Source organism: Eschrichtius robustus, chromosome 2, assembly GCF_028021215.1.
Source record: "Eschrichtius robustus isolate mEscRob2 chromosome 2, mEscRob2.pri, whole genome shotgun sequence".
Classification (NCBI taxonomy): domain Eukaryota; kingdom Metazoa; phylum Chordata; class Mammalia; order Artiodactyla; family Eschrichtiidae; genus Eschrichtius; species Eschrichtius robustus.
In genome coordinates this window covers 127,541,718-127,685,896 of record NC_090825.1, presented here as the reverse complement: position 1 = coordinate 127,685,896, position 144,179 = coordinate 127,541,718, and the positions used below count along the sequence as shown (strand labels likewise).

General features: G+C 44.6%; 3 protein-coding genes across 4 annotated transcripts; 2 read left to right on the top strand and 1 right to left on the bottom strand.

Moving 5' to 3' along the window:
• The first annotated feature begins 5,177 nt into the window (after positions 1-5,177).
• Positions 5,178-32,700, top strand: SLC36A3 (solute carrier family 36 member 3). Its single transcript, XM_068534555.1, has 9 exons — positions 5,178-5,262; positions 15,122-15,210; positions 17,959-18,054; positions 21,635-21,719; positions 22,652-22,870; positions 25,356-25,454; positions 25,830-25,996; positions 29,450-29,619; positions 32,432-32,700. Exons 1-9 carry the CDS (start codon positions 5,242-5,244, stop codon positions 32,698-32,700), a joined length of 1,215 nt encoding a protein of 404 aa, XP_068390656.1. The 5' UTR covers positions 5,178-5,241.
• Positions 32,701-45,352: 12,652 nt separating this feature from the next.
• On the bottom strand, positions 45,353-57,062 carry GM2A (ganglioside GM2 activator). Of its 2 annotated transcripts, XM_068534553.1 has the most exons (5): positions 56,984-57,056; positions 52,741-52,748; positions 51,954-52,115; positions 46,311-46,493; positions 45,353-45,972 (listed from the first exon to the last, which is right to left on the bottom strand). In XM_068534553.1, the coding sequence occupies exons 1-5, from the start codon at positions 57,054-57,056 to the stop codon at positions 45,781-45,783; spliced, it is 618 nt and encodes a 205-aa protein (XP_068390654.1). In that variant the 3' UTR covers positions 45,353-45,780. The 2 variants fall into 2 exon arrangements, with proteins under 2 accessions (XP_068390654.1, XP_068390655.1); XM_068534554.1 differs by lacking the exon at positions 52,741-52,748 and having other exon boundaries at positions 56,967-57,062.
• A 21,256-nt stretch (positions 57,063-78,318) lies between these two features.
• CCDC69 (coiled-coil domain containing 69) lies at positions 78,319-112,052 on the top strand. The gene is made up of 9 exons (XM_068536235.1): positions 78,319-78,433; positions 94,689-94,758; positions 97,747-97,853; positions 98,358-98,445; positions 108,228-108,301; positions 109,211-109,312; positions 109,798-109,917; positions 110,879-110,976; positions 111,674-112,052. The coding sequence occupies exons 1-9, from the start codon at positions 78,386-78,388 to the stop codon at positions 111,849-111,851; spliced, it is 885 nt and encodes a 294-aa protein (XP_068392336.1). The 5' UTR covers positions 78,319-78,385; the 3' UTR covers positions 111,852-112,052.
• The last annotated feature ends 32,127 nt before the right edge of the window (positions 112,053-144,179 follow it).

Below are 144,179 nucleotides of genomic sequence, written 5' to 3'. Positions count from 1 at the left end.
AACTAAGGAGCCCGCCTGCTGCAACTAAGACCCAGTGCAACCAAATAAATAAATAAATAAATATATTTTTTTAAAAACCGCAATGAGATATCACCTCACACCTGTCAGAATGGCTATCATCAATAAGACCACAAATATCAAGTGTTGGGAGGGTGTGGAGAAAAGGGAACCTTTGTACACTGTTGGTGGGGATGTAAATTGGTGCAGCCACTATAGAAGACAGTACGGAGCTTCCTCAAAAAACTAAAAGCAGAATTACCATATGATCCAGCAATTCCACTCCTGGGTATATATCTGAAGAAAACAAAAACACTAATTCGAAAAAATACATACACCCCAACGTTCATAGCAGCATTATTTACAAATACCAAGATATGGAAGCAATCTAAGTGCACATCAGCAGATGAATGGACAAAGAAGATGTGGTGTATATATATACAATGGACTATTAGTCATAAAAGAGAATGAAAATTTGCAATTTGCAATAGCATGGATGGACCTGGAGGGTATTATGCTTAGTGCAATAAGTCAGACAGAGAAAGACAAATTCTGTATGTTATCACTTATATGTGGAATCTAAAAAATAAAACAAACGAATGAATGTAACAAACTGTGAGGAAAGAGACTCACAGATACAGGGAACAAACTAGTGGATACCAGTGGGGAGAGGGGAAAGGGGAGGGATGAGACAGGGGTAGGGGATTAAGAGGTACCAACTACTATGTATAAAATAATATACTGTACAGCACAGGGAAATATGGCCATTATTTTATAATAACTTTAGAGGCTAATCTATAGACATTTTGAATCACTATGTTGTACACCTGGAACTAATATAATATTGTAAATCAACTACACATCAATTTAAAAACAAAGCCACTCCACCCCCACCCAGGGAAGGCGGCAGCCAGATTACCCTCTGTTGGGCCACACCTGCATCCTACGATTCATCAGCACCTTATTGGCCGGGCAGCCTCCATTGTGAGGTAATTCTGGTTTCCTTCTTACCAAAGATAGACAAGCCCTGAGCCTGGCCCTACATCCAGGCACCAGAACCTCCAGTCCAATGGTGTCTTCTTCCTCCCAGTCACACAGTTCACTTTGCCCTAAAGCACTAAGGGCTAAACTGGGAGGGGCTGAAAGCCCGGGGCGAGTCCCAGCGTGTGGCGGGGCAATCACAAGGGGCACTGAGGATCCTCCTGAGATGAGACTCTCGTGAGTCCCCAAAGCCAAGTGAGGCATATAATCAATATCAGCGTCCCCCTCTCACCAGCTCCAGGGCCAGGCACCCTCGGGAATTAGGAGCCAGCATCTCAGTGCTGCAGCCTTGGTTCCTCTGGAGAAAAACCCATGGGAGGCTGGTTCAAGGCTGTTACAGTCCTTAACCCTGAGCCACCACCACCTACCCACCATGCTGAAGATCTCACTGCTTGCAAGGGACAACAACAGCGAGCCCAAGTCCTGGGATGATGGGTCCAAGTTGCTCTCGGAGAGTAGCAGTAGCATCACTTCAGAGAGTGTCCGTCCTGAAGAGGAAGCCAATGGATTATCGTAAGTGGCTGCACGGCCCTCCCCTATCTGAGGTCAGGCACTGCTGCCTTCACAGAGCTGGGCCACAACTTCCTACTTCTCTCTTCTTAACACATTTATCCCCATTGAACAGGAGACACGTGGATTAAAGACGAAACCTTCAGAATCTAAGAAGTTTGACCCATGTGGCTCTGGGTATTACACCTGTTTCACAGGTGTTGCAAAATCACAGATAGTCATCCCCAACAGGAACTTCTTTTTCTTTTTTTTTTTTTAATTAAGTAATTTATTTATTTAGCCTGTGCCAGGTCTTAGTTGCGGTGCTCCGGGATCTTAGTTGTGGCATGCAGACTTCTTAGTTGTGGCATGTGAACTCTTAGTCGCAGCATGCGGGATCTAGTTCCCTGACCAGGGATGAAACCCGGGCCCCCTGCGTTGGGAGCGTGGTGTCTTACCCACTGGACCACCAGGGAAGTCCCCAGCATGAGCTTCTCAATTCCCAGAACAATTTTCTATCTCAGGTTGGCTGCTCTTTGTTCAGCAGTTTCAAGCTGCTTTCCTCTCTGTGGACTTCTGCTATCATTCATACGCTCTCTCCCTCTCCCTCTCTCCCCGCCCACTAGCCTCCCTCTCCCTTCCTCATACAAACCCATCCAGGAAACAGAAGTTCACCTCCTAGCCCCATGTCCCTACTTTTACTCCCATAAACTCAGACACATGGCTCTTTCCCTCAGGGCTTTATTGCCAATCAGACTATTATTTAGTAATCAAATCAGATAATATCCATGGTATAAAGAGATTGTAAATGACAATACCCAGTGTTGATAAGGATGTTAGGAAACGCCCTCTCGCCTGTCGTTTTGGGAAGAATTAAACTGGTACCTTTCTAGATGGCAATGTTGTAATATATGTCGAATCCTAACACATATTTATATAAAACATACAAATACTTATTTGGCCTATGCTTTCTTTTAAAGTACACAGACACACACACACACACACAAACAACTGGCCATAGTGGCTGCTTCTGGCTAAGAGAATTGGGAGACTGAGAGGCAGAGATAGAAGAGACATTTATGTTCACTACATAAGGTTCTTTTTTTTTTTTTTGGCTGTGTTGGGTCTTCGTTGCTGCACGTGGGCTTTCTCTAGTTGCAGCGAGCTGGGGCTACTCTTCGTTGTGGTGTGCGTGCTTCTCATTGCAGTGGCTTCTCTTGTTGCAGAGCACGGGCTCTAGGCGCATGGGCTTCAGTAGTTGTGGCATGCGGGCTCGGTAGTGGTGGCGCACGGGCTTAGTTGCTCTGTGGCATGTGGGATCTTCCCGGACCAGGGATCAAACCTGTGTCCCCTGCATTGGCAGGTGGATTCTTAACCACTGTGCCCTAAGTAGGGAATTCCCCTACTTAGGGCTTTTTAAGCATAAGTAAATATAAATAAATAAATCCTTTGATCAGTAATACCACTTCCAGGAATTTTTCTTAAGGAGATAATAATGCAGGTATGCATGATAATTTTATTGAAGCCAGATCTTAACCTCAGATCTGGTTGTAATACTGACAATTGAGAAACAACCAGAGATTATTTAAAGTATGATACACATAGTGGGATACAATACAGCCATTAGGAGTGATGAAGGAAATCTATGGTTGTGGGAAAATATGTAGGACATACTAGTCATAAAGAAAATTAAAATACAGTATTATAATGGTTCTCCTTGTGTAAAATTTGTGTGCATTTAAAGACAAGTAAGGATGCCTAGAGTAATGTTAAAGTGTTAAAAGTAGTTTTTTCCAATTGGTGGAATTTGAGTATTTCCTTTTATAATGACAATGTATCATTTTTCAAGGAAAAAAAATAGAAACTTTTTTTTAAGTCCCTGGGAGCTCCCAACATGTGTTTTACTCCTCACAGCCCTGATCTATGATGCTGTTAACTAAGGTGCAGTGTTTTCTCCAAACCCTTATCTCACCCTTCCCAAGAGATTTGATCAGGTTGGGCAAGACGCTGCTGTAGGAAAGAAATGAGAGATGGAGGGATGGAGAACAGGAAGGGGGCACATCTTTTGGAGAAATTACTATCAAAGAATTGACAAAAGATTTTTTTAAATAGGGTGTGTGTTGTTTTTTTTTTTGGCTTTGACATCTTTTTCAATAATTGCAGTTACCAAGAAATATAAATTACTGTTGGAAGTGAAGGGACATCTTGTACCACCCACCCCCGCATTGCTTAGGTGAAAAGTCTGAACTCACAGAGACGCAGGAAGTCACTCTCTTCTGTCAGCCCCAGCCCTCTCCCTGGGCAATACTGAAATGCCAAAACCTGACACAGCCCTGACACCCTAACCAACAGGACAAGACCAGGAGACGTGAGCACTGACTCGCCATGTGACCTTGGTCAGTTTGTTTTCACTCCGGGCTGCCTCCAGACAGTTCAAAGGCTGCACAAGGAGGTGCCTCCAATGACCTCCTCCAGGTACCTTTTGTTCCAGGAGGAGGGGGCCCCACTACCTGCCTAAACCAGCCCTTGCTTGCCTTTTTTCTATCACCGCAGCTCTGCCTCCTCTTTAGGAGGCCCTTTCAAACAGGTGAGCACCATAAGGCCAAACCAAAGGTGGTGGTGGTGGTGATGAGGATGATGAGGATGAGGATGAGGATGATGATGGTGATGATGCCTCACATCTGTGAAGCACTTCACAATTCCAAGATTCATTATGTCATTACCTCTTCTGGTTCTTATTATATCCTTGGGAGGTAGGCAGGTCAAGATGAATAAACAGAAGATGTAAGCAGCCGAGGGCCTTCCCAAAATAGTGACCAAACACAGTCGGTTAATGGCAGAGCTAGAACTCAGAATCCAGTGGTCCTACCGCAGTTCAGTGCTTTGCAGTCAACTTTTCATTTCAATTCCTTTTTGATTCTCTTCTCATGATCCTGTTCCACATTCCCCCTCCCCAGTGGACCGGTGGTGCCTGAGCAGGCACTGCCAGCACTGGTGTGGAGAACATTTAGAACCCTGGTACCTAGCACCCTGCCAGGCACATAGTAAGTGTTCTATATGCACGTTTAGCAACTGTTATTAAATTGTACCCAATGCATAGCATGGAATAAGTTTGCAGTGAATATTGTTGAGTAAATGGATGAAAGAGTGAACTAGAACCAATAAGTACTCCATATGTGGTGGCAGACTGTTTTTTTTCTAGTGAATGAATTAATAAATGACTGGGCAGCGATAATTACCTGTAAATTGAGAAAATTCTTATTATTTTTTTCATTGTCTATCTAAATGCCAAACATCTAGTAGGTCTCAATAAATTTTGAGTGAATGTATCACGGAAGAAATCATTGAATGCATTAATGAATAAACTGGTACTAGGGAGTTATCCAGAATAGTAGCAATGGTTATTAACTTTTTCTTTAGAGCCTAGTGTGTGTTAAATATTTGTTGAGTCACCTGAACTAGCACCAGCCCTTGATCAGAGGTTCCAGAACAGATCCTGGGAACTGAGAGTTAAACCAGAGTCCCCTTCATCTGGTTTTGTCTTCCCACCACAGGGTGCCTGGAGAGGCTGAAAGAAGCCTGAACGTTGGGTCTCCTTTCCCTCTGCTAACATACCCTTTTGTTGCCTTATGCTCCCCCTACAGGATTATGCAAACCTTGATTCACTTATTGAAATGCAACATTGGCACGGGGCTCCTGGGACTTCCTCTGGCCATGAAAAATGCCGGCTTATTGGTAAGATGGACCTGTGCAATGGGGACCAGGTCTACCCATTTGGCGGAAAGGGTTGGCGGATCCCTAAGGCCTTAGTACTGTTTATCAATGGGCAATAAGCCTGTTGCTTAGGGGGGCACCCTTTGCAATAGGAAATGAGCCTATTGGCATCAGTCCACTGGAGCCAACCCAGAGCTAAATGGAGCAGGCCTGGAGGAGACAAGCCGTTCTTTTTTTTTTTTTTTTTTTCCCAGTTTTATTGAGATATAATTGACATACAGCTTTGTATAAATTTAAGGTGTACCGCATAATGACTTGACATACGAATACTACGAAATGATTGCCACAATAAATTTAGTTAACATCCATCTCCCCATATAGTCACAAAAATAGGTGTTTTTTCCTTGTGATGAAAACTTTTAGGATCTACTCACTTTGCAACTCTCAAATATACCATATAGCAGTGTTAACTACAGTCATTGTGTTGTACAATACATCCCCAGTACCTTTTATCTCATAACTGGAAGTTTGTACCTTTTGACCACCTCCATCCAATTCCCCCTCCCCACCATTGTTCTTAAAGACTCACCATACTCGCATACTGATGCAGAATCTACTTTGCCACAGTTCTCCCAACTCCCTAGGATTATATCCTTGCTATTTCATTCATTTATATCAGCAGCCTGGCCCCTCCAGGCATTTGAGTGTGTGACTCCTGTTTGTGATTGATTGTGAGAAAGTGGCTTGGAAGATGAGGATAACAAAGTCTCCACCAACCCCCTGACACTTCCTGTGCCCTCCCACCTCTGTCTTCTTGCTTATGCTGTTACCTTCTCCCTTACTTCTGTCTTTTGAACTCCACCTCCTCTGTAAAATTTGACTGTTTCCTATTAAAATTCCTTCACCTTGTGTTTTTCTAGAACTTATATCTACCTAACCTGGAATCCTTCCAGCACTTACAAAGATGAAACATGCTTATTTTTTAAAATACCTATCTTCCTCACTTACCTGAAAACTCTGAGGGCAGGTACTCTCTGATTCATCTTTACACCTCCCCACAATACCTGCTATAGAGACTGGCACACTGGAAGTCCCAATTTATGTCCATGGAATTGAATAGATAGGTTATTTCCATTTAGTTGAAACGAATTTCTCCTTCTCTCCAGGCCTGCTAAGTGGCCCTCATGTCTGAAAAAGTCACATTGAGACCCTGGCTACTGACATGACTTCCAATCTGAATCAGTTCCAACCCAGAGATGGGACGTTCCCCTTTAGAATTCTCAGGGATCTAGACCTTCTGAAGAGCATTATTACCACATGGCCCTCAACCAAACTCTCTTTGCCAGTGTGGTCTTTGCTTTTTTTTTTTTTTTTTTTAATTTATTTATTATTTTTTTTAAACATCTTTATTGAAGTATAATTGCTTCACAATGGTGTGTTAGTTTCTGCTTTATAACAAAGTGAATCAGCTACACATATACACATGTTCCCATATCTCCTCCCTCCTGCATCTCCCTCCCTCCCACCCTCCCCATCCCACCCCCCCAGGCGGTCACAAAGCACTGAGCTGATCTCCCTGTGCTATGCGGCTGCTTCCCACTAGCTATCTATTTTACATTTGGTAGTGTATATATGTCCATGACACTCTCTCACCCTGTCACATCTCACCCCTCCCCCTCCCCATATCCTCAAGTCCATTCTTTAGTAGGTCTGTGTCTTTATTCCCATCTTGCCACTAGGTTCTTCGTGACCTTTTTTTTTTTTTTCCTTAGATTCCGTATATATGTGTTAGCATACTGTATTTGTTTTTCTCTTTCTGACTTACTTCATTCTGTATGACAGACTCTAACTCCATCCACCTCATTACAAATACCTCCATTTCATTTCTTTTTATGGCTGAGTAATATTCCATTGTATATATGTGCCACATCTTTATCCATTCATCCGATGATGGACACTTAGGTTGCTTCCATGTCCTGGCTATTGTAAATAGAGCTGCAATGAACATTTTGGTACATTACTCTTCTTGAATTATGGTTTTCTCAGGGTATATGCCCAGTAGTGGGATTGGTGGGTCATACGGTAGTTCTATTTTTAGTTTTTTAAGGAACCTCCATACTGTTCTCCATAGTGGCTGTATCAATTTACATTCCCACCAACAGTGCAAGAGTGTTCCCTTTTCTCCACACCCTCTCCAGCATTTATTGTTTGTAGATTTTTTGATGATGGCCATTCTGACCGGTGTGAGATGATACCTCATTGTAGTTTTGATTTGCATTTCTCTAATGATTAATGATGTTGAGCATTCTTTCATGTGTCTGTTGGCCATCTGTGTATCTTCTTTGGAGAAATGTCGATTTAGGTCTTCTGCCCATTTTTGGATTGGGTTGTTTGCTTTTTTGTTATTGAGCTGCATGAGCTGCTTGTAAATCTTGGAGATTAATCCTTTGTCAGTTGCTTCATTTGCAAATATTTTCTCCCATTCTGAGGGTTGTCTTTTGGTCTTGTTTATGGTTTCCTTTGCTGTGCAAAAGCTTTTAAGTTTCATTAGGTCCCATTTGTTTATTTGTGTTTTTATTTCCATTTCTCTAGGAGCTGGGTCAAAAAGGATCTTGCTGTGATTTATGTCATAGAGTGTTCTGCCTATGTTTTCCTCTAAGAGTTTGATAGTGTCTGGCTTTATACTTAGGTCTTTAATCCATTTTGAGTTTATTTTTGTGTATGGTGTCAGGGAGTGTTCTAATTTCATACTTTTACATGTACCTGTCCAATTTTCCCAGCACCACTTATTGAAGAGGCTGTCTTTTCTCCACTGTATATGCTTGCCTCCTTTATCAAAGATAAGGTGACCATATGTGTGTGGGTTTATCTCTGGGCTTTCTATCCTGTTCCATTGGTCTATATCTCTGTTTTTGTGCCAGTACCAAACTGTCTTGATTACTGTAGCTTTGTAATATAGTCTGAAGTCAGGGAGCCTGATTCCTCCAGCTCCATTTTTCATTCTCAAGATTGCTTTGGCTATTCGGGGTCTTTTGTGTCTCCATACAAATTGTGAAATTTTTTGTTCTAGTTCTGTGAAAAATGCCAGTGGTAGTTTGATAGGGATTGCATTGAATCTGTAGATTGCTTTGGGTAGTAGAGTCATTTTCACAATGCTGATTCTTCCAATCCAAGAACATGGTATATCTCTCCATCTATTTGTATCATCTTTAATTTCTTTCATCAGTGTCCTATAATTTTCTGCATACAGGTCTTTTGTCTCCTTAGGTAGGTTTATTCCTAGATATTTTATTCTTTTTGTTGCAATGGTAAACGGGAGTGTTTTCTTAATTTCACTTTCAGATTTTTCATCATTAGTGTATAGGAATGCAAGAGATTTCTGTGCATTAATTTTGTATCCTGCTACTTTACCAAATTCATTGATTAGCTCTAGTAGTTTTCTGGTGGCAGTTTTAGGATTCTCTATGTATAGTATCATGTCATCTGCAAACAGTGACAGCTTTACTTCTTCTTTTCCGATTTGGATTCCTTTTATTTCTTTTTCTTCTCTGATTGCTGTGGCTAACACTTCCAAAACTATGTTGAATAATAGTGGTGACAGTGGGCAACCTTGTCTTGTTCCTGATCTTAGTGGAAATGGTTTCAGTTTTTCACCATTGAGGACAATGTTGGCTGTGGGTTTGTCATATATGGCCTTTATTATGTTGAGGAAAGTTCCCTCTATGCCTACTTTCTGCAGGGCTTTTATCATAAATGGGTGTTGAATTTTGTCGAAAGCTTTCTCTGCATCTATTGAGATGATCATATGGTTTTTCTCCTTCAATTTGTTAATATGATGTATCACGTTGATTGATTTGCGAATATTGAAGAATCCTTGCATTCCTGGAATAAACCCCACTTGATCATGGTGTATAATCCTTTTAATGTGCTGTTGGATTCTGTTTGCTAGTATTTTGTTGAGGATTTTTGCATCTATGTTCATCAGTGATATTGGCCTGTAGTTTTCTTTCTTTGTGACATCTTTGTCTGGTTTTGGTATCAGGGTGAGGGTGGCCTCGTAGAATGAGTTGGGGAGTGTTCCTCCCTCTGCAATATTTTGGAAGAGTTTGAGAAGGATAGGTGTTAGCTCTTCTCTAAATGTTTGATAGAATTTGCCTGTGAAGCCATCTGGTCCTGGGCTTTTGTTTGTTGGAAGATTTTTAATCACAGTTTCAATTTCAGTGCTTGTGATTGGTCTGTTCATATTTTCTATTTCTTCCTGGTTCAGTCTCGGCAGGTTGTGCATTTCTAAGAATTTGTCCATTTCTTCCAGGTTGTCCATTTTATTGGCATAGAGTTGCTTGTAGTAATCACTAATGGTCCTTTGTATTTCTGCAGTGTCAGTGGTTACTTCTCCTTTTTCATTTCTAATTCTATTGATTTGAGTCTTCTCCCTTTTTCTCTTGATGAGTCTGGCTAATGGTTTATCAATTTTGTTTATCTTCTTAAAGAACCAGCTTTTAGTTTTATTGATCTTTGCTATTGTTTCCTTCACTTCTTTTTCATTTATTTCTGATCTGATCTTTATGATTTCTTTCCTTCTGCTAGCTTTGGGGTTTTTTTGGCTCTTCTTTCTCTAATTGCTTTAGGTGCAAGGTTAGGTTGTTTATTCGAGATGTTTCCTGTTTCTTGAGGTAGGCTTGTATTGCTATAAACTTCCCTCTTAGAACTGCTTTTGCTGCATCCCATAGGTTTTGGGTCGTTGTGTCTCCATTGTCATTTGTTTCTAGGTATTTTTTGATTTCCCCTTTGATTTCTTCAGTGATCACTTCGTTATTAAGTAGTGTATTGTGTAGCCTCCATGTGTTTGTATTTTTTACAGATCTTTTCCTGTAATTGATATCTAGTCTCATAGCGTTGTGGTCGGAAAAGATACTTGATACGATTTCAATTTTCTTAAATTTACCAAGGCTTGATTTGTGACCCAAGATATGATCTATCCTGGAGAATGTTGCATGAGCACTTGAGAAAAATGTGTATTCTGTTGGTTTTGGGTGGAATGTCCTATAAATATCAATTAAGTCCATCTTGTTTAATGTATCATTTAAAGCTTGTGTTTCCTTATTTCTTTTCATTTTGGATGATCTGTCCATTGGTGAAAGTGGGGTGTTAAAGTCCCCTACTATGATTGTGTTGCTGTCGATTTCCGCTTTTATGGCTGTTAGTATTTGCCTTATGTATTGAGGTGCTCCTATGTTGGCTGCATAAATATTTACAATTGTTATACCTTCCTCTTGGATCGATCCCTTGATCATTATATAGTGTCCTTCTTTGTCTCTTGTAATAGTCTTTATTTTAAAGTCTATTTTGTCTGATATGAGAATTGCTACTCCAGCTTTCTTTTGATTTCCATTTGCATGGAATATCTTTTTCCATCCCCTCACTTTCAGTCTGTATGTGTCTCTAGGTCTGAAGTGGGTCTCTTGTAGACAGCATATATATGGGTCTTGTTTTTGTATCCATTCAGCCAGTCTGTGTCTTTTGGTGGGAGCATTTAATCCATTTACATTTAAGGTAATTATCGATATGTATGTTCCTATTCCCATTTTCTTAAATATTTTGGGTTTGTTACTGTAGGTGTTTTCCTTCTCTTGTGTTTCTTGCCTAGAGAAGTTCCTTTAGCATTTGTTGTAAAGCTGGTTTGGTGGTGCTGAACTCTCTCAGCTTTTGCTTGTCTGTAAAGGTTTTAATTTCTCCATCACATCTGAATGAGATCCTTGCTGGGTAGAGTAACCTTGGTTGTAGGTTTTTCTCCTTCATCATTTTAAGTATATACTGCCACTCCCTTCTGGCTTGCAGAGTTTCTGCTGAAAGATCAGCTGTTAACCTTATGGGGATTCCCTTGTGTGTTATTTGTTGTTTTTCCCTTGCTGCTTTTAATATGTTTTCTTTATATTTAATTTTTGATAGTTTGATTAATATGTGTCTTGGCGTGTTTCTCCTTGGATTTATCCTGTATGGGACTCTCTGTGCTTCCAGGACTTGATTAACTATTTCCTTTCCCATATTAGGGAAGTTTTCAACTATAATCTCTTCAAATATTTTCTCAGTCCCTTTCTTTTTCTCTTCTTATTCTGAGACCCCTATAATTCGAATGTTGGTGCATTTAATGTTGTCCCAGAGGTCTCTGAGACTGTCCTCAGTTCTTTTCATTCTTTTTTATTTATTCTGCTCTGCAGTAGTTATTTCCACTATTTTATCTTCCAGGTCACTTATCCGTTCTTCTGCCTCAGTTATTCTGCTATTGATCCCGTCTAGAGTATTTTTAATTTCACTTATTGTGTTTTTCATCGTTGCTTGGTTCCTCTTTAGTTCTTCTACATCCTTGTTAAATGTTTCTTGCATTTTGTCTATTCTATTTCCAAGATTTTGGATCATCTTTACTATCATTATTCTGAATTCTTTTTCAGGTAGACTGCCTATTTCCTCTTCATTTGTTAGGTCTGGTGTGTTTTGACCCTGCTCCTTCACCTGCTGTGTGTTTTTTTTGTCTTCTCATTTTGCTTATCTTACTGTGTTTGGGGTCTCCTTTTCACAGGCTGCAGGTTCGTAGTTCCCGTTGTTTTTGGTATCTGTCCCCAGTGGCTAAGGTTGGTTCAGTGGGTTGTGTAGGCTTCCTGGTGGAGGGGACTAGTGCCTGTGTTCTGGTGGATGAGGTTGGATCTTGTCTTTCTGGTGGGCACGTCCACATCTGGTGGTGTGTTTTGGGGTGTCTGTGGCCTTATTATGATTTTAGGCAGCCTCTCTGCTAATGGATGGGGCTGTGTTCCTGTCTTGCTAGTTGTTTGGCATAGGGTGTCCAGCACTGTAGCTTGCTGGTCGTTGAGTGAAGCTGGGTCTTGATGTTGAGACGGAGATCTCTGAGAGATTTTTGCCTTTTGGTATTACGTGGAGCTGGGAGGTCTCTTGTGGACCAGTGTCCTGAAGTTGGCTCTCCCACCTCAGAGGCACAGCCCTGATGCCTGGCTGGAACACCAAGAGCCTTTCATCCACACGGCTCAGAATAAAAGGGAGAAAAAAATAGAAAGAAAGAAAGAAAGAGGATAAAATAAAATAAAATAAAGCTATTATAATAAAAAATAAGAAAAAAATTATTAAGAATAAATGTATTCAGAAAAATTTTTTTTTAATTTTTAAAAATAGATTTATTAATTTTTTATAGTAAAAAATAAGAAAAAAATTATTAAGAAAAAAATTTTTAAATTTTTTAAAATAAAAAATATGAAAAAACTTATTAAAATTTTTTTTTAATTTCTAAAAATAGAAAATAAGGAAAAAATTATTAAGAAAACATTTATTAAGAAAAAAAAATTTTTTAAGTTAAAAAAAAAAAAAAAAAAAACACGGACGGACCTAACCCTAGGACTAATGGTGAAAGCAAAGCTATACAGACAAAATCTCACCCAGAGGCATACACCTATACACTCACAAAAAAAGGAAAAGGGGAAAAATTAATATATCCTGCTCCCAAAGTCCACCTCTTGAATTTGGGATGATTCGTTGTCTATTCAGGTATTCAACAGATGCAGGCACATCAAGTTGTTTGTGGAGCTTTAATCCGCTGCTTCTGAGGCTGCTGGGAGAGATTTCCCTTTCTCTTCTTTGTTCGTACAGCTCCCGGGGCTCCCGCCTCTGCATGTAGGTCGCCTAAGGGTGTCTGTTCCCCGCCCAGACAGAACAGGGTTAAAGGAGCAGCTGCTTTGGGGGCTCTGGCTCACTCAGGCCGCGGGGAGGGAGGGGTACGGAGGAGGCGGGGCGAGCCTGCGGCGGCAGAGGCCGGCTTGACGTTGCAGCAGCCTGAGGCGCACCGTGCGTTCTCCCGGGGAAGTTGTCCCTGGATCACAGGAGCCTGGCAGTGGCGGGCTGCACCGGCTCCTGGGAGGGGCGGTGTGGAGAGTGACCTGTGCTCGCACACAGGCTTCCTGGTGGCGGCAGCGGCAGCCCTAGCGTCTCCTGCCTGTCTCTGGGGTCCGCGCTGATAACCGCGGCTCCCGCCTGTCTCTGGGGTCTGCGCTGTTAGCCGCGGCTCGCGCCCGCCTCTGGGGTCCGCGCTGATAGCCGTGGCTCGCGCCCGTTTCTGGAGTTCGTTTAGGCGGCGCTCTGAATCCCCTCTCCTTGTGCGCCGCGAAACAAAGCGGCAAGAGAAAGTCTCTTGCCTCTTCGGCAGCTGCAGACTTTTTCCCGGACTCCCTCCCGGCTAGCACGGAAGCCCGAGCCTCAGCTCCCAGCCCCAGCCCGCCCCGGCGGCTGAGCAGACAAGCCTCTCGGGCTGGTGAGTGCTGCTCGGCGCCGAGCCTCCGTGTGGGAATCTCTCCGCTTTGCCCTCCGCACCCCTGTGGCTGTGCTCTCCTCCGTGGCCCCGAAGCTTTCCGCCTCTGCCACCCGCAGTCTCCGCCCGCGAAGGGGCTTCCTAGTGTGTGGAAACCTTTCCTGCTTCACAGCTCCCTCCCACTGGTGCAGGTCCCGTCCCTATTCTTTTGTCTCTGTTATTTCTTCTTTCTTTTGCCCTACCCAAGTACATGGGGATTTTCTTGCCTTTTGGGAGGTCTGACGTCTTCTGCCAGCGTTCAGTGGGTGTTCTGTAGGAGCAGTTCCACGTGTAGATGTATTTCTACTGTATCTGTGGGAGGGAAGGTGATCTCCGCGTCTTACTCTTCCGCCATCTTGCCCCTCCCCCAGTCTTTGCTTTTTAAGATAACTCTTTTATCCTTTGATTTTTGGTTCCTAAGAGTTATTAGGCGATTTCTTTACCCTCCATCTCCCATCAGAACCTGTAATCATGATTCATTTGAGAAATATATATTGAGCACCTACTATCCTTAAGCCCTGGGAATATAGATGTAAACAAGACAAAAGAGTCTCTGCTATTGGGAGGCTACATCCTGGTGCAATCTAGTGGTGCTCTTCATCTCTCAAATTTCTTCGTGATGTTAGCACAGGTCACATCCATAAAGGCACAGGTGTCCAGCACAAAGAGGGTGAGAGAGTCCCTCTTTGTTCTGTGCCGTTGTGATCACATCTGGGAGATAATGATTAATAATGAGCCCTGCTTTTTAATCTCATCACACATAAAAAAAATGGAGACTATGTGAGGAGGAGACTTGTTCATTAGCTTGACTCTAGTCATCATTTCTCTGTGTATGTATATCAAATCATGTTGTTCACCTTAAATACATACAATTTTTAGTTAACAAAATAAAAAGGACATGGAAAGTAGACATACGAGAGCAGCGATTCTCAACTGAGGGTAATTTTGCACCCCCCTCACCCAAAGACATTTACAATGTCTGGAGACATTCTTGGTTGCCACAACTTGGAGAGGAGGGGGAGGGAGTGCTTCTGAAATCCAGTGGGTAGAGGCCAGGGATGCTGCTAAATATCCCACAATGTATAGGACAGCCCCCTGCAACAACAAAAAATCAGCTGGCCCAAAATATCAGTAGTGCCCCTTTTGATGACTTTGTACTAAAGGAAGGAAGCCAATCCCTAAGAGGAACCTTGGTCTTCAAGCATCTTGGAGGAGGTAAGGGCTGGGATGTGAGAAGGAATGAGAGATCTAGAAGCGGAACTAAAGGCCGACGAGGAAAGGCATGGGCTGTCTGGGAGGTAGTGAGCTCTCTGTTACTAGAAGTATTGTAGCACAGGTTGGGCAGCCACTTTGCAGTGATGCCAAGAAGGGCATTCAGGCCAGAGCATCTGGGGGCACAAGGACATTCAGGCAGGGGCTCTCATCCCCAAATCTCTATTATGAGAGGGACCCTAGCACCCAGGCGGGGAGAGGGCCAGGTATGGGAGCAATCCACCTGTGGCTCACTGTGCCCACATCTCCTTTCCCCTCCAGGTCGGTCCTTTCAGCCTGCTTGCCATCGGGATCCTCACCGTGCACTGCATGGTCATCCTGTTGAACTGTGCTCATCACCTAAGTCAGAGGTGAGAGTCCTGCTTCTCTGTCACTTGGTGCCGGGTTCCATCTGCGGGTGTGCTAATTTTCCCTGGATCACTGACCCAATTAGCCGGCCCCCTCTCCAGGCCACCACCCCTGCTGCTCTAGATACTGCAGAGGCGGTGGAGGGAGTGATTAAAATCCCAACTGGGAACTCCTAGGTCTGGGCCCAACTCTGCTGCTAACTAGCTGGACAACTTTGCCAAGTTCCTGCGCTCTCTGAGCCCAAATATCCCCACCTAGAGAAATCAAAAGAGGTAAAGGATGCAAATGTGCTCATACATATCCATGAATATGCGAGATACTTAAGATGTCTTTCTTTTCCTCTTAATCTCCCCACCCCCATCTCCCCCCAGCTCCAATACATACACCTTCGAAGGGGAATTTTTTCCAGGTAAACCCTTCTTGGGACAAGTTAGTAATAGTAAAAAAACATAGCAATACAGGGATAGTTCACTTCAATCCCTAATAAAGTGTACATACAACACTCAACGTTTATATATTTAAAACTGTAATGCAAAACAAAATTCCAGAAGGAAAAGACAAATGCAGTGAAAACAAACAATGCTGAGAATTTCATATTTATAAACTAGCAATTCATGGTGATTAACAATTCTTTACAGCCAACAGCCTTATGGCTTTCTGTACACAGGGCTCAGCTTCTCCCAAGGCAGGCAAATCTAAATATGTCCTCATAGATGTGGAGAAGGTCCTCATGAGTCAAAGTACGGATATTAAATGAAGCTCCTCATAAAGTCAAATTATCATAACCCAAATAGGTGCATCTGGAGTATATATCAATCACACCTAACTTGTGTGGTACTTTCCAGCCCACGAAACACTGTTAAGAGCATTTACTCATTCAGCAATTAAATTTATTGCACAACTACATTGTGCCAGGTACATGGCAAGAGCTTTGCAAGTCTTCTTTTATTTACTCCCTACAGTAAAATTTTATGGTAGGCACTATTTTTCCCATTTTATAGATGATTAAACTGAAGCTTAGGTGAGTTAAATGCCTTGCTCAAGGTCACACAGCTAGGAAGTGGCAGAGCCAGTATTCCAAGACCTGTCTGACTCTACCCCTTAACCTATCTGCAAATCTTTTTCTTCCCTCAAGCCTGCCAGGACCATTTTATCACCATGCAGGTTTCCAACATCTCCGTCATTTATGACAACCTTTCCCTGATTTTTGCTTTTGATTATTTGTTTTTCCTTTTTTTTTTCCCCTCTAATACAGAGGTTATAGACCCATGGCCTAAGAGCTGACAGTGGTTTTCAGATATATTTGGGAGGACTTCTACTGTTTTTTTTTAATAGTTATTTATTTATTTGGCTGTGCCAGGTCTTAGTTGCAGCAGGCAGGCTCCTCAGTTGCGGCTCATGGGCTCCTTAGTTGTGGCATGTGAACTCCCAGTTACGGCATGCATGTGGGACCCAGTTCCCTGATGAGGGATCGAACCCAGGCCCCCTGCATTGGGAGCGCAGAGTCCTAACCACTGCGCCACCAGGGAAGTCCCTTGGTTTTTTGTTTTTCTCCAGCATTTAAAAACCTGGAGATTTCACATAAAAAAAAATCTGTACCTTCTTGCCAGTCAGACACTCTGCCACCTCTGCGGCTTCATTCCTTCATCATTCAGCTGGAGCCACATCCTGATCAACCCCTTTTGGAGCAAGACCTGTACCATAGCCTAGGACACTGTCTCCACTATCCCCTATTCTGTCTCATACCCAGCCCTTCTCACCACAGTACTGACACCTTTCTGATCCCCATTGCTTTTGAATTTGCAATCCTCAGAGTAATGTATTTGCCAGTCCTATGCAATGTGACCTCGTTTGTATTTCATATGCCAAGCGCATTGAGTAACAATAAAAACAGAAGCATCATGCCGTGTTCTCAGTGCATCACCATATTCATCTCTTACTGGCTCCTCCCCAAAACTGACTGCGTGTAAAAAACTGAAGCCTGGAAGTATAAAGAGACTTGCTCAAGGTCTCCCAGCCATCTAAGGGGGTGTGTTGGGACTTAAACCCTAGTCCCTGACAAGTCTGGGGCCATTTCCCTCTCCAAGCTACTCCCCTGAATCATGCAATTAACTCCAGGGACCTGGGCAACTTGCTCCACTTGCTCTGTTGACAGTCCTCAGCAGGGCCTTCCCGTCCCTTAGGAAGGGCCGCCTAGGGAAGGAGGGATGAAGGAAGAGGGATAGGCTGGAACTGGGGTGTCACATCCTACAGGGGTGCTGGGCAGGAGGCTAAAGATCACCTTTGCATGGGGTCTGGTCCGGGGCAAGTATCCCAAGTGTTCCAACACCCTCAACAGTGGGAAGAAGGGAATGTAAGTCCAGAAAAGACAGAACCACTGTCTTGGCCATACTCATACCTCGTCCCCCTCCCTTCTCCTCCCTCTAACCAGGTGCGCACACCTCACAACTTTCGTATCCTCTCTGTCCTTGTTTGCAGACCTAATCAATTCACAGCTACTGTCTACCTAAATAATAATAATAATATACACTTAAATATTAGTGTTAAAAAGGACAGCTACAAAAAAGAGGCAGAATTCTGAAACTTTTAAAAGTATACCATTATAAAATATCTCAATAATACTGTTGCTAGAAAATTACCAGAATGTCCCATATTAATACATGAATATATATAATAACTACTCACTTCGAGAGTACATTGTACTTTAAAAAAAAATGTTTTAAGTTATTCATTGCTTGTCCTTTCCCTAGACTGCAAAAGACTTTTGTGAACTATGGAGAGGCCATGATGTACAGCCTCGAAACCTGCCCAAATGCCTGGCTGAGGACCCACTCAGTGTGGGGAAGGTAGTAGTCATAGATGTCACAGTAGTAGTAGTAATAATAACAACAACAATAATAATAATCCTCACCTGTTCTTTCTTTATTTCTAGTAACACAAGTTTTAAATGAATATGTTCTTGTTGAAAACTATTGAACAATACAGAGAATCTCCTCCGATAGCTCCATCCCCCATCCCACTCTTCACCCAAGAAGTAATCACTGATATCTAGTTAGTAAACATTCCTCTAGACTTTTTCTCTGCATGTACTTTTTCTCTGTATATATGTGTACAAATGGAAATACATATTTTGTTTTGTATTTTCTTGTATATTAATTGGAATATTTTTTGGAAATTTGCTCTTTCATCTAATAATATGATTAATTTCTTTCCACATTTGGACATAGAGATTGACCTCATTATTTTGTAAGGCTCATGATGTTCCCCAGTATAGATGGATCCTGTGGTTTTATTTAATCCTTCCCCTAATGGTGAACATTTAGGTTGTAACCCTCGCTGGATAAAAAGTTTATGGTGTACAAAATGCTCTTCTCTGTCTGATCTCCTCTGATCATCTCAATGACCTTGTGAGGTAGGCAGGTGTATCTTTATTGGGAGGAAATATGGTGATAAAAGCTCACAGAGACAGAATAATGTGTCCAAGGTCACAGGTATAGATACTGGTGAAGCAGAGTTTTGACCAAGCACCTAACATGTTAGCCTTTCCCAGCAGAGCCCCTCAGGAGTTAGCCCCTCACCTGCCAAGATCCCTCCTGCAGCTCCTCTCTTGGGAATATCAGTAGGTCACTGATCTCCTGATCAGGAGTCACTCTGATTGTCAGACAGGAAAGGCATGGGGCAGTAATAATAGAGATCTCACAATTGTCCATCCTTTCTCATGAAGATTTATCAGCTTCTGATGACACCCTGAATAAAACTTTCAGGCAGGAAGGCTCCTTGGAGATCACTATATCCATGCCTATTCAAATGGAGGAGAATGAAGACCAGATAGAACAATAAGGCTGCTCAAGTTACCCAGGGATCAGAGCGAGGACTGAAATCCAGAACATTCAACTCTCACCCACTATACTGTGCCATTTCTCTGGAGGCCCAGCAGCTGAGAAAGAATTGGGAAACTATTTTATTTAAACGAATGATTTGCAATTTTTAGTGTGCTAAGAAATACCTGGGGAGTTTGATTAAAAATTACCTATTCCACATAAGCAACAATCATCAACTGATGCTCATTGTGAAAGGTCATTGGAAAACTATAAAGGAAGAATACACTGGCATCACCTGACCCCATGTAGTTATCGACTCATGTCTAGACATGGGACAACTGGACATGATGTGTCTTATAATAGGATACAATAGGGAGTACAGAGAACCACCTCTGAAATACCCTTGCCAGAAAGATAAATGAAGAACCTCAGTCTTATCAAACCACTAGATCTAATATCAGTTTACAGGAAACACAGGGGATAGAAGAACAAGATAAATGACATTATGAATTCATCAACTGAATCTAGAAAGTGAAACGTACTGCAGGGCAATTTTCTGGTATCTTCAGCACCAACCAAAAAATTAAAGTTGCAAGGGAAAAAATAAGGCAAGGGGAATATAGCAGATTTAAAAACTTGAGACTTAATTACAAAATGCAATGAATAGACTTGTTTAGAAACCAACTGTGAAATAGACATTTTTGAAAAAATTGGAAAAATCTGACTATGGATGGAATATTAAGTGATATAAGAAATTATTGTTAGTTTTGTAAGGGGCGATTAAGGACATTATATTTTATTTAAATTCTTGTCCATTAAAGCTGCGTACTGAATTATTTACAGGTGGAATGACTTGACATCTCCAGTTCGCTTCAAATACACCAACAAAATAAGCTTGTATGCAGTGGGGGTGAAGGAACAGATGGAAGAGGATTGGCAAAAAGTTAATTGTTGAACCTGGGATGAGCACACAAGGAGTCATTGAATTATTATCATTGTTTTCATGTGTGTTTGAAAATCTCAACAATAAAGAGAAAAAAATCTCTATTCTGAAGTCTCACATGACACTGCCAAGCTTCTGACTCAATAGGCTGATATGAGAGCCAGGACTCTGTATTCTTACCATAAACCTCACATGATTCTGATGCAATGGTTACTACAACCCAGTCTTGAAAAACATGGATCTAAACCTTAGAACCTAAGTAGAGGAACATATTTTTGTTCTCTTAAAAAATAAATACAGGGCTTCCCTGGTGGCGCAGTGGTTAAGAATCCGCCTGCCAATGCAGGGGACATGGGTTCGAGCCCTGGTCCGGGAGGATCCCACATGCCGCGGAGCAACTAAGCCCATGCACCACAACTACTGAGCTCACGCACCTAGAGCCCGTGCCCCACAGCAAGAGAAGCCACCGCAATGAGAAGCCCGCGCACCGCAACAAGAGAAAGCCCGCTCACAGCAAGGAAGACCCAACACAGCGAAAAATAAATAAATAAAATTTATTAAAGTAAATAAATAAATGCATCTCCAAATACGGGACAATTTAAGAATCCAAAAGAATAACGACAATAACAGAGTTTAATATATTAAATAAAGAATAATTAATGTGAATTTACTGTGATAAAAAAAGAGGAAAGGAGAATATATCTTTCTTAAAGATGTTAGCTAATAAACTTAGATAAAATGACAGAACTAGAAAATCACCACCTTGCAACCACCAGTGAAATAATTGATTCAGCAAGGATCATCAATGAATGTTAAAACCCTTGGGTTGAGGAGGATGGCTATTCGTGGCATCTCAAAGTTTTTACCTCCAGGTTGCAAAGTAGGAAATGTACACTTTCAATGGAGAGGCCTAGCATTCGCCATCACAGTGGACATCCTGTGCCTCCCAATGTGATGAAACACACGTACACAGTATCACCTATGTGTGTGCTTGCTTCTCTGAATCACGAGGAAACAGTCACGTAAGTCCACGATGTGGGACATTCTACAAGACAGATGGCTTAGACTCTTCCCAAAAAGGCAATGTCACGGGAAACAAAAAAGGTGGATATGTACAGGGCAGCTCTACCTGAAAAAAAATACTAAACAAACGTAGCCGAATGCCACATATGAAGCGTGATTAGATCCTTAATCAAAAAAAATTTTAAAACAGCTATAAAAGATACTTTAGAGAATTGGGTTATTTAAAATACAGACTATATATCTGAGTATATTGAAGTTTATTTTCTGGACATCATAGTCCTAAGGGAGGTATGTTATGGTCTTTAGGGTTGACGTGTTATAATATCTGCAATTAATTTTCAAGTAGTTCTGAAAAAATGCACACGTGTGTGTATGTGTGTGTGTGTATGGATAAACACATTCATCCATACATATTTAATGCAGTTAGGGCTAAACTTTAGCAATCAGTATATCTAGTTAAAGAGTATATGGATGTTAATTATACTAGTCTTTCAACTTTTACTGTGGACTTGAAATTTTTCAAAATTAAAAAATGAGGAAATATTAAAAATAATAAAAGAAATAATTGTCTCAAAAAAAATAAATGCATTTAAAAATAATTTGTTTATCCCTCTGTCTGCCTCTTGTTTTCCTTCTCAGGTACACTGTCAGCTTTTTATTAATCATCACCCAATTGGGCTTCTGCAGTGTTTATTTTATGTTTATGGCAGACAATTTACAACAGGTAAAGAGGCCCCTTCTGGGCAGAGGGGGGAAAGCAGACCTCCTGCTGCTAGGGTTGCATTAGCAAAATTGTAGTTTTTGGATCATGGGAAGAGAGGGCTTCATTTCTACTCCCTAGTCAGACTACACTTGGGAGTTTTTTCAGTCCTGGGAATCACTCTTGAAACGGATCATAGGGAAGCCGAAGCAACATCTGAGGAGTGTAACCAGGATGGAAAGAGAGGCTTGCAATCCTGTCCAATCAGAAATAATTGAGAATTTTTAGCCTGAAAAGTGTTGGTGAGCTTTTCTTTAGGCGGCTCAAGGTTGTCATGTAGAAGACTTAAATTAAGGCAAACAAGTTGCAACATTGCCCTCATTGCATTCCTAACAGGCATTATAAATCAATCATAGCATTCTTTCTTGGTTTCATGGAATAAAGGAAGCATACTTGTTTTTGTGCGCTCAAACAGCCAGAACTATGACAGGCATTATAGATGGAATACTCAAGCAGACAGATTTTGCTCAATATTCAGAGCTTTCTAACCTTTAGGGCTATCTAAAGTTGAAGAAGATATTCCTGTGTAATCAATTACTATTCTCTGGATGTATGAAAGAAAACCATTTGGTACGGAAGACGAGCTTGGGCTAGATGACAAAAGGACCCTTCAGGCTTGAGATCTGATGATTCTAAGGGTTTCTGGTTGTCACAGTCATGGGTACTACAGTTTAGGTTTACCAGATTTGGCAAATAAAAATATATGACACCCAGTTAAATTGGAATTTCAGATAAGCAGCATAATTTTTTTTTACTACAGGTATGTCCTTATGTAATATTTGGGACATACTTTTACTAAAATGTTATCTGTTAATCATCTGAAATTGAAACTTAATGGCGTCCTGTGTTAATGTGGCACCTCTAACTACATTGCCCTTCCTTGTGCTCCACATCAGATGGTGGAAGAAGCCTACGTGACCTCCAACACCTGCCAACCCAGGAAGATCCTGGTGCTGACCCCCACCCTGGACATTCGTTTCTACATGCTGACAATCCTGCCCTTCCTGACCCTGCTGGTGTTTATCCAGAACCTCAGGGTGCTGTCCGTCTTCTCAGCACTGGCCAATATCACCACCCTGGGGAGCATGGCTCTGATCTTTGAGTATATCGTGCAGGTCTGTTCCCAAAACCACCACAGAAGGGGGTCAGTGTCCAGGGCTTCTGAGACCCTTGGGGAGGGTCACTGTTGTCATGGGCAGATGAGAGTGAGGAAGGTGACCTCCTGCTCTGAGCAGCCCCTGCCTAAGTGATGCGTCCGTGAACACTGCCCCACAAGCTATAAAAGCTAGTCACCATCATCATCATTATCGTCACACTGGACAATGGGTCATTCAACAAATAGTTATTGATAGCTTCTATGACCCAGGCATTGTGCAAGGGGTGGGGATTCAGTAGTAAGTAAAATTGATGGGGTGTCTGCTTTCATGGAGGTTACAATCACTTGGGGTAATAAATCTCAATCAAATAACCAAACAAAATTGTAGCAGTGATAGGTTGACAAGGGATACTTGGATGATAAAAGAATTCGATTTACTTTGTGCCAAGTTCTTTACATAGATTAACTCATTAAATCTTCACAATGATGCTATTTTGGAAGTAATACTACTTTATCCTCAGTCCACAGACAAGAAAACTGATAAACAGAAAGTAATTTTTCCACTAATTACAGTCATTTTGCCTCCCAAACCCATGCTTTGCTATCATTAAGGCCCTGAAATTTCACCATTATAGTTTCATTTCTTTGAAAGTCTCTGTGGTTGTATTAGTTTCCTGCTGCTGCTGTGACAAATTACCATAAATCTGGTGACTTAAAACAACACAAAATTATCTCAGAGTTCTGGAGGTCTCACTGGGCAGGACCTTTCCGCATTTCTTTCTGGAGGCTTGTGGGGAGAATCTGTTTCTTTGCTTTTTCCGGCTTCTAGAAGCTGCCCTCATGCCTTGGCTCATGGCCCACTTCCCTCTTCAAAACCAGCAATGTCAGGCCAAGTCTTTCTCATGCTGCCATCTCTCTGGTTCTCTCTTCTGATTTCTCTCTTCCACTTTTAAAGTCCCTTGTGATTACGTTGAATCTACCCAGGTAACCCAGGATAACCTCGTTATTTTAAAATTAGCTTCAGGGGAAGTATAAAGCATTATCCACCTGTGCATCTCACCTCTCAGTTGTCTCCTTATTTTATTGTACAGGCACAGGAGTGTACAGTAGCTCTGCTGCTGCTCACAGCTCACATTCAAGTGCAATAGCCTCAGTGATGTACACTGTGACCACACCCATGCTGAACCCCTCCATCTAGTCTGACTTAAAGAGGGGCCTGAAATTGCTCTTTGGAAAGGAAACTATAAAAGGTCCTGTTGTCCTAAGGGCTTAAGAAGTGCCTGTGATAGCAGAGCTCAAAGCCTGAGCCAAGTGTTGCCAGTCTTTGATGAGATTGTGGAAGTAGAACATGCCTCTTCTATTTTTCTTGGAATTTCTACTTTGATTTTGACTCTATACAATTCACGTAACTCACCTTCAAGTTTTGTGATAACTCTGATATCCGAGAGATTTTCCCTTTGTCATTTTCGTACTCTCCCAATTGTATTCCCAACCTTGGATTTGAAATATTTGGAAATTCCCATTTATCTCAAGGGGCTACATGAATCTCTTAGGAATAATTTCTTCTCAAATAAAATATATAATACTGTGAAATAAATAAATAAATTAAATTAAATTAGCTTGATTAGCTACCTTAATTCATTCTGAAAACTTAATTCTCCTTCGCCATGTAATGTAACATATTCAAGGTTCCAGGGATTAGGATGTAGACATTATTCTGCCCACAGGTGTCTATTAAAATACTCATTCCCTCTAGATCTGTGATAGCTACTGTGCCAGCCAGAAGACTTCATGGCTCTGAGAGAAGTGATGGGAAAGAGGTATTAGAGAACTGGAAAACAGAAGACCTGAATTCTTATCTGGGCTGTGCCACTCACTTGCAGAGTGGCCTTGGGCAGTTCCCTTCTTCTCCCTGGGTTCCATTTTCACCACATGTAAAGATGTGTTAAATCAAAATGTAAATATATACAATGTATTCCTTAAGAAGGAATGAAATTCTGATTTATACTACAGCATGGATGAACCTTGAGGACATTATGCTTAGTGAAATAAGCCAGCCACAAAAAGACAAATATTATATGATTTCACTTGTAAGAGGTACCTAGAATAGTCAAATTCATAAAGACAGAAGGTCCAATAGGGGTTACCAGTGGGCTGGGTAATAGGGAGTTATTATTTAATGGGTGCAGAGTTTCGGCTGGGGATGATGATAAAGTTCTGGAGATGGAATGTGGTGATGGTTGTACAACAATGTGAAGGCTCTTAATGCCACTGAATTATACACTTAAAAGTGTTTAAAATGGTAACTTTTGTGCCATGTATATTTTACCACAATAAAAATAAGTAACTTGTTTAAAAGATGAGAAGGCTGACTCAGCTGGAGATATCTCATGGGTGCTTCTAACACTGTCCCTGTTGATGTCGGGCAAGCCCAGCTCTCTACCAGATTTGGGGTGACTTCTCCACCTTGGCAAAATGAATGCCCTTCTTCTACTTCCTTTCAGGAGATTCCAGATCCCAGGAACCTACCCTTGATGGCAAGCTGGAAGACTTTCTTGCTGTTCTTCGGTACAGCCATCTTCACATTTGAAGGCGTCGGTATGGTAAGATGGGTGTGGGGTTTGAGGGAATGGTCCCCAGTGCTCTCTATGAAAGCCAGTCATTGTTCTAGGTGTCCAAATAGTAATATTTATGAAAAGTGCAGAATATGATCTTCTCCTGGTGGAAGGGAAAGTCAGTACCCATTTACAGGGTGCCACCTGCCCCATACACCACACCAAGCCTTGAAGACTGAGTGAGAATTTACCATCAGCCCAGATGGAGTGGGGCACTCCTGGCTGTAGAAAATGTGGGAGAAGATGAAAGGGGGTGTGGCCCCTTCCTGACTCTGGGCTGCCTGGAGAAGGATGTCTGTGCTTGTGGGGGAACCTGCTAGCTTTCTTTCTACCTTTTCTTTCTCAACCTCCTTTCATCTCTAGGTTCTGTCTCTCAAAAACCAGATGAAGCATCCACAGCAGTTTTCTTTTGTTCTGTACTTGGGGATGTCCCTTGTCATCGTCCTCTACATCTGCCTGGGGACACTGGGCTACATGAAGTTTGGGTCGAACACCCAGGCCAGCATCACCCTCAACTTGCCCAATTGCTGGTACGTCCCTGCCCATCTGGGGTTGCGGGGAAGGGGAGGAGAGTCACAGGGTCTGAGCCTTAGCAACAGAATGTGGCATCCCTGAGTTACCATTAGCAACAAATATTAACTGCTAGTATTAGTATTATAATAACAGGTACGTTTAATAACCCAGGCATTGTGTATTATCTCATTTAATTCTCTCAACAGCCCTATGGGTTAGCGTTATTATTATCAACTCCATTGAATGGATAAGGAAGTTGATATGTGGAGAGGCTGTAAGTAAATTTCCCAGCTCACATTGTTCATGAGAAGTTGAAACTTGAAACTGAATCTGTCTGACTGTATGGTTCAAAGGCTGTCAAACAGGAATGATCTGGGAGTGTCTATGAAAATGAAATAGCAACAACAAAAAGTATAACTCCGGAGTAATAATTGAGGGGCCTGCATATGGACTGCTACTTAGGACCCCAATTCCAGAAATGGGCCTAAGCTGCCATTGCTATGCCCCACTTGGTACTTGGACTGGAGTTCTTGCATTCAGTCATTGATTCACTTACTCATTCATTCATTCATTCATCCAGGAAGCATTTTGGGGACTGGCACGTAGCATTCATCAAGTGTTAGCTATTGTCATTATTCTGGCAGTGTTGGGTGCAGAATGACTAAGCAGTCAGTAGAACCAAGTGTTTAAGAGCACAGATTCTACACCTGAGCAATGGGATTTGATCCTGGTTCCCACGTGACCTTGGATAAGCTAACCTAATCTTGCAGACCTCATTTCCATCCTCCATAAAATGAGGATAATACTGTCGCCTATTTGTATCAGTCAGGATAGGTTATGCTCTGGTAATAAACTAAACCACTCCAAAATCTCAATGGCTGAACACACAAATGCTTAATTGTATGTTCATGCTACATGTCCATTATGGGATGGCTGGGGCTCAGCTCTGCACCATCCCCACTCCAAGACCCAGACTGATGGAACAGCCACTTCCTGAAACATTGGTTTCCATGGCAAAGGGCACACTGAATCATACCCTTTACCATGAAGCTGCTAAAGCTTCTCTAGGAAGTGACATATGTCTCTTCTGCTCACACTTCATTAGTCAAAGCAAGTGGCCACGCCTCACTCCAAGGGGCAGGGAAGTGAAATTCTACCATGTGTCTGGAAGACTGGGAAGTATTTGGCGAGCAGCACAAATGACCGCCGTGCTATCTCAGGGAGTGACTGTGAGGGTGAATTGGCTTAATATACATAAAATGCTTAGAAAAGTGTCTGGCACACAGTAAGTGCTCATTGCGTGTTAGCTATTATCATTGCTATGTCTCCCCCACAGCCTCGGTCTTTTGGAAGTGAGTAGGGTGGTGGGACGTTCATTTCCCATAAGGCCACAGCTATAAAATGAGAAAAAATATCACCAGTCCCACCCACTTCACTGTGTTGTGGTAATGACTAGATGAGATAATAAACGTGGAATTTCTTTGAAGTTGTGACTTATTTTACACAAGTAAGATATCAGCCTAATATGCTGTTCTTATTCTGGGTAATTCAGGCTGCCACTAGCTACCTTGGGCAGGGCGGGTGCTTTCCTTCTGGGATATCAGCTGGAAAAAAACGGGCATCGGGTGCCGTGAGGACCTCACAGCTTCTCTGAACCTGGCTGGTGATGAGATTCTCCAGAAGAGCCTTAAAGAAGGAATGAACAAATATCCCCTCCCAATGAGCAAAAGACCAACAACCCAAGGAGAAATGGGCCCGAGCAAACAGTTCACAGGCAACTCAGAAAGTGACATTTTATATATTTGAAAAGCTACTCTGTCTCCCTCATAATCATAGAAATGCCAGTTTTACAAAACACAATGGCACAAACCAACATGTGTTCACACACTGTGTTTTGCCAAGGATGGAGGGAAGCAAGCACTCCATTATGCTGGGACAACAAATGCACAATATGTCAAGAGCTATCAAACTTTCATTTTTTATTTTATTTCTTTTTATTGAGGTATAGTTGATGTATAATGTTATATAAGTTTCAAGTGTACGTCATAGTGATTCATAATTTTCAAAGATTATATTCCATTTATAGTTATTATAAAATATTGGCTATATTCTCTGTGTTGTACAATATATCCTGTAGCTCATTTGTTTTATACACAGTAGTTTGTATCTCTTAATCCCCTACCCCTATCTTGCCCCTCCCCCCATCCCTCTCCCCACTGGTAATCACTAGTTGCTAGTTGGTTCTCTGTATCTGTGAATGTGCTTCTTTTTTGTTATATTCATTAGTTTGTTTTATTTTTTAGATTCCACATATGAGTGATATCATACAGTATTTGTCTTTCTCTATCTGACTTACTTCACTTAGCATAACACCCTCCAAGTCCATCCATGTTTTTGCAAATGGCAAAATTTCATTCTTGTTTATGGCTGAGTAGTATTCCATTGTGTGTATCTGTGTGTGTGTGTGTGTGTGTGTATATACATACATATATATATATATATATATATATATATATATATACATACAAACACTGCGATGAACATGGGGGTACATGTATCTTTTTGAATTAGTGTTTTAATTTTTTTTTCCAGTTATATACCCAGGAGTAGAACTGCTGGGTCATATGGTAGTTTTGTTTTTAGTTTTTTGAGGAACCTCCATACTGTTTTCCACAATGGCTGCACTAATTTACAACAGTGTATGACAGTACCCTTTTCTGAGAGCTATCAAAATGTTAAATCACATATACATTTACCCAACATTTTTACTTCTGGGGTTGTATACTGTATGTGCATAGGTATATGTACAAGCATATTCTTTACTGCATTGTTTACTGGCAAAAGACTAGGAATAATCTAAATATCCATTAACTGGAGACTGGTTAAAAAAGTATAGTATATCCATGCAATTGGAATATCAAGCAGCTTTTAAATAGAAGAGCCAGATCTATGTATCTATGTGCACTGATAGGGAACAATCTCTAAGAAATATTTAATGACTAAAAACAGAGATCAATGGTGTGTAGAGGATGCTTTTGTGTGTGTGTGTGTACCTACATTCTGTGTAAGTTTGTAGCTACACTATTTCTGGAAGGGCTTCAAGAAAATTGTTCGAAGAGTTGCCTGTGGAGAGAGGAACTGGAGACTGGGAATCAGAGGTGGGAGGGAGTCCTGTATGACCTTTGTACTGTGAGTTTTACTCCATACAGGTATACCTTTTTTAAAAAGCAAAAGAAAAAAAAAAAAGAAAGGCACAGATTCCTGAGCCACAGGCCTATTGAATGAGAATCTCCAAGAATGTACACTTTTAATAAGCTTCCCAGGTGGCTCTGGTGGCGGGTCAGGCTGAGTCAGTGGAAGTTAGGCCGTTCTATAACTCAACAAGTCCCAACCTCCAAGCAGTGGATGAGTCCTGTGCGGCCCTGCCCAGGAGCCACATCAAATTTCACGTGCTGTCCCTATCTCTGCAGGTTGTACCAGTCAGTCAAGCTGATGTACTCCATCGGCATCTTCTTCACTTATGCCCTCCAGTTCCACGTGCCAGCTGAGATCATCATCCCCGTCGTCATCTCCCAGGTGTCAGAGAGCTGGGTGCTGTTTGCAGACCTGTCTGTCCGCACGGCCTTGGTCTGTCTGACCTGTGAGTAATCTCTACTGTCTACACATAGAAAGAATACATTGACTGGTTTGAGGGAGAAAGAAGCGTCATTTATTCATTCCTATATGCCTCCTATATGTCAGGCACAGCACTGACATTATCTAATACTCATGACAGCCTAACTATGTAATATTACCAATTGAAGGAACTATGACCCAGGAAATTAAGTAACATGCTCACATCATAAATAGCTGCTAAGCGACAGAGCTGGGATTTGAATGCAGGTTGTGCAGCACCAAAGTCTGTGTTTTCCACTGTGCCATATTCCTTCCTATCATAAATTAAGGTCAAGTCCCCTTAAAGTGGTGTTTAACTATAGAGAAAAACCCCAAGGGGCTGATTTGTTACAGTCTTGGAAGTCATTTTTTCCTCCCTTCCTCCGTCCCTCTCTTTCTTCCTTCCTTCCTGCTTCCTTCCATTCATTTATCCATTCATTTCCTCATTCATTCTACATCAGGTGCCATTGTAGATGTTTGGGAAACATTGTGAACAGGGCTGGGAAACTCTTTCTCTGAAGCATGTTCAGAGAAAGAAGATCAAAAAAAGTGTCCCATGAAGAATGAGGGAAAGAACTATGGAGGTTTTGCCTGGAGAAGCAAAGTCTTGGGGAAATTCTATGTCTGTTCTCAAACACCTGTGGGATTATTGTGCAAGGGAGAGAGCAAATTTCATCTTAAAGTCTCCAGGAGTCAGCATTTAAAGTTGAGGGAATCCCATCTCAGTTCAGGGTCAGGAGAAAGTGTGTAAGTCTTGGAGCAGACCAGCAGAACAATATACTATCAGATGCTATACTCCACATAACTGGAGTTCTATAAGCAGAAACAGCATACCTACTTGGCTTAAGGTGTTGTTACAGAGAGTTCCCAGTCTGTACCAAGACATCAGGAACCTGTAAATATATTGTTTTGAGATCATTCCCAATAGGAAGGATGTACGTTGAAGAGAAACACTGAGTAGTTCAGGCCACTTGGTATCAGGGAAAGAGCATCACTAGAGACAGCTGACTTTCAATGACATGTCCTGCTTCTGTTCTGTGCTGAATGACCACTTCTTCCTCTTTTATTCATCTGTCAATTCTGTTATCCTTCATTCAGTAATCATTTGTTGAGCACCTACTATGTGCCTGACATTGTGCTAGGTGCTAGGGATACAGTAATGAATCATGAAAAAGACATGGCTCCTGCCCTCATGAGGCTTAGAGTTTGAGTGGGAAATATATGCAGGCAAATAATTATAGCACATTGTGATGAATGTTAAGATGGTACACAGTGATGTATCAGAGGATAGTTAAGACTGTAAGAAGAGGCTACCCTAAGAGCACCTGAGAAGGTCCTATAACTTAGCCTGGGCCAGGTCAGGAAGACCTCTCCACTGGAGTGATATTTCAGTTAAGACCTAAAAGATAATTAGGAGGCAGGTGGAGCAGTGGAGAATGTACCACGTGCAGTGAGCAGGCTCTGCACAGATTGGAGGCGAGTACTTACATATGGCCTCTCTGGAGAACTGAACGCATAAGGAGGGATAAGACACGAAACCAGAGGATTTGGCAGGGCCCAAGTCCTAAGGGACCTTGTGCTAAGGAGGTCAGGCAGTGGGGAAGGGCCCACAGCCATGGGTTAGCATGACCAGATCTGACCCTTCTAGAGTACTCCTCCAGTCCACCTTGCATTATAGCTTTCCTTGAGCGTGTCTTCTCTCTGCCCTGCCTGCATGAGCTCTCCTAAAGAACAGACACTGAATTTTCTCTGTACTTCCTCCAGTAAACAATTTATTAAATATCTGATAAAAGAAAGCTGTGGACGAGGATCATCCCATCAGAGAGGTGATGGATTCTCAACCGTGAGAGTCTATGAGTCTCTCTCGTTCTCTGATTAGATGTGCTGGAGCAATTTTAGAAAGAGGTGATGTTTTCTTCAAGACCCAGAAAGCTAGTCTGAGTGCTTTCCAGAACTGGTTTTCCCTAATTTATTCATAGGAAAATCATATGGCTGTATAAAGTTGTCACATAATTTATGTTTATTCGTTCAAATATTATCAAAATTGGACTCCCCTCGAAAATCCATGATATATGTTCATTGTATGTATAAAAGATGGAAATCTAAGAGTGTCTATGGAAGAGAAGAGATGGCGAGTGAGCCGCCTAATGCTGTCTGCATGTTTTATGTCCTCCTTAATTACCAGTTTCCTTCTAAGAGTAGGAAAACCAGTGGTTGAGAGTCTGAGAGCAGCAGAGCCATCTCTCATTGTTTATCCATCCTTGCTTCTAGACAGCGACTATATTGTGTAGATTAGTACAAATTCACTGTAGATGCAGTGCCTGGGCAAGAGTCAAGCATTTATCAAGCACATACTGTATACCAAGTTCTTTCACGTACATTAGAGGCCACCTAGTAGGGTGGAGGGGCCTTAGATTGGGCATTTCAGTGGCTTCTCATGTCAGTTCTGTGTGACTTTGGGCACAGCCCATTCCCTCTAGAGCTCTAGATTTCCCCAGCTCTGCAATGAGAAGGTTATAATAGATAGGTGGTAGAGGATCCTTTTCAATAAATATTATATGTGGAAAACCCAATAGATAAAACATAAAAGGAGAGCATGTTTTGGCAGCTAAAACAGAGGTGGGGGTCCAGAGCCACAGTGCCTGTTCTGCTCCCGTTCATAATGGGCTCCTTTCCCACCTCTCCAGTGGTCTGTCAGGCACTTATAGAATTACACAAGTCTCCAAAGAAATGGTTTGTTTCTGGGCTCCCTTCCTGTAGGAACGTTCAGCAATTCTAAACTTCTTATTTCCCCGCAGGTGTCTCAGCCATCCTCATACCCCGCCTGGACCTGGTCATCTCCCTGGTGGGCTCCGTGAGCAGCAGTGCCCTGGCCCTCATCATCCCACCCCTCCTGGAGCTCATCACCTTTTACCCTGAAGACATGAGCTGTGTCACCATTGCAAAGGACATCATGATCAGCATCCTGGGCCTCTTGGGGTGTGTATTTGGAACATACCAAGCCCTCTATGAGTTGATCCAACCCATCAACCATTCCATAGCCAACTCCACAGCTGTCTATGCATAACTGTCTATTTTTATTCTGATAGTTCTCCCTTACTCCGATCCCCAATTTGACTTCTATTGTGGATGTTATATACATTCATCAAACCCCAACATCTCTATATTAATTAGTGGCTTCTTTATCTTTCCAAGAGAAATGTAGGTGACATAAGTCAGTACTGATACCTCTCAGGCTATGTCTTTTCTGGTTTTGGATTTCTCTGGAGGCCTTTTGTACCTCTGAACCAAAACCACATTCAACCATTTGTATTATCAGCCTCATTTAATGGGAAAAAGGATGCCATTTGCCCATGATATCCCTGGAAACAGAGACCAAGCAAAAATATAAATGCAAAAGGAGTTGTTTTCTCTATTCTGCAGTAACTACCCTTAAAGCATCAGGTTTAGAAAAGTGTATGTTGGGGGAAGAGGAGTTTCTATTTAGGTATGGTTCTAAGTGGAAGAGTCAAAGAACAAAAATAGTACTTAGCAGTAATTTTTCTAACCAATAGCTCTGACACTGATTTCCGATGGGATCTTTTTTTTTTTTTATCCTGTGGGATCTTGGGCAAGTTTCTCTCCCTGTCCATCTCACTTTCCCATTCTATGAAATGAAGGATTGGACTAATTGGCTATTAAAGGCTCTTCCAGCTCTGACATTCTGAAAGCGAAAAAAAAAGAAAAGAAATGAATTTATCCCTTAACACATGTGTGAAAATTGAAGAGTTTTCTATCAGCAAGTTACCCTGTTGCCCTGGAGATACAGGCATACCAGAAGTAGGTTAAGGGATAAAAACATATTTCTTAGCAATCTTTCATTATGATGACCTCCCTACTGAGAAGGACATCACCTCTCTTTCTTTTTCTCTCTCCTCCAACCCGACCCCCACATTCTCAGATATCTTAAGGCCACTTAGAGCTGATTTAGGCTAAAGGGGATGAGCAGTTTGTGTGAGGGAAAGGATTTCATCATGTGCAAGGACTACTGACCTTTTTAAAAATAATACTTAGTTTTGGTAAGGGTTTGGAAAAACAATCTTATACTCTGCAGATGGCAGAATACATTTTTATGGCTTTTCTGAAGGATAATTTTTATAATACGTAAGTTTTAAAATGCATAGCCCTCTGACCCAATTTCACTTCTGGGAGTTTATCCTAAGAATCTTCTATGTTTGCAAAAATGTATGCATTATTTATGTTGGAAACAAATATCCAACATTAAGTTAAATTATGATTCATCCAGAATAGAATTCTGTGATGACCCCAAACACTGCAAAAATGCACCTGTTGATATGCAAATATATTTGTGATTTATCAGTGGGGAAAAAAAAAAAAAACTGGTTTAAAACACTCTGTGAACCAAAACTAGGCAAAGACATTACAAGAAAATAGAGCTACAGACCAAAATCCTTCATGGAAATAGATGTAAAAATTCTAAACAAAATTTTATCAAATCAATATAATCAATGTAATTCACCATATTAACAAACTAAAAGGAGAAAAATATATGATCATCTCAATATATACAGAAAAACATCTGGCAAAATCTAATGTCTATTCCTAGAATAAAACTCTTGGCAACTAGGAATAGTAGGGAACTTTTACAACTGGTAAAAAGCATCTGTGAAAAATCTATAGCTAACATCATACTTGATAAGGAAAGACTGAAGATCAAAAACAAAATACAGGGACTTCCCTGGTGGCACAATGGTTAAGACTCGATGCTCCCAATGCAGGGGGCCTGGGTTCGATCCCTGGCCGGGCAACTAGATCCCACCGCGTGCCGCAACTAAGACCCGGTGCAACCAAATAAATATTTAAAAAACAACAACCAAAAAAAAAAAAAATACACATGTGCATTCTCACCACTTCTATTCAATATTGTACCAGATGTCTAGACAGTGAAATAAGGCAACAAAAAGAAATAAAGTCATCCAGAATGGAAAGGAAAAAGTAAAACTGTCTTTATATGAATTTGATATGATCATCAATGTAGAAAATCCAATGGAATCTACAAAAAAGCTACTACTAATTGATTTTACAAAGTTTCAGGATATAAGGTCAATGTATAAAATCCAGTTGTGTTTCTCTGTAATAGCTGGGAACAATCAGAAATTGCACTTAAAATAGCACAAAAATATGCAATAATTTGGGATAAATCTGATGAAAGATATGAAACATATGTACAATGAAGACTATAATATATTTCTAAAAGAAATTAAGATGTAAATAAATGGAGAGATACACCTTGTTCATGGCTCAGAAGACACATTATAGTTAAGATGTCAATCCTCATCAAATTCAGCAAGGTTTTTTTTTTTTTTAAATAAATTGACCAGCTGATTCTAAAATTCATATGGAAATGCAAAGGAGCTAGAATTGCCAAAATATTCTTTGGAAAAGAACAAAGTTGAAGAGCTAACATTATCTGATTTCAAGAACTATAACAAAGCTACCGTAATCAAAACTGCATGGTGTTGGTGCCAAATTTGACACATAAGCCCATGCGCCACAACTACTGAGTCTGCGCTCTGGAGCCTGTGAGCCACAACTACTGAGCCCATATGCCACAACTACTGAAGCCCGCATGCCTAGAGCCTGGGGCTACTCTTTGTTGCGGTGCGCAGGCTTCTCACTGCAGTGTCTTCTCTTGTTGCGGAGCACGGGCTCTAGGCATGCGGACTTCAGTAGTTGTGGCACGTGGGCCCAGTAGTTGCAGCACACAGGCTTCAGTAGTTGTGGCGCATGGGCTTAGTTGCTCCACGGCGTGTGGGATCTTCCCAGACCAGGGATCGAACACATGTCCCCTGCATTGGCAGGCAGATTCTCAACCACTGCACCACCAGGGAAGTCCCTGTGTTGATTTTATAACTAAAGAAACTTCATGTGAGGGAAAATTTTAATGATCTGTTTCACTCTAATGGAAGCACCACTTTTTAAAAACATTTTATAGTGAACTATAATTCCCATACAGGAAAGTATGCAAAGCATAAATTTACAGTATAATGAGTATTTCTAGGTAACATCACTTTTCAACCTCACCTTCTATTTGATGATTGGTTCTATGGCCTAAATAACAGGAATCCCAGCTGGGGTTAGGAGAGTTCTCATCCTGCAATGCGTCTTCATTCATTTACCAGTGGTCGGATGTCAAGCAACAACCTCTCAAAGGAGATGTGAAGTAGCTATGGCATCATGAAGGAAAGGGAGGTGGAGAGGAGCATCCTATCACTACATAAGAAAGCTATATGCCAATAATAAGATCTTTGCTCTTGGGGGACCCAGACCATGAGCCTGGAGCAGGTGAGGCTTTAGGGAATATATGGAAGCCTTACTATAGAATATATAACAATAAAATGCATATAAGGCAGTGGTTTATAACTTTTGGAGGAGTCATACACCTTGTTGATTCTAATGAAATCCATGGATCCTCCTTCCATAAAATTCACATATATGTATACATACTAAATTTTGCATGCAACTTCAGGAGCAATCACAAACCCAGTGAAACAAATAGACCCTGGGTTGCAAAAGAAGCTCTGGAAAAAGGAACGCAAGAATATTTGCTTCTTGTGGCATTGAACAATCTGCAGATGGTTGGATAGCCAACCCTGGCACTAAGGTTTGAATGCAGAATGGGGCAATATGCAAAATCAGATGAGGGAGGTAAGCTACCAGACAAGGAAACCCAGGCCACCATATGACTGGTACAGAACACACTTACTGACTGCAGCCAGCACTGACAGGACCCAAATTGGCCTTTCCAGTTTCATCAATGTGTACTGAATTTTCTGCTGCCCTGTGCTTCTTTGGCAAAAACTGGGACCTGGTAGTTGGAATAGAGATGTCTGGGAGGATACAGAGGCTGTAGGGGGATTCCTGACCCCTGGAACCTTCAGAATCATCTCCCACTGCATTTCTTGACTCCACGAACGTTATCTGTCTCAACATGACTGAGATGGACTGTGGTTGGGGCATTGAGGGGAATGATATACAAAATCACTTTAAGGAGAGGCTGAATTCGGATCTTCAACAACCCATTGAAAGAAAGAGGAATGAGAGAGTTGAGATTGCTAAGCAACACAAGCCCTGCGTGGGGAAGAAGTTGCCCATGAGAAACTGAGGCATTAAGAGTTGGCTACCAAGTGGACACAAGTGACATGAGTGGCGTGTAAGCCAACATGACCCTGGGAATGAAACTGACAGAGGACTCTCTAAAGATTCACAAGATTTGTGACTAGCAAACAAGGTCCAGACAGTGCCTGACTCAAACCCACGAAGGAGCGCCTCAAGCAATTCCCTGATCTGAGCTCTAAGGTTATAAAAAGGGGGGCGGGGGAGCGCAGAACCTCTCCCTGGCATCTGACACCGCTTGGAAGTGAAATTGCACTGCTATGAAATTGCACTGAAAATTTTCTAAAGGGAAAATTTTCAGGTGGACCATAACTTAGGAAGTTGGACTTGCCGGTCAGGGAGATTCACACGTGAACAGGCCCTGTGATCTGGTCCTTCCCCACCTCTCTCACTTCTTCTGGCACCTTTTCCCTCCATCCGCACCAGCCTTTGTCCAGTTTCCAAATATCAGCTCCTCCTTGCTGCAGGGCCTCGGCATATGCTATTCCCTCCACTTTGAACTTTTTCCCCCTCTCTCTACCTACTTAATTCCTACTCATTTGTCAGATCTCAGTTATCACTTCCTCAGGAAAACCCTCCCTGACTTCACCCACTGACCCAGGCTCTGCCATTCCCGATAAGCTTCTATTTCATAACACTTCTCAGTTGTCATAGAGAAACTTCAGTAGTATCTTTTTACAACTTTTTTTTTGGGGGGGGTCTTTTGTGTCTCCATACAAATTTTAAGATTTTTTGTTCTAGTTCCGTAAAAAATGTCATTGGTAATTTGATAGGGATTGCATTGAATCTGTAGATTGATTTGGGTAGTATAGTCATTTTCACAATATTGATTCTTCCAATCCAAGAACATGGTATATCTCGCCATCTGTTGATATCATCTTTAATTTCCTTCATCAGTGTCTTATAGTTTTCTGCATACAGGTCTTTTGTCTCCCTAGGTAGGTTTATTCCTAGGTATTTTATTCTTTTTGTTGCAATGGTAAATGGGAGTGCTTCCTTAATTTCTCTTTCGGATTTTTCATCATTAGTGTATAGGAATGCAAGAGATTTCTGTGCATTAATTTTGTATCCTGCAACTTTACCAAATTCATTGATTAGCTCTAGTAGTTTTCTGGTGGCATTTTTAGGATTCTCTATGTATAGTATCATGTCATCAGCAAACAGTGACAGTTTTACTTCTTCTTTTCCAATTTGTTTTCCTTTTATTTCTTTTTCTTCTCTGATTGCCGTGGCTAGGACTTCCAAAACTATGCTGAATAATAGTGGTGAGAGTGGACATCCTTGTCTCGTTCCTGATCTTAGAGGAAATGCTTTCAGTTTTTCACCATTGAGAATGATGTTTGCTGTGGGTTTGTCGTATATGGCCTTTATTATGTTGAGGTAAGTTCCCTCTATGCCCACTTTCTGGAGAGTTTTTATCATAAATGGGTGTTGAATTTTGTCAAAAGCTTTTTCTGCATCTATTGAGATGATCATATGGTTTTTATTCTTCAATTTGTTAATATGGTGTACCACATTGATTGATTTGCATACATTGAAGAATCCTTGCATCCCTGGGATAAATCCCACTTGATCGTGGTGTATGATCCTTTTAACGTGTTGTTGGATTCTGTTTGCTAGTATTTTATTGAGGATTTTTGCATCTATATTCATCAGTGATATTGGTTTGTAATTTTCTTTTTTTGTAGTATCTTTGTCTGGTTTTGGTATCAGGGTGATGGTGGCCTCACAGAATGAGTTTGGGAGTGTTCCTTCCTCTGCAATTTTTTGGAAGAGTTTGAGAAGGATGGGTGTTAGCTCTTCTCTAAATGTTTGATAGAATTCACCTGTGAAGCCATCTGGTCCTGGACTTTTGTGTGTTGGAAGATTTTTAATCACAGTTTCAATTTCATTACTTGTGATTGGTCTGTTCATATTTTCTGTTTCTTCCTGGTTCAGTCTTGGAAGGTTATACCTTTCTAAGAATTTGTCCATTTCTTCCAGGTTGTCCATTTTATTGGCATAGAGTTGCTTGTAGTAGTCTCTTAGGATGCTTTGTATTTCTGCGGTGTCTGTTGTAACTTCTCCTTTTTCATTTCTAAGTTTATTGATTTGAGTCCTCTCCCTCTTTTTCTTGATGAGTCTGACTAATGGTTTTTCAATTTTGTTTATCTTCTCAAAGAACCAGCTTTTAGTTTTATTGATCTTTGCTATTGTTTTCTTTGTTTCTATTTCATTTATTTCTGCTCTGATCTTTATGATTTCTTTCCTTCTGCTAACTTTGGGTTTTGTTTGTTCTTCTTTCTCTAGTTCCTTTAGGTGTAAGGTTAGATTGTTTATTTGAGATTTTTCTTGTTTCTTGAGGTAGGCTTGTATAGCTATAAACTTCCCTCTTAGAACTGCTTTTGCTGCATCCCATAGGTTCTGGATCATCGTGTTTTCATTGTCATTTGTCTCTAGGTATTTTTTGATTTCCTCTTTGATTTCTTCAGTGATCTCTTGGTTATTTAGTAACGTATTGTTTAGCCTCCATGTGTTTGTGTTTTTTACGTTGTTTTCCCTGTAATTCATTTCTAATCTCATAGCGTTGTGGTCAGAAAAGATGCTTGATATGATTTCAATTTTCTTAAATTTACTGAGGCTTGATTTGTGACCCAAGATGTGATCTATCCTGGAGAATGTTCCGTGTGCACTTGAGAAGAAAGTGTAATCTGCTGTTTTTGGATGGAATGTCCTATAAATATCAATTAAATCTATCTGGTCTATTGTGTCATTTAAAGCTTCTGTTTCCTTATTTATTTTCATTTTGGATGATCTGTCCATTGGTGTAAGTGAGGTGTTAAAGTCCCCCACTATTATTGTGTTACTGTCGATTTCCTCTTTTATAGCTGTTCACGGTGGTCTTATGTATTGAGGTGCTCCTATGTTGGGTGTGTATATATTTATAATTGTTATATCTTCTTCTTGGATTGATCCCTTTATCATTATGTAGTGTCCTTCCTTGTCTCTTGTAACATTCTTTATTTTAAAGTCTATTTTATCTGATATGAGTATTGCTACTCCAGCTTTCTTTTGATTTCCATTTGCATGGAATATCTTTTTCCGTCCCCTCACTTTCAGTCTGTATGTATCCCTAGGTCTGAAGTGGGTCTCTTGTAGACAGCATATATATGGGTCTTGTTTTTGTATCCATTCAGCAAGCCTGTGTCTTTTGGTTGGAGCATTTAATCCATTCACAATTAAGGTTATTATCGATATGTATGTTCCTATGACCATTTTCTTAATTGTTCTGGGTTTGTTTTTGTAGGTCCTTTTCTTCTCTTGTGTTTCCCACTTGGAGAAGTTCCTTTAGCATTTGTTTTAGAGCTGGTTTGGTGGTGCTGAATTCTCTTAGCTTTTGCTTGTCTGTAAAGCTTTTGATTTCTCCATCGAATCTGAATGAGATCCTTGTGGGGTAGAGTAATCTTGGTTGTAGGTTCTTCCCTTTCATCACTTTAAGTATATCATGCCACTCCCTTCTGTCTTGTAGAGTTTCTGCTGAGAAATCAGCTGTTAACCTTATGGGAGTTCCCTTGTATGTTATTTGTCGTTTTTCCCTTGCTGCTTTCAATAATTTTTCTTTGCCTTTAATTTTTGCCAATTTGATTACTATGTGTCTCGGTGTGTTTCTCCTTGGGTTTATCCTGTCTGGGACTCTCTGTGCTTCCTGGACTTGGGTGGCTATTTCCTTTCCCATGTTAAGGAAGTTTTCAACTATAATCTCTTCAAATATTTTCTTGGGTCCTTTCTCTCTCTCTTCTCCTTCTGGGACTCCTATAATGCAAATGTTGTTGCGTTTAATGTTGTCCCAGAGGTCTCTTAGGCTGTCTTCATGTCTTTTCATTCTTTTTTCTTTAGTCTGTTCCACAGCAGTGAATTCCACCATTCTGTCTTCCCGGTCACTTATGTGTTCTTCTGCCTCAGTTATTCTGCTATTGATTCCTTCTAGTGTAGTTTTCATTTCATTTATTGTATTGTTCATCTCTGTTTGTTCTTTAATTCTTCTAGGTCTTTGTTAAACATTTCTTGCATCTTCTCGATCTTTGCCTCCATTGTTTTTCCGAGGTCCTGGATCATCTTCACTATCATTATTCTGAATTCTTTTTCTGGAAGGTTGCCTATCTCCACTTCATTTAGTTGTTTTTCTGGGGTTTTATCTTGTTCCTTCATCTGGTACATAGCCCTCTGCCTTTTCATCTTGTCTCTCTTTCTGTGAATGTGGTTTTTGTTCCACAGGCTGCAGGATTGTAGTTCTTCTTGCTTCTCTACAACTTTTTATTTTCAAAAAACTTCAAAGTGGCAAAAATAATAGAATCCCCATATACCCTTCACCTAGCTTTCAGTAATGTTAACATCTTAGCCAAACAGAGCACAGTGATCAAAACTAAGTAATTAACACTGGTGAAATCCTATTTCTGGTCCTTTTTCCAATCCAGTATCCAATCCAAGTTCTCACATTTTCTATATTCTCTTCTGATCTGTGACTGTTCCTCAGTCTTCCCTTACTGTTCATGGCCCTGATGCTTTTGAAGACGACTAGCCAGTTATTTTGTATTGTTTCTCAATTTAGGTTTGTGTGATCTTTCTTGTGATGAAATTGAGATTATACGTTTTGGGCAATACCAGAGAAGTGTCACTGTCCTTTATCAGTGCACCATCTTGGGAAGTGCACGATGTCAGTATGTCTTATTACTGGTGATGTTAAATGTGACCACTTGGTTAAGTGGTGTCTGCCAGGTTTCTCCACTATATTTTCCCCTTTGTAATTGTATCCTGTAAGGAGATATCTTGAGACCATGCAAAATCCTGTTTCTCATCATACGTTTATCCAATAATTTTAGCACACATAGATGTTTCTTTTCTGCAACAATTCTTACAATGGCATTTGCCTAATGATTTTTTCCCCCATTTTTGCCATTTCTTCTACATTTAATTGGGATTCTGTTGTGTATGGACTCAACGATGTTTATTCAATGGATTATAACCCATTACTGTCAATATTTCTTTTCTTGCTCAAGTTGTCCAAGATTTGGCCACTGAGAGCTCAGGTTGGTTCCTGTGTCCTTTCAGTATGCCCCTATGCTCTCAGTGTCCATAATATACTTATTCATTTTCTCAATCCTAATATACACATGAAATACTTTCAAAATTGCTAACTGCTACTCCTGTGAAAAAACTAATTGACTAATTAGAGTACATTCAGTATTTGTGTGCAGTTACTTTTCTCTGTTGCTTTATAGTACCCCATCAAAATACTGTAATTTTATTTTTTTCCCCACCCACTTCAGTGTGGTTGTATTATTTGAAATAGGTTTTCATCTGAAATAGGTTTTGTTAGTTTGTATTCCATGTTAAATTTCCCTTATCTCCTGGTTGATTTTAATCATGATTTGGGAATCAGAAACATTATATGGTTCTAAGAGTCAGATACACAAAATGATATACTCAGAAGTATCCCATCCTCTTCATCCTTTATAACCTGTTATCATTTCCCTCTTCTTTCCACTCTCTGTAAATAAGCAATTCATTAGTTTCTGGCTCATTTTTCCTTATGTACAAATGAGCAGACACATGTCTATCTTTCTTACACTCTTTTCTTACATGACAGGTAACACTGACAAATTACATGACAAGTAACACTGACAAATTCCCCTCAAGGAGGACTAAATCAGTTTGCATTCCTACCAGCTGTGTATGAGAGGACCTGTTTCCACACAGCCTTGCCTGGTGGGTTGTGGTGGCGTACTTATTTTTTACCAACCCAAGAAATGACAAATGTTATGTCAATATTGTTTCAATTTATATTTTTCTGATCTTGAAGTGAGTTTCAACATTTTTTTCATGTTTAAGAGTCATTTTTATACCTTTGTGTGAGAGTTTGTCTGTTCAATTCTTTTCCCAGTTTTTCTATCAGGTTTTTGATCCCTTGACAATTCTTTATAGTAGGAATATTATTAACCTTTTGTCTATGATATGTGCTGTAAATATCTTCTTCCAGTCTTTTGACTGGTGTTTCTTGCCAAGCAATTTTTTTCATATGTAGTCAAATTTATCAGTCTTTATTGCCTCTGGATGTTTCACCCATGTTTCCTTTTAGTATTTGTATGGTTTCATTTTTAACACTTAGACCCTGGATTCACTTGGAGTTTATTCTTGCATATGGCATTAAGTATGGATCTAATCTCAACTTTCTCCAAATGGCTTTCCATTTGGCTCAGCACCATTTATTAAAAAGTTCACTTTGCCCTGTGATTTGAGATTCTCACCATCTCCCCACACAACCTCTCACTGCCCCCCACCGTCCCCACCAAGACTTGGAGGAGCATCTGAGCCGAGAGCATGGCATGGCACACAAAGACTAACCAAACTATCAAGCTTCCTTACATGCAAGGATGCGACTGGGAGAATAATGCTCAACTCAAAGATCCAGGAGGGGGATAAAAAGGGCTGGAGAGGTCACAGTGCAATGGGAAGGCAAAAAAACAACCAAGGAAGCTGGATGGTGATGAGACAGATTGAAGCTGAGATAACAAGCAGCACAGGAGACAGAAATAGAAGAGTCAGTCCCTGGCATTGCCTCAGCTCGCCTGTCCCACTGCCACAAACTCTTCTGGCAGAAACAGCCCAGAAAACAAGCTCCAGAAATCCCGAGATGTCACTCCAGTCAGAATGGGCATCATCAAAAAATCTACAAACAATAAATGCTGGAGAGGGTGTGGAGAAAAGGGAACCCTCTTGCACTGTTGGTGGGAATGTAAATTGATACAGCCACTATGGAGAACAGTATGGAGGTTCCTTAAAAAACTAAAAATAGAACTACCATAGGACCCAGCAATCCCACTACTGGGCATATACCCTGAGAAAACCAGAATTCAGAAAGAGTCATGTACCAAAATGTTCATTGCAGCTCTATTTACAATAGCCAGGACATGGAAGCAACCTAAGTGTCCATAACAGATGAATGGATAAAGAAGACATGGCACATATATACAATGGAATATTACTCAGCCATAAAAAGAAACAAAATTGAGTTATTTGTAGTGAGGTGGATAGACCTAGAGTCTGTCATACAGTGAAGTAAAAGTCAGGAGAAAAACAAATACCGTATGCTAACACATATATATGGAATCTAAAAAAAAAAAAAAAAGCTCTGAAGAACCTAGGGGCAGGACAGGAATAAAGACACAGACGTAGAGAATGGACTTGAGGACACGGGGAGGGGGAAGGGTAAGCTGGGACGAAGTGAGAGAGTGGCATGGACATATATATACTACCAAATGTAAAATAGATAGCTAGTGGGAAGCAGCCGCATAGCACAGGGAGATCAGCTCGGTGCTTTGTGACCACCTAGAGGGATGGGATAGGGAGGGTGGGAGGGAGATGCAAGAGGGAGGGGATATGGGGATATATGTATATGTATAGCTGATTCACTTTGTTATAAAGCAGAAACTAACACACCATTGTAAAGCAGTTATACTCCAATGAAGATGTTTTAAAAAAAATAAGAAAGAAATCCTGAGATGTGATCAATGAGAAAATATGCAGCCACAACAAAGGAGGAATTCTCCTCAAGTTAAAAAGATTTATTACCATTTCAGCCTTCATGTGAGCCCAGAACCCGGGGCTGGTCATGGGTGATTAAGTTGTCATGAGAGGACAGGACAGTGAACAAACCCAGGCACCTGACATGAGTCCACCTCTCTTCGCTGGATCCCTGCTCCACAGTGGCTGCTGGCGGGTCCACCTGTTCAGCCTCTGCCCCACTCAACCTGACAGTGCTCCAAGGCCAGGGCAGGCAGCCTCGTGATCCCTGAGCTCACAGCTCTGAGGCCGCCTCTACTCCCCCAGCACTGGAGGAGCATTCTAGGGTCAGGCACTATGGATTTGACCCGATGGAGGGAGAAACAGCGCTGGAGGAGTTGTCTCAAGGTTAAAAGGACAAGGCATGCATGTTCTTATATCCAAGGCCACGAACTGGCCACCCATGAGCCAACCAGATTTCCCCAGTGACAAGTCTGATTGGCCCCTTCTGCCTGCTCAGTATTTAAAAAAATAATTCGTTGCCAATATTTTAAAATTGATTTCATATAAAAGTCTGGATTTCTGGCTTCTCGAGGGAAAAAGAAATTGAGAATATTTGGCAATGCTGGGCCCATACTCTCCTGTGGTACTCACTGGCTATAGCTAGATAGCAGCTGTCCCTACGGACCAGATGTGCCCTTTCCAACTCACCCCAGTCCCCACATCCCTGATTATACCCCTAGCTCGAGACTGGGCAGCAGCTGCCTCGGATCAGTTATGTTATTATACAAAGGAAAAAATGGAAGATGTGCCCGCAAACAACATGTTCCTCGTGGTCCTCATCACTTACTGATGTCTTGCGCTTTGCCCTGCAGGTACCTGAGTTCGCAGACTGTATTAAACACATAGAGCATTCTCAGATATCTCTCCCATCACATGCCTTGCCTCTCCAGGACACACCGTGCCCCACTGTTAACTGGGCAAGTCTAGAAAAGAACACTAAATCATAGACGTTAATGGAGGAACAGACTGAGATCGACTCCTTCAGATCCTTCATTGTAAGAGGGGGTGGGAGTAAAATGAAAACTGTTAGTACTCTCACTCTGCTTTTAGGTCAGTGACACACTGACCTAACACTGACGTGTTAGCCCCCTTCCTTGACTGTTTAGAAAATGAGTTGAGCTCTTAGAGAAAGACATGGGGGTGAGGAGGAAAATGCAGTGGCCAGCCCAGTAGATGTCCTGGGCTGTCAAAAACCACCAGGCTCATCCGCCCTTAGGTTAGGGCTGCTGGCCCACACCTAAAAATTTTGTAGGTGGCATAAAATGACTTTCAGCGGGGGAGTGTCGTCATTGTAGAAAGGGGCTTGAGAAAGGACAGAGAGTAGAATCTGGCCTTGGCCAACGTAAGACAGAAGAAGAGGATGCCTTCCTCACACCCTCTTCATTCTGCAGTGGCAGGTGCCACCTTTTTTGCCCTTTAGAGAGGCGGAGATTTTGACACAGCCCAGACGCTTCCCGTTGATGCTTAGGATGATCTCCGAGCGGTAGTTCCCACTGCTGAGCCAGATGGGCAGCTCCAGGTCAGGCAGGAAGAAGTCAGACTTGGGCAGTGAGTAGGTACCCTGTGGGAAAGGCAGTGGACCACAGGTCAGTGAGAGCCTACAGATGGGACTCTCTCCTGGAGTGACCTCTAGGATTGCAGCTGCAAACTGCCCCTCCTCCCACTCTCCTAAGAGCCATGTAGAACATAGAATGTGATAGCAAAAGCACACCAGAGGTCAGATCGAGCTTCAGGTCTCCCATTCACAGTTGGATCAACTGAGGCCCCCAAAAGATAAGTGATTCAGGATAGATCATATCAATTTACACCCACAGACATCCAGGTCTGCAAGAGAATGTCTCCAAACCCCATGTCTCTACTCTAGTCACAGGGGGAATGCTCTCCCCTCCCTATACTTACTTGTTTGAAGGGACAGTGACAGGGAAGCCCATAGGTGTGCAGGGGTTCTGGGCAGGGATTCTCATGGGGAGTTAACACTTCAAGCACATTACAGAAGTTCTCATAGGTGCAGCTGCCAAATTGCTCCATACATGGGACTTTGACCCAAAAGCCAGCCACCTCCTTCTCCAGAGTTAATACCACCTGGTGAGAGAGTTGGAGAAAGTGTAAAATTCCAAGGCAAACATACCAGTTCCTCTGCCTCTTTAAAAGGCCAGCATTTTATTTTAACAGAGTTTTTAATTGGACGGGATCTGGGAGATATTCTGATCGAGAAATGACAATATTGTGGCACATGCTCCAACACTATCCTTTCCTGTGCCCATGGCAGACATTAATAATCAAATGTAACTTTTTTTCCCCCCTGCACTGATCCACACAGTCTTATAATTCTTTAGGTAGTCACCACCCATTGGCTGAAGTTGAAATGCACTTGTCATCTAACTGCTAATTGGCTAACTGTGGCATTGCTTCTAGACTTTCCTTCTCAGCCCAATCTTGGCTTCAGAACCTTTTCCTTCAGAGGACTTCAGGCAGCTACCACCAACTGATTGGAGTTGGTTACCAAGATGAAACCCATCTGCTATTCTTGGATCCTATTTTCTCTGTACAGCCATAGAAGACAACTGAAAACAATAGGAATTTACAGAGAGATCATTTTGGGATTGCTATTAGGAAGATCTTAACAATCATAGTGAGGTTACAACAGATGGAACTACCTCAAGAAGAGGTGGGCTGCCTGGACCCTGTTGGGGAAGCTACAAAAGGACTCCTGCACCCAGAGAGAAGCTGGATGGGGAGATCTGTGAGTACTTCACACCTCCATGCTGCCATGATTCTGCTCCTGTTCTGGAGGTGGGGGCTGACCAGTTGTGCCTGGCACAGGCTAAGCATTCACTAAGTATTAGCTGCCTAAGAGCCAAATGAGTTGTGCCTTAGGGACCATGTTCGTATCCCCCCAAAGGTGTCAGGGAAAAGTGTCAGGAAAGGGCAGGAGGAAGTCTGATCCTCTGTGGGTGTAATGGCAGGAAACCACTCTCGGCTGTAACATCACAGCATCCTATGAATCCCAGCCCCCAAGCTCACTTGATTCAGGGCTTTTGTTTCTAAGAGACAAATCCTGGATGGGCACTTATTCCTCTTGAGGCTGCTGGGCTCAGGCTGGCTCCCCAGGCTGTGGACTCAGTCTTGCAACTGGCCCAGGTGTCAGGATCCAGGTCCAGGAGGAAGGGATAAGTCCGCGCAGGCTGTATCCTGAGTGGACAAACTCAAATTTGCCTCATCCCACTCTGCTGACCCACACGTTATTCCCCACCCCAAGTCATGCACAGTCCCCTCCCAGCCCTCCTGTCTCCTCTCCTGCCAAGCCTGCCTCAACCCCTTTGCCTAGAAAGAGCCGAGGGCCTGGAGTGGAATGCTACTTCGGCCACTTCCTACTCTTGTGCCCTTGGGGAATTTCTTCTGTCTCCATCCCCTCATCTCCAAAATGGGATATTTTAAGAGTGTCTGCCTCTCTCACAAGGTCCCACTGAGTGAGACAATGCCTGTCAAACACTTAGCATAGTGCCTGAAGTCCAAAAATTACTTCCTGCTGGACTTCTCCCCTCAGTACCCCTCCTTGTTTTGCTAACACCCCAATGAAAATGGTTGAGCCAGTTCTGCCCTGAACAAGAAAGAACACCCAGCTGAGGGGACCAGCGGGGACCAAGTCCTGCCTGGGCTCCTCCCACCACACTGGAAGCCTGTGGGGCTGCATCCACCAGGAGCCAGGCCTCCCCCAGCCAGGACAAGCACAGCACAGGAGGTACTCAGCGGGGGCACCCCGAACTTAAGACAACAGTCATGCCTGCCGTTTAGGGATTACAAACCATGGCTGATTTTCCAGTCTTTGTTCTCAGTCTACTTGTTCATATGGCTCAGAAGAGCAAGCAAGGGGAGTTCCCTGGGCGGTCCAGTGGTTAGGACTTGGTGCTTTCACTGCCATGGGCCCGAGTTCAATCCCTGGTTGGGGGACTAAGATCCCACAAGACGTGCAGCGTGGCCAAAAAAAAAAAAAAAACCAAGCAAAGCTGAGTAATAAGGGACCATCAATCCCTCTACTCCAGGACTACCTTAGCACCTCCACAGCTCAACCTAAATAAACCCCTGTGTCATGGGACCTGGTTCCACAAGACGGACAGAGGCACTGACAGGTAATGGAATCAGGATCCCTGTACCCACCAGGGCACTTGGGCAAGTCCTTTCCCCACTCAGGCCTCTGCTCCTCCATCTTGACCATGGAGTATTTGGATCTCATGATCTTGAAGAGACCTACCAGTTCTGACATCCTAAGAGTCAAAGTTTCTTACAAGTTGAAAACAATGACTTTTCTCTTGGCCTCTAGCTCAGGGCTAGGCACACAAGGCTCTAGATAAAGACCCACTGATAGGGGCCTCCTTGGTGGTGCAGTGGTTAAGAATCCGCCTGCCAGTGCAGGGGACACGGGTTCGAGCCCTGGTCTGGGAAGATCCCACATGCCATGGGGCAACTAACCCCGTGTGCCACAACTACTGAGCCTGCACTCTAGAGCCCACGAGCCACAACTACTGAGCCCGTATGCCACAACTATTGAAGCCCACGTGCCTAGAGCCTGTGCTCCACAACAAGAGAAGCCACTGCAATGAGAAGCATGAACACCGCAACGAAGAGTAACCCCGCTTGCCACAACTAGAGAAAGCCCGCACACAGCAACAAAGACCCAATGCAGCCAAAAATAAAATAAATAAATTAAAAAAAAAAAAAAATCCACTGTTAGCAACTGACTTGAAGGGGAGACATTTGATGAGATCGGGGAAGGGGCAGTTATATCTCAACCACAGGGCTCAGGCAGGGGCATTGCAGGTACAGGACTTTAGAGGGGAAAAAAAAAGCTAAACCATCAGGGCTGAAAGCTACGTGTCTAAAAGCCTGAAATAAGTGTACATGCCAAATGTGGTAGCAGTTTACGATTCCTGAGGAATGGGAAACCAAGGTCTCAGAGGCTGGAACATGAGAGCTCAAAGAAGGGAGTTCTAAATTATGCCAAATCCTGTGGAACACATCAAAAGAAGAAAAAGGCGTTCCTGGACAAGACTCCAACCTTGCCCATGGCTCACAGAATCTGGCGCATCCAACTTCTCAGAATTGTAGCTGGCATCAAGTCCATCCAGGTTCCAAATGGGACTTTTTTTTTTCCTTAATATTTTTTAAAATTTATTTTATTTATTTTTGGCTGCGTTGAGTCTTCATTGCTGCGCGTGGGCTTTCTCTAGTTGCAGTGAGCGGGGGTTACTCTTCGTTGCAGTGCCCGGGCTTCTCACTGCGGTGGCTTCTCTTGTTGCAGAGCTCGGGCTCCAGGCACGTGGATTCTTAACCACTGCGCCACCAGGGAAGCCCCAAATGGGACTTTTGATTGAAGAAATTTCACTTCAGCAAGGTCAGAAGAGGAGGAGGAGGAGGTTTCTCTCCTGCCACTAACAGGTACATGGCCTGGACCAGTCACTCCTCTCTGGGCCCCAGTAACAAGGGGAGAAGCCATTAACCTTAAGAGCCCTTCAGGCTCATACAGTGCTTGCGTCCTAGCAGCTCTCCTGGGGGGCGGGGGTCTTTGCTGTCAAGAGGAAAGTCCTGGCGTACTCCCCTGCTAAAACTCCAAGCACTAATTCCACCTCCCTGCCAGAAAGAGCTCAGGAATAGGAAACATTAGATAGGTAAGGACACCAGCCTTGAATGCTGACCTGGGGCAAGTTGCATCCTTCTCTGAGCTTCAGTGTCTCTTATCTGTAAAAGAAGACTCATCATCTTTTCTCCTACACAAGTGGTGAGAGGCTTTCGTTTAATAGCTAGTATGCACATACCCTAAAAAGATAAAGGAACCAAATCAAAAATATATACATAAGAGAAATGTAGGAGGAAGGGAAGAGGCAGTGGGAATCTGAGTCCAATTTTAAAAAGCTCAATGGCCCAAATTTATGACAGGTAATAAAGTACAGACTGACGATGGTTCAACTTACAATTTTTCAACTTTACGATGGTACAGAAGCAATACACATTCCGTAGAAACTGTACTTCCTGTTATGAATTGTGATCTTTTTCAGGGCTAGCAATATGCAGTAGCATTCTCTCTGGAGATGCTGGGCAGTGGCAGGAAGCCACAGCTCCCAATCAGCCGTGCGATCACGAGGGTAAACAACTTAAACCATTCTGTACCCACACAACCATTCTGGTTTTCACTTTCAGTACAGTATTCAATATTCAACACCTTATCATAAAATAGGCTTTGTGTTAAATGATTTTGCCCAACTGCAGGCTAATGTACATGTTCTGAGTGTGGTTAAGGTAGGCGAGGCTAAGCTGTGACGTTTGGTAGGTTAGGTGTATTAAATGCAGTTTCAACTTAACGAGATTTTTCAACTTATGCTAGGTTCACTGGGATGTAAGTTGAGGAAGATCTATAATAGAAAATGGGTGGGGGGAACCCATCTTAATGGCCTACAAAGAAGCCAGGAAAAGGCTGGGGAAAGAAAAAGGAGTTCACCAGCTTTTTCCTTCCAAGTCAGTTGTACTGCATCAGTGTTCTTGGAAACGTCTGCAGTTTGCATGGCAGTGGCAGAAGAGCAAGCACGATGGCCAGCTCGCCAAAGAGCTCTTTGCTCCAGACTCAGCGGAGGTAGTGTAGAAATGTGACCCTGGTAGAAAATCACTTGAAGAACAGCTAAAGAAAATGCAGTGACGTAGCCTGTAGAAGACTTGGGAAGAGGTGCTGGACAAAGCAAAGCTTGAGAGCTGTTTGCACGTACAGGACTCTGTCTGGGTCAAAGAAGCCACAGGAAGAGATTGATACTAACGGAAATATTAACAAGGGCTAACATGTACCGAGCTGGTCTTGTGTGCCAGGCCCTGTGCAAGGACTATCCATGTTATTAACTCAGTAATCGCTCAGAGAAATGTATGAGGTAGGGGCTGTGATTAACCAAGTCAAAGGGTAGTTTCAGGTACACAGATTCCAAATCAGAAAACCTTTTAAAGAGTCAAAAGGAAACTGGTGCCAGAAGAGATCTGCACCAGGACAGGCTGAAGGCATACAAGAATACGGTATATGTCACAACTACTAAGCCCACACGCTCTGGAGCCCGCGCGCCACAACTAGCGAGAAGCCCTGTGCCTTGCGACGAAGAGTCCGCATGCCGCAACGGAGACCTGATGCAGCCAAATAAACAAATAAATATTAAAAAAATAATAATATGGTATAAAGGTAGCAATGCAAACCAGTTAGGAAAGGACTACAATATATGGAGTTGCAATGGATACACAGAAAGTTTCTATTGTTCTGTATGAAAACATGCAAATATCCACCCCCAAAACAGGCAACAGGCATGAATGAACTGGTTATTCCTAAACAGAAATACAAAAGGCAAATAAACTTATGAAAGGACATTTAACAAATCTATGCTTCTTTTGCTGCTCTGGGATTCCAGGATTCCAAAATTATTCAGTTCCCTGAGCATACATGCCTCAGGGCCCTCCCTCTGGCCCACAGCACCTTCCCTTCAGCACCTCCCTGACCCTGCCCACCCCTGGGCTCACCTTCAGAGGATCTTTGAGGTTCGCAGTGGTCCTGACCTCAGCGCTGATGGTCATGTTCCCAGGAATGACAACGGGGTCAGGTTCCACAGTCAGGCTGTTGATCACCACAGGGTCCTTCCCCTTATCGCAGTTATCCCAGGAAAAGCTACCAAGCTGGGAGAGCTAAGGACAATAAGGCAGCAAGAAAAGAAGAGAAAAGAAAAGTTGACAAGAGGAACTCTCACAGGTTAGAAGGATTAACAGAGCAGTTTACTGACAGTGTGCCCGTGGGCGAGGTACCTGCCCTCTATGAGCTTCATCTGCAACTCCACATCTGTAAACCTGGAATAACACTGGTCCTACACATTTCATAGGCAGGACTAAACTAAAAGACAATCTCCAAAAAGTGTGCCGTGAACTATAGAGCACAAAATCACAGACCTTGTACTTCAAAACAGGAGACTAACCATATCCACCTTTGGTAGATACCTTCTCTGATCTCTCACCTCCCTGCTCCCCACTCCTCTCCAACTAGTCTTGGCATCTCCTTAGAGGGAGGCTTTTGGAGGATTCGGCTTTGCAGCCCATGCCCAGAACTTTATTCACGTCACACCCCAAGCCCAATCCAGGGCCAGGAACAATAGGGAACACAAAACACAGGGGGAAACATAACAACATCTAACACCCTACCCTCAAGGAGGCACAATTAGCCCAGGGAGGGACTAGGACACACCTGAAAAGATCCCCAGTGGGCCATCTGTTGATGAACAATCCCTAGTGAACAAACTTCCGCAATCCTAACCAGTACTTTCTTAACTCCCATTGCTCATGCCCTGCCCTGTCCCACACCCCAACTCATTCCCCTCCCCTCTGCTGAGCCATATCTCCTCTTCTTCCTCCACATCCCCCAAGAGGTCTCCTGATTCCTGATTCCACCATCGTGTCCAACTACACATGACCACTGACTCCCCACTCCCACAGAACCCTGTCTATGATCTTTAACACTTCCTATACCATGCAGACTCTGCCCACCCACTCACACCTTTCCCAGCCCCCTGAAGGCCACCTACGAGAGACTTTCAGCATTCCCACCATGCACATCCCATCTTAGAAGGAAAACCTGCCAGTCCCACATCCCCAAGTTGACCCCCGTCATCAACACAGCCACAGGTAGGTGGGCCAAAAGAGAATACTTAACCCAGGCCAGGCGTACAGATTCTCTCTGCCTCCAATTTGGGAAGTGAGACAGAGGCAAAATCATTCAGAGGACTTTGGGCTTTGAGCTGTCATGGGGTCATAAGCTTTAAGGCAGAGCCAGAACACCTAGACTCATGACCAAGCCAAAGGGACAAGAACTAAGGGCTCTGTTGGTCTGTGGAAAAGAGAACAGACAGAGTCGCCCCCTGCCTCCGGCCCCCTATCTAAATAGGCAGTGAGGGGGAACAGCCAAGGGCATGGTTTTAGACTAAGATATGGGTAAATCAAGGCTTTAGTTGGTAGACATGGCTTGAAATCATAGCTCGACCACCATATCATGTGACTCTACAGGCCAGTTTCCCCTTTGGAGCTGCAATTTCCACATCTTTTAAGTGGAGTCATTTCTACTTTCCTCCCAGACCTGTTGCGAGGGTGAGAGCATGGACATAAAGCTCATAACACAATGCCAGGCACAAAGCATGAGCTGGCTCCCTAAATGATAGCCATTAGACATCCCAGTCGCCACTTCCTGCCATTAGTTCCATGAGGTTCCTTGTATACCTGGAATAAACTTCCCTTTACTTGAGCTTCTTGGAATGGGCTTCTGTCCCTTGGAATGAAGCATTGGGCCATGACTAAGAAAGGCCTCATTCATCCCTGCATTCCCCACAGCCCCTTAGACAGGGTAGGTACCAACAAATGTTTCCTTCAACATTCATTCCGCAGATATTTATGAAGCAGTGATCACAGGCCCGGGGCCAAGGGCTGTTCATAGAGGTAAACAATTAGAAATGTGCCTGCCCTGCGATGAGGAGCTTACAGTCCAATGTACATAAATATTACCCACTATGATCTCTGGGTGCCATAAAAGAAACAAACAGAGGGTCGTGTTGAGAGTAACAAAGGACTCACTTAAATAGGGTGATGAGGAAGTTATAATCCTGCAAGATGAGGAGTCAGCCATGCAAGTACTGAAAGAATGTTCAGGCAGAGGGAACATGGGCAAAGGCCCCGCACTGGGAAGACGCTCAGCTGCTCTGGGCCCTACAAGGCCAGTGGGCTAGATGTAGTGGATGAGGCACCCAGGTAAGCTTAGAGGGGTGGCAGGGTCATTTAATTCATGCCAGACCTCATAGGTCATCATCAGGAGGCTGGATTTCCTATAAGTGCCATGGAACGCCATTGCAGGAGAGTGCCATGCTCTGGTTTATGGTTGAGAATGGACTGCAGAGGGTCGAGTTTAGAACACGGGAGACCAATTAGAAGGCCACTATCAAATGAAAGCATGCCTGGGATTAAGAGTTGGGCTGGAGGGTGGGTAGGAGGACTAGCCGTTTTCTAGAGCTGCTTTCACAAATTCCAAGGCAGCCAGATTCACAGCGAGGATTGATTCCAGGCTGGAGGAAGTGTCCAGAGAACACTGCTCCTCCTTCCCTCAGGCTCTGGGGATATTTAACAAGGTGCTTTGTCGATGGCTGACTAGAGGCTTCTGTCGCAGTGAATTCTGCAGCTGAGTCCAGTCTCATCTGGAAAAGGAAGCATGATGTGTTAGCAATGCCCACTAAGGGCAGGCCTGGCACCAGATATTTGTCATCCCAGCCTAGGCTAACATGTGGGAAGAGGCAACGTATGGCAGAGGGCAAAGGCACAGCTGTGGAGGCAGAAATATGGGTCCAAATCACAGACCTGGATTAAAACCATACCTCAGCCACTCTTACTAGCTGAGAACATGCGTCAGTTGACCCCTCTTGAGGCTCAATTTCCTCATATATTAAATGGGCATAACTATATCTTCTCACAGGGCTACTGTAAGAGTGAGAAGTTTGTATACAGAAAGTACAGGTCACAACTCAACACTGTCACAGCCATGAAAACACAAGACTGAGAAACTGTCACAGACCAGAGGAGACTGGGGAGACAGGACAACACATGCAACGTGGTGCCCGAGATTGGATCCTGGAACAGAAAGAGGACGTTAATGGGAAAACTGGTAGAATCCAAATAAAGTCTAGAGTTTAGCTAGTGGTAATGCACCTATGTTGGTTTCTCAGTCTTGACAAATGTACCATGGTAATACAAGATGTTAACATTAGGGGAAACTGAGTGAGGAGTGTGTGGGAACTCTGTACTGTCTTTGCAACTTTTCTGTAAGTCTAAAATTACTCCCCTAAAAAAGTTTATTAGGGAAATAAAGAGCAAAGCACATGGCTCAACACATAGCACATAGTATGTGCACGATAAATGACATTAGACAGTTATCAGAGAGTCTATTAAGTACCTATTTTGCGCCCAGCCTGGGGCTAGACATTCTCCCCTTTTATCTAAGGATCACCACAGCCCAGGGTCATGAGGAACTGGAACTCCGGTTTCCCGATGCTCAAACACTCACTATCACCCCACAGCCTTCATGTGGCCCAGGGTTTCAGGGTAAGGGTTCCGAATCACATGAGCCCAGAGAAGACCCGGATGATAGCAGATAAGAATGGAAAGTGCCCCGTGCTGTGTAATCTCAGATGAGTCCCCTATCCTCTATGGGGCTGGGTAAGGTGGGTGAACTCCCTGATGTCTCATGGCCTCTCTAAAACTGCCAACGTAAGACCCTCTGGTCTGGGACGGCATCCACAGGCAAGACATGTAGGAGAGCGGGGATGTAGGACTGGTTCCAGACTTAGCCACACCACCTCATAGTGGTCAGACCTGGAGCCAAGAGAAACATTCTCAACCTACACTCAGGGACTAACTGTGAACCCTCCGGGCCAATAAGGCCAAGAGTTCTTTGCTCCTCCATTCAATAGGCAAAATAGACTCCTTGCCCCTGGGGCAGGGTGAGGCCGAGCCCACTGGCTTCTATCACTTTATGAGTTTAAGATATAAGAGCTTTTCCATCCATGGAAGCATTTCCCTTCACCCACAACCATCAAAGAAAGGCAGGTTGGTACTATCAAGCCCATTGTACAGATAAGGAGACCAAGGCTTAAGGAGCCCAAATGCCACTCCCATGGATTAGAGACAGAGGAGGAATCAGAAGCCAAGCCTCCTAGTCCTATCCCAACTTTCCCTCACACCACCCTGTTCCTGGCTTTGACAAATATTTCCAAGGAGGTTGGCGGGAGGGGACCTAGGCTGGGCCTCTCTCTTTGACTGCTGCCAGAGATACTAAGTGTCTGGCCCCCACGTATGCAGCAAAGAGGCCATGGAACTAGGCTTCTCTACTTCTCAGAATGACAGAACTTCCCCTTCCCCAGGGTCTGGAGCACAGGGTGACTGAGAAGATAGGGAGAAGCTTGTAGGCTGGCGCCTCTCCATGCCTCACATCCAGGAGTAGGGCTGCACCTTTGTCGCCAGAGGAGCAAGTATGGACCTTCTGGGGTGAAGAGCCTCTCAAACCCACCCACCCACCAGGAGGAGCAGCGCCTCAGAGCAGTACAGAGGGGAGGGGAAGGGTACCAGGCATTTTCATGGCGGAAAAGAGAGGGCACGTAAACGGGGCTGCGTCTCTGCGCCTGGGATTAGAGCCTTGGTCTTGCAGTTCCGTAAAATTTCACTCAGACGTTTGGAAAGAGGACAGGAGTACAGACATGACTGAGATTAACCCTTCCAAAACAGTCTGGAGCAGAGCAAAGCCTTACAGCCCACCCTCTGTACAGATGGGGAAACTGAAACCCGCAGAAAGCAAAGGACCCACTCAGAGTCCCACAGTTAGTGACTTTGGGAGGCCCTGCTGCAAAGAAGTAATTCTAGAGATCGGAGAGGCCACCCCCATATCCCACCCCAGCCCGCACATCCCGAGCTGGGCTGGGATGCTGGAAGCAGCCTCCTAAAGGAGAGGGTGCTCACCCAGTTCGAGAAAATGCGTGCAGGAGCCGCTGGGCCGGCGAGAAGCAAGCCCAGGGAGATGAGGACAGGAGCCTGCATCAGGGGGTTCATCGCAAAGGGTGGGTCCTCACCGAGTTAACTACAGGGTTCGTGGAGGCGACGATGCCTTTAAATGCCTGCCTGTTTCGGTTATGCAAAGCTGTGCGTTGCTATGCAAAGCTGAGTGCGGCTACTTCCCCGTGCGTCCCGCCCCCTCCGGATCTGAGATTTCGGGGCTGGGGATTGGATAGAGCTCTCCCGGCTCCGCCCCCCAATGGTTCCTCCTTTAGCCCCGCCCTTCGCGCGTGGGCGACAGGCCCCGCCTTCAGTGGCGGAGGCGGAGTCTGAGGAGAAAAGGGGCGGGGCGAGGCGGGGCGGGGGGGAATGAGCGCGCTACAGGGAAGGGAACAAGAGCTCCAGGGAGGGGCGGAGCTTAACTCGGGGCGGGGCCGGAGTGCGAGGAGGGGTGGGGCTGTTGTTTCTGAACTCACGCTGTTAACCGTCACTGCTGGAAGGGCCATCATGGTTTCGTTCGCCCAAGTCCTTCTTGACAAAAATATCATGCCCCCTACCGATACTACGCTTCCCCTTAGCTGTGTTACGAATCACTGTGTCTTTTAAATAATTATTATAATGATAATGATAACTTTTAGTAAGTGCTTTAATACATGCCAAGCGCTATTAAGCACTTACGAGGGAATCCATTTTTTTGCCCCACTTTACCACTGAGGAAACGTACATGATAAGGCAGGTTAGCTTTGCCAAGGTCACACAACTAAGAAGTGATAGAGCAAGGATTCTGCTTATATATACCTCATCAGCCAAGATTTCCCTAAGCTACTACACTTTGTAGTTGAGGTTTAATTTTTTAAAAAACAATAGGGACACTATTCCTGCCAAATCACTGCTAGATTGTAAACCCCACAAGGGGTGAAACCATGACTTCTGGTCACTAGTAATGTGACACATAATAGGCAATCTTTGTTGAGTAAATGAACGCATTAATAGAATTTAAAACAACCTAATCATCTTTTAAAAGAAATTTTTAATTTTGGAATTAATTTTAGATTACAGAAAAGTTGCAAAAAATAGTGCAAAACTCTCTCCTAGTTTCCCCCATTGTTAACATTAAGATATAAGGGTATTTTTTTAATAAAAACTAAGAACCAGCATTGACGTATTAACTAAACTCCAGACTTTACCTGATCTTTTAATATGCTTTTCTAATTGCACACCTTCCTCCCACTCTGATAATCCCTTCCCTCTCTCATCTAGCACAACCTCTTCATTATACACAAGCGCAATTTCAGGCCCCCTGAGTGAGAGGACTTGTCCAATGTCACATAGCAGAAGCAAAACTAGAACTCACTTCTCCTGAGGCTGTTCCCTCAGAGGTATAAGAGGCGTCAAACTAATGAAAGGGTTCATGCAATCAAGCACACATCTCGGTAGAAGGTTGCTGCTAGTCACAAGGAAGAGATATCTTAGTCAATGGTTTTAGTGCTTTTCTAATTACAGGAAGATGCAAGAATCAGGTTCATAAAAATTCTTCCTGAACATATCTAACTATCTAAAGGCCTGTTCTGTCAGTTTTCCCAGAGCACAGAGTGTCTCATCCTAATCTCCTCCCTGAACCCCTTTCAGGCTGTGCTGTAGGTGGAACTGGATGGTGGGCAACATTCTCTGTTTTACTCTTTACTTGTTGATTGATTTTCCTGAATAGACCCTAGTTTTTGCGGAGGTGGGGTAGGGTTATAGGAATGGGGGCAGGGCCTTTATTTTGTCAATTCCAAACTCCCTAACTATCCCTTCCTTTCACCCTTCCCCACTGGTAACAATAAGTTCATTTTCTCCACCCTTCCCCACTGGTAACAATAAGTTCATTTTCTAAGTCTGTGAGTCTGTTTCTGTTTGGTAAATAAGTTCATTTGTATCATTTCTTTTTAGATTCCGCATATCCTATGATATTTCTCTCTCTCTGTCTGACTTAACTTCATTCAGTATGACTTACAATCTCCATGTCATCCATGTTGCTGCAAATGGCATTATTTCATTCTTTTTAATGGCTGAGTAATATTCCATTGTGTATATGTATAAGGTGAAAGGTTAATCAGCAACTACCTGAATGATCGGCTGGACACCCAGCTAATGATGTTTCTAGTCCTCGAACCAGAACGGCTCCAGTATGTTCAGTTATCAACAGGAAACAGTGGCCCCCTCGCAAGGGTTATTAACCCAAAGAGCTGGTGGGGGATGGGGGGGAGGCTCCAACAGTCCCCCTGGCAACGAAGGAGCCCTTCTGACGTCATGTCCCCTGTAACTAATAGCCTCCTCCTCCCCTGTGTAGCGGAGATTGCAGCTGTGTCCTGCCAGCTGCCATCCGTACACGGTGGGGGGTTGCTCCAGGACATTTGCCTCTGACTTGCAAGATTCCCTGTCCAATAGTTGATGCCTCTGTCCCTGACTCCCTCCGGGTTCTTTCTTCAGTCTCATGGCTGGGCGATTGCAAGGACTGCAGGACTTCGGGGTGCAGCCCTACATCATTTCCTCCCAGCTCCTAAAGTCTCCATTCTCTCAGCCTCAGGCACACTCCTTCACACAAGAAGTCAATGGTCTTGGGCAGTAAAAGGTCAAATCTCCTGGCCACCTAGGAGAACCTCGCAATGAGGGGGCACATCCCTTGGGAATCAGAGTGCCTGACATCTCCATCTGGAGGGCTTTGGAGGAGATTGTGCAAAGCCAGAGACACAGTGACTGGAAACCAAGACCATAAGGAAGATGCAAGAAAGAACAGGACAGTAGCTTGTTCAGAGTGCTTGCTTCCAGTCAGGCAGACCCAGGCTTGTCCTGTAAGAGCCTGAGCAGGGGCCTTAACCTGTCTGGGCTCAGTTTCCTCATTTGCAAAACAAGGATTAATAATAATAATAATAACAACAACAAACTACCTCCCAGTACTAAGCTATTTATTCACTCATTCAAAAAATACTTATAGATTCAAGTCAGACAAAATAAAGGCCCTGCCCCCATTCCTATAACCCTACCCCACCTCTGCAAAAACTAGGGTCTATTCAAGAAAAGCAATCAGCAAGTAAAGAGTAAGACAGAATGTTGCCCACCATCCAGTTCTACCTACAGTGCAGCCTGAAAGGGGTTCAGGAAGGAGATTAGGATGAGACACTGTGCTCTGGGAAAACTGACAGAACAGGCCTTTAGATAGTTAGATATGTTCAGGAAGAATTTTTATGAACCTGATTCTTGCATCTTCCCATAATTAGAAAAGCACTAAAACCATTGACTAAGATATCTGTTCCTTGTGACTAGCAGCAACCTTCTACCGAGATGTGTGCTTGATTGCATGAACACTTTCACCAGAATTACACATATACTGACCTCTCCCCCAACTCCCTCCACCTCTTCAGAGCAGTTCCTCAGGACTATCTGAGAGGCTGTCTCCTCGGCTACAGTCCTCAGTAAGTCCCCAAAGAAAACTGAAACTCACAACTCTCATTTTTGGGTTTGTTTGATTGGTGTTTTTTTTTTCTTAGTTGACAAGACAAACAAGATACTATCCAAGAGTATTAATACCAAAAGACAAGAAATCAGGTTAAAGTAATACAAAGTGCAGGTGGTCGGCATTCTTGAGTCAAATAACTCTCGGACCATCTGGGAGAAATAGAAACATCTGGGAGAAGAGCCAATGTAAAATTTTAAATGGTCCAGACCATCAGGCCATCATTCTTAGCCAGGACTGCACACTGCAGTTCTCTGCAGAGCTTTTACAATTCTCAGTCGTCAGCCCATACTCCAGACCAACTACACCTAAATCTCTGGAGGTGGGACCCAAGGTTGGTTTTTTTTTTTTAATCCCAGGTGATTCAAATGTATGACCAAGGTTGACATAAAGCACCTGGCATACAATAGACGCACACGTACATAAAAGTGGCAATTACTAAAACAAGACCATTATCCTTGAAGAACCCACATTCTAGGAGTGATGGGTTGCAACTTTGAAAGTTGTTGCCACTCTAATGTTCATCATCATGGGCTTCCTGGAGGAGTTACTGGGTCTGAGCCCTGGAATAATATGGCTCAGGATGACCTCCCAGCCTGCTTGTGTGTGGTTGGAGACCCAGTGTGAGCGTAAAGCCTGGTGTGGGAAGTGCCCTTGTTGCTGAACCCAAAGGTCGCGTACCTGACACACAGTGAGGCCAAACAAACCAAAACATTGGAGTGTGGAGCTGAGACAGTTTTATTGCAGGGCCAAGCAAGGTGAATAGGCAGTGCCTGCTCAAAGGACCAGAACCTCCCAGCGGTTTTCAGGGAATAGTTTTTAAAGGCAACATTTGGGTGCCGGCTGCAGGGTGCATGACTTTCTTCTGATTGGTTGGTAGTGAGGTCACAGGGTGGTGTCCCAGGAATCTCAACCATCAGCCTCCTGGCTCTGACCAGTCTGGGGTCTCAGCATGTCCTCACCATCCTCCACCTGGGTGGGGGCCTTAGTTCTTGCAGAACAACTCAAAGACATGTGTCAGATTGTTGTGTACATCCCCTGAGAAGCTAGGACTCTGTTTCATCGCTGAACTATTTTTTGTTGGCTGCTTTTCCTTTGTTTTTGCACTCCCTCACTTCCCTGATTAGTAGCTCCTTGAATCTGCTCTTTGGAACTCAGGGAAGGTCTAGGAAACTAAGACCCTTTTTCTACAAGCAAGAAACGGGGAACATGGAAAGGTTTTTGTACCCGGGAATGTCCCGCAGGGTCCTGCTCAATTTCAGATTTAGTGAGGAATGCTTACCACCTCCAATGCATGTGAAGAGGTCACAGACAGCCACACAAGCCTCAAATATCATTTGTTTTGTCTATGTGGTGTTTCTTAGAATTTTTACTTTTTTTTTCTTTAATTGAAGTATAGTTGGTTTACAATGTTGTGTTAGTTTCTGATTCAGAAACTATATACATATAGTGATTCAAATGTATATACATATATATGTATGTATTCTTTTTCAGATTCTTTTCCATTATAGTTTATTACAAGACATTGAATATAGTTCCCTGTGCTATACAGTAGGACCTTGTTATTTACCTATTTTATAGATAGTAGTGTGTGTAGTTGGTTTTTACTTGGTTGTCAGTGTATAATAAAAGCAGGTGATTTCTCATTAAATTATGGACTTCCAGCTTTCCTGAAAAACTCAGAGAATCTGGAAACACTGGCCTGCATTTCTACAGGGCAACAGTCCGTTGAAGCTGAGTTGTCACTGATGGGATTCTGCAGCCTCCAACAGCCCCTACAAGCTGTGCATCTCTCACTTTTGTTACTACCTGGTCTCTATGGGTTTCAATCCCAAATTTAGCCTGGACCTCTGGTTTTAAAATCTTAACTCTTCTTGTTATTAAAGGGTAATTTTTATTTATTTATTTATTTTAAAAAAAATTTATTTTATTTATTTATTTATTTAAAAAAAATTTATTTAATTTATTTTTGGAGGCGTTGGGTCTTTTTTGCTGCATGTGGGCTTTCTCTAGTTGTGGCGAGAGGGAGCTACCCTTCGTTGCGGTGCATGCGGTGCATGCGGTGCTTCTCTTGTTGCAGAGCACGGGCTCCAGGCGCGGGGGCTTCAGTAGTTGTGGCGTGCAGGCTCAGTAGTTGTGGCTCATGGGCTCTAGAGCACGGGCTCAGTAGCTGTGGTGCATGGGCTCAGTTGCTCCGTGGCATGTGGGATCTTCCCGGACCAGGGCTCAAACCCATGTCCCCTGCACTGGCAGGCGTATTCTTAACCACTGCGCCACCAGGGAAGCCCAAGGGTAATTTTTGAAAAGAAGGTAAAATCATAACTCTCGTACAGATATGAAATGAGCATGCAGTAGTGATTTTATTTTTAACTCCTTCAGTGAGGGAACTTGTGAGATGTTACAACCAGTGCAAAGGAGAGTTCAAAGAACAAACACAAGTATGGATCAGGAATATTGAGATTAAAGTAGAAATGGAGGCAAAATCGGCCTCTTCCATAGTGGGGGAGGGAAGTCAATTTAACCTCCACAGGACAAAAATGAAATGTCTATAGGCAAAGATTATTTCCCATTGTTATGAGTTATCTACAACTTCAGATGTAGATAACCTTCAATGACAGACACAGAGTCTCCATAGAACCAGAAGTAGATATGTAGAAGGCTATGCTCTAGACAATGAAGAGTTTTTCATTGAAGTCAAAAATTTTCTCTCAGTGGTAATGGTGTTTCTTTTTTTTTTATAAATTTATTTATTTATTTTTGGCTGCATTGGGTCTTCGCTGCTGTGTGCGGGCTTTCTCTAGTTGTGGCAAGCAGGAACTACTCTTCACTGCAGTGCACGGGTTTCTCATTGTGGTGGCTTCTCTTGTTGTGGAGCATGGGCTCTAGGCGCGCGGGTTTCAGTAATTGTGGCACACGGGCTCAGTAGTTGTGGCTCGTGGGCTCTAGAGCACAGGCTCAGTAGTTGTAGCGCACGGGCTTAGTTGCTCTGCGGCATGTGGGATCTTCCCGGACCAGGGCTCGAACCCGTGTCCCCTGCATTGGCAGGTGGATTCTTAACCACCGTGCCACCAGGGAAGCCAAGGTAATGGTATTTCTGACTTAAACAATGCCTTTAACCTTACTGGGCCTCAGTTTCCCCATTTGTAAGAAGGTCAGATTAAACTAGATGACCTCCAAGTTCCCTTTCAACTTTGAGAGTCTGTCTACATAGTAGAAAACTGGAAGGAACACTAGAAGTTATTTCAATCTCCTCTGACTAGCCTATTTTAGAGATCAAGAAATTGAAGCCCAGAGAGGGACAGACCTTGCCGAAGGCCACCCAGCGGAAATGGGATGAGAATCCAGGTTTCTGGCCTCTTAGCTCAGGGCCACACCGCTGGGCAGAATTGCAAAGCTAATAAGAGCACGAACCTCTTTCTCACCTCACCCTTCTGAAACCTGAGGGCAGCTGGAGGCCTGACAGTACCTTGGGGAGCAGGGGTTGGACTGGTTGGGCAGGCCCAGCAGGGCTGGGGAAGGTGCCAAGGGAGGGCCCAGGGTGGGAAGCCCCACACAAATTTGCATTGCCTTAATATCCCCAGATTTTCATCTCATTAGAGCCTTTGCCTGGAGCTGTGATTCTCAATGCTGGTTACACACTGGAATCACCTCAGAGAGCTTTATTTTTATTTATTTATTTAATTTAAAAATTTTTGGCTGCATTGGGTCTGCATTGCTGCGCTCGGGCTTTCTCTAGTTGCGGCGAGCGGGGGCTACTCTTTGCTGTGGTGCGCGGGCTTCTCATTGCGGTGGCTTCTCGTTGCAGAGCACGGGCTCTAGGCGCACGGGCTTCAGTAGTTGTGGCATGTGGGCTCAGTAGTTGTGGCTCGCGGGTTCTAGAGCGCAGGCTCAGTAGTTGTGGTGCGTGGGCTTAGTTGCTCCACGGCATGTGGGATCTTCCCAGACCAGGGCTTGAACCCGTGTCCCCTGCATTGGCAGGCGATTCTTAACCACTGCGCCACCAGGGATGTCCCTAAATCCTTCTTTTTAATGGCTGTAGCACCGGGAGAGCTTTAAACAAATCACCTGGGAGCCCAGGCCCAGACTGCAGCCCATGGTGGGACACATGCAGCAACATTTTTTAAAGTAACCCCCAGAGGATTCCAAGGTGCAGCCAACTTGCAGAACTACTGGACTAAAGCAGCTTTTCTCTAATGGTAATACACATGCAAAACACCTGGGATCTCATTAAAATGCAGATTATGATTCAGCAGGCCTGGGCAGAGCCCAAGAATTTGCATTTCTAAGAAGCTGCTGATGAGGCCAAGGCTGTTACCCAGAAGACCACAGAGTAGCAAGGGTCAGTACCAGACACTGTCTCCACCACTGAGCTGCAGGGGTGGGATACAGATGGAGTCACTATTTCCTTCCAAGGAAGGCATCTGGTGAACTTTCCCCTTCTCCTCTGTTTACTGAAGCCCAGCAGAAAGGACAAAGCCTCAGCTGTTCCCAGGTTCTCACTCTACACCTCATCGCCCTACTGCATGTAGAGGCAGGATGGATTCCATGATGTCTGAAGGTCAGTCCACATGCAGCATCCTTTGGTTCTGTGAAGTGTCTAGCTTCAGTGAGCGTCTCAAGGAGAGCTGGGTGAATCCAAGCAGCCTGTCCTGAAGCCCGTTCTTTGAGCAGGTCTGCTCAACCTTTGCTACCCTTCCTCCTGATTCCTTCCCTGCCCCTTGGCTGGCCTCCAAAGTGGTGCTAAAGATAATTTGAGTTTCACAGACCCTGACTGGTTTGCCAGTAATTTTCCAACCAAGGACAATCCTATTGACTTATCAGGAAGGAGGGCAATACCTAAGAACCTTACTTGTCTGATGACTCCCACCAGGGGTGGGGTTGAGGGGGAGGGTATGAGGATCTTGTGCTTTCTGAGGGCTTGGGACCTGGACTCAGGGACAGGCTCGCAGTGCACTGGCAACAGATTTCAGCCGGGCAGCACCACGGTCAAAACTCCTTCTTGGGGACCTTGACAGTTGAAACCGAGTCCCCCTAAAACTGAGTTCCCTCTCTATCCAAAACTTTATTCCCTTTCTTGTCCCCTCTGACCTCAAGGCTGTGCTAACTGAACACTAATCAGCTAAGCAGATAACTAAAATTGCTGTTGTCGATAACATGTTAATGTACCAAAACTACTATTATCGATATCATCTAAGGTGGAAATTCAGGTTGTTTCTCCAGGGCAAGATGAGCTAATGGACCCCTGAGCCATGGACCACCTGGCCAGAGAATCATAAACCAGAGATAGCCTAACTTCTTGAAATTACGATTAAGAAATGTCACAGAAATGTCACAAGACGATGATTAATCCCAGCCTCTTTGTTCCTCCCCTTACAAAAACCCCTAATCAAAGACTAAGTTGGAGTGAATCTGAGGCTTGTCTCCCAGCTCCCTACCTTGGCACCCTGCAGTAAGTGTTGTTCTTTTCTTCACCACAACCCAGTGTCAGTGGCTTTGCTTCACGTTGGAGGAGCAGACCCGAGGTGGGTTTGGTAATACAGTCTCCAAAGCATTCTATTAGCTATCTCATTCATTCATTCAACAAGCATTTGCTGGGCAGAGCAATGCCAATGTCCCGACCCTAGGCTGCAAAACTGAATCTGCCAGCACTCAGAGTACTCACTCCTATTGCTCCAGGTGCCTCGCACAACTGCAAGGCTGGGCAGAAATGTGAGTGAGGCCGTCAGCCGCCACCTGTAGTACGTTCATTCTGCCAGCAGGGGGCGACCGCTACCCAATTCGGGCTTCTTGTTTCCTGACACACTGGCCCAGTGTGGACAGACCTGATTTTTCAAGAGAAGCTGGAAATCCAGATAATTATGTGAATGTTTCAAATCGTTAAGGACTGGGCAGCGAATTATCCTAATAAAAGACGGCATGAGTCTGCACGACAGATGTACCGTAAAAGAACCCCAGTGGGCACTCTTTGAAGTTTTGAGTGTGGGATCCTGAATTCATTCAAAAATGCCAGCGCTTTACATCATTCGTCTAACGCCCGCATTTGACATATGGGGAGACTGAGGTTCAAAGAAAAAAGGGACTTGCCCAGCTTTGTTAGGGCAGAGCCAAGAGTCGGAGTCGGGCGTCCTGACTTCTGGTCCAGGTCTTCTTGCGGTGGGAAGCTTTCCCACCAGGACCCTGGGGTCCTCAGCGACACAAGATTCTATAGCTCCGGCAAGGGCGGGCTCCGAGAGCTGGTCCTGCCCAGGGGAGCCCTGACGGGGCTGGGGAGGTCGCCAAAGCCCAAGGGCAGGAGGGGGAGCCGGAGTTTATTTTTAGCTGCCTAGAATGTGCCTCTAAGCCTTATTTAGACATCAGGCGGCAGGGTGAGCTGGAGGCAGCAGGGGCGGGGGAGGAGATAGCTGCCTCCCCCTCCCCGGGCTCCTCTTACAACTGCTCTTCCCTGCCTACCCCTTATCATCCTTTCTGGGGGCTCTGGGGCTGCTCTAAATAGCAGCCCTTGCTGGCATGGGCGCTGTCCTGCTCCGGCTGGCTGGCTGGCTTCCTCCTCGACCTCCACCCCTTTCTCCCCATTCCCCACAGTCCCACAGAGAAATAGAACTCCAGGGTCCTAGGATGTTTTCATCTTCTGCGGTCACAGATCCCTTTGAGAAGCTGTAGTAATTTACCACGGTGGCTTAGAGCTTATTTTGTGGAGTCTCATGGACCTGGGTTCGACTCCAGTATATGACCCTAAGCAAGTCCTTACACTCCCCAAACCCAAGTTTCCACTTTAGTACAGTGGAAATAGTAACACCTCCAACCTCCCTCATGGTTCCTGAAGATTAAATGTGATAAAATATGTACAGACCTTAGCTTGCCGTAACAAATCCTCAATAAATGATGGCAATAGTGATTAAAGCTACAGACCCTCTACCCAGAAAAAAACTGAATTGCTCATACATGCAGAGTTGTGAATGTAATTTCAGGAGGTTCAGGTAGCCTCTGAGGCCTGCTGATCCCACTCCAACTTTGGACCCAATCCAGCTAATTCATCCATTCATTCATTTGTTCAATGAATCTTTGTTGGGAATTTTCTGGCGGTCCAGTGGTTAGGACTCCATGCTTCCACTGCTGGGGGCCGGGTTCAGTCCCTGGTCAGGGAATTAAGATCCCGCAAGCTGTGTGGTACAGCCAAAAAAAATTTGTATATATACTGTAAGAGTTTATTAAATTTAGAAAAACAAAACAAACAAAAAACAAATCTTTGCTAGAGCTTACTCCATGCCAGGCACTGGGTAAAGTGTAGGGTGGGGAGATGTGAGGCCAGAGAAGTGAATGTATGTGAATTATCCAGGGTCAAAATGCAAATCAATAGCAAGCCAAGGATCAGAATGAAAGTCTCTCTCTTTTCTAAAACAACTTTCTTGAGGTATAAATGATATACAAAAAAACCTGTACATATTTAACATATATGATTGGATGAGTTTGGACATATGCATGCACCCCTGATACCATCACCACCGTCAAGGTAATAGACATGTCCATCACTTCCAAAAGTTTCCTTGTGCCCCTTTGTTTTTTGGTTTCGTTTTTGTGGTAAGAACACGAAACATGAGATCCCCTCTCTTAACAAGTGTTTCAGAGCACAATACTTTAGTATTGTTAACTGCAGACCCTATGTTGTACCACAGATCTCTAGAACCACCTTTCTCTGCTTCTTTGAGACTGTTTGAGATACCTCATACAAGTGGAATCATGCAGTATCCTTCTGTGCCTGGTTTATTTCACTTAGCATAATGTCCTCCAGGTTCAGCCACGTTGTCACAAGTGGCAGAATTTCTCTCTTTTTAAAGGCTAACTTTTTTTTAAACTTTGGTTGTCTTCATACAACCATTTATCTGTCAGTGGACATTTGGGTGTTTCCATATCTTGGCTTTTGTTAATAATGTTTCAGTGAACATTGGGAGTGCAGATAACTCTTCATGATCCTGATTTCAATTCTTTTGGCTATATACCCAGAAGTGAGACTGCTGGATCATATTACCATATTTTTTAATTTTTTGAGAACCCTCCATACTGTTTTCCATAGCGAATGTACCATTTTACATTCCCACCAACATGTACCAGAATGAAAGTCTCTTGAATGCCAATCTTGATTCCTTTGAGGAAGAACTTCTGTCTCTGAAAGGGGACCACAATAAATACCCCTTCCACTCACAATCACAGTGGATCTGAGCATCCATTCCCTCAGGACCCCTACCTCAGCAGGCCCTTGCAGTACTTTCTCCAGCATGCCCTATCAATGTTAGCCTCTGCTTGCACACCTCCCACAATGGGGACCTCACTCCCTGTCAAGCCAGACCCCTGAATCTTGGACCAGTTGGAAGGTCTTTCTTCCCACGGAGCTGGACCCCACATTCCTGGGCTACCCTACCCACTAATTCTAGTTTTCCAGGACAGCTCGGAACACTGATCATCTTCAAGTGCTCTGGATGCAAAAGTGCCCTAAGGGGCTTCCCTGGTGGCGCAGTGGTTGGGAGTCTGCCTGCCAGGGTTCGAGCCCTGGTCTAGGAGGATCCCACATGCTGCGGAGCAACTAAGCCCGTGCGCCACAACTGCTGAGCCTGCGCGTCTGGAGCCTGTGCTCTGCAACAAGAGAGGCCTCGATGGTGAGAGGCCCTCACACAGCGATGAAGAGTGGCCCCTACTTGCCGCAACTGGGGAAAGCCCTCGCACAGAAACGAAGACCCAACACAGCCAAACATAAATAAATAAATAAATAAAATTAAAAAAAAAAAAAGTGCCCTAAGGAAGGAAGAGTGGAAATGGGGTGACCTGGAGATCTGATCTCCTTCCACCCTGCCCACCTTCCAAGCCCTGCCTGAACTCGGGCTCTCCCAGCAATCCAGGTTCCGAGGCTCCCTCCCTCTGCAGCTACTTCTTTAAGAAGCACCACAGAGACTGGTCCTCGCTACTGTCCTTGGATCCTGTCCAAGGCGCTGATTTAAAAGGTATTGCAACGTTTTTTCAAAAACAAACATGTGTTGTAACCCAAGGCCCTGGTAACCACAGCACTGCTGGCTGCTACAGCCAAGAGGAAAGGAAACTGCCCACTGCCTACCCCACAGCACCCAAGCTCCACTGCCTCCTTGCAGTACCCGCCTCATTACCATATTATCTCAGGCTGGGAGCCCAGTGGGGCAGGGCCAGAGTTGGACCTGGGGGCTGCAGGCCTTCTGGACCGAAGTGCCTTTAGGAAGCACCCCGGCTCCCTCCTGAACCATTCCAGGAGATGTTTGACGGCTCCAGGAGAGAGCTTTCTGTCCGCCCTCCACCTGAGTCCCCAGACTGACCGTGAATAACGCCAATCTGATCGTGCCACTCCCATTGCCCACAGGATAAAGTAAGAACGTCTGAGAAAACCATAATTCAAAAAGAGTCATGTACCAAAATGTTCATTGCAGCTCTATTTACAATAGCCAGGACATGGAAGCAACCTAAGTGTCTATCAACAGATGAATGGATAAAGAAGTTGTGGCGCATATATACAATGGAATATTACTCAGCCATAAAAAGAAACGGAACTGAGTTATTTGTAGTGAGGTGGATGGACCTAAAGTCTGTCATACAGAGTGAAGTAAGTCAGAAAGAGAAAAACAAATACCGTATGCTAACACATATATATGGAATCTAAAAAACAAACCAAAAAATGGTCAGAAGAACCTAGGGGCAAGACGGGAATAAAGACGCAGACCTACTAGAGAATGGACTTGAGGATACGGGGAGGGGGAAGGGTAAGCTGGGCAAAGTGAGAGAGTGGCATGGACATATATACACTACCAAATGTAAAATAGATAGCTAGTGGGAAGCAGCCGCATAGCACAGGGAGATCAGCTCGGTGCTTTGTGACCAGCTAGAGGGGTGGGATAGGGAGGGTGGGAGGGAGGGAGACGCAAGAGGAAAGAGATATGGGAACATATGTATATGTATAACTGATTCACCTTGTTGTACAGCAGAAACTAACACACCATTGTAAAGCAATTATACTCCAATAAAGATGTTAAAAAAAAAAAAGAAAGTCTTGGCCAGGGACCTCCCTGGCGGTCCAGTGGTTAAGACTCTGCGCTTGCACTGCAGGGGGCATGAGTTCATTCCCTGGTCGGGGAACTAAGATCCCACATGCGGCGCAAGAAGGGCCTTCAAGGCTGTCCTGTCCACCTGCGTCCCCCTCCTTCCTTAATCTCACCCAGTACTCCAGCCACACAGAGCGGCTGAGCCCCCCTGAAAACCCATGCAGTACTGCGCACTGGGCACTCGTGTTCTCGCCACTTTCTTTTTTTTTAATTTTTAATTTTATACATATATGTATACATAAGTATGTATGTGTGTGTATATATATCTATTGCAAAATGATCAGCACAATAATGTAAGTTAACACAGTCATCCCCTCACAGAGTTACACTTCCCCACTTTCTTGACAAGAAGAATCCTGGCCTAATCTACACAGCCCAGGTCAACCATCACAGCCCTGAGGAAGCCTGACCTTCCCTTTCCTCCCAGATAGAGTTCGTTACTCCTTTTGCTTCCATTTTCCATACCCCTTGTTACATTACTTGTCTACCTAAACCAGAAGCTATGTAACCTCCTGCAAATATTTTGTTTAGCTTGCATGATGGCATGTGTGTGTGTGTGTGTGTGTGTGTGTGTGTGTGAGAGAGAGAGAGAGACAAATTTTACATTAAAAAAACCCCCCAGATTTCTAATTTCTCTTGAAAAATCGGAAGGTCAGGCCAGCTTGGAGTTTCATTTCCTTCTAACAACCATCCACCGCAACACATCCACTTGTGCTCCTTTTAGGGGGGTATGTGGTCCCCAGTTTAACTCCACCCCTGTCTTATGCCCTCTTCTCATTTATGTACCTACCCAGCCTTGTAGACAGTTAGGTTTTAAGCCTTGGAGCTGTATCATGCTTCTCATGTGTTCTGTTCCCATTTACAAATATTCCGCCTCCTTGTCCCCATAAACCGTTTAGATGTCCTAGAAATTCCAATATGTTGGCAAAGAGTAAATGAATAGAATCAGGTCAATAAAGAATATAAATGTCACAAATTCCTTTGCTAAATCATGTGTTCCAATTTTTGACTTGGAAAACAGGCCCTGCCTCACCATCTTCCAACTCTCACTCCAGTTAGTTCCCTGTGGGTAAGATTCTCCCATTGGAGTGGAGCAAGGAAGGTGGCATCAGGGCAGGAAACACCAGTTTTCCAGAAAGGAGAGGTTTAGGGCAGTTATCTGTTCAAAAAGGGTTGCTTAAATTTTGATTACACAGCAAATGATATAGGTGGAAAAATATTCATTTTTCAAATGAGATGGGCTGGTGGAAACTGGGATTGCACTAAAAATATACAGTAAGTTTGTTTGGAACCGAATGGAACTGAGAACATGATGTTGGGTGGGAAGGTGCAGAAGGCACAAACAGCCTGAGGTGTACAGGACGGGACAGGTAGATGGCTGACTTCCAGCCAGACAAGTCAATATGCATCCTTGATATAGGCCTGGAAAGCTCCCAGCCCCCAGCTAGTGTTGAAGTCCTGCTCATTCAATTACATTTTTTTTTTGATATTTATGTATTTATTTGGCTGCTCTGGGTCTTAGTTGTGGCATGTGGGATCTTCGCTGCAGCATGCAAACTCTTAGTTGCGGCATGTGGATCTAGTTCCCTGACCAGGGATAGAACCCGGGCCCCCTGCATTGGGAGTGTGGAGCCTTAGCCACTGGAGCACCAGGGAAGTCCCATGATCCGATTACATTTAAATGAAAAAGCTGATCATCAGGGGACTCTATCTGGAAGGACTCACCCTTAGTCCCTAGATGTGAGATGGCTCAGGGCCTGGCTCAGAACCCATGGAACAGTCCTCTGTGTGTCACATGAAGGGCACGGTTAGGAGTGGCCTGGAAACCAGACACTCAGCCCAGCCAAGGATGTCTCTAACATGGAAAATGGGGCTTACTGGAGACTCACTGAGCCCAGGACCTCACTCCATCTCTCATCTCTGTGCCCATTAAAAAATGGCTGACAGGGACCTCCCTGGTGGCAGAGTGGTTAAGAATCCGCCTACGAATGCAGGGCACACGGGTTCGATCCCTGGTCCGGGAAGATCCCACATGCCACAGAGCAACTAAACCCATGAGCCACAACGACTGAGCCTGCGTGCCACAACTACTGAAGCCCACAGGCCTAGAGCCCGTGCTCCGCAACGAGAGAAGCCACCGCAGTGAGAAGCCCTCGCACCACAACGAAGAGTAGCCCCCGCTCGCCGCAACTAGAGAAAAGCCCGTGCGCAGCAACGAAGACCCAACAGCCATAAATAAATATATAAAATTAATTTTTTAAAAATGGCTGACAGGAGGACATACAGGTTGAAAGTAGCTCAAACATAAGCACACATCAGAATTACCTGGAGGACTCCTAAAACACAGATTCCTGGGCCCCATACCCAGTGTTTCTGAGGCAGCTCGTCTGGGGTGGAGCCCAAAAATTTGCATTTCTAACCATTTCCCAAGAGATGCTAATGCTGCTACTCCCCAGACCACATTCTGAGAACCGCTGATGTAAAGAAATGTTTCCTAGCAGCCTCCGGACCCTAGAGCCCGCCTAAAGAGGTGATGTGTAATTTCCCCTGGAATCCCTAGGTGATGCTCTGTGCCCTCCTAATCTGCATCACCACAGGAGCTCCTTGAGGACCTCCATCCAAACTTCATCGAACAGAGGAAGCATTAACCAATGATCAGTGGCATGAATTCACTCTTGGTATAAAGAAAGTGGTAAAGTGAATCTTGCTGCCTCTCCCAAGGCAGCCCCAAGACCCAAACCACAGATCTTCTGGGAAAATAGGCAGGGATGGCTTCTTGCTAATTAGCATTACTCAGACTCAATTCTCCTTTCCAAGGACCTCCCTATTAATTCAGTTCAACACAATTCGATATAATTAATGTAACAATTTGATTCCCTGGTGAGATAACCTACCACAACAACTGGAGCAATAAGCTTCAAATTTTATTGTGAAAATTTCTCAGACTCAGCCCTCCAGGGCCTGATTGAATAGATGGGAAAAGGATCCAGATGATTCTGAAGCACATGAGCCTGCCCATTCCCTGAGAAACACTCCAATAGAAGCCTAAGAACGCGACAATTTTAGGTCCCCTCTCATTTCCTTCTCTTACATATATTTCCAGGAGGAAGCTGTCAAAACCAACATTTCCATCAAGAGTCTGGCAAATCCAGGAAAATTTTCTCAGCAGAGCCTCGTGTCCCACCTCCAGAACTGAAGCTGGGGTACATCCAGTATCTCCAAGAGTAAATTATTCTAATTAAATTCAATATAACAAATGTTAATTAGTGACCTATGAATTGGTTGGAAATTGCATTCTGCTGCTAGTGACAGAATCTCAGTGGCAGTGATCTCAGTGGCGGTGGCTTAAACAAATTTGTTGTTTATTCTATTATGTGAAAATATTAGGAAGTGGTTGATCAAATCTGGGACTGGGGCTCCATCAGTTCATCAGAGATCAAGGCTCCTTCCACCTTCTTGCTCAGGGTAATAAAATGGCTGTATTCCATCATGTCTGTATTCCAGGCAGGAAAAACGGGGGCAAGAAAAGGGGGAGACCTGCTCCCAGCTGAGTCATTCTTCTGTTAAATGTTGTCCTGGAAGCCCCAACCAGTAATGCCCCCTTACATATCACTGAGCGCCCCTTGATGCAAGTGAAGCTGAGGAAGTAGCACGCCCCTGACCCAGAGAATATCAGGATTCCATCACTAAGGAAGAGAGAAGAATGGAAGTTGAGTAAGGTGACTGGAAGTCTCTGCCATGACCTACTAAGGACCAGGTGGCATAAGGAGGGAGGTGGCAGACCTGTGTAACCCGTAGTCCATTAGGGAGGACTCACAGAGCACACAAACAAGTAAGAGAGTTGTAGAACAGGTGCTGCAGGGCTTTTGTAAGGAGAGGGCATTTGAGTTGTTTCCTGATGTACAGGTAGAATGATAACTCACACAGGTGGATAGTAAAGAAAGTTACTCCGGGCAGACAACATGTTTGGGAAACCATTGGGCTCATTCGGAACCCACACAGAGAAAGCTTTCAGGGCTAGAATGATGTTTAGTGACCACTGCATTGAGAGGTTCTTAACCTGGGATCCACACACAGCCCCACTGTGTGGGCTGCAGGGAGCCCTGAAATTCCTGGAATTCTAGGCGAAACTTTTTATGTGTGAGTATATTGTACTTTTCATATGAAAGGTGTTCAAGATAATTCCCACATTGTTCTTTCCAATCTTTCCCAAAAATTGCTCACCCCATCCTCAACTTTTGTCCCTTTACACACAACCTAGTCACCAACACTAATTCCTCCTTTTTCCCCAACTCCCCAGCCTCCACACTCTACCCTGACTTGACCCATGCTGTTCCTCCCTCTTGCGATTACTCCTTCCTGCTTCTCCTCTTCCCCCTAGATATGGAAAGATAGGTAGTGATTTCCCCATCACTGGAAGTATTCAAACATAGACTGCACAAATACAGTAGGAAAGGTAATTATAGAAGGGAAATTATAAAAGAGATTTATCTGAGTTAGAAGCAACAGAAGTGAAGCATTAGATCCCATCCCAGCCTGAGATTCTAGGATTCCTTTTGCCATGAATGGCTTTTGGCTTTAGTATTTCTCCAGGAAGTCTTCCTTTCCCATCCCCATCCACCACTGTCTCTTATCTCCTTTTAATGCTAATACTTCCTGCATGGAATATGCAACTTGACATTTGCTTTATAACCTGTTTTTGTAAGTTTCCCATCTTTTCCTATGTATAGGTCTAATGTCAAGAAAATAGATTATAACTAATTTAAGACAAGAACTGAGTCTTCACTGTCCTTGCCCATAGGGTGACCAACCGTCCCAGTGTGCCTAGGACTGAGGAGTTTCCTGAGACATGGGACTTTCAGTGCTGAAAGTGGGGAAATCCTGAGCAGACCAGGACGAGTTAGTTACCCTACTTGCCCAAGAAATGGGCACGTCATAGTACCTGCTTGTTGATTGCTAACTGTGGTAGACATTTCTGCTGTTCACCAGTATTTCTGGTTCTCTTCTCCTTCTGGGCACACATTACACTTCTCCATCCCCTTGAAGTTGCGCCTGACCATGCGACTTGCTTTAGCCAATAAAATGTGAGTGGACTTAATGTGTGTCACTCCTGAGTGGAAGAATTTAAGACCCCATGCACCATTCTCCATACACTGTCTCCTCTTGGCCTGGCAAACCCTGAAGCCATGGAGTTGGGATGGCTGCATCTTAATCTTAGAAAGGTGTCGAATATCTCTGTGAAGCAGAGCCCTCGGCCTCCCCATTCTAGACGGGTAGTGTGAGCAAAACTTAGCTTCACTCATAAGTTGCTGAGATTTGTATGTTTTTCATCACTGCAGCAAAACCTTACCTAACCTGACTGGCACGACCACCACCAAAAATCTCATTAGCAACTTATTTAAACTCAAGTTCCTAAAGCAAAAAAAAACTCCTTAGGGTTTTTTCTCAGGTGGAACTTCAAAGCACATAACCAAAAAGCCAGTTGTGTGAACATAGGAAATCTGAGCCTGGTCTCCCAGGAAGCTTAAAGAAGCCGGAGGCAAGAGGCCCTGAGAACAGAGCCTCTGGGAACAGAATTTGCCTTCCTGGTTCCTACCCACTAGCCCAAGTTATTGATTCCAACTGCTGACATTAAAATTCCAGATCATTTTTAGAAAGTTCAACTCTTCGATGTTCAGATGGGAAACTCTCCGAAAAGAGAAACAACAGGTTCAGGATCACCCAAGACATTACTGGTTATGATCTCTCTACACATTTTTGGCCCTGTTTGTCCTTTACATTGCTTTCCTACCTAGTTCATCACAATCATTGTCTATTTCCTTGGGATTTCACATCCTTACCAACTTGATGGTGAAAAACTAGTCTCAATCTCATGCCTGGGTTTAAAAACATATTTTTTAAAAATTTATTTATTTTTGGTTGCATTGGGTCTTCGTTGCTGCGCAGTGTGCGGGCTTCTCACTGCGGTGGCTTCTAGTTGTGGCACACGGGCTCAGTAGTTGTGGCGCACAGGCTTAGTTGCTCCGCAGCATGTGGGATCTTCCCGGACCAGGGCTCGAACCCGTGTCCCCTGCATTGGCAGGTGGATTCTTAACCACTGCGCCACCAGGGAAGCCCTAAAAACATATTTTTTAGAGAACTTTTTTCTTATTATGACAATAATTTTCTTATTATAATAGTAGAAGTGTATACTCATTTTTTTTAACATAAGAAAATGAATATCCAAAATCTCACCCTCATGTAGAGGTCATCACTATTAACACTTTTTAAAAATAAGAATGAATTTGTTACATTTTATGACATTTAAAAACTTCATCCTCATCAGTATTTTAGCAGGTTACATGATATTCTATTTTTATGGATATATCATAATTTTTTTAACCAAGCTCCTTTTCTTGGATATTTACTTTGTTCTGGTTTTTTGCTTGTTTGTTGGTTTGGGTTTTTAGTAAATCATGAGCACTGTTTCATAATCATTGTTAATTTAAGTAGATACTCTTTCCTCATTACCTGTTCAGCGCGTCCTACAGCAGTGGTTCTCACACATAAGCATGGCTCAGAATCACTGGGAGGGCTTGGGAAGCTAGAGCTTGCTGAGCCCCATCTCCAGAGTTTAGGATCTGTAGGTCTGGGTGGGGTCTGAGAATTTGTATTTCTGTCAAAGATTTCTGGTAGTGCTTATGCTGTTGATTTGGGGGCCACACCTTGTGAACCACCATCTTATTCTTCTTTCCAAGAACCTAATATCACCTGTGTCCTCAGTTTCCTTTCTTTGAACCTGCTGCAATTGGGTTTTTACTCTGTGGAGGGGGAAGTTCTGTAGTGGTCTCACATTCTTTTCCCATTCATGACTGTAAGTCCCTTTCATCAGCACATCTTTCCAAGTGGCACACACTCACACTGATTTTCAAAGTTAGGTGTCTTTTTCCTGCATTGCCACTCCCAGAAACCTCAGCTAGTAACAAAACAAGGGTAAACAAAAGTTCTTTTTCCCAGACTCTGACATTTTACATCTCTTACTCTCCCTGCATCTGCCTGTCTGCCTCACAAAGTTGTTGTGATGGGCAACATAGATTCAAAATGGATAGAGTAGAATATTACAGGTGCTTGTGAGCTGGAAGGAGCTGTGGACCCAGAAGTGGGGAGGCATTACAATTAAACTTCCCATTATTATGTATTTGTAGGGAAATGGTTGGAAGCTTAGGTTCTGGAGTTAGAACTGGATTTTTATCTGGACTCTGATACTTACTAGGTTTGTGAGCTTAGGCAAATCACATCTCGGAGCCTGATTTTCCTCACCTGTAAAATGGAGGAACTAATACCTTTGTTGCAAGGAGATTGCAAGAAATCGAAATAATATGTGCAAAGAAGTCGGGACAGAAACAACTCAATAAATGGTAGCTGTTGTGTTTACTAAATCATTGTTTTAATTTTTTTTCCTGGCCTTTTCTCTGCTGCGGGTCTGGAAAGGAATCCATTGACCGTAGGGATCTTTTCGGCCCTGGCCCGAGTTTTCTATCATTTACAAAGATTCTGGTCACCTGCTCAGGCGGCGGCTCCGCGCGCCCAGCCGGCTTCGCTGAGGCCCTGTTTTTCGAGTATTTACGGTGCGCGGCCGCCCCAGCTCCCGCTCAAGTCTGCGCTTCCAGGTTCAGTTTCAGGGTCTCGCCGGCAGCCCCGGCCGGCGGGCGCGGAGCCGGCAGCGGGGCCAGAACGGCAGGCTCCTCTGGGGGCCCCGGAGTTGGGAGGCGGCGTCCGGGAGCCCCCCGAGGAGGATGGGCTGCGGACACAGCAGGCTGAGCTGCTGCAAACCCCCCAAAAAGGTAAAGGGCGCCGGCGGAGAAGTTTGTCTTCGGAGGGGAAGGAGGGTGCGGAACCACTCCGCCTCAGGGGACCCTCGGCGCCCCGGGTTCCCTCGGGTCGGCCGGGGATGCCGGACGGAGAACAGCTAGAGGCCGGCGCGGAGGGAGGCGGGGAAGACTCGGCCGGGCGGCGCTCTCTCCCCCACGGCCCTGGGCTGAGCCGCGCGGGGCAGCCGAGTTTACAAACACGGCCCCAGGGCCGGGGAAGGGCAGCTGATTCCGGCTGGCGGGCTGGGGAAATGCCTAGTGCCTATGGCAGGTGCCCTTTTCCTTCGGTCTGGGGCTGCTCGCTGTGTGGCCGTGGACATGTGACTTGACCTCTCTGGGCCTTGGGTTTTCCCACCATTAAGAGGCAGATTATCTCTAGGGCCGCTACTCGCACGCAGAGTGGTCCACGGCTTTACATCATCAGCATCACCTGGGACCTGTTAGAAATTCAGAATCTCTGGCTGTGCCCCAGACTTACTAAAATAGAACCTTTTAACAAGATGCCCAGGTGATTACACTACGCTTTAAAGTTTGAGAAGTGCTGGTTTAGAGCCTTTTCAGGCCCCGGAGCCGGTGCATGTGGGCTGTCCTAAGGGTAGCTGGGAGGGGCCAACGGGGGGGGGGGGAGAGATTTACCGCCTTCTGCTCCCCTTCCCTCCCTTCCTGTCCCTCCCCCAAGGGGCCTCCGAGCTGGGTCAGGGCCCAGGAGACTCTACTCGGGTTTCTTGCAGTGGGACCAGCTGCCCCTTGGGTTCTGACAAGCCCAGAAGGTCAGAGCCTGGAGCCAGAGGACAACCTGAGGCACAGAGAGGGAAGGGAGGACCCTCAAGTCCTGAGCCTTTTTCCTACGACTGCCTGCCCTCCAGCCAGGTGGGAATAGGTGGTCCTATAAACTTGATGATCAGTCCCCTGAGACCTCAAGAGCCCCCCCCCCCCCCCGCCACTGTGACACTATTTAGTAATTTTTCATTGAACTTGAGTGTCTGATGCTTTGCCTGTGCTTGAGCACAAGCTTTTCTGCCTATTGAGTATGCAGTACTGTCCCCAACCTGGATGATTCTATTTCCTGCCCTGTGCCTAGTCCAGGGAGAAGAGTTTCTGTCCCAAGTACAGTGCCTCCCCCGCTTTCCTTGCTCCTCCTTTATTCCCAGTTCAAAAAACCTCACCGAGCTCTGACCCAGAAACCCTCCTGTCTTCCCTGGCTCCGACAGGGAAACTGAGGCTTGCCTCCATCAGTGGAAGCAGAGGCTGGCTGATGGGATGATGAACACATAAACCTGAGCCTGGCTTGAGACTTATAACGAACTGGTGATAGGAGGACATCGGTCCTCAGTGTTAATCCTAGCTCTGCCACTAACATCCTGTGTGACCCCAAGTCAGCCATTAGCACTCTCTGGGCCTCAGTTTCTCCCTCTATATGGAGAGGGAGGGCGATAAGCAGGATGATTTCTAAGAGTCTGAGAATCTGTGTTCTCTGCACCTGTGTCAACCTCTTCGTCTGCAAAGTGGGCCAAGGGTGAATTCCATCTACACAGTGGTGGGAGGAGACTGGAGGAGGAACCCCGTTCCAGGCCTTGACTCTTCCATAGTCCAGAAGAGGAGACCACAGTGAGCATGGGTTCCCCTGCCTCGTGGCCTTTCTGAAAGCCTCGCCAGCTGTCCCTGTCTGTCCCTGGCACAGCCTGAACTGGACCCCCTGTCTCAAGCTGTGAAGGGCAAGTCAAGTCAGCAGAGACTATCCCTGTGGGAAAGGGCCTTGGGTACCACCCGGGCTGATGCACCCAACATACAGATGGGAGGTTAAAGCCTGGAGAAGGAAGGGTCTTGACTGAGGTCACAGAGCAACTTAGAGTAGAACCCAGATATCCAGTCCCCTAGCCCGGTGTTCTTTGTGTCTGCCCCTACTCGGTGCTTCCAGTGGCTTCTTGTTGATTCCAAAGCCCTTTGGCATTAAAGCCTTTACCCTGTTGCCTCAGAGCAGCCTGGCTTTTCTTCCTGCCCCAGCAGTGCCAGGCCCCTGCCCCTGAGTGGCAGGATTTATAAGCTGATTTTGTTTAAAGTTCACGCCTGTCTCCATGCCTTCGTGCTGTGCTCCTGCCCAGGTTCTCATCCAGGTGCCAACCCCTAGAAGGCGTGAGCTTCCAAGCTCATCCCCAGTAGGCTCTCAGCCCCCCGGGGGAGAGGGGGCCTCTGAGGATGGGATGTACAAAAATGAGCTCAGACGGCAGGAGGCTCAGGTCACGACAACAATGACTCACCCTGAGTGGCAGTTGACAGAGTACTTTCACATCCTGCCGACCTCACAGAAGCCTGGAAGCCAGGCTGAGCTGCCGAATCTTCCCCACTTTATAGGGGAGGAGACTGAGGTTCAAGGGAGGAGTGATGTCACGTAGTCAGCTGGTGGCCAAGCCGTGCAGTGGGGCCTGGTTTCCTGCTCTCCCGGCTAGTGCTCACTTCCCTGCACAGAGCCCAGAGCAGGTGCTACATAAATATTTGAGTGAGTGAATGAGGGCCACATGAGAGCCCAACTAGGGGTTAGCCCAGGGTGCGGCAGAAGTGTCTCATCCAGCTTTGAGAGACACAGGAAGGCTTCTTGGATGAGGGCACGCCTTGGCCGAGTGTTGAAGGTTTGGTAGGAGTTACCCAGTCGAGGCAGAAAAGACAGTCTGAGCAGAGGCTGAGCCCGAGAAGCACAGAGTGACAGTGCTGGTTGTGGAGAGTACGCGTGGCCAGCTGTGAGGACTGAGGCCGGCGCTCTCAGCGGGGACTTCGCTGGCTAGGGACAGGGGCTTGACCACTAGGACTTCTCAAGGTCCCTCCAGGGACCAGGCCCTGAGGGTTTGCTGAGTCCCGTGGTCAACAGTGCCTGGTGGCCTTAGCTGACCAGCTGTCCTAGATCCCACTGAGAGGCCTGACCTGGGGCCGAGTGTTACTGGGACTTTGGGGGAAAGTTGAAATCCTGGTGAAAAAATGAGTGGGCATCCCTAGCAGGCTGGATGTGGATACCGAAGAACCACCTGCATTGTGTGGTCCTTCCGAAACCCTTTTTGGTAGAGACCGTGGCTGACGTGGCCACATCCCTGGGAGGATTTGGGAGAAGGCCGGACAGAAAGGGGAGGGGCTGAGGAAGCAAGCCCATGGACTTGCCTGTAGGAGTGACATGGAGAGTACGCAGGGGCCTTCCATCCCCAACAGGTTACCTGTCTGGGCCCAAGGTGGGGAGGGACAGCTAGTGCCTCATGGTCAGTCCCCTGTATGTGTGCCTGGTATCCCCAGGGCTTCGGCTCTGGTGCCACAGCTCTGAGCAGCGCATCAGAGACCCTGGCTCAGCACTGCTCCTGGAGCCAGACCTCGCGCAACAGGTTCTCTGTGGTCAGTAGCCCTTCAGGAGGGTTTCCATGTAGCAGGCCAGGTGAGAGAGGCAGAGATGCAGAAGTGAACACCATGGGAGAGACTGGCATGGGCACAGCTAATTCTGAAACAAAACCATAGACACTTAGGACATGGGCTTTAGAACTGGGTCCACATATTCATTTATTAACTCAGCTGTCCGACTCTGGGCCACGTGCCACTTCAGTCCTGGCTCCATCTTGTATCCATTAAGTGACCGTGGAAGGGACTTGGCTTTTCCGTGCCTCAGTTTCCTCATCTGTAAAATACGTGTGATGTTAGCTCCTGAGTCATAGGGTTCTAAGATTAGGTGAAAGAATGCATGTAATAGAGCCCCTGATACACCAACTGGTAAGTGGCACACCCTCGATAAGACGGAATGTGGGTGAGGACATCACCGCCTGGATTGTACCCAAGGACAGCAAACAGGGTTGCGGAAGACAGGGGGACATTAATGTCCTTGGCAGGCTGCTGGGTTAGGAAGATGAAGCCTGGAGCCTGGCCACTGCCTTCCAACCTCTGAAGTGTTGTCAAGCGGCATGGGCACAGGGCACAGCCTTGTTCTCTGGTTCCAGGAGGCAGAGTTGTGGCCAATGAGGGGAAGCTAAAGGGAGCCAGATTCTACTTCTCACCAGGAAGAAGGGTAGTGAGTTCCCCATCCCGGAGTAGTTCAAGCAGAGGTCAGCTGCGATTGTGGCAAAAATAGAAGAGAGGATGCAAGCCTCGGACGAGGAAGTACTTAGGATTCCTCTCAAGACATCTCATTATTGTGATTACTATAATGTTTGAGGCAAAATTTCAGAATTTGGAAAAGTATAAAGAAGTTTTAAAGTAGTTTTTAATCCCACCATGAAGAGGTAGCCTCTGTGTACATTTCAGCGGCATTCTTTCTGCTGTTTTCCCACATGTATGGTATATGTGAATGTGACTATGTTTGCAGAATTGGGAAAATATTTTATCTTATTTGTTTATTTGATATTTATTTATGCATTTGTTTTTTGGCTGCGTCAGGTCTTGGTTGCAGCGTGCGGGCTTCTCTCTAGTTGTGGCGCGAGGCTCCAGAGCTCGTGGGCTCTGTAGTTGTAGCGCAGGGGCTTAGTTGCCCCACGGCGTGTGGGATCTTAGTTCCCCGACCAGAGATCGAACCCACGTCCCCTGCATTGGAAGGTGGATTCTTAACCACTGGACTGCCAGGGAAGTCCCTGGGAATATATTTTAAATGATTATGTTCTAGTTACTTAATATTTTGTTGGGGGCATTCTCCCATGTTAAATAGTCCACGAAAATGTGATTTTTAATGGCCATCTAATGTTCTGTGGATGTTCTGTGGCTTATTTAACCAGTTTGGACACTTGGTTATTTACACTCCCCACTCCTACCCACCCTTGTGTTTTCATCCTAAGCCGGGAGACTGTGCCTTTTTGTCAGAGGGGAGAGGTTGGGGGAGGGAGGGCCTCCAGGGAGAGGTGTCATCTTGGCTGGGTTTTGAAGGTGAATGGGGGCCAGACACTTGTGTCAGGGTGAATGGGGTACACAAGAGGCAGGGCCCCTGACACCTGGTCGGTAGGAGCAGGGCAAATCTGACCTTTGAACTTGCTTTGCCAAGGGTGGGACAGAGGGTCTATGAAAGGAAACTGCCTTTCCCTGGCACTGAGCCCTCTGTCCCAAACATTGTGGGGACGTTGCTGTGTATGTGGCCTCTGAGCTTTGCCCAACCCCCAAAATGATGCCCCCCCCCCACCGGAAAAATCATCCTAGTTAAAAGTCAATACAGGCTTCCATATATATGACCTCTGACAACCTTGTGAGGTTCAATGCCAGATTTCTATGTTATAAAGAGACATCTGTGCCCTGTGACCTAAAACCCATCAGAATAATTCCTAATAATACTTGCCTTGGACACACAACCTTTGGTAACACATTTTCTGCACATGTACATGTTTTTTTAATTCTGTTCCTTTGTAGCTGAATTCCCAATCAGCTAGCATAGGTCCCTGAGAGCCTGAGATGCCCCCAGCCACCTCAGGACTTCCATTGCTGCCTCAGTTGGGTGTTGAGTTTGGGGCCCATGCTTCACGTCATCACTTGTATTTTTTTGTTATAAAAAGGGCCGAAAAGATAAAACTTCAAATCGTTCGTCCGGAAACAGGATGCCATATAAGTCAAGATGGTGACACTCCTGGTAGGAGGGGCTGCCACCAGACATCTCAGTGTTCATAGGTTGGCTAGTAAGCAAAAGTCTGAAATCTACCTGAAAAAGAGTTCCAAGAGACCTCAGTATAACATTCATGAGCGTTCATGTTCAAAAACCAAACTTGGAAAAAGTTGGGTAGCCCCCATAAAAGGAAGAGTCTGATGCATGGCCTGAATCCTGGCTCTGACATCTCGGGGTGCACTTGGGTTTCCATCCTCAAGGCCTGCACTTTGTTCTCTAAGTGTCCTCTACCCTCAGAGCCCTGTGAGCCATCCCGGATGACTGGTCGACCAGGGTCTGGGCCAGGAAGGGAGCAGGACCTGCAGGTGGGTGCAGGGGGAGCTCCCGGGGCCCCGGCCCAGGCAGAGAGAAGGAGAGAGAGAAAATGAGAAATTCCATCTATCTTTAGCATAGATAGATCTAAATCTATCCATCACCCAAAGACAAGCCATCGACTTCTCTCACCAGGTAAATGTGAATCCTTAAAAATCATTTATCTTGTGTCACTTTATTTTCAAATCTGAATCTTCCAGAACATCTAGGCCAAATGCCTCACAATACATCCATCCCACACCCATGCTTTCCCCCCAGATAAGTGATGTACAAACTGACCTACTTCCAGTTTTCCTTCCTCCCCAGCAGTGAAGTTCTTTTTCAGAGTGTACAACAAACCTTGTCATTTCTCCACCACCCCGTGCAACCCTACCCCCTGTCCTCTCCTTGAGAAAACAGCTCTGACATCAGAAAAGTTATCTGTAATGGATTTTTTTATGTTTGTTTATTTGTGGCCGTGCCACGCGGCATGCGGGATCGTAGTTCCCTGACCAGGGATCAAGCCCGTGCCCCCTACAGTGGAAGCACGGAGTCTTAACCACTGGACCGCCAGGGAAGTCCCTTTAATGGGTTGATTAGTGTCCCTACCCAAACTCATGTACACCCAGAACCTATGAGTATGACCTTATTTGAAACAGGGTTTTTGCATATGTAATCAGTCAAGATGAGGTCATACTGGATGATGGTGGGCCCTAATCCAAGGACTGGTGTCCTTGTAAGAAGAGGGAACTTTGGACACAGATACACGGGGAGAAGGCCATGTGATGACAGAAGCAGAGATTGGAGTGATGCAGCTACAAGCCAAGGAACGCCAAGGATTGCTGACGACCACTGGAAGCTAGGAGAGAGGGATGGAACAGAAACTCCCTCAGAGCTTCCAGAAGGACCCAACCCACCTGATACCTTGGTTTGGGACTTCTAGCCTTCAGAACTGGAAGAGAATAAATTTCTGTTGTTTTAAGTCACCAGCGTCGTGGTGATTTGTTACAGCAACCCTAGGAAACATATATATATTTTAAGGTTAATTACTCCCCACCCTCTCTCACCCCTCCCGCACCTTGCCACCAGTAGAATTGGGCAGGAAGAACCCAGTGCCTCCCCTTTGGAACCATGGCTTGGCAGAAGGGTACGGAACACTGCAAACAAGGAGGTGCTTAGACAAGGCCCAAGTGCTGTTGGACACCAGCTGCAGCATCTGCAGAGGAAAGCGCGCTGGGCCGGGGGTCAAGAGTGGGTCTCACTCCTGCCTCTTTCACTAACTTGCTGTGTGATCTCAGCTGGTTCTCTCCCCGGGCCTTGATCTCCCCACCTGTAAAATGATCGCCATGGCTGCTTTTAGGTTCCAAGAGAGGTATTTATTCTGCCTGTTTTCGTTCATTGTACACAAGTCAAACCTGAATACACTATTGTTTGAAAAATTCTAAGAATTTAGGCAAAACTGAAGCTCCCCCTCCTTGACGGCAATAATTCTAGTCCTTTCTCTAGAGATGATGACTGACTGCCATCAGTGTGTGCTTTTCTAGGTAGTTTTTCCTGTGCATTTACGTACAGTAGAAATAGTGTATTTTGCCTATTGATATTCTACCTAATGGCTTTCCACTCTTGTTGGTAAATTCCTACTTTGTTTTTTTAAACATATGAGTGCCATTGCCTAGTGTTATATACCTTAGTGTATTGAGCTGGTGCCCTGTTGTGGATATGAACCTGGTTTCCAGCGTTTCCCTGTTACAAGTGACCCCGCCCTGAGCACCCTGGAGGAGCCACGGTCCTCGCTAATGGGTGCTGGTCTCTGCTGGCCGTGCTATGGCAGGGTGGGGGTGCTTGCCGCGTGTACCTTGCGAGGTGGCTGCTGGGCTCTGTCATCTTCTGCTCCAGGCACTCCAGCCCCCCGTTTTACATCCTCTCCACAGGAGCTGCTCAAGAACAGAGGGTGGTATGAAGGGTTCAGGACACCCCGCAGACCCTCCTGAGCAAGGGCCCCTCCTTCCTTGTCCTGCAGAGAAGCCCTCTCCATGCAGGGGCTGACAGCTGCGTGTGTCCAACTGCCAGCTCTGCCGTGCCTGGAGCCAGCGAGCGTGACAGGACTGATAGAGGATGAGGTGTCGGGATGACCTCACTCTGCCCCTTCCTTTGCATCCACAGCATACCCAAACCAGAAGGGCCCTGATGTATCCCATTGCCCGGCTCCATGCCATAGAGAGGAGGAAACAGAAGCCCAGAGAGGGGAGGGTGCTTCCCCAAGGTCACACAGCAAGCAAGTAGCAAGTTAGGGGCCTGACTCTAGACTCTGACTGGGGAGTTTGCCATTGGGTTGGTGAGACAGGTGGATATCCAGCCGTGTATCTATGCCCTCAGCCCGTCTCTTCCCCCGCTGTGGCCACTGACACCGTTTTCTGTCCCACTCCTTCAGGGTCCTTCTGCCTGGCGGGCTGACCCAAATGCTGGAAATGGTACCGAGTGCTTCTGCCAGCTCCGGGCCCTCTCAGGCGAGCAGAGCTTGCAGACCCCCTGGGAGGCTGATACAGGACAGGAAAAGGTGGGCTCTAGGGAGGAGGGAAGGGGATATGGTATACTGGAAACCCTTTCCTAGGCCTCAGCCTCTCCATCTGTGAATGAGGGGTTGGGCCCTGCGCTCACTGTCTGCCATGGGTGGGCTCAGCAGATGCATGGGAGGGAAGTGGTTCTGTCCTCCCCTGAGATCTCTTTCGTCAGCTGGTCAGATGGGAGGGATGGAGGCCACATCCGCCCCTGACTTGGGGTGTTCTAGGGGCATTGCAGGTATTCAGAGAATAGGCAGGGCCTCCTGACACAGCTGAGAGGTACTGGCTGGTGCTCCTTCCTTTCATTCGGTTGCGTGGTCACGTCGGCATGTCCCCAGGCAGGCACTGGCTGATGCTGACGCCGTCATGTGTAAAATGAACACGTTGAAGTAAATCTTTGGTGTCCCTCCCTGGCTGCGTGAAAATGAAATCACATTCAGGCATTGCTTTGGCAAAATACTTCTGCCCATCTTAGAGATGGGGAAGCTGAGGCCTGTGGTTAGGGTGTTCTTACATCCGAGCCTCTGTAGTTTGGATGTGAATGCTAACATTTCTCAACAGCCCTGAACATTTAGGTCCTGCCTCTCCTCCACCCGAAGTCCTGGAGGGGCCCCTTGGGCCTCTGCCTCCACAGGCCTCCGCCGCCACCTCCTTCCTGCCTCTACCCTCAGCCAATGGGCTCTGCTGTGGTTGTTCAGATCCCGAAACCAGTGGTGCCAGGGGCCCCACCCACGCTGAGCTCTGACACCGGAAAGGCAGCTCTGATACTGCAGAGGGTTGTGACATGAGTCCCTTGAGGCTCAGAATCCCCTAAACGTTCGGCTACTTGGATCAATCTGGCACGAAGGACGCGGAAGGGGCTCCGCCTCGAGTCTGGATTCCCTTTAGGGCTCTGCTCCCTGCTTTGTGGCCTCTGACAAGCACTGCTCACCACCCCTCTGGGCCTCAGTTTTTCCATCTGGAAATAGGAGGTGAGGATTGGAATAAACTGTCTCCAGGGGCCCTTCCATCCCTGTCTTCTGGGTCCCAGTAAGCCTTCCTCAGCCAAGGTGGGTGTGACAGAACTATGTGGCCAAGGGAAGCCAGGGCTGTGGTTTATGGGGATGGCAGAGGAGCTTGGTGAACTCTTAAGGGTCCTTTGATTACTAAATTCTCGAAGCTAAGCAGGAATAATGAGGCCATAAATCACACCATTCAATCAGAAATACACAATGCCTGAAGGCCCATGAAGAAGATGGAGTGATGGTCCCTAAAGCAAGGTTAGACCAAGTGTCTTCAGGAAAGGCCGAGCCAGCCTCAGGGCTTGGCTTCCATCCTAGTGGGATTCCCAAGGGAAGGAATAGCTGGGAAGTTTCTATCCAAGTTGCTTCTGCCTTCCTCATTCTTTCCTGATGAGGCTCGGAATTTGAGGGAAGTGAGTCTATCCTGGACACTTTAGTATGAGACTATGAAAATTCACCCCAAAGTACTGCAACCTGAATAATACTCAACAGAGCCCCCTGGGACTCTGTTAATGTTGGTGGGTTTTACGTACCGCCTGCACTAGTTAAACACTTGATGCTTACTGGAGGTCTTTACTTGTTGAACATCAGGGATATTTTATAGAATTATTGACGGTTAGAGTTGAGGGCCCTCTGAGATCACTCAGTCAGTCCAACCTGCAAAATGAAGTTTGCCTCTTCTTGTATGCTACCAGTGACAGGGAGCTCACTACCACCACCCCACCCTCCAATAAGGCAGCCTATCTCTATTTGGGACAGTTCTGAGATTCTTCATATTGCACTTGAAACTTCTAGTCCTTGGACACCATCTTGCCCTTCAAGGCTGTGGACCGCACACTAGCAGCTTCTACCTCATGGCAGTCCTGCAGAGATTTGAAGATGGAGTCCAGAGTTTTTTCTTTTTGTTTTTGCTTTTTGCCTATTCTCGAGGCTGATCAACTATTAACAGTCCCTCCTGTCACTTGGTTTGAATCTCCTACCACATCCTGTCAGCTCCTCTTGGACACCTTCCATTTGGTCAATTTCCCCTCCAAAATGCAAGCATATTCGAGAGGGTCTCGCCAGGCCCAGTCCGAGCTTGCCTGGCTTCCTCACGTCTCTGGGCCCTGTCCTCCCGCTCTGCCTGGACCCTGTCTGTTTTCGGAGCCGTGTTCTACCGCGGACCAGGTTTGCTTCTGGTTGAACCCAGAGCAGAGCTCTGGTCTGCTTGACAGCAAGGAGCTGGGCCCCAGAACGGTGCATGTCACCAAGATGGAGGGGCCCTGTCTCCAGCCCTCTTAGTTGAAGGGCTGCCCTGGAGCCCAGAAGGACGGAGGAGAACGTCTGTTCCAGCCCTGACCCATCACAGATAGGTCCAGAGAGGCGACAGCACTTCCCTCATGTCACACAGTGAAGCTGGAACCTGGGTCTCCTGGCCTCTCCCCCAGTGCTGGGTTCTCCCTCCATCCTGTGCTGCTAGCTGCCACCTCATAGCTTTCTTCGCCCAAGTTTCCATTGACACAGGAAGCTGCCATCCCTCTTCCAGAGCTCAGGCCGGATGCCCCTCCCAGTCTGAGGCCGGCCCCACTCTGCTTTTGGAAGGGAAAATTTTTGTGGCCCCCTCCCAGCTCCTGTCCTCTCCCACTGCAGGGTGAACTCTGCTCCATGACCTCTGAGGAGGAAGCAGCCAAGGCCCCACCGTGGGAATTTTCCATGCAGCAGTTGCTTATCGATTCCTGCTCAGCTCTGGGCTGTGTGTCCTCAGGCTTTGGGGAGCCTCAAAATCACCTGGATGGGTTGGTAGATCGGAGCTTCCCAGCACACACACACACCACCCTCGGATGCTGTAGGTCTAGAACTGGGCCCGGGAGCTATGTTAAGCAAGGACTTCAGGTGGTTCTAATACAGGAGACCCTCTATTAGGCCTGCAAATTCCTAGAAATATTGTTCTGGGCATCATAACAGATACTGGGGCAAATCCAAAGTCGATTTCAAAAATGGTCCCTGTCCTCAAGGAGCCCCTTGGACTAGCAGAAGTACAGATAACTGGGTAGCTACTCACATAGGTGTCTGAACAGGCCCTGGAGCGTAGCGCTGACAGGAGCTAACTCAGCCCTGGGGAGAGACCAAGTGGAAATGATATATGAGCTGGGCCTGGAGGCCTGAGAAATTCTTGACCATGTGTCATGCTGGGATGGTCTTGAACACACGGTTGTGCATCTTGGGGCCAGGAGCACAGTAGGTTGTTTTGGTTTGGTTTTGGCCTAGCAATTTGGTCAACATGAAAAAAAATTTTTTTAATTAAAAAAAAAAAAAAAAAGACACTAGTCCATGTAGACAAGGTTGCAGTGAAACTGGCCTTCTGTGTGCTATTAGTGGGTGAGTTAATTGATAAAACTTTCTGGAAAGTAGAGCCAGTAATTTTATTTTATTATTTTTTTTTAATCTTATATTTCTGTTTTATAATCTTATATTTCTGTTTTTTAAAAATTTTATTTATTTTTGGCTGCGTTGGGTCTTCATTGCTGCGCGCGGGCTTTTCTCTAGTTGTGGCGAGCGGGGGCTACTCTTCGTTGTGGTGCGCGGGCTTCTCATTGCGGTGGCTTCTCTTGTTGCGGAGCACAGGCAGAGCCAGTAATTTTAGGTGTGTGAAAAATTTTATAAATCAGTATGTTCTCTAAAGCATGATTTGGAAATTAAAAAATGGAAATAATGTAAATATTCAACAGTGGATTTTTTTTTTTTTGGCTGTGCCGTGCGGCATGTGGGATCTTAGTTCCCCAACCAGGGATCGAACCTGTGCCCCCTGCATTGGGAGCGTGGAGTCTTAACCACTGGACCACCAGGGAAGTCCCTCAACTTTTTTTCCCTCAATGTGAAAAAAAACGATGTGGATTTTTTTTTCACATCTGGATTTATGTTTATTCACATGTGGGAGGGAATAACATTTTACAGTTAGATCACAAATATCAGAAAGCTACTCAAAGTGGGAGCTTCATAGAAATGTTAGAGAGTGGAAGGAGATACATGAAGGCATTATTTTTTTTAAAAAGCAAATTCTTTGCGGTCAACATATTCTTGCAAAGTATTTAGAAAATGAAACACTCAATTAGATATTGAGTAATATTAATGATTTAAAACCAGTGGAGGTTGTATGGATTAAAAAAATATTCAACTGTGGATTATTGATTAAATGATTAAATTCACCCGTAAGGATGTCATACTCAAGTCATTAAAATTAATATATTTATAGAATATTTAATGCCATGTAGTAAATGCTCATATTTGAAAAAGTAAGATGTAAGAAAGTATATATAATATTCCAATAATGAATAAATATGTATTATTTATTACCACTATATTTGGAAAAAGATGTTTACCAATATTTAAATATTAAGAAAATGTAGAGGAGAACAGTAGAGTGAGGACAGATTATGAGTCTTGCATGTCATTCTGGAGTAGTTATCCTGGAGGCAGGGGTGCCGTCAGGATCTGGAGACTCAAGCACAAGGCCATGTCCTGCCTAAGGTCTGGAAGCTGTTAGTGGAGAAGAGTTTTTCACCTTCTGTGGTGGTTATTTGGGAGAAGACAGTTTCTCATGAGCTTTATGAACTTTTTTCAGGCAACCTGAGGCCAGTGGCAGCCTAGAAGATCTAGGAAAGCACTGTGCGTCTTTGCTGTTGCCATGCTTTTCAAACATAACGTGATAACTTTCATAGTGCCATGTTTGAGATCTTAGAATATGCCAGATGTTATAGGTGCCTTATCTCATCTAATCCTTAAAATAACCTCCTGAGGAAACCAAGGCTTGGAGAGGCCATGTAGTCACACAGTGTTGGATTTAGTATTTGAATCCAGATCTGGGTGATTTTACTTTATTGATTGATTGATTGATTGATTGATTGATTGATTGCTGTGTTGGGTCTTCGTTTCAGTGCGAGGGCTTTCCCCAGTTGCGGCAAGCGGGGGCCACTCTTCATCGCGGTGCGCGGGCCTCTCACCATCGCGGCCTCTCTTGTTGCGGAGCACAGGCTCCAGACGCGCAGGCTCAGTAATTGTGGCTCACGGGCCTAGTTGCTCCGCGGCATGTGGGATCTTCCCAGACCAGGGCTCGAACCCGTGTCCCCTGCATTGGCAGGCAGATTCTCAACCACTGCGCCACCAGGGAAGCCCCAGATCTGGGTGATTTTAGACTCCCACAGTCCTTAATGATACTGTTCCAGTCTCTACTGTTCTGAGACCTTGTTCTTATGCTGATTTTGACATCAAGGTCCCGTTAGACAGTGTCTTACCTCCCCAGCTCCAGTTTCCTCCCTTGTAATAACCCTTGCCTCTCAGTGCGGTTGAGAGGAGCTGAAATCAGACGCTCAGAGTTTGAACGCCACGGGCATCGTTGGGTGAAACTAAGACTTCCTCACCTCCACTTCACAGAGGAGGAAGTAGGAGCCCAGAGGAGGAAGGAGACTTGTCCAAATTTGTGGAAAAGCCAAGACTGGAATTCTGGAAATCTCACTCTCATAAAAACGTTGAGCAGATTAGTGTAACCAGTGGTGGCAACAGGGACAAGACAACCGTTGGTGTTTATCTCCCTCCTTCCTCCAGCCCAGGGTGGAGAGGCTGGCTCCTGTCATTTCCCCAGAATCCTGTGTTGACAGCTTGTGCCTGGGCCAGGCGTCCCCTGTCCCCTGGGCAGGAGGGCAGGGACTTCACAGGGTGGGTGGAGGGAGGGTGATAGGCGTGCCAGCCACTGAGCAGATGTGGGGACCAAGGCCTGGGGGAAGCACTGTGCCTTGCTCAGTTTGCCAGGGTTTCACGCTGCACCAGGCCCTGTGCCAGGCCCTGTGCCAGGGGCAGGAGTAGAATGTTCTAGAAGCCTTCCCTTCTCTTCCCTCCTCTTCCCTCCTCTTCCCTCCTCAACCGGAAGTATGCTTTCTAGCAGCATTTCATTCATTCTCAAGTTCAGGAAATTGTTAATAATTTTTATTTTATTAATCTATTATCACAGGAAAAAGTAAAGCTTTTCCTTTACAATGATAATTCACAATTGAATGCTTTCATAGCCTTTTCACAGGCTGACTTATTGAAGTGTTTTTTAAAATGGGGGCCTAGGGACTTCCCTGGTGGTGCAGTGGTTAAGAATCCGCCTGCCAATGCAGAGGTCACGGGTTCGAGCCCCGGTCTGGGAAGATCCCACATGCTGCGGAGCAACTGAGTCCGTGTGCCACAACTACTGAGCCTGCCCTCTAGACCCCGCGGGCCACAACTACTGAAGCCCGTGTGCCTAGAGCCCGTGCTCTGCAGCAAGAGAAGCCACCGCAATGAGAAGCCCGCACACCGCAACGAAGAGTAGCCCCCGCTCACCGCAACTAGAGAAAGCCCGCGTGCAGCAACGAAGACCCAATGCAGGCAAAAATAAATAATTAATAAAAATAAAATGGGGCCTAGAATATCTTTTTTTTTTAATCAGAACACTTTTTCAAGGTATAATTGAGAAGTAACATATTAATTTCAGGTGTACAACCTAAGGATTCAATATTCGTATACATTGTGAGATGATCACAATAAGTCTAGCTAACATCCTAGAGCATTTTGAAAAGTATACAAAATGGCTTAAATTTTTTTTCTACCCCAGATCCTGGTCCAGTGGCCAGTGCCAGACTTTGACCAACTTTTCACCTCTCTGGGGTGAAATGAGAAAATTAAAGGTGTGAATGTGTGTGCAACGTTGAGTAAGATGTTACTTCCCCTTTCCTGGAAGAACTATCTTGAGCTTTCCTTAATATACTTTGGAAGGTTAAAATGTCTTCTATTTTATGAAATGATAGTGATAGTCTGCAAATAATTTTTGTCAGCATCCTTTCTTTTCAACCCATATCAATTCTCCTATTTCAAAATATTATTTATGAAAACTGAAATCTGGGAGCCACTGCCTTGTGGTACAGAAGGCCCTTTTGCCTCATTTCTCTCCTTTGATCAGATTCGACCCACACTGGCCAAGGTTGGTTAAAGTGCCCACTAGGTAGGGCTCAAATACTTGGCTCTGCCAGTTGTCCCCTGATTTACCTTGATTAACTCCTCACCTGCCTCAGCCTTCTCATCTTCAAATTGGGGGGCATTCGTATTTCCCAGGGTCCTTCTGAAGATTACCTGAGATTGTATAGATAAGACAGCATAGTGCCTGGTACATCCTGGCTGCAGTATCTCACCCCCATCTGTCACGTTAAGTACTGCTGTCTCCTTATAGTTGGGGAAACAGCCCTTCTAGCAGAGAAGAAGCATAGTAAAACATGGCTTGAACTTTGATGCTCTGCTTTCAATACAGGGAACTTGGCTGGAAGTTGTGGTAGCCACAGGCCCTGAGAGGGAAGGGGAATTGTCTCTGAACTGGGGGTTAGGAAGTTTTAGGACACCTAAAGGCCATAACTGGGGTGAGGGTAATAGCAGAAGGTCTGGCCAAGTCCCTAGAGAAGAAAGATAAGGGCAGAGAGGGGCCCATGGTTGGTGCCCTAGCCAAATCACAAGAATCTAAGGAGAGACCAACCAGCATCAAACTCCCCGCAGAGGGTTTCCCTGGCCAAGATGAGAAATTCTGCTCTGAGAACCCCTTCCCCACAGAGGGAGTGCTGCCTTGGGATGGTGAGGAAGGAAGCCTAAGTGAACTGGGCATAGAGCCGGGTTTGGCACGACTGAAATTCCTGTCTTGCCTTTAGAAGAATCTTAGCATAGCATCCATCCTCACATTGACCTCCTACCTTCTTCCTTCATCCTCTTTGTTGTCTCATTTCTTCCAGAGGTGCCAAGGACCAGATCAGCCTCCCAAACCAGAGCTGCAGGAACTGGGTCCCCTCAATGGTGACACAGGTGAGTAGGCAGCCCTATAAATGGCCTCCCTGACATCTATGAGATTTCCTACTTTATAATCAACAGACATGATATGGCTATTTAATTATCTCACAAGATTTTACTTAGGTTACATTAATAGCAGTATCATGTCTAAAATCAGGGAGGTGATAGTTCTTCCCTGTTCCCGACTATTGATACCACACCTGGAGTGCTGAGTTTATTTCTGGAAAATACATTTTCAGAGGAATCCAGAAAAAGTGGAGAGAGTACAGTGGAGAAAGATGAGGCTGGTGAGGAATCTGGAAACCATGTCTTGAAGGAACAGTTAAAGGAACAGAGGATGTTGCAATAAAACACAACAGTTCTCTCCAAGTGACTGAAGTGCCCTCATGGAGAAGAAAGATGAGGCTTGTTCAGTGACCCAGAGATCAGTACTAGGGCCTCAATGTAGCAGAAACAGGCTGGCAGAATTCAGTTCAGTCTCAAAGGATTTTTTGTGCGGTTGTTGGTTTAACATCATCAGAGATACTTCGTAATAGGACGAGCTCTCCATCTCTGAAAGTGTTTCATTACCACCTGGAGGCTGTCAGGGATATTGTAGATGAAGTTCAAGTACCAGATAAGCAACTGGGTCAGAATTCAGAGGTTCTCCAATCTGAATGTACATAAGAATTACCTGGGGGGGGATTTTCAAAAGTACAGATTCTGGGGCCTCACCACAGACCACTAAATAAGGATCTCTGGGAGTGGGGCTGAAGACTCTGCATTGTTAGTGATGATAAATCTTTTTAATAAGCTTCTCCCCAGTTGGGGCCAGTCTGGTACTGCTGACCAACGTTTGGGACCCCGAGCCAAATGATTTATGAGAGCTGATCATGACCTCAGACTTCCTATCTGATGGACTGACCACAGCCTCTTTCCTCACATTTCTCGTCATATCTTGTACCCAACCTGGCCTATGAAGTTCTGTAGTAATATTACTACTACATTTACTTTTATTTATTTATTTATGGCTGCGTTAGGTCTTCGTTGCTGCTCGTGGGCTCTCTCTAGTTGCGACGAGCGGGGGCTACTCTTCGTTGCAGTGAGCTGGCTTCTCATTGCAATGGCCTCTCTTGTTGCAGAGCACGGGCTCTAGGCGCGCGCAGGCTTCAGTAGTTGTGGCATGCGGGCTCAGTAGTTGTGGCGCACACGGGCTTAGTTGCTCCGCGGCATGTGGGATCTTCCCGGACCAGGGATCGAACCCGTGTCCCCTGCATTGGCAGGAGGATTTTTAACCACTGTGCCACCAGGGAAGTCCCTATTACTACTACATTTATAATAATGCTAACAATGCTAGTATTAGCCTCCAATGCTTGTCATGAGCACCGAGGAATATTTAGAGAACATTTAGTGAACAATGAAGAAGAGTACTTATTGAGTACCTCCAAATGCCTGGCAATACACTTAGTGCTTTTTAAAATTCATTCATATGTTGTGTTTTTTAGATTCTACATACAAGTGGTAACATACAGTATTGGTCTTTCTCTGAGTTAGTGCACTAAGCATAATACCCTCTAGGTCCATCCATGTTGTTGCAAATGGCAGAATTTCATTCTTTTTTATGGCTGAGTAATACTCCTTTAGATGTATATACTGCATCTACTTTATCCATTCATATGTTGATGAACACTTAGGTTGCTTTCATGTGTTGGCTATTGTACACTTAACTGCTTTTTATGCATAAGCTGGTAGAACAAGGTGGTAGTTCAGAATGTTTGCTGTCCTTTATCCCGATTGTGAACTGGGTAATCTTGGGCAGATTACATGGTTTCTTTGTCCCTCAGTTCCCTCGTCTGTGACATGGGGATAATCATAGTGCCCACCACTCTGGGTGGTTGTGAAGATTCAGTGAGTAATACCTGTGAGATACTTGGAACAGAGCTGGGCATGTTTCTGAGCATGGTAAGCTCTCTTTATTCTTTACCTGCTGTTGTTATTTTTATCGCCATTGTTTTCTGACTTAATCATCTCAATAGCCCCATGAGGTAGGTATTATCATTATCCTGATTTAACGTATTGGGTAATTGAGGCTCCGAGAGGGTGGGTCCTTGCCTTAGGTGAGACCCAGAGCCTGTTGGACTCAGAGTGGCATCACCAGGGCTGTTTTGGGGTTTCCCTGTTTGCGTCTTCTCACTGTTCACAGCAGCCTCTCTGCCCCCCGCTTCGGGGGATGCTGAAGGTGAGGGGTCACACACTCAGACACAGGGCCCAGCAGGTAAAGTGTGTGACCAAGTGGCCCCTTACACGCGTCCTCTGTGAGGAGAGGTAAGGACAGTGGCAAACGGCAGAGCCACATCCTGGACGGAGGGGAAGGCAGCTGCCCCTCAGCCCAGCTCCTGTTTGACACTAAGGCACACATCGCCACTTCTTTGGCTTTTTCAAGATAAGTTGGAAATCTGTCGTACTAAGTAAAATCTGCCCAGTTATTAAGCATCAGCCACTATTTGTTTTTAATTTAGATATTGGGTAGAGCAGCGGTCCCCAACCTTTTTGGTACCAGGGACCGTTTTCGTGGAAGAGAATTTTTCCAAGAATTGGGGCTTGGGTGGGGGAGGGATGGTTTCGGGATGACTCAAGCACATTACTTTTATTGTGCACTTTATTTCTATTATTATTACATCAGCTCCATCTCAGATCATCGGGCATTAGATCCCGGGGGTTGGGGACCCCTGGGGTAGAGCAAATAGCACCTTTATGGGCTGAACGTGTCCCGTGAGTTACCGGCTCTGCTATAGATCCCAGGGGCAAAACGAGACCCCTGGCTCCTGCACTTCATGAAGGAGGGTCTCCAAAGCCAGGGAGATTGAAGGGGCTGCCTCTGGAGGTTGATCCCCTCCCCCAACTGAGACCATTCTTGAGGAGGAGACAGGCTCCCCACCCCTTAGCTTGAGGCTCATACACCCTCCCTGCTGGGCCCGGCCCCAACCTCTGCTCTGTGATTTTTTTTTCCTCCCTCACCTACAGCCACAGCTGCCCATCTCTGTGCATCTGAGGAGGCCGAGCAGCACCAGAAGTCTGTCACCAGAATTCTCCAGCAGCACGAAGAGGACAAGAAGAAATGGGCACAGAAGGTAAGTCCCAGCCCATCTCTTTTCCTCCTGCTCTGCTAACCATGTTAACTCCCAGAGTGAGGCCATCTTTTGGTTTCATTGTTGGTGTAAGTATCTCTTACTTGTTTTGCCAGGAAGAGAGTCCTTTATCTGTTGAACAAATATTTGTAACTGCTGGCCTATAATTCATTATATTCATTCTATGCAATGAAAGGTGGGGAAACACTAACATAATAAAGGGTTCCCTGCCTTCAGTGGCATCAGGATTAGAAGATTCCAAAACCCCTTTCCACCTGGTAAATCTCTGGGAGCCCCGTTATAAGCCCTAAAGAGGGCAAAGTCAGCCACACCTGCTGTGTCCTGGAGGCCTTGTGCCCTCTCTGGGCACATGTCATTCCCATCACTCAGATCAGCGGGTAGGACTCTGATCACCAACCTCCAAAAGGCTGCAGTGTCGGTGAGTGAATAAGCGAGGCTGCCCTGAACCTACTCAATCTCATCCTGCTCCGGACCCTCCGCCCCCAGGTGGAGAAGGAGAGGGAACTAGAGCTTGGAGAGAAACTGACTGAACAGCGAAGAGTCCTGGAGGCAGAGCATGCGGAGGCCCTGAGAGGTAAGGACAAGATGCACTTGGGAGGGTGTGGAACGGACTCCTGTTCCACCCGCTGAGCTCACACGGGACTCCCACTGTCCCCTCCCTCCCACCTCTGGTCCATAAGCAGTTGGTCACTTCAGGGCTAGAGTTTGCAGGGTCCTTCGACTTGTCCTTCCAGGCATGTAAAATCTGACCCCATCCTTTGTTTTACCTTAGTTGAGAGGTGTTTTTCCTTTCCATTTTAAAAGCAATTCGTATTCATTACAGGAAATTTGGAAAACCTTGACAAATAGGAGAATTTTAAAATATCTGTTTTCCTTCCCCACAATGATGACGGCTCTTACAATTTATGGTTAGGTTGATTATTTTTTTCACGTAACTTTCTTTCCTTTTACATGTGATGTGCTCACCATAGAAAATTTAGAATGTATGGATTAAACAAAAAGATCTTACAGCATAATGGTTGGATCTCAGACTCTGCAAATGGTCTCTGGGTTTGAATCCCAGCTTCACCATTTACCAGCTGTGTAACCTTAAAGAAGTTAGTTAACCCTTGTTCATAGGGTCTTTATGAGAATCAAACAATTTAATTTATAGTTAATAGTTAATAGTTAATTTATAGTTAGATAGATAGATGAAGGAATCTAGAACAGTCCCTGATAGTTCACAAGATACTTAGCAAGTATTTATTAGTATTTATTATTTTATTACTGAGAAAATTAAAATTGTGTGTAATTCCACCCAGAACTAATCACTGCTACCCCTCTGATATAGATCCCTTTTACTTCTTTTTTTTTTTCTTAATATTTATTTTATTTATTATTATTATTTTTTTGGCTGCGTTGGGTCTTCGTTGCTGCGCGCGGGCCTTCTCTAGTTGCAGCGAGCAGGGGCTACTCTTCGTTGTGGTGTGCAGGCTTCTCATTGCGGTGGCTTCTCTTGTTGCAGAGCACGGGCTCTAGGTGCGCGGGCTTCAGTAGTTGTGGCACGAGGGCTCAGTAGTTGTGGCTCGCGGGCTCTAGAGCACAGGCTCAGTAGTTGTGGCGCACAGGTTTAGTTGCTCCACGGCATGTGGGATCTTCCCGGACCAGGGCTTGAACCCGTGTCCCCTGCATTGGCAGGCGGATTCTTAACCACTGCGCCACCAGGGAAGCCCCCTTTTACTTCTTTTGTGTGTATTTACCTAGAATATATATCTATGCACACACACACTTTGGGGGGAGGAGATAAATTGATTTTTTCACCTTGAACTGTATTAACATCTTGTCATTAAACTCCTGTAGCACAGTTTTAGTAACTACATAGCATTCCAGTGTGTACCCTTGTTCATTTAACTGAGCCCCTTTGGTTAGGCATTTCAGCAGTTTCAAACTTTTGCTATTGTTTGTAATAGCAGTGATACTTACACAGTGAACCTCATTTTGTAAAATCTTTGCCACACTCATGATTTTATCATTAGAATAACATCCTAGTAGGGTTGGTATGGCAAAGTTTATATACGTATATCTTTTATTTTGGTAAAATACACATAAGATTTACCATTAGTGACATTTACTCCATTCACAGTGCCCTGCAACCATCACCACTGTCCACTTCCAGAACTCTCTTGTCCTAAAGGCAAACCCCATACCCACTAAGCAGTCACTCCCAAACTCCACCCTCACCCTTCCAACCCCCCAGCAACTACCAATCTGCTCTGAGTCTCATGGCTTTGCCACTGCGGACACTCAAGTAAATGGAATCATACAACCCCTACATCTGGCTTCCTTCACCCAGCATAACATTTCCAAGGCTCATCCATGCCACAGTGTGCGTTTGCACTCCATTCCTTTTACTCCCCCCATTTTAAAAATTACTCCATTCCTTTTTGTGGCTGAATAATATTCCATTGCCTGGGCACCCCATACTGTCTTATCCATTCATCAGTTGGTGGATACCTGGGCTGTGAACCAGTGCCACCAGTACAAGCACCTGCTTGAACACCTGCTTTCAGTTCCCCTGGGTGTACGCTTAGGAGTAGAACTGCTGGGTCACATGCTAATTCTATGCTTAACTTTTTGAGAAACCACCAAACTGTTTTCCACAGTGGCTGCACCACTTTTCAGTTCCAACAGCAATGCACAAGGGTTCCAATTGCACCACATCCTTGCCAACACTTGTTAGGTTCCGTCGTTGTTGCTATTATTATTATTGCCATCCTAGTGAGTGCAAAGTAGTATCTCATGATGGTTTTGATTTGCATTTCCCTAATGACTAATTTTGCTGAGCATCTTTTCATGTGCATGTTGGCCATTTGTATAGCTTCTTTGGGGAAGGTTATCTAGATTTTTGATGCTATTGAAATTGACCTTGAAAATGTTATACCAATTTCTCTTTAATCATCAGTATTTGTATGACTTTCCCTCAGAATTATTTATCTTTTTTACAACACGGTTAAGATTATTTTATATGTAAAATTTTATATCTTGTTCTTTTTATTTAACATTGTATCAAACATGTTTCCAAGTAATTCTGCTACTAAAATGTAAAATCTAGACCACTGCATACATGGTTTTCCTTATTTCCTGTGAGTCTAGACATATAGATTTAACTATTGTAAGTAACACTGCACTAAACGTGTTTTGCGTAAAGATGTGCCCACATTTTACATTATATCCTTAGATTGCCAGAAATGGAATAATTAGAACAGAGGTCTGAACAATTTTAAGAATCTTGAAACATATTGCAACATTAGCGCAATTTTGAAATAGAATTGAAGGCCTTGCCCTGGGAATTTGAAGGGTTGCATTTTAATACTAATACACCCCGTGAAACTGGGTCTGTCACTGGACCTTAGTTCACTTTCTATATCTCTAAAACCTACCTTGAATCTCCTTTCAGTATCTGTATCTCTAAAATCTTCCTTCCCTCCCTCTCAAGGCTATTATGGGAAAACAGCTTTCTTCTCCAAGCAGAGCATTGCTTTGATATTAATTTTAGCATTGTAAATATATTGATAAGAAAATTTTCCTACTGTAAAAACCCCAGAGGGGAAGGGACTGCCTGTCTTGAGTTCTTCCCATCAGTCAGAATTCTTTCGTAGTTACTTTAAAATTGCTTGGCACCTATTAGGTGTTGCCTAAGTGTGTATTAAATGAATGACTAAAAGCACAGCATGGGGGAAGTATAACTGGGAGAGGCTAGTGGTGGTTTTTCACATTTGATAACCTTGCTCTCTTTTATTTTCTATTTTTGTTTTTATTTTTTAATTATTATACATTAAAATTGACTTTCTGATATACAGTTTCATAAACTTTAACACATGTGTAGATTCGTACAACCATCACCATAATCCAATACAGAACAGTTCCATCACCCCCAAAACACCCTCTCAGGCTGCCCGTTTGTATTCACATCCTCTCCCACCCCAACCCCTGGCAACCACTGGTCTGTCCTCCACCACTATGGTTTTGTCTCTTTGAGACTGTTAGAGAAACAAAATAATACAATATAATTTTTAACATTGTCTTCTTTCCCTCATCATGATGCCTTTGAGAGTCATCCAAGTGGCTGGGTGTATCAATAGTACCTTCTTTTTCATGGCTGAGTTGTGATCTAGTGTTCACTCATCCCCTTGTCCCGAGGGGGACAGGTCGTTTCCACCTTGAGGCAATTATGAACAGAGCTCTTCTAAACATTTGTGTACAGGTCTCTGTGTGTTCTTAAGTTTCTTGGGTAAACACCTAGGAGTGAAATGGATATGATAAATGTATGTTCAGCTTTATGAGAAATGACTAAACTGCTTTCCTAAGGGACCATCATTTTACATTCCCATCAGCGATGGATGAGTTCCACTGTTGCTTTTCACCAACACTTGTCAATACTTTTTATTTTTTGCTGTTCTAATCAATAAGCAGTGATGACTCACTGTGGGTGTAATTTGCATTTCAGTAATGACTAATCATGTTGAACATCTCTTCTTGTGTTTATTTGCTGTCTGTATAACCTCTTTGGTAAAATGTCTGTTGAAATCCTTTGCCCATTTTAATTAGCTTGTTTGTTCTTACTGTAGAGTTTTGAGAGACCTGTATATATTTTGGATACAAGTCCTCTGTATTTGCAAATATTTTCTCCTAGTCTGTGTGGGTGTTTTGGTTTTGTTTTGTTTTGTTTTTCTTTTTCATTCTCTTAATGGCTTTCACAAAGCAAAGCTTTTAACGTTGATAAATTCCAAGTTATTTTTTCTTTTATCAATTATGCTTTTGGTGTCATATCTAAGAACTCTTTGCTGAACTCTAGGTAACAAAGATCTTCTATGTTTTCTTCCAAAAGTTATATGATTTTAAGTTTTACATTTAGGTCTGTGATCCGTATAATCATGTGATTTTTCTTCTTTATACTGTCAACATGGCAGATTGCATTGATTTTTCAAATTTTGGACTTGTGTTACAAAACCCCACTTGGTCTTCTTATATATTGCTGAATTTGATTTGCTAATATTTTACTGAAGATGTTTGTGTCTATGTTCATAAGGGCTACTGGTCTGTAGTTTTTTCTTGTACCATCTGTCTGGTTTTAGTATCAGGGTAAAGCTTGCCTCGTGGAATGAGTTGGGAAATGCCCCTTCCTCTTCTATCTCTAAAAGAGATTGTATAGAGTTGGTACTATATCATTTAAAAATATTCAGTAGAATTTGTCAGAGAAACCTAAAGATTTAAACAGATACTTGACCAAAGAGGATATACAGACAGCAGATAAACACAAGAAAAGATGGGCTTGGACATTTCCTTTCCAGAAAGTATTTAAGTACAGATTTAACTTCAATAGTTAAAGGAATGTCCAGGTTATGTATTTTTTCTTGGATGAGTTTTGGAAGTTTGTAGTTTTTCAGGAATTGGTACTCTTTATCTAAGTTGTCAAGTTTATGTGCATAGGAATTGTTCATAGTGGTCCCTTAATATTGTTTTAAATATCTTCTATATCTATAATGCTATCCCCTTAAGTTTCTGTAATTGGCAATCTGTGCATTTAATTTTTTTTCTCTGTCAGTCTTGCTTGAGGTTTATCAATTTTATTAATCCTTTCCAAGAATCAGCTTTCGGTTCCATTGATTTTTTTTTTTCCTATTTTTCTATTTTCAATCTCACTGACTTCTTATTTCCTTCCTCCTGCTTGCTTGCTTTGTATCTAGTTAGCTCTTTTTTCTAGTTTCTTAAACTAGAAGTTTATTGGTTTGAGACCTATCTCCTTTTCTAACATAAGCACTTGGTGCTATAAATTTCCCCCTCAGCACTGCATTATCTGCATCCTACAAATTGATGTTTTATATTTTTATTTTTGTTCAGTTCAAAATGTCTTCAAGGGAGATTACCTTGAGACTTCCTCTTTGGCTCACTGAATATTTAGAAGTGTATTTCCTTCCAAGTGTTTGGACATTTTCCAGTTCTCTTTTTGTTACTGATTTCCAGTTTGATTCCATTATGGTCAGAGAACACAGTTTATATTTCATTTCTTTTATAATATTTTACAGCTTGTTTTATGATTCAGGATATGGTCCATCTTGTGAATGTTTCATGTGCACTTGGAAAGAATGTGTATTGAGTATTTTATAAATGAATCAATTAAAACAAGTCATTGACAGTATTGTTCAGTTCTATATTCTTACTGTCTGTCTAACTTTTCTATCGAATACTGAGGAGTGTTGACATCTTCAACTGTAATTGTGTATTTGTCTATTTCTCCTTTCAGTTCTGTCAGTTTTTGCTTCATGTAATTTGAAGAACGACTGTTCATGTATAAGTATTTAAGGTTTGTTATGTCTTCCTGGAGAATGGACCCCCTTTATCATGATGTAGTGTATGTCTTCATCCCTGAGAATCTTCCTTATTCTTTTTTTTTTTTTTAATTTTATTTATTTTTTGGTTGTGCCAGGTCTTAGTCGCAGCAGGAGGGCTCCTTAGTTGCGGCTCACCAGCTCCTTCGTTGCAGCTCGCAGGCTCCTTAGTTGCGGCATGCATGTGGGATCTAGTTCCCTGACCAGGGATCGAACCCACATCCCCTGCAGTGGGAGGTGGATTCTTAACCACTGCGCCACCAGGGAAGTCCCGAGAATCTTCCTTATTCTTAAATGTTGCTTTTCCACTCTTACTTTTACCCTACCTATGACATATTTAACGTAGGTTTTGTAGGGACCCTGGTGGTCCAATGGTTACAACTCTGCGCTTTCACTGCCGAGGGCATGGGTTTGATCCCTGGTCGGGGAACTAAGATCCTGGGAGCCTCACGGCACGGCCAAAAACAAACAAAAAAAGTAGGTGTTATATCATGTCAATAGCACCTAGTTGGGGTTTCTTTTATTTGGAGTGTTTAGGCAGTTTAATGTTGTTATTGATATGGTTGAATTTAGGTCTGTCGTTTTGGTATTTGTCTTCTGTTTCTTTTTTTTTTTTTAAACAGGTTTTTTGTTCTATGTTTATTTATTTTTATTTTATTTATGGCTGTGTTGGGTCTTCGTTTCTGTGCGAGGGCTTTCCCCAGTTGTGGCAAGCGGGGGCCACTCCTCATCGCGGTGCGCGGGCCTCTCACTATCGCGGCCTCTCTTGTTGCGGAGCACAGGCTCCAGATGCGCAGGCTCAGCAATTGTGGCTCACGGGCCCAGTTGCTCCACAGCATGTGGGATCTTCCCAGACCAGGGCTCGAACCCGTGCCCCCTGCATTGGCAGGCAGATTCTCAACCACTGCGCCACCAGGGAAGCCCCTGTTCTGTTTTTTATCCTCTATTTTCCCTTCCCTGCTTTCTTTTGGAGTATCTGAACATTTTTTAGTATTCCTTTTTAACTTACCTATTCTCTTTTACTATATCTCTTTGTGTATGTATATATGTATGTGTATGTACGTATTAGTGATTGCTCTAAGAATTACAATATGCGTAACAGTCTACTTAGAATTAATATCTTACCAGTTCAAGTGGAATGTACAAACCTTATCATCATATAGGTCTATCATCTCCCCTTTTTGTTATACTTAATCTTATGTATTACATCTACATACACTGAATACCCCGTCAGACAATGTTATAATTTTTGCTTTTAACCATCATATTTTAAAGAGCTCAAAGGAAAAAGAATAGTCTATTACATTTACCCAGGTGTTTACCAGTTCTGTTGTTCTTCCTAAATTCCTGAAGTTTCAAGTTGCCCTCTGGTACCATTTGCCTTCTATTTAAAGAATTTCCTTGAGCAATTCTTTTAGAGCAGGTCTATTGGTGATGAATTTTTAGTGTTTCTTCATCTAGAATGTCTTCATTTCACCTTCTTTCCTGAAGGATATTTTTACTGAAGATAGTATTCTTGATTTACAGTTCTTTTATTTCAGCAGTTTTAAAATGTTCTTATGCCTTCTAGTCTCCAAGCTTTCTAATGAGAAATCCATAACTCATTCAAACTTATTTCCTCTATGTAACGCACCATTTTTCTTTCTGTTCCAGATTTTTTATTAGTTTTTTTTTTTAACATCTTTATTGTAGTATAATTGCTTTACAATGGTGTGTTAGTTTCTGCTTTATGACAAAGTGAATCAGCTATACATATACATACATCCCCATATCCCCTCCCTCTTGCGTCTCCCTCCCACCCTCCCTATTCCACCCCTCTAGGCAGACACAAAGTACTGAGCAGATCTCCCTGTGCTATGCGGCTGCTTCCCACTAGCTACCTATTTTACATTTGGTAGTGTATATATGTCTATGCCGCTCTCTCACTTTGTCCTACCTTCCCCTTCCCCCTCCCCCTCCTCAAGTCCATTGTCTAAGTCTGAGTCTTTATTCCTGTCCTGCCCCTAGGCTCTTCATAACTTTTTTTTTTAGATTCCATATATATGTGTTAGCATACGGTATTTGTTTTTCTCTTTTTGACTTACTTCACTCTGTATGACAGTGTCTAGGTCCACCCACCTTGCTACAAATAACTCAATTTCGTTTCTTTTTATGGCTGATTATTAGTTTTTAAAAATGATACATCTGAGTGTGGATTTCGTTGGGTTTACTTTGATGTTCAGTGAGCATCTTGAATCTGTAGGATTATGTTTTGCCAAATTTGGGAAGCATTCAACCATTCCTTCCTATAGTTTTTCTGCGCTGCATCCTTTCTGAGTCTTTGACTCAAATGTCAGATATCTGGGATTATCTTTTGGGTCCCTGAGGCTCTGTCCATTTTTTTCCAATATTTTTTCACTTTCTTTCAGATTGGGTAATTTCTATTGATCTTCAGAAGTTCACCAGCTCTTTTTTATGTCATCTCTGTTCTTCTATTGAGCCCACCAAGTGAGTTTTTTACTTCATTTTTTTGTTCTAAAATTCCCTCCTACTTTTAATGTTTGGTTACACTTTCTAGTTTTCCATTCTTTTGAAGAGTGTTCACCCTTATTTCAGAGCATTTGTATAGTGGCTTCCTTAAAGTCCCTTAATAATTCCAACATCTGTGGCACCTCACTGTTGGCATCTGTTGAATGTCATTTCTCAGGAGAATTGAGATTTTTCCCACTTTTTGGATGCTGAGTATTTAGAAGTGCAAGCTGAGGAATTTTGGATTTGTATGCTGAGCAATTTTGTATTGCATTCTGGATATTTTGGATGTTTGAATACATCAGATTCTGGGTCTTGTTTAAATTAAATGTACTGGTTGAGTGGTACTTTGAATTCTGATCTTCTTGCCCAGTCTGCCTGCTACCATTTACTTTTCAAAGTCTGAAAATAGTTGTTCCATTCATTCTGTCCTGGTTTTATAGCTAAATTCAGTAGACTGCATGGAGTGTGCCTCCTCCATCTTACCTGGAAACAAACCTGTCTTGATAGGCCAATTAATTAAGCCCATAATTTATAAAAATTAAGCCTGTGGTTTTTATGTAGCTGATCTTACCAATTTTTGACAGCTCTATCACATTTATGTTACTGAACATTCTTTTCCTTGTGTCACCGCCCACTGTGACACAGGCCCCTTATATACCTGGGCCTTTGGCTGTACTACACTTTCCTGTTGTCTGTCCTATTTCCCATCCCACCCAGTGACTAGTCATTTCCCTCTTATCTTCTTTCAGCCAAGACAAGGTTGGAATTTTCCAAAAGGAACTTTGTAGAGGAGGCAGGATGAAAAATAAACTCTGTGAATTTGGAGAGTGATAAGTCCAGCTCTGCACAGCACTGCCCAGCCTGGAGAGCCCTTGCATGTCCTTTTCTCACCCCTTAGAGACAACTAGGCCAGGCTTATTTTGACCCATTTCACAATTGAGTCAACAGGAACTTTAGGTATTTCAAGTGATCTCCTCCAGGTTTCTCAGCTTTAAGGAAGCAGAATTAGGACCAGGTAGATTTCCTGGCCCCAAATCTAATGTACTTACTGTAGTTTTGTGCCATAGTTTGACAACTAATGAGTCAATGATTTTGTGATTTGGCTAACCCAACTTATAGAACATTGGCCCTGTGCATTTTCCACAGCATGCTGTGGCCTGAGATTAACAGCCTGCCGCAGATCTTTGGATCTTCCCCTCAGCCAGGTTATGGGTGGCACCCACAATCTGGTAGGGTTCACAGTTCTTCCCAGGATCTCATTTGTTTCCCCCTCCATGAGCTTCTATTAAATATCTACTATAGTTCTGGTACAGCCCCAAGCCCATGAGATAGGAGGAGGAATAAAAGCATTCTCAGACTCCTGGCCCCCATGATCCCAGGGGGTCACCTGGGCTCTCTGAAGCTCATGGGGCCTGCCGGACAGCTTTAGGGTGAAGTGTCAGGGATCTGAGCTCACAGTGGTCTCCTTTCCCTCCAGTCCTCCAGGCCTCCCATGAGCAGGATAAAGAAGCCCTTACCCACTCCTTCCAGGAGGCCAAGGCGGCCCTGCAGGTGAGACGGGTTGGGCCATGTCAGTCTCTGTGATGTGGCCACCACACTATTATATTAGCTCAGGAGGACTTGGTCTGAGATAAGGGTTGGCCTGTTTTTCAAGGACCATTGGGAGCATCTTGGAGACTTCGTGGGCCTGGTGCCACAGTGTGATTAGAGCGATGGGTGGATGCACAGGGACCTGTGGAAGCAGGAAAGGAGGTGTCCGACCCAATCTGGCTGGTCAGGGGTTTCCTAGAGGGAGTGAGATCTAAGCTGGAATCTGAGGGTGGGTTAGAATTTTTCAGATGAAGAAGGGTAGGAAGAGTGCCTTAGGTAGGAAAAAAAAAAAAAAGTGTTTAAAGGCATGGAGGAAAGGGAAAAAATATAGAGTACCTGTGGAACTGAAACAAGTCCAAGATGACTGGGTATAGAGTATAAGTGGGAGATAGCTGAGGCCAGAGAGGGAGGCAAGGACCAAACGGTGGGAGTCTGTGAGCCATAGTAAGGGGGTGCACTATCCTAAAGGCAATGGGCAAGGTTCGGGTGGAAGAAATCCCTGGCAGGGGAGCAGTATGGAGACAGGAATGCACCTGGCAGCTGGAAGAGTGATGTGATGTTGGCTGCAGGAGAAGGCGTGTAGAGGGAGCAGTGAGAGAAGAGAAAGGGCAAGGACACTGAGCCTGGTTTGCATGTATTTTGAATGCCAGACTACCACCGGCCTTGAATACCCTGACATCGTCCCCAAGGGTATGGAGAGGTGGGGCTGTGTGTTTCGAGCAGTGGTTGAAGTAGCTAGAGCCTGCATTGTTGGGTAGAGCAACAGCAGACTGAAGAACCCAATACTGACCCCTCCCTGTGGGGTGGAGAAGTCCATCTCCAGACTTATGGGCCAGGGTTTCATCATCTCCATCCCACGCCCTTCTCCAGGAGACCACTGACAGACTGACCGCACAGCTGGAGGCCTTCCAGGCGAAGATGAAGAGGGTAGAGGAGTCCATCCTGAGCCAAGACTACAAGAAGCACATCCAGGTAGGCAGCAGTTCACCCGCAGCTTCTCCTTCAATCTCCAGGGAGGTCCAGGTCTGGGCAACAGGAAAGCCCAGTCCCTCTTCAAGGACAGAGCTCAGACCTGACACTCTTACCTCCACAAGGGTCTGGAAGAAACAGTGTCCCCATGTCACTGAGGGGGAAGGTAAAGTTCAGAGAGAGGCATATGGGATGGTCAAGTGCTCAAGCTCTGGACTCAGAACTAGGTGCAAAGAGCAAACCTGCCACTTAGCACAAGCGACTTGATCTCTGTGAACCACGGTTTCCTCATCTGTGATGGTGTGAGCACAACATGCACTACTGAATAGAGTAAGATAAAGCACATTAAGCATTTTCCATGGGCCAAGAGAGGGAGGTGACTTGTGAAAGTCAGAGTTGGGGGCAGAGTGGGTAGGAGGGAGGTAGCCTGTGCCCTGCTGCCCCCTCTGCCGGATGGTCTGCTGAGATCACTCTGTGTTCCTGTCTAGGAGTACGGGAGCCCCAGCCAGTTCTGGGAGCAGGAGCTGGAGAGCTTACACTTTGTCATCGAGATGAAGAACGAGCGAATCCACGAGCTAGACAAGCGGCTGATCCTCATGGAGACAGTGGTCCGTGGCTGGCAGTGGCTGGTGGGGGATGGTAGGGGGGGCAGCTCATGCTTCTGCTTTCTGGGCATTTCCTCTGTCAAGTGTGCCCAGGGAAGGTACTTTGAGGAGGGCCCAGCCTGGTCCATACCAGCTGTGACCTGCCACCTGTGCTGGCCCTTGAGCCGCTGAGGCTGGTCTGGGTCCAACAGTGCCTCCTTGTCATCCGGGTCCTATACTTTTCTTGACTGCTCATGTTGCTGTCACTTGGGTGACACTGGGCAGGTAGCCTGGATAATCAGGAGGGGCTGGCAGATGTCACAGGTCGGGCAGGGGCTGAGGAAGAAGTCAAGGCTGAAAAAAAAAAAAAAAGTCAGACAGATATGGAAAGCCAGAGTCAGCAAAGACAGGCCTGGGCAGTGGTGGGCACTGGGGACACAGGTGGCTTTGTCTCCAGGAGAAGGGAGGCCTTCTAGGGGGGCAGGGGAGGCCTAGGTTCCCACCTAGGGTTGAATCCAAATGGATTATGTTACGTTGTCCTGGAAGAAGTTCCCTGTCCTCTTGTGTGGCGCACAACCTAAATTTTAAATCGGACCATCTCAGAGCTTCCCTATAAATTTTTTTCAACCATTTCTGTGGAATAGCATAACAGATACACTTACATTTTTGTACATTAGATACTTCTGACTTTTGGAGAACCAAAATACTCTTTCTCTTGTGAACTGATGGAGATTTTAAATAGTAGTGGCTCTCTTCTTTTTCTAATACTCATCTGGCAAAGTGAAAAGTTGGCAGTCCTGTGTTCACGCCTGAGCTGTAGTGTTCCAAACTGTATTGTTCCAAGTAATCTTATTGCTTCACGAAATGTGACATTTGGTCTCAAGTTAATCAGTGTTTTCAGTGACCACAGATAAGAGGGAGGTGACAGCACACATTGTGTCGAGTGAGGTTGGTGGCTTTCTGAGCTCGCTCTTATCTGTCACAGAAAGAAAAAAACCTGCTGTTGGAGGAGAAGATCACCACCCTGCAGCAGGAGAACGAGGACCTCCACGCCCGAGGCCGCAACCAGGTGGCTGTGTCCAGGTAGCTGCTCCCACCCCCCTCCTCCCATCCCCACCGCTTTTTTTGTGAACTTCCAGTTGGGAGAGTCTCCAAGAGGCCCTGGGAATGGATTGACGTGAGCCCCATGCCCCAGGCCTGTCTGGGGAATGCGGCTCCTCTTTGCTTGGGGGGGTCAGCAAAGGGAAATCCCAAGGGACCGGCTCTGCCTGGAAACAGAAGTCACAGGGCTGATTAATATCTGTTTGTCTCCATCCTGGCTAAGTGGGCTCCATGGGAAAGCCCAATCCAGGAAGGAGGAACAGGAAGCTTAGGGTTCAAGAGGCCAAATGAATGAATGAATCAGTTGTAAGGGATCAGTAAATGAGAACTAAGATCATGTGTCAGATGTAATTTGCTGACTACACATTATCTCATCTAATCCTCGTAATTACTCTAAGAGCCAGTCCTGTTATCATTCCCATTTTACAAATTCACCAAGAGTGAATACCTTGTCCAGAGTTACGCGTCTCAGTGGTGGAGCAGATCTGAACCCAGAGCTGTCTGCCTGTGAGGGCCACGCTCCTTGGTCAACAGCTGGAGTTGCCTTTTGCGGACAGGCAGACGGGGAGGAGGGCCCCCGGGGCAGGCTTCCTGGAGAAGTGGGCTGGTCGCTGCGGTCGATGGAGACCCCGAGGGGCGGTTCCCCGCCGGCAACCCCGGGCTCTGTCTGTGTCCACAGGCAGCTCTCTGAGGACCTGCTTCTCGCCCGAGAGGCCCTGGAGAAGGAGTCGCAGTTACGCCGGCAGCTCCAGCAGGAGAAGGAGGAGCTGCTGTACCGGGTCCTCGGGGCCGACTCCTCCCCCGCCTTCCCGCTGGCCTCTCTCACCCCCACTGAGGTCTCCTTCCTCGCCACATAGGGCCTGGACCGCCGGGATGCTGTGGTCACAGCTCTCTCTCGAGGACTTGGCAGAGAAAACAGCAGGGGCCTCTTGTCCCTAGGAGGGGACCAGGGTGGGAGTGAGATGGGGAGCCAGGATGTGTGCCCGGTCAGCCCTGGGGGCTTGGGCCATGTAGACTCACCCACGGGGCTTCGGAGGCCCCTCAAGTTGGCGCGGGGAACAAGCAAGAGGAGCCCTTTCCTCCCTCCCCTTCTGTCTGTTCAGATCGGGGAGTTCTGAGGCTTTCCCCAGGGGCAGCCATGCCACATTGGTCATCTGACCAAGAGGGGACAACCCCCGGTCGTAACTTGTCAGCTTTGAAGCTAGCTCACTTCCCGCAGCCACCCCCCAAGCCCCACTCCCAGCCCGGCCTTTTCTCAGCCTCTGAAACAGTTGGGGGAACTGAACAGACGGCCCTAGTGTCCCATTCTAGGCTTGTCTGAAGTTTAGACTAGGGGCTGGGGGGCAGGGGAGGACAGGGGCCACATGCTGTGAATCAAACTGGGGAGGGTGAGTGGCTGGGAGGGGGGCACTGGATCGGGCGTGGCACCGGTCCCAGGCCCAGAGTCCGGTCAGTCTAGGGGTTACCGGCAGAGCTGCTCCTCCTGGACCGGGCAAGGCTCACTGCCCGGCACTCCCGGTCCCTCAGCCTCAGTGCCATCGGGACACGGGGGCCACCTAGTGGATCTAAGTACCCTCGACAGCCAAGCTGGAACCTCATTCCTGTACTGATGAGGAAACCAAGGTGGGGAGTGGGACCCGCAGAGCCAGGACTAGGGTCTCATCTGGCATCCAGGTTTCACCTTATCGTACTTTTTCTTCCTCCCCAGGCTCTGGGAGGTCATGTCTGAGACTTGGTCTTTCTCCTCCTTGCTCTGACTGCCCCCCACCCTTACCAGTCCTCTCTTTCATTCCTGCTCTCCACTTAATTCCTTCTACCACCCCTGACCCCAGGCCCACGGATCCTGGCCCTCAGCCTCCCCGTCAGTGCAAAGGGGTGGCTCGAATAACTAACCCTGGCAGGCCTGTCCAGTCCTGACTGTCTGTGGATTCAAGATTCTTCTCAGGAAGTGTTGGTCTTCTGGAAACAGTAACAATCCCGCCCCTGTACAAGCATTTTAGTTAAATGCTTTCATACACACCGCCCTCCTTGGTCTGCAAAAGATCCTCAAAGCAGGTTCTTACCCAGCTTTAGCAGAGAGCAAACTGAGATCACAGGAGCCAATGGGCCTTGCCTGGGGTCCCCCAGCCCCCCGGACCATCACGTAGGAAAAGTCAACTCACAGGAACTGGGGTTTCCTCCATCATCCCAGACTGCCTTCTTCCTTGCCCCAGATCTGGGCTTCAGCCATTTCTAGTTCTAGGGGTTCGGATGTGACTCTGTTTCTCCAGCCCTGGGCAAACAGGTTATCCAGGAGCCTTGGGGACAGCTCTGGAGTGAATCACACACATACTCCTTCCTGTAACTTTTCCCAAAGCCTGACTAGGATAGGCTAGTTCATTGGACGTTAATGGTCACAACCAAGAAAAGAATGGGTAGCCAAGTAATTTGGGAAACTCTAGGTTCACTCCAGTTAAACAGCTCTGCAAACTGCAGGATTTCTCAGAGCCTTTAATATGCTAACATGCACTGCAAACTCCCAAGGAGGAAGCAAAGTGTCCAGCATCTCCTAGACATCTTTGGCCAAGTTTCTCCCCCAACCTGAGCACTTCAGGCTGCAGAATGCACTTTGGAAAACATCGTTCTAATTGAGAGAGTTGAGGGCTGGAGAAGGGGCAGGTCGTGGGAAGTGGGGTTTCCCTCATGTAGCCCGTGGTGGTTGTGAGGAGGTGAACTGTGGTCCTACCCTCACCCTGGGGCAGGCAAGCTATGGAAAGTAAAAAAACATGCGATACTGCATTGATTTGGCCTCTGTTTTTCTGGGAGAGGGCGGAGGTGGGTCCTTACTCAAGGCCTCTGCTAGGGGCAGGGATCCTTGAGAAGTAAGTCCTGGGGCCTGGGGGGACTCACCAGCAGTTCTGGGCTCCTCCTCAGGTACTGGGGCCCCACAGGCCCTGGCTTTGCCCAGGCTTGGTATGGGGCCTGGGCTTGGTGTAAAGGCTGGCTTAAAGGCTGGCTGTCAGAATAGGGCGAGGCTTGGAGTGAGGCCGTGAGGCTGAAACAAGAGGTGAAAGCAGTGATGGGCTGGCAGAGTGTAGGGGGTGAACGTGAAGGTTCTTTCTGCTCTGCAAGGGGCACCTCCTTGGCATCAAAACCACCAAGGTTCATACGATTACCTACCCCTGCTTCTACCTATTGCTCTACACCTGGCTGCCAGGGAGCGGGGGAACACAAGGACACGGGTGGTAGCTGTCCCTGGGCCCTGAAGGTTCATGGCCTGGCAGGTGTCAATGCCAGCGTCCCCGGCCCAGGTCTCTTCCACATATAGGGTGTTCCCCGCATCCTACCTGGCTTTCCTGGCGTACCTGTCCACATCGCCATGGGCCTGCTCACTGACATCGGGGGGTGGACCCAGCTGCAGGGACAAAAATACCTGTCCATCAGCTGCCCCAGGTGCCATCTCTGACTGGGGCACAGTGGGCAGGTAAGAGGCACAATGTACCCCTTCAGGGAAAGGAGGAGCAACTTGGCCAAGGTCACACCTCAGTATTAGAGCACCTGAAAGGCCAGGTTCTCTGTGGAAAAATAAGCTGTTCAAGTCCCTGGAGGGAAGCTGGGATCTCCTCCCCGACTCAAGGAGAAGCAGGAGGTAACTCGGCACTTTCCGGTGTGGGTTTTATTGCACTCTGCTTCTGTGGGGATGTTAAGGGGTGTTCCCTCTGCAGAAGTGGGCAAAATTGTTTGGTAAATAGTCAAGCAAAGTAAAACTGAGGAGAGTCAGACCACTGAGTCTAACACGTGTCCCTGTATGTTTTAAATCTCCAAGGCAAATGCTTTTTAAGAGGCAGTGTTTTCCTAAGGACGCTTTTTTTTGGAGGAGGGGGTGGTATGATTTTTTTGGTTTTCTGCCATTCCAAGGAACATGCCTGTGGAAACGCTGGCCTAGCAAAGCCAGTGTCTCCCAGCCATCGGGGTGTTCTTTTCCCTTTGTTGGGTCTCAAGTTTCCACTTTTGACAAGTGGGAGAATGATACCTCACTCTCTCTACTTGCTAAGGCCTCTTGGGGGCTCACCTTCAAGTCTTTGCACCTCAAATTCCAGTCCCTCCAGGAAGCTCTTTTAAGAATTCCTGAAGTCCACACGGCTGGTAGCCTACTGCTTAGCACAATTCTTCTTTAGATGTTTGAGGTTATGGGTTAAGTTCTTTGAGAGAAAAGAACACCACCACCACCTGGGGAAGGTCTGGGCCCACATGGGATGGTCAGGAAACAGTTACTAATGCATTTGGTCCATTTCCTGTCACATACACACCCAGCCACAGGGCGTGAGCATTTGTTCAAGACTCATTTTCATGGGATTTGGGCCACTTTGGTCTCAGCTTGAGTGTCACCTCAGAAGCCTCCCTGACCACTATCTCAGTAGACCCTCTCACATTACCTTATTGTATCCTCGATGGAGCACTTAGTATTGTGTAGATGATCGTGTTTGTTCATCTCCCACTTCTTCCTCCCCATTTAGACTGTAAGCTTGTGAAGAGGGGGGAGCCATCTTTCTCTTTAATTCATCATTGTAGTCCCAGCACCTAGTTCAGTGTCTGCTCCGTGGTGGGTGCTCAATAATTGTTGGACAAATTAAAACAAATTATATATTTTTATACAATAAGCTGATAAGTACTTGACAAATGAGGAAACTGAGGCCCAGAAAAGGAAGTGACTTCCCCAGGGTCACTCAGAGAAGCAGTGTCAGAGTTGGGACTAGAATGCAGGTTGCTCAAATTCCCAGTCAAGCCCTGTCTCCCCTCTGGCTCCTGGCCCTCATCTCCAGCCTTCACTCCCACACCCCTGCCCTGATACACCACCACCACATACACACTGCCTCCTCTTACCTTCTGCCCTGGATATTCCCAACTCAAGTCCACAGCCACCTCTGGCTCACTCAGAACTGTGCAGATCACACTGAAGTTCTCTCCCAGTCGTACCAATGTTGCTGAAGCTTGGACGGCGGGTTCGGGGGAGAAAGAAGGGTCTGCCATGGAGAGAAGGGGAGAGAAATGGGGACACATATGTTGAATTATTGTTAGGATGGTTGGAATGAGGGTCTGGGTCAGAGCCTGAACAAGATGGCTGAGCAAGAGGACATGGAGCTCACCTCCCTCCCACAAACACATCAAAAATACATCTACGTGTGCAACAAGTCTCTCAGAATACTAACTGGAAACTGGAAGAGTTCCTGTGTAACCAAGGCTACGAAAAGATTCCTGCAGAATCGGGTAGGATGGGAAGAAAAGCATTGGGTCAGCACCTGTGAGCCTGGGAGGGGACTAAGAGGTATATCAGATGGGTGGATACTCGCCCTGGGGAGTGAGTAGGTTGAGCCACATACTGGGTGTCCCAGTCCTGGGGTCCTACACGGAGGAGGCAAGCCCTCTTGGCTGCTTGGAGAACCAGTGGGACAGACAGAAATGCTGGCAAAGCCAGGACTCCACTCGTGAGGAGTACAGGGCTACCAGCCTGCCAGCAGACAGGGCGGAGAGGTCTGCCCTAGCAGCAACCGCCTCGCCGCAATCCCCAACCTGAGCTGAGCGAACACCCCGGCCCCACTCACTCCACACCACGGCCTGGCACTGGATCTAGGAAAGCCCGGACCTGGGAAAAGACTATCTAGGGATGCAGAGGCGACCTGGGGGCCTGGGGTGTGGTCCAGGTGGGGCAGCAGTGGCCATTGCTGGCGCTTACTTAAACAGCACCACAGGAGCAGCCCAGACTGTGGGCTGTGCAGCCACTTCAGTTCCCGCCACCACAAGGCCACCATCCCCAGTAGCAGCCTAGTGAACGCTCCAGCTCCACCCACCCCATACCACAGCCCTGCACTAGATCCGGGACAGACGAACACAGCGGGGAGCGACGCGACCATGGGCTGCGTCTGAACGGAGCAGCAGCCACCTACACAGGCAGTGCATCAGACCCCCGTAAGCACGGGAGCCCCACTTGTTTCAGCGTCGCCCTCCTTTGGGGCAAAGGCCCCAGTGCAGGGAGGAGGAAAACACACTTATTTAAGGCAACAGAGCCGGCTTGAGCCTGACCCTCAAGTCATCCAATCCATCAACTTGGGAGCGGGCCCCACCCAACAGGCCTACGAGCACCACTGAGCAGACAGAGAGTCCCACCTCACACCCTGTGCAGGCTCTGGCTTCTCCAATGCCAATCACACCCCTTCTCAAGGTGATAGTGGTTACCACGCCCTGAGGAAAGACGTGGCTGGTGTCCACATCAAATCCAGCCCTCACCCTGAAGACACTGGCGCACACAGTCTACATAGGGATGCTCCCAGATAAAAACACCACTTCGAGACCACGGGAAGTAACTGTTTCACCTAAATTCATAGAGAAAGTTACATAAAATGAAAAGGCAGAGGAACTACTCCCAATTTAAAGAGCAAGAGAAAACGCTTGAAAAAATAATGAAACAGATAAATCAGACTACCAGACAACGAGTTCAAAAAGTTGGTAATAAAAATGCGAACTGAGTTAAGAGAATTGATCTAAGCACAGATCATTTTAATAAGGAACTAGAAACTATAAAGACCCAATCAAAAATAGGTAATTCAGTCTCTGAGATTAAAAGCAATCTAAAAGCAATGAATAGCAGACTAAATGACATAGAATGCCTCAGTGATCTGGAAGACAGAATAATGCAAATCACCTAATCAGAACAGCAGGCAGAAAGATAAGCAAGAAGAAAGAAAGAAAGAAAGAAAGAAAGAAAGAAAGAAAGAAAGAAAGAAAGAAAGAAAGAAAGAAAGAAAGAAAGAAAGAAAGAAAGAAAGAAAGAGAGAGAGAGAGAGAGAGAAAGGAAGGAAGGAAGGAAGGAGGAAAGAGAGAAAGAGAGAAAGAGAGGGGGGAGGGAGAGAGAAAGAAAGAGAAAGGAAGGAAGGGAGGGAGGGAGCAAGGAAGGAAGAAATACGCAAGATCTACGGGATAATATAAAATGTGCTAACATCCACGTTACAGGGGTTCCAGAGAAGAAGAAGGGAGAGAAGGGGATCAAAAATATATTTGAAGAAATTATGCCTGAAAACTTCCCAAGCCTAAAAAAAACAGATATCCAGGTACAGAAAGAACAGAGAGTCCCAAACAAGATGAAACCAAACAGACCCACACCAAGACATATCATAATCAAAACAGCAAAAGTTAAAGAGAATTCTAAAGGCAGCAAGAGGAAAAACAAAGAGTCATATACAAAGGAACTCCATAAGGCTATCAGCTGCTTTCTCTGCAGAAACTTTGCAAGCCAGAAGGGAGTGGCATGACATATTCAAAGTCCTAAAAGGGAAAACCCTGCAACCTAGGATACTCTACCCAATAAGATTATCATTTAGGATAGAAGGAGAAACTAAGAATTTCTCAGACAAGCAAAAACTAAAAGAATTAATCAATACTAAACCTACCCTAAAAGAAATGTTGAAGGGTCTTCACTAAATGGAAAAGTAGTAAGACTCTGCAGGAAAGGGAAAATCCCAATAAGAAAAGCAAATATAAAGATTGAAGATCACTTAAATAAGCCAGTACTTAGATCAAAAAAAAGTTTTAAGCAACTACAACTAAAATAAACAGTAAATAGTTAAGGATTAAGATGTAAAATATGACATCAAGAGCAAAATGTGGGGAGGGGTAGTAAAAATATAGATCTTTTTGAATGTGTTTGAACTTAAATGATTATCAATTTAAACTAGATCATGGTAACCACAAATCAAAAATCTATAATAGATACACAAACCAAGAAGAAAGGAACTCAAGCATACTACAAAAGAAAATTAAACCACAATGAGGGAATTCCCTGGTGGTCCAGTGGTTAGAACTCTGTGCTTTCACTGCCAAGGGAAACTAAGATCCCACAAACCATGTGGTTTGGCCTAAATAAATAAACAAACAAACAAACAAACCACAATGGGAGAAACAAAAAGAAGAAATGAACAAAGAACTACAAAAACAACTGGAAAACAAGGAATAAAGTGGTAATAAGCACATACCTCTCAATAATTACTTTAAATGTCAGTGGATTGGTACTGCCACTATGGAGAATAGTATGGAAGTTCCTTAAAAACTAAAAATAGAACTACCATAGGACAAAGCAATCCCACTCCTGGGCATATACCCAGAAAAAAACAAAGTTCATGAAGATACATGCACCCCAATGTTCATTGCAGCACTTTTACAACAGCCAGGACATGGAAGCAAACTAAATGTCCATCAGCAGAGGACTGGATAAAGAAGATGTGATACATATATACAATGGAATATTACTCAGCCATAAAAAAGAACAAAATAATTCCATTTTCAGCAACATGGATGGACTTAGAGATTGTCATACTGAGGGAAGTAAGTCAGACAAAGACAAATATGATATCCCTTGTATGTGGAATCTAAAAAAATGGGTACAAATGAACTTATTTACAGAACAGAAGTCAAGTCATGGATGTTGAAAACAAACTTATGGTTACTAGGGATGGTGGGGGAGGGATAAATTGGGAGATTGGGATCGACATATACACAGTACTATATGTAAAATAGATAACTAATAAGAACCTGCTATATAGCACAGGGAAATCTACTCAATGCTCTATAATGGCCTATATGGGAAAAGAATCTAAAAAAAAAAGAGTGGAGGTATATATATATGACTGATTCACTTTGCCATGCACCTGAACGTAACACAACATTGTAAATCAACTATACTCCAAAAAAATTTAAAATAAATATCTATGAAAAAATGTCGATGGACTACATGTTCCAATCAAAACACATAGGGCGGCTGATTGGATAAAAACAAGACCTTTTAATATGCTGCCTACAAGAGACTCACTTCAGGGTCAAAGAAGCACAGACTAAAAGCAAGGGGATAGAAAAAGCTATTTCATGCAAACAGAAATGACAAGAAAGCAGGGGTAGCAATACTTAGACAAAATAGACTTTAAAACAAAGACTATAACAAAAGACAAAGGGCATTATATAATGATAAAAGGAGCAATACAAGAAGAGGATATTATACTCGTTAACATACATACCCAATATAGGCACACCTAAATATATAAAGCAAACACTAACAGACATAAGGGGACAAACTGACAATAATACAATAGTAGAGACTATAACACCTCACTAACATCAATGGACAGATCATCCAGACAGAAAAAATCAATAAGGCAGAGATCCTAAGAGATACAATAGAGCAGGCGGACTTAATTGATATCCACAGGACACTACATAGAAAAAAAGCATAATATACATTCTTTTCAAGTGTGCATGGAATATTCTCCAGGATAGATCACATACTAGGTCACAAACAAGCCTCAACAAATTTAAGAGGCTAATAATTATATCAAGCGTCTTTTCTGACCACAACAATATGAAGCTAGAAGTCAACTACAGAAAGAGAAATGGAAAAACATGTGAGGACTAAACAATATGCTCCTAAAAAAAAGCCAGCATGTCAGCAATGAAAGCAAAAAAGAAATCAGAAAATACCTCAAGGCAAACGAAAGTGAAAACACTACTTTCCAGTATCTATGGGATACAGCAAAAGCAGTTCTAAGAGGGAAGTTCATAGTGTGATACATGCCTTCCTTAAGAAACAAGAAAAATCTCAAACAACCTAACCTACAACTTAAAAGAATAATAAAAAGAACAAACAAAGCCCAAAGTCAGTAGAAAGAAAGAACTAAAAGATCAGAGAGGAAATGAAACAGAGATCAAAAAAAAAAACAATAGAAAGGAAACCAAGAACTGGTTTTTTTTGAAAAGATAAACAAAATTGACAAATCTTTAGCCAGGCTCACCAAGAAAAGAGGGGACTCAAATAAAATAAGAAATGAAAGAGGAGAAATAACAACTGATACCATAGAGATACAAAAAATCATTTAGGGAACACTATGAATATTATACACCAACAAATTGGACAACCTAGAAGAAATGTACCAATTTCTAGAAACAAATGGCATGCCAGGACTTGAGTCAAGAAGAAACAGACGGGGCACTTCCCTGGTGACACAGTGGTTAAGACTCTGCACTCCCAGTGCAGGGGGCCCAGGTTCGATCCCTGGTCAGGGAACTAGATCCCGTGTGCATGCCGAACTAAGAGTTTGCATGCCACAACAAAGGAACCCACGTGCCGCAACTAAGACCCAGTGCAACCAAATAAATAAATAAATAAAATATTAAAAGAAAAAGAAACAGACAATTAGAACAAACTGATCAGGAATTCCCTGGTGGTCTAGTGGTTGAGACTCCATGCTTCCACTGTAGGGGAACTAATCCTGCAAGCCATGTGGCATGGCCAAGTAAAAAAGAACAAACTGATCATTAGTAGTGAACCTGTAATTTAAAAAACTCCCAGCAAACAAAAGTCCAGGACCAGATGGCTTCACTGGGGAATTCTACCAAACATAAAGAAGAACTTATACTGATCCTTCTCAAACTATTCCAAAAGACTGAAGAGGAGGGAACACTCCCAAAGTCATTCTACAAGGCCACAATTACCCTGATACCAAAACCAGACAAAGAGACTACCAAAAAGGAGAATTACAGGCCAATATCTTTGAGTATAAATGCAAAAATCCTCAAAATATTACCAAACTGAATTCAACAATAAAGAATCATATACCATGATTGATCACAAAAGGATGGTTTGTTCAATATATGCAAAATCAGTGTGATACACAATGTTAACAAAAGACAAAACTCACATGATCTCAATAGACACAGAAAAAGGATTCGACAAAATTCAACAACCACTCATGATAAAAACTGTCAAAGTGGACATAGAGGGAACATATCTCAACAAATAAAGGCCATTTACAACAAAACAACAGCCATCATAATACTCAACAGTGAAAAGCTGAAAGCTTTCCCACTAAATTCAGGAACAAGACAAGGATGTCCACTCTCACCACTTCTTTTCAACATAGTATTGGAAGTCCTGGCCACAGCAGTCAGACAAGAAAAAGAAATAAAATGTATCCAAATTGGAAGGGAAGAGGTTAACCTGTCACTATTTGCTGATGACATGATACTCTAGAGAACCCTTATGTCTTCACCCCAAAACTATCAGAATAAATGAGTTCACGAAGGTAGCAAGATAAAAGATTAATATACAGAAATCTGTTGTGTTTTTATACATTAGTAATGGAATATCAGAGAAAGTAAAAAAAAAAAATCCCATTTAAAATTACATCAAAAAATTAATACTTAGGAATAAACTTAACCAATGAGGTGAGAAACCTATACTCTGCAAACTATAAAACACTGATGAAGGAGACTGATGATTCAAAGAAATGGAAAGATACCCCATGCTCTTGGATTAGAAGAATTAATACTATTAAAATGGCCATACTACCCAAAACAATCTACAGATTTAATGCAATCCATACCGAACTACCCAGGACATTTTTCACAGAACTAGAAGAATCCTAAAATTTATATGGAACCACAAAAGACCCAGAATTGCCAAAGCAATCCTGAGAAAAAAGAACAAAGCTGGAGGTATAACCCTTGCAGACACCAGACTATACTGCAAAGCTACAGTAGCCAAACAGCATGATCTTGACACAAAAACAGACACATAGATCAATGGAAAATAGAGAGCCCAGAAATAAACCCACACATCTACAGTCAATTAACCTATGACAAAGGAGGCAAGAATATACAGTGGAGAAAAGACAGTCTCTCCAAGAAGCGGTGCTGAGAAAACTGGAAAGCCACGTGTGAAACAATGAGATTAGAACATTCCCTCAAACCATATACAAAAATATACCCCAAAAAACCCCTCAAAATGTTTTAAAGACCTAAATGTAAGACCTGAAACCATAAAACTCCTAGAAGGGAACATAGGCAGAACACTCCTTGACATAAATCATTGCAATTTTCTTGGATCAGTCTCCTAAGACAAAAGAAATAAAAGCAAAAAATAAACAAGTGGAACCTAATTAAACTTAAAAGCTTTTGCACAGCAAAGGAAACCACTGACAAAATGAAAAGACTACCTACAGAATGGGAGAATAGTTGAATGAATAGGAGGAATAGTTAAATTGATAAGAGGATAAATGGTTGAGATGGTTGAATTGATAGAGGCCATGTGAATGGGTATAATGAATTAATGGAGGATGGATGAATGGAATGGTTGATTGGAAGAAGGGTGGATCAGTGGAACAGTTTGAGAATGGGTGGGTGAATAGACAGGCTGACCTGATGCAAGCTAGCTTAAGCTGATTGACTGGCTGTCAGACAAGGTGGTTGAATATGTGGAGCACTGTTAAATCTGGTTGGTTGTTTAGAGCTTCATAATCCATAGAACCCCAACCTGAGGTGCCCAAAGGAGGCATCTCTCCCCATAACCTCCCCCTTCCCTGCCCACCCAGAGCCCTAGGTTCATGCACAGTTGATGCAGATCAGCACATACTTGGTAGAGATTCGCCTCATGCCGCCCAGGCTGGCCAAGCAGAAGAGAGAGCCAGCCAAGGAAGCTCAGGGCCAGTGGATGGTGAAGCCCTCTTCACAACAAAGGAGATGTCTGTCCTCACAGATACAGAGAACAAACTAGTGGTTACCAGTGGGGAGAGGGAAGCGGGGGTTACTATACTGGGGTAAGGGATTAAGAGATACAAATTATCATGTACTAAATAAGCTATATGGATATATTGTACAATACAGAGAATACAGCCAATATTTTATAATAACTATAAATGGAGTATAACATTTAAAAATTGTAAATCACTATATTGTACACTTGTAACTTATATTATACACCGACTATACTTCAATAAAAAAATAATAAAAATAAAACTTGAAAAGGAGACGTCGGTCTCATCCACGGGGAACTCCTTAGGGGGGAACTCCCAATGCAGTGTCACCTGGGCCAGGGCGTTGGTCACCTGACAGAGAACTGGAACTGGCTGATAGCTCTACGGCTGCACCACCTCATATAATCCTCTGTGAGGACAAAGAGTTCCTCTGAGTCTGGAAGGAGAGAGAATGAGCTTGACAGATTTGTTGCTTCCTGATGCTCTACCACCACCCACAAGCATAAGGTCCCTGGTGGGGACTTGAAATCCTACTTTACCTGCCCATCGCCATTCTCCATGCGCTTGGCTATCTCATATGGTGTCCTGCACTGAAGGCTAAAGACCAGTCTGCTAGTTTCAGTTTTGTCATGTTTGCTGTGCATCTTCAGTCTCTTTCCCTCTCTGATCTTTAGTGTCTTCATTTGTACAATGAGGGGTTCAGACCACTCAGTCTCTAAGGGCCCTTCTTTGTGAAAAATATCACAGGAAATACTGAACTAGAAGTCCAGATTTCTGGTTTGATTCCTGATGTTGCCACCCACTAGCTGTGGGATCTTAAGCGAATCACTTTCTTCCTCCGAGCCTTGGTTCTTGTTTGGTTTTTTTTTCATCAAGTAGGAGCAATAATCCCACTCTGGCCTATTTTGCAGAGCTGATAACAAGCAAATGAGATACTGGATATGAGGCACCAGGCCTGTGGGAGGCAAATGCTCATCAAACTCTTTCACGGTACTTTTAGCAACACAATCTCAAGTCAGATTCTTCGGTGCATAATGGTGCACTGAGTAGGAATTAACTGGGGACTAGCTTTCTAAAGCAGTGCTACCAATAGAACTTTCTGTACTTCTATCTGTGTTGTTGAAGACGTAACCACTAGCCACATGTGGCTATAGGGCTCTTTGAATGTAGCTAGTGCAACTTAACTGAATTTTCAGCTCTTAGTTCATTTAGGTTTAAATAGCCCTATCTGTTGAGTGGCTTCTGTATTGGGTGAAGAAGCTCTAGAATTAGACAAATGCAAAGGTTCTTAACCTGGCTGCACAGTAGAGTCACCTGAGGTGCCTTTAAGGTAACCGGTTCCTGGGCCCCAGCCCCAGACTAAGTCCACGGGGACCTGGCTTGAGGCGGGGGTTTGGTATCAGCGGTTTTAAAGCTCCCCAGGTGACCCTGATGTGCAGCCATAGCTGGGACACACTGGCTGTTGGTTCCCAAATCTTCCTGAAGATTGGAATCACCCATAGGACTTGTTAGGCATCTAGATTCTGTCCAGAGGTGATGGCAGTGGGGCCTAAGAATCTGTTTTTAACAGGCTCCCAGGTGACGCTGATAGTCATGATCAAGACCCTCTAGATTAGCTTATCATTACTGCTAGGGTTGGAACTGAGTAAGAGAGAGACACTGCTGAGTCTAGAAGAGTCATCTCTTTCCTCCATCGGACAAAGTTGGACTCGGACTCCTCCATTCTACATGGAACGAGCCATAGAATCCCAAAATGTCACAAGAAGGACCTTAGAGATCCACTAGTGCAATCCTCTCATTTCATAGGTGGGTCTAAGGAGAAATACTGAAGACAGGTTTGAAGGGCTTTGTGAGTTGAGTTTCTTGGAGACCCTGACTCCAGGGCACCTGTGAAGATGAAGGTCTTCCCCTGGAGGTCCTTGCTGTCTGCACACATGCTGTCCTGGCAATGCCAAGCCCACCAGCTGTATTCCCATCTCTGTGCCCTTGGATTACACCAGCTGCAAGTGACTGTGCTGGCTGAAGGGCTTGATTCTGAAAGACAGTTGGTGGGCAGTGGGCCAGGGCGGGCAGGAGATGGGGATGACTTGAGACACCTGGTGGGCAGCGTTTGTTTGGCTGACAGTCCCCTTCCCCAATTTTTATCACTCCACCCACCCAGTCTTCCCCAATCGAGCTGTCAGGATTTGTATTGGCCCTACCCACAGTTTGATCGGCTCTCCTATCCCACTGGCCTCAAGTGCAACTTCTAATTGGTCCATCTTCCCCCGCACTGACGTTGCCCACACATTGCAAACGAAATCTCCCAAACTCCTTTGCCCTTCTTGGCTCCGTTCCTGTGTCCCTTTGTTCAGGCCAGCAAATGCCCTCTGAATGCCTCCACCTGCCAAAAGACACAGAGTCCACAGAACTCTCATTTTAAGAGACTCAGTTGAGGGACTTCCCTGGCAGTCCAGTGATTAAGACTCCAAGCTCCCACTGCAGGGCGAATGGGTTCGATCCTTGGTCGGGAAACTAAGATCCAGCATGCTGTGTGGTGCAGCAAAAAAAAAAAAAAAAAAAAAAAAAACTCAGTTGAGGGAGGACAAATTTTCTGAACCCGGTTTTATATCCCAACCTTTGCCTGATTTTCTTCCGGACTCAGGTGGGTAACACTGTGGGACCAACTTTGCCTTTATTTCTGCCTTCCCTGTGACGGAGCGCCTGACAGAAGGGCGGTCTCCAGCCTGACCTCCAGCACAGATAGGTCAGTCTTTTGGCCTTACCATTGCCACCTTTTTCCCTACAGGCACTGTTTGCTGCCTCCACAACTGACATCCCAAGACTGTGGACAGCTTTATCTCCCATTCTGTAAAACCACTAGGCAGCTGACGGGTCCTGTGAGCCCATCTTACTGTGCCTTTTAAATGCCTATAGTTGCTTGTAATGGAATGCCCAGTGTGGGTTCTGGGCCATTTTAATCCCTATAAAGACTTATCAAAGTGCTTGACAACTACTGCCTGACATCGTCTGACCCACCCCTGGATCCATTTAGGCTGTCACAGGAGTTCTTCCATCCCATACCTCAGGCATCCCTCACCCTCCTCTTCCAGGTTCACAGGGGCCCTCCAGCAGACCACCTTCCGCTGGCATCTCCGGGGGCTCCCCAGCCCACAGGCTCAGAGTCCCCCACCTTTTGGAATCAGCCCCTCCCTAACACCTGGGTCAGGATGGAGGGAGCTGGGCGGCTTGGGGCTGCGGCCTCCACAGGCGTCTTCATCTGCAGGGACTTGTGGCTCTGGTCTGATTTGGGTTCTATCACCTGGAGCTCCTGGGGCCTTCACCTCACCAGGGCTGGCTGCTTTGAGGCTCCTCTTTTCTGGGGTTTGGAGTTCTGCCACACTCTTGGATTTCAGCTGCAGGGAAGAAAGGGTGAGTCTGGGGTCAGCCTCCACCATTCTGTCCTTTCCTCACCCGAGCAGTTGACAGAACCACAGAGCTCTGTTGTTTTTTATACTTACTACTACTACACAAGTAATTCTCACTCTTTAGAGAAAAATTATAAAATACAGACAAACCAAGAAAAAGGATTAAATTTGCCCCAAAACTTACCATCCAGAGATAACCACCATGAGTATTTGAAGCATATTTTCCCAGGGCTTTTTAATGCAAATATTTTAAATAAATATTGTTAAAATGGAATATAATACATATTAATAATCTGCATTTTCCGTTAGTATGTGATTACCATTCCATGTCAAACACACGCGCACCAACATTTTTAATAACTTGAATGGTATTTCATGACAGTGATGTATCTTTATTTTTGGGTATTTGGGTTTTTCATTCTTAGCCCAAATAAACAATTTTGCAATTATCATCTTGTTCATGCACCTTCAATCAGATTGCTTCCTTAGAACGAATTCCTTAGAAGCAGAACTGCTGGTAGGCTATGCAAGGGACCTTACACATTTTCGTATCCAAGCTGCCACCAGTATTTCAAAACCTTCTAGAGCATTCTCCAAAAGAGGCAGCTTAACCTGCGCTTAGATATGTCTCATGATGGGGAGCTTGGTATTTAAATATACCAATAGCTACCGTTAATGGACCTACAGTGTTTCTGGAACAGGACTAGCCCTTTATATACATCTTATTTCATCCTCTTAATGACTGCAAAGTATTATTCTGATTTTACAGATGAGGAACTTGAGGCTCACGGAGGCTAACTTTCCCAAGGTATGTGGGGAAGTAGGAGACCCAGAACTCAGACCTAGCTCAGCCTGACTCCAGAGCCCACGGTAATTCCACCAGCAGTGATCTTGACGCTGAGTGGCTCTGGCTGCTCAACAGTCCTTTCAGATATGGACCCACTATCTCCAACTTTTACCACTGATCTAATTATCTTCCCTGTGGAAGAGGAAGTGGAATCATTCCACATGCCTGCCTGCCACTCCAGCCCCCAAATCTCTCTTCATACAGAGGAAGTTGTAAATTTATACTAAGTCCCGAGGCTCTTTTCCTTCCTAACAGTTACCAAATTCATCCTTTTCTCTCTATCCCCACTGTTAACACCACAGTCAAAGCTGTGATCAGATTGCATCTAAACTGTTGCAGTACCTCCCAGCTAGTCTTCTTGCCTCTGTTCTACTATCTTACACACGACATCAGATGCATCTTCTTAAACCACCATGTTGCAAAAGCCTTGGGCAACCCCATCACTGATGCGGATGGCAGGGGCCAATCGGGCAAGGGGACTCTGATACAGTGTCTGGGCAGCAGTAATAGTAAAAAGTCCCAATGGAGTTTAGCAATCGTCCTTTTTTTTATGGCCCCGAACCACCATCACCAACACACAGGCACCCACTGGGCAGAAACAAAACAACAAAATAAAGGATCCAAACCACCACTTTCAAACCTGAGTCCTCTGGTTTTCACCATTGTTAAGAAAAAACTACACTCCTGTTTGCTTCTCCTTTGTTCTCACACTACGACCACACTCACAACACTTCTGACACCAGATGTGTGGATTTTTCCACCCTTACCGTAAACAATTCTGGGACACCAGCTGCATGTCCTACAATTCAACTCAATTCTGACAATATCCACCTGGAGAGAGCATCAGACAACCCCCCCCCCCCATAGGTTAAGGGCTCAGTCCCACAAGACTGCCCCTGCCCCCCTACTTCAGATGCCAGACTCAAGTCCCAGGCTGTCACCTATGCTTGTGACCAACCAGCTGCAAATCAGGGTTCCCACAACCACCTCCTGGGGGCTTGTTAACTTGCTAGAATGGTTTACAGAACTGAGGGAAACACGCTTACCAGCTTATTATAAAAAGATATGATGATCCCTGACTTCAGACTATACTACAAAGCTACAGTAATCAACAGTATGGTACTGGCACAAAAACAGAAATATAAATCAATGGAACAGGATAGAAAGCCCAGAGATAAACCCGTGCACCTATGGTCAATTAATCTACAACAAAGGAGGCAAGACTATACAATGGAGAAAAGGCAGTCTCTTCAATAAATGGGGCTGGGAAAACTGAACAGCTACATTTAGAAGAATGAAATTAGAACATTCTCTAACACCATACACAAAAATGAACTCAAAATGGATTAAAGACCTAAATGTAAGACTGGACACTATAAAACTCTTAGAGGAAAATATAGGCAGAACACTCTTTGACATAAATCACAGGAATATCTTTTTTCGATCTGTCTCCTTGAGTAATGGAAATAAAAACAAAAACAAACAAATGGGACTTAAAAGCTTTTGCACAGCAAAGGAAACCAGCAACAAAATGAAATGGCAGCCCACAGAATGGGAGAAAATATTTGCAAATGATGTGACTGAAGAGGAAATAATATCCAAAATTTACAAACAGCTCAGGCAGCTCAATATCAAAAAAACCACCCAATCAAAAAATGGGCACAAGACCTAAATAGACATTTCTCCAGAGAAGACATATAGATGGCCAAGAGGCACATGAAAAGATGCTCAACATCACTAATTATTAGAGAAATGCAAATCAAAATTACAATGAGATATCACCTCACACCAGTCAGAATGGCCATCATCAAAAAGTCTACAAACAATAAATGCTGGAGAGGGTGTGGAGAAACGGGAATCCTCCTACAGTGTTGGTGGGAATATAAATTGGTACAGCCACTATGGAGAACAGTATGGAGGTTCCTTAAATAACTAAAAATAGAGGTACCATATGATCCAGCAATGCCACTCCTGGGCATATGTCCAGACAAAACTCTAATCCAAAAAGATACATGTACCCACAATGTTCATAGCAGCACTATTTACAATAGCCAAGACATGGAAGCAAACTAAGTGTCCATGGACAGGGGTGTGGATAAAGAAGATGTGGTATATATATACAATGGACCATTACTCAGCCATTAAAGATAATGAAATAATGCCATTTGCAGCAACATGGATGGACCTGGAGATTATCATACTAGGTGAAGTCAGACAGAGAAAGACAAATATCATATGATATCCCTTACATGCAGAATTTTTTTTAAAAAATGATACAAATGAACTTATTTACAAAACAGACTCACAGATTTAGAAAGCAAACTTATGGTTACCAAAGGGGAAAGGTGGAGGGGGGGATAAATTGGGAGTTTGGGATTGACATATACACACTGCTATATTTAAAATAGATAACCGGGACTTCCCTGGTGGTCCAGTGGTTAAGACTCTATGCTCCCAATGCAGGGAGCCCAGGTTTGATCCCTGGTCAGGGAACTAGATCCTGCACGCCTCAACTAAAGATCCCGCTTGCGCAACTAAGACCCAGCGCAGCCAAATAAATAAATATTAAAATAGATAACCAACAAGGACCTACTGTGTAGCCCAGGGAACTATGCTCAGTATTCTGTAATAACCTAAATGGGAAAAGAATCTGAAAAAGAATAAATGTATATGTATAACTGAATCACTTTGCTGTACATCTGAAACACAGCATTGTAAATCAACTGTACTCCAATATAAAAGTTAAAAAATAATAATAAAATAAAAAACAAAAGATGTGACGAAGGATACAGATAAATACCCAGATGGAAGAGATACACAGGACAAGGTGTGTAGGAAGGGGCTTGCAGCTTCCATGCCCTCCTGTGGTGCCCCACTCTCCCAGAACTTGCCCATTAGCTCCAGAAGCTCTCCAAACCCCATACTTTGGGGATATTTATGGAGGAGACGTCTTCACGTTGGCATGATCCATCAACTCACTCTCCAGCCCCTCTCCCCTTCCCAGAGGACGGGGGTAGAGCTGAAAGTTCCAAGCTTCTAGTCATGGCTTGCTCTTGATGGTGACCAGCCCTCATCCAGAAGCCCCCAGGAGTCACCTCATTAGAACAAAAGACACTCCTGTCACTTGGGAAATTCCAAGAGCTTTCGGAGCTCTGTGTCAGGAACCGGGGTCAAAACCCAAACATTATAAGATGCTCCCAGCGCTCCTATCACTTAGGAAATTCCAAGGGTTTTTAGAAGCTCGTGCCAGGAACGGGGGACAGAGACCAATACATCTTTTTTCTGTAATTTCACTACAGTGTAAAAGGTTTCCCTAGTGTCCCTGGCAGGGATATATCCTGGGAGCCATGCCCAGCCTTGGAGGGAAAGGAAGTTGCAATGGTTTGGGGCAAGTTTTGGTAGTTTGGGGGAGGTTTATTCTGAAGTTCTTACATGGAGAGCACTTAACAGAGCAGAGAATTTTTCCACCCACATTCTGGTTTAATCCTTGCTGTAGCCCCAAAAGGGCGCCCAACGAGCATTATTATCCCCTTTGTACAAGTTGAGAAACTAAGCCTCCAAGAGAACAGCTGGACTCAACATACTGAAGAGGTGGCCTAGAACACTGAGGTCTGGCATCTGAAAACAAAGATTCTCTAAGGAGGTATTCTCTAAGCCACTCCAGAGAAGTGGGGATAAGCCTGGGCGAACTGACGGCAATATGGCCTTTAGAGCCGGTGGTGCTGGGCTTTGAAGCTTTGCTCTGCTACACACTAGCTGAGTGACCTTGGCCAGGTCAATAATTTCCCTGAGTCCCTTTTTCTTCATTTAGAAAATGGGAACAAGAACCCCTGCTTGGCAGAACTATTATATGTATTAAATGATAAGCGTGAAACACTTAGCACAGTGCCTGGGTTATGATAGACGTTCAATAAACAGTTATCATGAATAGCTTATTCATTTCCTATCGCTGCTGTAACAAACTGCCACAAACTCTGTGGCTTAGGATGACCCAAATTTATTATCTTACAGTTCTGAAGGTCAGAAGCCTGAAATGGGTCTCACTGGGCTAAAATCAAGGCGTCAGCAGGGGCTCTTGGAAGATTTTAACTTGCCTTTTCTGGCTTCTAGAGGCTGCCCACATTCCTTGGCTTATGGCCCCCTTTTCTCTATCTTCAAAGCCAGCATCGTTGGACCAAGTCTTCCTCCTGGTGCCATCTCTCTGGTTCTCTCATGTGAGTCCCTTTGTTTCAGAACGAGGTTTGTTATCTCAGCGAACAGCCAGCCAAAACGCTGAGACGCGGGGTTTGAGAACAGGGAGATCAAGTCTCAAATCCACATCCCCAAAGGCGAGGGGCTCAGAGTACTTACTGAATAAAGGATAAAGAAGTAGTGCGGTCTGAGGCGTGCGGAGCGGGGAGAGTGTGGGAAGCCTGGGGAAAGGTGATTGGAAAAAGGTGTGATACAGTGCTTTTCTGCGCAGGCGTAACTAGGCTACACGTTCCGCACGTTCTGAGGAGTTTTCCGCCCTCTGGGGGCAAAAGATCACTTGCGCATGCCCAGTTGAAGGGTCAGTGGTCCTATCCAGTCCAAACCAGCCCAGCTTGAGCTAGACACAGCTGATTCCAAGTTCCCGGAAAATAACTCGGGCAAACATTGTTTAGGCTACGTGCTGCTTGGAGGACGTGACCTGGATTAGTGAAGGCAGGTGAACTGGATTTAACCCATGGTTTCATTTCTTCCACATTAAGGACGCTTGTGATTGCATTGGGCCCACCTGAATGAATAATCCAGCATACTCTCCCTATTTTAAGGTCAGTTGATGGGCAACCTTAACTACATCTACGGCCTTAACTCTTCTCTGCCGTATAAAGTTCTGGGTATGAGGATGTGGACATCTTTGCAAGACCACAGTATATTTTTTTAAATCTAAATATAATGCTAATGCTCTAATAGCCAAACGTCTATGGATAGGGGCCTTCCATGAAACAGAAGCAAGCCAGTCAGTGGGCAGGATACGAGAGGGGCCAGGAATGCCCCCTGGTTCTCTGATTGCCCTAATTGAGAAGCTGTTGTCGAAGCAGCCAGCTGGAGGTACCTCTGGGATCTGGAATCCTCTTTGGTCTGGAGTTGAAATCTGATCAAGGGCTGGGTAAGAGTAGCTCTCAGAGCTGGGGCTGTCCTGGCTGGATTCTGCCAGGGCCCACAGCAAACCCTGATTACAGGGTGGCTGCAAACACTTCAATAGCAGAGGCCCTACCTCCCAGGACGGAGAGCTTCCATGGAAGATGGGGTTCTGTGGGAGCCATCACAAGATACCTACAGCTTTGGAGCTCACGGGTTCACCAAGCCAACAAGTCGCTGAAGCAAATTAAAGGAAGATGTCAAGCTTGACTTCAGGGTTGGATGATAATGATCATAACTCAAAAATTGGGAACCCAGGCACTGTGCAGAGTGCTTTCCATGCATTATCTGACCTAACCCTACAAAGCCCTGCCAGGAAGCTTTCACTCACGCCCCGTTTTACAGATGAGAAAAATGAGTATCACATAAGTGACAGAGTTTGCCCAAGGTCACCAAATTAGAGAGATCCTGTCTTATGCTACCTCTTTGTATTCTTCATCTTGCTGGCCCTGGATCTCAGTTTTTGCAGTTATAAAATGAAGAGGTTGGACTAAACTGAGATTTTCAAGTTTAAAAACAAACCAATCAATAGACAGAGTCTAGATAACAGAACCCTCTCTTGAAATGTCGAAAAATAATAATAGGATTGTTCTGGTTGAAGAAGATGGGGGGCTGAGACCCACCCAATCAGCTTTTCAATCCCTACTCTCCCCCTCCTCTCTTGCCCTCACCCCAAGGCAGGCAGTAGGGCAATAGAATTAATTCCTCAGAGCATAGTTTTTAAATTCCTGGACTATATGAGCTCTCAAGCATCCTTCTCAGTGCCCATGTTCTAAATGAATGATCACGTCACCTCCAGTATCCCCCATCCTCCAACTCCTTCTCCTTCAAATAAACCCTCCAATCTCAACCATCAACCCTTTCATAAACTGCTACATTCTTACCAGGAAGGTGCCTGCCCCTTCCCTTCCACCTGAGGCTCCCTAAAGGGCATCTGATAGAACCACGTGGGAATAGCTATTGCCAATGACCAGACAGATCTGGAAGAGGACGTCTGGGATGACACCAGCTCTCTAAATCTTGTTTCAAGCACAGCTGTTCTCTCGCAGAGACTATTACAGCCCTAACCTCTTCCTGGGATGGTTGGAAGCAGAGAGATAGAGGGACAGTCTCCCTGGGGCCTCAGCTTCCCCTGGCTATTTACCTACTGTCAGGTTCTGGGCCAGAAATCCTTCAGGCTGTGCCCCTGCTGGACCCTACAACTGTTGATATTTGTGAGCAAAATCATAGATTCTTAGAGTCAAAGAATCTAGAAATAAACACTCAAACTCTTAGAATTACATAGTCTTGGTATAATCAGGTTCCTTTAAATTAAAATAATACTGCTACCAGTTACTGTCTTTGTGCTAGGCTCCAAGACAGATGTTTATATACATCATTTAATCGTCGAAACTACCCTATAATTGTAAGATTACTGTTATTCCCACTCTACTCCTGAATAAACTGAGTCTTGGTTTTATTAAATCTTGCCAGTGATCGCAGGAGCCAGGGTTTATACTGTCAGATTTCAGAGTTGCACACACTGTACCACTGATGAATCCCAGATTGCTAGACTTAAAATGATAGCCTCTGACTTTCAGATCAGAGAGTCCTGTTGGGTCTGGAAAGGACTTGGGCGATAACACACACAGTCCGTCCTTGTCACCATAAGGTGAGGAAGCTGAGCTCACAGAGGCGACAGGACCCAGCCACGGGGCACAGACTGAGGAGGAGCTGAGCTGAGTGCTCAGATGCAGGGCTCACTTCCCTCCCCCTGCTGTCGACAGGGCAGTCCTGGGAAAGGCAGAGACAACGGGGGGGGGGGGGGGGGGGGCGGTGTCCTCAAGAGTCCCAAGGGAGGAAAAAGATCTGCCAAGATGGAAGAAGATGCCCATACCTGACATGACTCAGATGAGCAGGCACAGGAAGCAGAGGGCTCTGGGGTCCATGGTGGAGCCACCTGGAGCTGAGATGCTGATGAGACCGTGGGGCTGCACGGGAGAGATGGCCGGTGCCAGCCGGGTGCGATCAGGGAAGTGGCGAGGGACCCCTGGGAATGGGAGAGGAGGGGGGCTAATTTCAAAGGCAAATCAAAGTTCTGGCTTCTCCAGTGGACTCCACACAAAATTCTTTTCTCTGGGTTCCCCCTGCTAAGGTGAATGGGGCCATTCAGAGCCCTGCTCAGGAAAAACTAGCCCTGTAGCCCTGAGAGGAGGTCCCCAAGGGCACACAGGTAGAGCTGGGAGGCAGCCGGAGGGACCACTGCAGGTCACAGGAGGGTCATGAGGGGGCCTGAAGGACAGGAATATTTGAGGACAAAACAAATGAGTGTGGTAGGAGGGAGAGGCTTGAACTGGACTTAGAGCAGGGTTTGGCCAGTGCCCCAGGGCCAGATCTGCCTGCTGCTGGCTGCTAGAGAGCCTGCGACCTAAGAATGGTTTTAACATTTTTATTTTAGTTTCAAAAAATATTTATTTGGATATTTGGTTGCGCTGGGTCTTAGTTGCGGATCCAGGGCTCCTTAGTTGCAGCATGCAAACTCTTAGTTGCAGCGTGTATGTGGGATCTAGTTCCCTGACCAGGGATTGAACCTGGGTCCCCTGCATTGCGAGTGTGGAGTCTTAGCCACTGTGCCACCAGGGAAATCCCTGGTTTTAACATTTTAAATGGTTAAAGAAAATATTTGGTGACACATGAAAATTATGTGAAATTCAAATTTCTGTGTCCATAAATAAAGTCATATTTGAAAACGGCCACACTCATTCTTGTATGTACTGTCTAGGGCTGTGTTTGCACTTATGACAGCACACATGTGGCCCACAGATCCTAAAATATTTACTGCTGCCCTTGGCAGGAAAACTTTGCCAACCCTTGCTCTAAAGGATGTTATTTCTTAATGCCATTTGCAGCAACAGGGATGGAACTAGAGATTATCATACTAAGTGAAGTAAGTCAGAGAAAGACAAATATCATATGACATCACTTATATGTGGAATCTAAAAAAATGATACAAATGAACTTATTTACAAAACCGAAACAGACTCACAGGCTTAGAAAACAAATTTACCAAAGGGGAAAGGTGGGGAGAGGGATAAATTAGAAGTTTGGGATTGACATATACACACTACTATATATAAAATAGATAACCAGCAAGGACCTACTGTACAGCACAGGGAACTCTGCTCAATATTTTGTAATAACCTAAATGGGAAAAGAATCTGAAAAAGAATAGATGCGTGTATATGTATAACTGAATCACTTTGCTGTACAACTGAAACTATTACAACATTGTAAATCAACTATACTCCAATATAAATTAAAAATAAAAAAATAAAGTATGGTATTTCTAAAACATAGTTTTACTTAAGTAAATAATATGTAAATAAAATTCATTCTCAAAAAAAAATTATGTATGAGGTTTCATTTGACCGGCCCCTCCTCCCAGCACATGGCCCCCCTCCCCTTGCCTAAGAGATTATTTATTGCCTTGGTGTGTGTTTTTCCAGATTTTTTTCTGCATTTATATAAGCACATGTGTATCCGTAGAAGAATACAGGACTGATTCATGAGTTTTTTTTTTCTGTACGTGGTTTTACACTGTACATATTTTTCTTAAACTTGCTTTTCGGTTTTTTTAAACAAAACAACGTGCTGCAGGCTCCTGTGTAGAGCTACCTCTATGCTTGTAAAGTGCTACATAGTGTCCGATGCCTTGGTTCTACACCAACCATCCATTCCCTTACCACAGCATGTTAATTAGGCTGTTGCAGAGGTTGTTTCCATTTTTTTTGCTACAGGAAACCATGCTACAATGAGCAAGAGATAGCATTTCAAGGCTCACATCACTACACTTATGCCGAGAAAATGTTTGTGAAATGAAAAGAATGGTATTCAACACAGGCATGTCATGGATGGGTTTTCACTCATGTATGTTTGTGACCTAAGTGAACACAGCAGCGCAAATCGCTCCGAACGGAGCCTGGGGCTCTTGCTCTCCTGCAGAGTTTGGTCAACATTCCAACTGCTGTTTGTAAGCTGGCAGAAACCCTCCTGTCTCTTGGTTGACACAGGATCCCCCTGTACAAACGTAACTGTCATTCTTGGGAGGAGGGAGGTAGTGCAGAGGGCTGGGGGGCAGCAGAGCACGGGGAGCCTGGGGGGCTTGGGGTCCGGTTTTCACTTTGCCACTCGCTGTGTGACCATGAGCAGCCTCTTCCCTTTGGGCCTCAGTTTCCCCACCTGTTCCAAGAGGGTGACAGACACCTAGAGCTCTGGCCTTCCAGGGCTTTAGCATTCTGTTTTCAGTGGCCGAGTCCTGCGAGGAGGGGCAGGACTCTGAGAGGTAATGGTTTAGCTCCCAGCTTCACGGGCACAGTTTTCTCAATCAAGGTGCTAGGAGCTGGGCAGGTCACCACTTTGGACTCAAGTTCTCTCTGACCATTCCCTAGGGGAGAGATTTCACCAGGATCGCAGCCATGTGTCCCAGATAATGGGCGTAGGGGTTCCACCCAAGATCCTGGGTCTAGACCGCAGGCTGTTACACACTCTCAGAGAACCCTATTCCTCTCCGTCCTACAGCACTTACCTCAGTTTGTAATTTTATGATAATTTGTGTGATTGTGCCATGAATGTCCATCTCTGTCCCTCTAGGGCGTGAGCTCTGTGAAAGCTGGGACCAGGTCTGCTTTGCTCCCCCTTTGTTCCAGCCCCCCAGCACACTGCTGGGCACTTTGTGGGCACTAGACAAACATCTGCTGAATGAATGAATGATCTGCTCCAGGCTGGTTTCAATAGCGGAGACATAGCCCAGGCTTCTCTCTAATCCAAGGGCTCCCAAAGAGGCAAATGACAGAAGGGTGGGGAGCAGAGGGGGGCAGGACACAAATGATCCAGGCAACATCATGGAATTGGAAAGGTCACTCCCTCCCCGGGTGTCAGCCCAGATGGGGTGGAGGGTGGGGAGTTTCTGGAATGGTAGACCTTGGGACTAAATACTCATGAAATCTTTAAATTGTAGGATTCATTCTTTCATTTACTTTTCATTCATCAAATATGTATCGAGAATCTACTTTACCAAGCAATGGAGACATGAAGACAGGCGTTAACCAAAATCACAAATAAATAGATAAATACCATCTGGGACCTGTTTTGATGGGAAAACACAGGATTCCAGGAGAGGCAATGGAGAGGGGTATATAAAGTGCGCTGGAGGAAGAACTGGGAAGGAATTTCTGAAGAAGTGCTATTTAAGGAGAAACCCACAAGAATAGTAAGAGCTTGTCAGGCAGGCTTAGAAGAAGAGCTCTCATTTCATGCAAATGGAATCTTTCAATAGAATTTTGAGTGAGTCATGGGATCTTGGAATCCCAGAGAGAAAATCTCAGGATTACAGAATCTTGAAACAAACAGATTCTTCAACAGCAAATGGAGTCCTAGAATGTTACAGACTAAGAGGCTTCACAGACAAGAACATAGGGAATCTTAAGAGATCATTTCTTCCCATCCCCTTCTATCAAAACAAAAACTACAGTGCAAGGTCATATGACCCAGGCACATTAGCTCTCACCTCTTATTATTAATAGACCAGGACTCTATCCATTTAATAAATAATAATAACAATGCTTATATTGATTGTCTCATTGCTAAGTGCTAATTGCTGCTAAATGATTTATATCATTATATCAGTGAATTCCAACGTGAAAAAACAGTATCTCAGAAAAGTAAAAAACTAAATGGTTCAGGGTCACTCTGCTAGAATGTGGTGGAACCAGACCCCTCGGGCTTTTATGCTTATTTTATTTTTATTTTTAAAAATTTATTTGTTTTTTACTTTTGGCTGCATTGGGTCTTCGTTGCTGCGCATGGGCTTTCTCTAGTTGCGGCGAGCGGGGGCTACTCTTCGTTGTGATGCACAGGCTTCTCATTGCTGTGGCTTCTCTTTTTGTGGAGCATGGGTTCTAGGCACGTGGGCTTCAGTAGTAGTGGCACACAGGCTCAGTAGTTGTGGCTCATGGGCTTAGTTGCTCCGCGGCACGTGGGATCTTCCCGGACCAGGGCTCGAACCCGTGTCCCCTGAATTGGCAGGCGGATTCTTAACCACTACGCCACCATGGAAGTCCCTATGCTTATTTTATTTTTAACTTAAAGACGGTGCTCTAAAGCACTGTACTACGTAGCTTTCTCTCATTACAGTGGCTTTCAGGCCTGCCCCTTTCACTGTGACCCCAGGCTTCCTAGAACTCTCTCTTTGGGGGGGTCAAGGGAATCTTTTAGCTCTGCTTTGCTATGGAGTGATGAGCTGCCTGTAAGGTCCACAGTACACTCTCGTCCTAAACGTCCAGCGATAGGCAATTAGATAAGAAAATTGTACTTTACTGGTATATGGTAAATAGTATTACCATATAAAGGAATTTGATATAGCTACTTTAAATGTTTTGAATAATAATATTTAATCACATGAAAAGATGTTCAAAATAAAGATTTATAAAAAGATAAAATAATATTTGCAATATGTTACAATTTTTTTGCAAAGAAAAGTTTGTGTGTGGCGCACAAGTGCTCCATAAATGTTGCTATTATTGTTGTTGTTGTTGTTATAATACAGAATGATGTGATGGGGACTTCCCTGGTCGCGCAGTAGTTAAGAATCCACCTGCCAATGCAGGGGACACAGGTTCGATCCCTGGTCTGGGAAGATCCCAAATGCCGCAGAGCAGCTAAGCCTATGCGCCACAACTACTGAGCCTGTGTTCTAGAGCCCACAAGCCACAACTACTGAGCCCGTGTGCCACAACTACTGAAGCCTGCACACCTAGAGCCCGTGCTCTGCAACAGAGAGAAGCCACCGCAATGAGAAGACCGCACACCACAACGAAGAGTAGCCCCCGCTCGCCGCAACTAGAAAAAGCCCATGCAGAGCAACGAAGACCCAATGCAGCCAAAAATAAATTAAAAACAAAAAACAAAAAAAAAAGAATGATGTGATAATGTAGGCCATCTTTGGATTGTAAAATTATGACTTAAAATTTTTTTTCATCTTTTGATTACCTATAATGAACACCCAGTATTTTATAATAAGAGAAACAATCAAAATCATGAGAAAAGTGGTTCTGTGATTTTTAAGCCTGTCTTCCGTTTGAACACTGCTTCTCCATCTCTTCATCCTCTAAGTGACATGCCTGCCCGAAACTAAGTGTCCTCATGTTGCTAAGACCCCATAGCAGAAAATAATCTGCTTTGTGCCAAGTGAAACTCTTTATGTGCTCTCCCATAGACAGAAGCAACCCTCAAGTCTTATGGAGAAATGCCAGGCATTGCAACAGGCCTTTTTGGTTTTTTTTCCTTCTGGCCGCACAGCACAGCTTGTGGAATCTTAGTTCCCCAACCAGGGATTGAACCAGGGCCCTAACCACTGGACTGCCATGGAATTCCCCTGAAACAGGCCTTAAGAGGAGTTGTGATAGAGGAAAGAGGGTCTTCCTGGTGGCCATGTGAACAGTACAGACTGAGGCCCCTTCCTCCAGTGAATTTTTTTTTTTTTTTTTGGCTGCATTGGGTCTCCATTGCTGTGCGTGGGCTTCTCATTGCGGGGGCTTCTCTTGTTGCAGGGCACGGGCTCTAGGTGCGTGGGTTTCAGTAGTTGCAGCACGCGGGCTCAGTAGTTGTGGCTCACGGGCTCTAGGGCGCAGACTTTAGTAGTTGTGGCGCACGGGCTTAGTTGCTCCGCGGCATGCAGGATCTTCCCGGACCAAGGATCGGACCCGTGTCCCCTGCATTGGCAGGCAGATTCTTAACCACTGCGCCACCAGGGAAGTCTCTCTCCAGTGAATTTAAAGTGAGACCCGGGGATTCCCTGGCGGTCCAGTGGTTAGGACTCCGCACTTTCACTGCCCAGGGCCTGAAACTGTTCAATCCCTGGTCGGGGAACTAAGACCCCACGAGCTGCATGGCACAGCCAAAAATAAAAAGAATTTTTAAATAAAATAAAATAAAGTGAGACCCATCTCTGGGAACACCCAACACTGGGCATCCTCTCCGGACGGAGGCTGGCAGAACTGGGAACTGCCAGTAGGTGGCAGTATCTGACTGTTTCCAGCTTCCCCAGCTGGCAGCCAGATCTTGAACTCCTCTCTTAAATCGCAGAAACCACAGCCCAGCTGAGGGAAGTGAGAACATCTGGAATCCCAGTCCCTTGTTCTGGTACGCATCACAGCACCATAGTCCCTCTTACAAACACTTTTGGAAGGGCCACCCCATGGAGGAAGGGGCTTGGGTCAGTGCCAAAAAGATGAAGTCATCTTAGCCTGCTCTCTCTTCCTATCATAGCCATCCTATGTTTGTCTCTCCTTCCAGGCTTTGTTTCCACCAGCCGGTGAGGCTGTGTGACATGTGCTTATTTGCTATTCCAGCCCCTGGATGTTTAGGTTGTTTCCTTTTTGCAGTTAAAAAATACATTGTTGGGCCTAAAAAAGCTTTCCCTGTATTTCAAACTATTTTCTTAGGACTCATTCCCAGAAATGAGATGATCAGCTCAAAAAAAATGAGGGGTATATTAGACTTTTTTCTGTAGCTCAGGGAATAAGGCCCTGGGCTCTGCAGTTAAGGAGATCTGGCTTTCACTCCTGCCCTTAGTCCCTTGGGCTGACTTTGGGCAAAGGTCATAATTTCTCTGAACTTCAGTTAACTTTACTGCGAATTAAGGATACTAACTAGCTCCCACACTTGTACACTAGTTCCCACTCTTTCTCCATCATCTGTGTTGCCCCCCTCTCTCTGATCATTCCCATCAGCACACAAATACGCTGTGATGCCTCCAATCTTAAAAAAACAAACCAACCAAAACCCTCCTCTGGATCCCCATTCCCCTGCCAGACACTGCCCCATTTCTTCGCTGGCCTTTGCAGCAAAGCTCCTGGAATAAGTAGCTAATTCTTGTTATCCTCAGCCCATTCCTATCAGGTCGGTACCTCCAACAATCCACTGAGTCTGCTCTTCACAGCACAGGAAACAATGCTTCCCATGTAATGTAACCTATCAAATAAGCCTAATTAGTTTAACATCTCCCTTTTTACAAGGAGAGAGAACAAATCTTGGGTACATATTAGGGGCCCTCTGAAATATTTCAAATCTCAGAGTTAGTTCTAAGTCAAAAAGACTTCATTTAGAATCCGATTTTGGAAAGTTAGTCAAAAATATCAAAAGTTTTCAAAACACTTGGTCAAACAGGATCATAGGTCACTGTGAAAATATGCTTAGCTATCCATTTAAACAAAATAACAAAGACTCCATAGGCAAACATAGAAGGTTACATAGTTCTGAGCAAAACTTAGCTTTTTTAATATCGAGAAGATGAGGTTTACTTAAGTAATTAAAGACCTGATAAAGACAATGTAGAAAATAAGGTGTAATTTTGGCAAAGCATAAGATTTACCTTTTATAATCTCTTATTATCAAGAGCAGACCAATAGGAAAAAGCTGTCCTTTTAACAGACAGAAAAACCAAATTTAAATTTTGCACTAGCTTACCTTTGGTATTAAAATGCATTCATTTAATTAAATTTATTCCAATTTTAGCCAGTCCCGATCAGACAAAAAATTCTTCCTCAAGATTCCTTTTTTTCATAAACCTTTTATAACCTTCTATATCCATTTTATTTGTCCCTTGTTTTCTTTCCCATTTAGAAATAACCAGCTTTAAGACAAAATCACCTTCTTTTCCCTTAACAAAATGCATTTCCATTCTTTACACCTTTAAAAAAAAAAATCCCTTGCATACAAAGATGTTTTCCTTATTAATTTTAGTAGTTTTAATTACATATATTAATTAAAATTCTTAACCCTTAAAAATCTTAATTTCTAGTGAAAACTAAGAAGTAAGCAATTACGAACTTTTACATTAGTATTCTGTAGATTGGCAAACTTATAAATACTTTTTATAATTTCTAGAAACATGTGCTTTCTCATGGAAAATTTTCTCAGCATGGCACCAAAGATATTTACTAATAGTTCCAAACATCTTTATTAAAGGATGCCTATGTTCAGTAATTAATGTCTCAGTATCTTTTTTATTTGGGATTGATCTAGATATTCAATAAATTTCCATCATTTAACTTAATTTAGCAAAACTCTACAGTTTCAAGTTCTCAAAAAGATTTAAGGAAACTATTTTTAGGTAGACATACCATAAAACATAATTATTCTTAAAGAGTTCACCTAAACTCTTATCACATTTACATTTACTTAAGAAAATTTTACCATACCAAGTTATTATTCTTGCTGACAAATTTTGTAACAGAGATAACATGAACTTTTTTGACTTTTAGTAAATCTACATACAATAAAAGTATTGTACTTAATGTTGATAACTCTAAAGACCCATCTGTATTAATTAAAACAACAAAGTTAAATTACCTTTATTTACTGTAGATTAATCCTAGATCATGTGAACTTGAAAAACATTTGGCTTAGTTTCTGTTATATTTTGGCGAGTATACTCAATTTATATACTGCTTTTTTGTTTTAAGCCAATTAAATAGAGTTCTTTTACAAATTAGTTTTAGCAACACCATCTGAAGGTAGAAAAAATACCATTATCTATAATGTGCATACATAGATATATATACAAATAGACACAAAGATCTCATAGTTTTCATTTTAAAACTTTAGTCATGAATCAGGTATAATACTGATTATATTACTAAGTATAAAACTCACTAGTTTATAGAGTTTATTATACTAAGTGAAGTAAATCAGACAGAGGAAGACGTATAATATTGCTTATTTGTAGAATCTTAAAAAAGATACAAATGAACTTATTTACCAAACAGAAACAGACTCACAAACATAGAGAACAATCCTATGGTTACCAAATTAGGAGTTTGGGATTAACGGATACAGAATACTGTATATAAAATTGATAGGGACTTCCCTGGTGGTGCAGTGGTTAAGAATCTGCCTACCAGTGCAGAGGACACAGGTTCCAGCCCTGGTCCAGGAAGATCCCACATGCTTCAGAGCAACTAAGCCCACGAGCCACAACTACTGAAGCCCACGCTCCTAGAGCCCACGCTCCTAGAGCCCATGCTCCACAACAAGAGAAGCCACCGCAATGAGAAGCCCGCGCACCGCAACAAAGAGCAGCCCCCGCTCTCCGCAACTAGAGAAAAGCCCGTGCACAGCAACGAAGACCCAACGCAGCCAAAAATAAATAATAAAATAAAATAAATAATAAAAATTTTT

Bases quoted from the DNA above. Each gene is read 5' to 3' on its own strand.
- SLC36A3 (XM_068534555.1), top strand. From the start codon at position 5,242: ATGAAAAATGCCGGCTTATTG. The intron at 21,720-22,651 runs GTAAAGAGGCCC...GCTCCACATCAG, and splicing joins TGGCAGACAATTTACAACAG to ATGGTGGAAGAAGCCTACGT. The intron at 29,620-32,431 runs GTGAGTAATCTC...ATTTCCCCGCAG, and splicing joins GGCCTTGGTCTGTCTGACCT to GTGTCTCAGCCATCCTCATA.
- GM2A (XM_068534554.1), bottom strand. From the start codon at position 57,056: ATGAACCCCCTGATGCAGGCTCCTGTCCTCATCTCCCTGGGCTTGCTT. The intron at 52,116-56,966 runs GTGAGCACCCTC...TATTGTCCTTAG, and splicing joins CACGCATTTTCTCGAACTGG to CTCTCCCAGCTTGGTAGCTT. The intron at 46,494-51,953 runs GTGAGCCCAGGG...CTCTCTCACCAG, and splicing joins ACCTCAAAGATCCTCTGAAG to GTGGTATTAACTCTGGAGAA.
- CCDC69 (XM_068536235.1), top strand. From the start codon at position 78,386: ATGGGCTGCGGACACAGCAGGCTGAGCTGCTGCAAACCCCCCAAAAAG. The intron at 98,446-108,227 runs GTAAGGACAAGA...CTTTCCCTCCAG, and splicing joins GCATGCGGAGGCCCTGAGAG to TCCTCCAGGCCTCCCATGAG. The intron at 108,302-109,210 runs GTGAGACGGGTT...GCCCTTCTCCAG, and splicing joins AGGCCAAGGCGGCCCTGCAG to GAGACCACTGACAGACTGAC.